The 123,841-nt window shown below is 34.3% G+C and overlaps 7 protein-coding genes and 1 long non-coding RNA gene across 8 annotated transcripts; 3 read left to right on the top strand and 5 right to left on the bottom strand.

Moving 5' to 3' along the window:
- Positions 1–2,080: 2,080 nt before the first annotated feature.
- On the top strand, positions 2,081–2,605 carry LOC123656046 (neuromedin-U receptor 2-like). The gene has a single exon (XM_045591767.1). The coding sequence runs from the start codon at positions 2,081–2,083 to the stop codon at positions 2,603–2,605; it is 525 nt and encodes a 174-aa protein (XP_045447723.1).
- A 2,526-nt stretch (positions 2,606–5,131) lies between these two features.
- LOC123655474 lies at positions 5,132–7,085 on the top strand. The gene is made up of 3 exons (XR_006743409.1): positions 5,132–5,216; positions 5,676–5,783; positions 6,821–7,085. It is a non-coding gene; the product is annotated as an uncharacterized LOC123655474 (long non-coding RNA).
- A 7,081-nt stretch (positions 7,086–14,166) lies between these two features.
- Positions 14,167–37,370, bottom strand: LOC123656047 (cytochrome P450 704C1-like). Its single transcript, XM_045591768.1, has 17 exons — positions 37,353–37,370; positions 33,370–33,525; positions 31,666–31,756; positions 31,404–31,589; positions 30,810–31,186; positions 30,473–30,541; positions 28,483–28,651; positions 28,103–28,282; positions 27,832–27,989; positions 19,006–19,116; positions 17,756–17,846; positions 17,423–17,608; positions 16,535–16,911; positions 16,038–16,106; positions 15,090–15,258; positions 14,470–14,649; positions 14,167–14,364 (listed from the first exon to the last, which is right to left on the bottom strand). Exons 1-17 carry the CDS (start codon positions 37,368–37,370, stop codon positions 14,201–14,203), a joined length of 2,751 nt encoding a protein of 916 aa, XP_045447724.1. The 3' UTR covers positions 14,167–14,200.
- Positions 37,371–37,518: 148 nt separating this feature from the next.
- Positions 37,519–38,215, top strand: LOC123656048. Its single transcript, XM_045591769.1, has 3 exons — positions 37,519–37,659; positions 37,708–38,069; positions 38,164–38,215. Exons 1-3 carry the CDS (start codon positions 37,519–37,521, stop codon positions 38,213–38,215), a joined length of 555 nt encoding a protein of 184 aa, XP_045447725.1.
- A 7,798-nt stretch (positions 38,216–46,013) lies between these two features.
- Positions 46,014–52,406, bottom strand: LOC123656049 (cytochrome P450 4C1-like). Its single transcript, XM_045591771.1, has 10 exons — positions 52,250–52,406; positions 52,106–52,143; positions 51,301–51,411; positions 49,854–49,944; positions 49,522–49,707; positions 48,965–49,341; positions 47,561–47,629; positions 47,007–47,175; positions 46,277–46,456; positions 46,014–46,177 (listed from the first exon to the last, which is right to left on the bottom strand). Exons 1-10 carry the CDS (start codon positions 52,404–52,406, stop codon positions 46,014–46,016), a joined length of 1,542 nt encoding a protein of 513 aa, XP_045447727.1.
- An 8,351-nt stretch (positions 52,407–60,757) lies between these two features.
- Positions 60,758–84,126, bottom strand: LOC123656050 (cytochrome P450 4V2-like). The gene is made up of 10 exons (XM_045591772.1): positions 83,976–84,126; positions 73,410–73,519; positions 71,931–72,021; positions 70,623–70,777; positions 69,244–69,408; positions 68,591–68,659; positions 67,823–67,991; positions 62,646–62,825; positions 62,287–62,428; positions 60,758–60,995 (listed from the first exon to the last, which is right to left on the bottom strand). The coding sequence occupies exons 1-10, from the start codon at positions 84,124–84,126 to the stop codon at positions 60,758–60,760; spliced, it is 1,470 nt and encodes a 489-aa protein (XP_045447728.1).
- Positions 84,127–93,986: 9,860 nt separating this feature from the next.
- LOC123656051 lies at positions 93,987–96,658 on the bottom strand. Its single transcript, XM_045591773.1, has 5 exons — positions 96,586–96,658; positions 95,995–96,118; positions 95,337–95,601; positions 94,746–94,871; positions 93,987–94,196 (listed from the first exon to the last, which is right to left on the bottom strand). Exons 1-5 carry the CDS (start codon positions 96,656–96,658, stop codon positions 94,065–94,067), a joined length of 720 nt encoding a protein of 239 aa, XP_045447729.1. The 3' UTR covers positions 93,987–94,064.
- Positions 96,659–99,141: 2,483 nt separating this feature from the next.
- On the bottom strand, positions 99,142–121,184 carry LOC123656052 (medium-chain acyl-CoA ligase ACSF2, mitochondrial). The gene is made up of 13 exons (XM_045591774.1): positions 121,028–121,184; positions 117,913–118,024; positions 113,520–113,700; positions 111,979–112,107; positions 110,760–110,980; positions 109,834–109,955; positions 108,298–108,401; positions 107,587–107,714; positions 104,505–104,673; positions 103,690–103,803; positions 102,547–102,689; positions 101,851–101,992; positions 99,142–99,628 (listed from the first exon to the last, which is right to left on the bottom strand). Exons 1-13 carry the CDS (start codon positions 121,182–121,184, stop codon positions 99,401–99,403), a joined length of 1,950 nt encoding a protein of 649 aa, XP_045447730.1. The 3' UTR covers positions 99,142–99,400.
- Between the last annotated feature and the right edge of the window lie 2,657 nt (positions 121,185–123,841).

Consider the following 123,841-nt stretch of genomic DNA (forward strand, 5'->3'; position numbering starts at 1 on the left):
TCCAGTATACTAATATTTCCAGATGACTTAAGAATTGCATAGCTCACAATAGTAAGATCAAGTACTAGCAGTTGGAATGAAAAAATCTAGCCATTATTGGCCTTTTTGTTTTCTAAAATTCAAAAAACACGCACGCGCTGAAACGCCAACACGCTATGCGTGTTGGTGGTAGTGATTGTATTAAATTTTCTACTAATTACTACATACTAGTGAGTGCACTTCGACGGCACTCGACTTCATCTCGCTTCCTCTCTTTCGTACTTTTACGCTATTGATAGGCAAATATAATTATTAAATAAAATATATGAAGATTTTGATGCCCCATAAATGTGCCTCTCGGGCATATGGCCCTTCTGGCTCAGCCCACGCTACGCCACTGTTGCCAAAGTATTTTTAGTAGTAATATTAATGTTTTTAGAAAAACAATTGAAAATTGGAGGAAAGGTTTTCCTATAGGTGGAAAGAGACTATCGAATCTCAGGTATGCTGACGACACCATTCTTCTCGCAACACCCGTAGAAGATATGAGAGAGCTGTTCTATAGGTTGGAGTTAGAAAGTCTAAATATGGGGCTTGCAGTAAATCGAACAAAAACCAAGGTTATAATAGTGAATCGAGCCGGAAACCTACCAAAAGATACTCTCAACATTCCGGCCATTGAGAACGTCGATCGCTACATTTACTTAGGTGCCCAAATCTGCAATGACGCCAGTTGTGTCCCCGAAATAAGAAGGCGTATTGGGATTGCAAAGGATGCTATGGCGCGTCTGAACAACATTTGGAAGAAAAGGGGAATCGGTATCAGAACTAAGATCAGACTGGTACGAGCCCTTGTATTCCCTTCCCTTCCTGTATGGAGTTGAGACATGGACAATCCTGGCCCGAAAAAGACAAAGGATTGATGCATTCGAAATGTGGTGCTGGAGGCGAATGCTGAGAATACCTTGGACTGCGAAACGTACTAATGCATCGATCCTGGCTCAGCTCCATATCAAAACCAGGTTGTCCACCATATGCCAACGGCGTATTTTGTCGTACTTCGGCCACACGATACGCAGAGGCGATAAAAATCTGGAGAGATCTAATTGTGGTTGGAAACACGGACGGCAAAAGATCGCGCGGTCGTTCACCAACGAGATGGGCAGACCAGGTCAAAAACTCATCTGCCACTAAGTTTTACACGGTCGTAAGAGACGCTATGGACAGAGACCGATGGAGGCAAATCAAATAAATAAATAAATTTCTATAATAAAAGTAACCTAAGTTACTCCTTATTACATCAGCTATCTGCCAGTAAAATTTCTGTCAAAATCGGTCCAGGCGTTTCAGAGATTAGCCGGAACAAACAGACAGACAAAAAAATGTGAAAAATGCTATTTTGGTATATGTACCGTGCATACATCCATATGCATTTAATAAAAACCCGTTTTTTAATATTAAGAAATGATACTCCAATTTTATTTATTTGTATAGATAAAAAAAAGTTTTAGTAAATGTGCCCAAGTGCCAAGTAAGGTAGACCTGATATTTACTGTTAAACTAATGATACTAACAACAATTCAACCAAGTAATTTTTCCATTATGCTTTTAGCCATATTACTAAATACAAAAGCTAAATGGTTTTAATTAGAAAAAAACAACTGGCTTTGTTGAGTAAAATTTTTTTTGTGTCTGATAATCTATTAGAGTGTTTACTCTGCAAATACAATTATCGTAACACAGAAGACTACAGTACATACAAGAGGATAATAGTTATTAAAGCAACAGTGTCCATTAGGCTTCCATACAGTACGCAAGCACATTAATATCAAAACGGATATATCTCTATACTTATTGTATCTTTAAATATCATACAAAGAAAATGTTTAATTTAACGGATGTGAAAACCGAATATGATATAGAACAGTGGATATCGTATATAGAAAGTATAGCACTTGACGATCCATGGTGGTTACGATTTTTTTCACTTTCAGTACTTGTTACAATTTTCATAACAGGTCTTATCGGCAATGTACTTACCTGCACAGTCATATATTACGACAAACATATGCACACGACAACTAACTACTACCTGTTTGACATGGCTGTCTCTGATTTGATAGTGTCGTTTGGAATATTCCTGGAAATCTATTTGGTTGTAACTGATACGTATACATTCGGAAACATTGCTTGCAAAGTTCATACTTTTTTTGTTTTACTGTTGTGGAATAACAGTATTTTGGTGATGACGATACTAGCGATAGAGAGATACATGGCTGTAATGCATCCCCTATCATCGAAGCCTGTTCCGTCTCTAAGGAGAGTTATGAAAGTGATAATATGTACATGGATAATTGCTATAGTTGTGACGCTACCCGAACTATTAGCGACGGAATTAATAACAACAGAAAAATTTTCATTTTGCTTCACAGTTCCAAGCCCTATAGCTAGAATTATCAACGGTGTTTTGGCTGTGGTGACTTACATAATTCCTCTTACAATAATGTTATTCGTTTACATTATGATTGCGTTCAAAGTGAATATTAGTGAGAAAGTAAACTCAAAAAAGAAGATATTTAATCACAAGGACAATAGGAAAAAAGTCAACAAACTCATTGGTAAATAGTTAATAATTATTAGACTAGTTGTACGTGATTGCATTTAAATTTTGTGTAGTGTTAGTAAATAATAAGTTATTCGTTTTCTCAATAGTACAGTTAATTTAATTAAACAAAGCATTAATTGTAGTGTTAATATGTTAATAAAATTATTAATCATGCAACATTTTTGTTTGACGAGTACCCAGCTAAGAATGAAATCGGTCTATAGGAAAGCGTTGTAGAGAGCGCTATATAGCTACAGGCACGGCCCGTAGAGACGTCTAAGTCGTGTCTGTAGATTTACTCTACCTACGTATTGCCAAGCCGCTGCTACAAAAGGCGAATACGCGCTTAGGCGAAAGTACGCCGTACCGAGTATTTTGAAATGCTTCGCGATTGAATTGATCCTAAGGTCGCAATGTAAGTCAACATTACGCACGTACTATGGCGAGTGCATGGCGGTGCGTAGCAAAATTCTTTTGAATCGTCTGAAGATATGTACACGGCTTGATATGAGCCAAGATAGGGCATGCATATGTCATTATGTTATGTACGCAGACCTTGTATAACGTTGTCTTATTTCTATGATATATTTTACTCCTTCCGCATATCATTGTGTATAATCGACCAAGAACGAACGCTGCCCTGCTACGGAGCCGGTCGATATGAGATCTAAAAGTGAGTTTACTGTCGAGTTTGATGCCTAGGTACTTCGTTCCCTTTTGTCGATGGATTTGAGTACCGAACAGGGGTTCCGGGTCCCGGTCCCGGGTCGACTTTGTGTCAAAAAGACATGACTGACACGATTCGGATGCTGTTGTCATTGTCAGAGACCAGATTATTACGCATCTCCGGTCTTATATTTCTTGTTCGAAATTGAATATCTTGAATCTGTCGTTCTAAGCTTTTTATGGTACTATTTTTATATATATAGATATACTAGCTGTGCCCGTGGCTTCGCCCGCGTTGAAATCAGTGTTTTACAAAGTTTTTTAATCACAGATATAGTACCAGGATGTTTGTAATTCATAATTGTCGTAAAAATCTGAAACATTCATAATGTAACACATTCTTACGACTGTATATACACGTAGCTTTATAAAGATACTAACTGTGACCGCGGGTACGCCCGCGTTGAAATCAGTGTGTCACAAAGTTTTCCTGGCAAACTTCCAGTGAAACTCTCATCAAAATCGGCTTAGTCGTTCCGTAGACCTTCCTCTTGAAGCCTTCTCTCCATTGGTGAAATCGCATGATTCAGTAGATTTTGAGGGAATCGATCACATACACTTTTGGTGACTTTGTTTTATAATACACTAACTGTTGCCCGAGTATACGTTAGCGTGGTTATGAAGATATGCATTACTATTAAGATGTTTAACGCAAATTATTTTTTTAATTTCAATCACTTGAAATGCTTATCCCACTGAGTAACTTTTTAAAAGGCACAATTTGATCACATTATAATTTAATAGTTACTTTTATAAAACCTCTCTATACACCACATTTTGAGCTTTATTTTCAGGCTGTAGTATAAATAACCTATCAGGCGAACTTATAGCTGCTGTTTATGTTTCATACAAAGTATTAACCCCAATTAAACCCCCTTAGCGGTGGTATATCTCAAAATCCGTTCTTAGCGGACGTCTACTAACTATAATCTACCTCCCCGCTAAATTTCATCTTTGTCCATCCTGGATGGATGGACCATCCAGCGGTTTTTGAGTTCTCGTGATGAGTGAGTCAGTGACCTTCTCTTTTATATAGATTACGATGCATTATTTGGACACCTTCTCACAATCTATAGAGCAAACATTTTAAATTTCAAGTCTCTTACTTCAAAAACACAGGACTTTCATACAAACTTCCAAGCCCCGTTTCACCTTCTTAGGGGTCGAATTTCATAAAACCCGGTCTTAACGAATGTCTATGCCCTATAAGGAACGTACCTGCCAAATTTCATGCTTGTAGCCGTTATAGTTTCGAATATTTCGTGATGAGTGAGTCAACCTACTATCCCCCGTTTTAACCCCAAAAGGGAGTTGATTTCTAAAGATGCATTATTTGGACACCTTTTTACCATCTATAGAGCTTACATTTTAAATTTCAAGTCTCTTCCTTCAAAAACCTAGGACGTTCATACAAATTTGCAACCCCCATTTTACCTCCTTAGGGGTCGAGTTTCGTAAAATCCGTTCTTAGCGGATACCTACGTCTTATAAGGAATCTACCTGCCAAATTTCAAGTTTGTAGGTGTTATAGTTTCGGAGATTTTGTGATGAGTGACCTTTCACTTTTATATAATGTATAGATAGATAGATATAGATAGATTAACAGATACAATAACTTATTGTGGAAGAGATTTATTAATAAATAATTTATTAAGTTGTATCAACGATAGAAGACGCTTATTTATTTTTGCTGATAGCAAAATTCCATTAGTACATAATTATAGTATATATTTTTAGTAGATATACAAAGAAATATGTTTGTGTTATCATGATGCCTTAATATCATATTATAATTTTGTTTTCAGTAGCAATAACGTTCTCCTTCTTTATCTGTTGGCTGCCATTTTTCTGGAACCGTTTACTTTTTTTCTTCTGTGACATGAAACAACTCATACGACTAGGTCGAGTAAGTCATACTATAAATTGATTTAATTTTAGTTCATTTCTAATAATTTAATGTATAGTTTGGCACTTCTGGGTGATGTTCTTGGATGATAATCAAATCGACGACGCAACAGTAACTAAATAGACGAAATTCTAACAAAACTTTCATTTCATTCTCACCTGGCAAAGTGCACTTTGCTAGGAAATGGGACGCTACTATACGTTCTGGATTAGTTTATTTAACCGACTTCCAAAAAAGGTGGAGGTTCTCAATTCAATTGTATTTTTTTAATGTATGTTACTTCTTCATATCGTAACAAAAATTAATTTAAAATCTAAAAAGTGGAGGCAATCAGTCGATTTTTAATTCATCGTAGATTTTTTCGTATTTTTTTTATTGAAAACTTTGTACAAAGACTTGCCGACAATAAGGCCTGAAATATTAGTTTTATGATAATCAATGCATTATTTTTCTTTTCAGGTTTGGGAAGGCATTTACAATACATGTCTCATAACCAACTGGCTCAGTATCATCTTAAATCCTCTCCTCTTTAGCCTCATGTCATCTAAATTCAGAAAAGCTTTAAAAGTAAGTATCTATAGTAATTTATATTTATTACTAGCCGAATCGACAGATGTGGTTCTATTTTACGAAATAACAAACTCATGAATTTTAAACATTTTTTAATATTATATCAAAAATCGACCGTTCCAGCGGGGATCAAACCTGCATCTCCGACTGACCGTGTCGGTGTTCTAGCCAATTAAGCTATGGAAAGATGTACTTGCTAGATCGAAATTTTTGATATGATGATTTTTATATTTGGTCTAAGCGCATAAGCATGAATTTTAAATAATGTTGCGGTTTCAGAAATTCCGAAGTTTCTTTTATTTTCTTTCTGTAAGAACCTTCAACAAAGGTTTAAAATTTTAAAGAATAACCGAATTTTAGCCCTTGAAAAAAGCTGTTATCAAATATTGAGCGATTCATTTATATATTACTAGCGGACTCGGCAGACGTTATCCTGCCCGGAAAACAGCTACCAAAATTTCATTGCTTACATACCGATAGCAGCGCCACCTACCGGGACCATTTGAGATAAAAACTACCTTATCCCCCAAGTTGGACCAAATTACAGATCCTTACAAAATTTGATAGAAGTTGGTTCAGTAGTTTTGGAGCTTATCGCTAACATACATAACTGAATATCTAAGATTTTTATTTTTGTGTTACCCACATTAGGAATTCTAAACATTTTTGAATATCATATCATATATATACATAACTGAAGTAGGTCAAAGCAGGAATTTCCTGCTCAAAATATGGAGCAGCCCGACTTGAGTAGTACCTCGACCTTACAGAAGATCACAGCAAAATAATACTGTTTTCAAGCAGTATTGTGTTCCTGTTGGTGAGTAAGGTGACTAGAGCTCCTGGGGGGATTGGGGATTGGGTCGGCAACGCGCTTGCGATGCTTCTGGTGTTGCAGGTGTCTATAAGCTACGGTAATCGCTTACCATCAGGTGAGCCGTACGCTTTATTTGCCGACCTAGTTACATAAAAAAAACATACATCTTGACACGAAATGTTTATATATATAGATTTTTAACGATATTTTCTTTCAGATGCTGTGGAAAACCAAATTCAAAAGGCAGACTGAAATCGTTTTATCGTAAAAGTAATTAGTATATTATATACGTGAAGATATGATTAATTTTTTATGTTATATGTAGGCATGTGCTATATTTTTCATACTGTGCTGTAAAATACTTGTACTTATAATAGGTAAAAGTTTATTGTAATATAAAAACATCAGATGAATCAAGATAGTGTAGTGGGTAGACATATACTGTTAGAAAAATAAACGAAGATCAAGGCTAATAATAATAATAATAATTTATTTATTTGCCAGAATATTCTACCGATTTTCGGTGTGCAAATATTAGTTAAATGTGACATAAATAGTTCATTTAATTTATAAATTGCCAAAAAACGAAATAAATCATGTCAATAAGAGAGAAAATTAACAAAAAAAAACCGACTTCAAAAAGGAAACTAAAAAGTGAAAAATAAATTTACTTAGTACAAAGTAATTCGTATTTTGATTTAGTTAATCAGAAATGATTAAATAAATATTTTATAATTTTGAAGTCGGTGCCAAGTAAAACAATAACTACTCTAGTATCTACTCATAAGTTGTATTCAGTTTTCTTTCATAATTTGTTTCATTGACTATTAGGTTGAATACTGTTATTATTCTGTTATTGTTTTGACATATCTAATAATATTTTTGTACTTGTTTGTTGTGTGTGTGTTGTTTGTATTTGTACTACAACAACCTGGCTACAATAGCCAGGTTGTTGTAGTATTTACTTGGCACCAACTTCAAAATTATAAAATATTTATTTAATCATTTCTGATTAACTAAATCAAAATACGAATTACTTTGTATTAAGTAAATTTATTTTTCACTTTTTAGTTTCCTTTTTGAAGTCGGTTTTTTTTTATTAAAAATTATTTTATTTTACAATTTTTAGTGATAGGTAAACCTAACAAGGATGCTTTTTCTCTTATGTCGGGGGTTCGGAAACATACACAATACACAAGCACAAACACCCAGATCATGACAAATATCTATATGGCCAATACAAATGTTTGTCGTGCGTGGGGATTGAACCCACTAACGCCAGCGCAACAGCCGGTGCTGTGACCGCTGCGCTAACACGTCGACATACTATGAGTAAAGTTCGCTATCAGGTGTACGTAATAACAACCGGGACTGACAGCCTAGCGTGTTCTCCGAGGCTAGGTTGGGAGAACCACAAGGATTAACAACTAGACCAAAAATAAATATTTATCAAACATAAATATCCACTCCGAGCTGGAATAGAACCCGCGACCGTCGGTGTTTAGGCGCCGCCGACACGGCACATGCACCATTATATCAAAGCGGTCGTCAAACAGCAAAAGGTAACTGCTGTAAATTGTTGAGAAATTCCCTCGAGTGTTTATGGGCTCCATCATCAAATCTGGTCCTGCGACACAGATGATCACACAGCAGGTAATTGCTATAAATCGTTGAAAAGGTCCCTCGACTATCTTTCGTCTCCATCATCAGACTGAAATGGCACTTATAACTCATATATATGCAAAGTTCTCATCAATAGAAACGAATTAAGTTCAAACAGCAGGTAATTGCTATAAATCGTTAAAGAATTCCCTCGACTATCTTTCGTCTCCATCATCAGACTTTAATGGCACTTGTAACTCATATAGGTGCAAAGTTCTCATCAATAGAAACGAATTAAGTTCAAAAAGCAGGTAATTGCTATAAGTCGTTAAAGAGTACCCTCGACTATCTTTCGTCTCCATCATTAGACTGAAATGGTACTTATAACTCATATATATGCAAAGTTCTCATCAATAGAAACGAATTAAGTTCAAACAGCAGGTAATTGCTATAAATCGTTAAAGAGTTCCCTCGACTAACTTTTGTCTCCATCACCAGACTGTAATGGCACTTATAACTCATACAAGTGCAAAGTTCTCATCAATAGAAACGAATTAAGTTCATAAAGCAGGTAATTGCTATAAATTGTTGAAGAGTTCCCTCGACTATCTTTCTTCTCCATCATCAGATCGACTCCAGACCTTTATTAAATAGTATTGCTTTATAGTACTTAATGAAAACATGATTAAATTTACTAGTCACCCTTACGATTTTTGAAAGTTTCCCTCGATTTCTCTGGGATCCCATCATCAGATCCTGGTATCCTTATCATGGTACCAAACTATGAATATCTCCTTTCCAACAAAAAAAAAATTATCAAAATCGGTTCATAAACGAAGAAGTTATCTCCGAACATACATAAAAAAAAAAATAATAATATACGGTCGAATTGAGTAACCTCCTCCTTTTTTTGAAGTCGGTTAAAAAATATGATTATGAATTAATAACAAAATCCATGTCATAGGTATATGGTCATTTAAGTAGTCATTAACATTATAATATAATTTATTTAACAGAAATTCATAAAAAAACTTTCTTGCATAATATCAGTGGTAAATCCTTATGAGAGCCTGGTATTTTATTGTATATTCGAATTGACATACAGTAAGCATTATTTTTATATATGGCCAACTTTTGCATTGGCATATAGATATAGCTCGTCTAATGCTATATTAATACTACTGTAATCTGTCAAGATCGAAAGTGAATTTTTAGTTGTTTTTGTACAGTTACGTGAATTAATGAATTTAGAAGTAATTTTAGGTACATATCTTCATCTTTACAGCCTATACAGTCCACTGCTGGACATAGGCCTCCACAAGTTTACGCCAAAAATAACGTGAACTCATGTGTTTTGCCCATAGTCACCACGCAGCAGCAGGTACATACATTAACTGTATACATACATGTAACATATATTCACTGTATTAATACGTGAAGCAAAAACTTTGTACCCCTTTTTACGAAAATTACGTAGACAGAGGAGTGTGAAATTTCACACACTTATAGTTTATTTAGAGAACAAGTGCAGAATGCGCATATTTTTTTAAATTTTGCATAAAAAGTACATTAAATCAATAAAAAAATACACACTATCATGTACTTGACACATATATGCTTATTATACTTTTTTTGTTGATTGTGTCTGTAGTCAAAATGAAAAATTAAAAAAAGTTCTTTATATTCATAAATTTTTGGTTTTCTTTAATTTGAATTATTAATTATGGTCGAATTTCGATCTCTGGGCGACCACTAGTATAGAATAAAGAGCCAACATTACTAAATAAAACATTTCAAAGTTCTTCTGCAATTATTATTCAATTACAATTTTTATTAATATTTAAATTTGATTCGACCGTTTTTAAAACGTGTATGGTTCCTGGTAACCTCTACAGGTTACAACCATATGGATAGGGGCTTTCAACACAAACGTATGCACGTTTGCACACTACAATTTCTTTTGAGAGCATACACAATTATTTTTGTTTTATGTATGTTAAATCAGAATTTTTTATAGGGTGGTACCAATTTCGATGATTTTTTTAATCTAAAGGTGGTTCTTGTCATGTAGTCCCATTTAAATTTTATGGAGATTTAACAAGTACTTTTTGAGTTATATCTAATGATATTTTGACTATTTTTTGACTAAGTTTTCGTCGACCTACGTTGCGCATAACTTTTCACTGGGATACCGATTTTGATAATTCATGTTTTAATCGAACGATCATACTTGTCTTGTAGCCACATTTTTTAAATTTCATCGAAATCTGATGAATACTTTCTGGCTAATATTTGATAACGTGTAACTATTTGCCTTTTTTTTTTCGTCTACCTACGTTATATTGCTTATCGATGTAATTGAAGTCAGTTTTTTTTTTCGTTTGCGAGCAAACACAATTATATGTGTTAACTAGCTGTGCCCGCGGCTTCGCCCGCGTTGAAATCGGTGTGACACAAAGTTTTCCCGGCAAACTTCCAGTGAAACCCTCATCATAATCGGCTTAGCCGTTCTATAAGCCTTCCTCTTGAAGCCCTCTCTCCATTGATGAAACCGCATAAAAATCCGTTCCGTAGATTTTGAGGGAATCGATCACATATATTTTTGGCGACTTTGTTTTATAATACACTAACTGTTGCCCGCGACTACGTGCGCGTGAAGCGCGCGTCGCGTTTAACAAAATGGTTTGTTGAATTCGTCAGAATTGTGGTATGAAATAATGTAGTAATAATATACTATTGTAGTGTAAATATGTTTAAATATACTGCATACAATTTAGTTTTTAATATGGTTCTACGTAACTATATGCCACAGAATAGCGTAACGCACGCTCCTTCGTGACTCCGTGACGACAGGGGTAAATAAAAAGTATTCTAGTAACGTAAAGGTTAGATATTGTAAAAAATATATTTTTTGTACTACTGCGTACGGCTCACCTGATGATAAGCGATTACCGTAGCTTATAGACACCTGCAACACCAGAAGCATCGCAAGCGCGTTGCCGACCCAATCCCCAATCCCCCAGGAGCTTTGGTCACCTTACTCACCAACAGGAACACAATACTGCTTGAAAACAGTATTATTTTGCTGTGATCTTCTGTAAGGTCGAGGTACTACCCCAGTTGGGCAGCTCCATACTTTGAGCAGGAAATTCCTGCTGTGCCCTACCTCAGTTAAAAGTTATAAGTGATCAATGTAAATGTTTCTTGAACACATAGGGTTGGTGGTTAGGTTAGGTAACGCGGTTATTTTGCTTTAAACCGACCCTGCTGTATATGTTTCATACAAAGTATCAACCCCCCAATTAAACCCCTTTGCGGTGGAATATCGCAAAATCCGTTTTGAGCGGACGTTTACTAATTATAATCTACCTCCCTGCCAAATTTCATCTTTGTCCATCCTGGATGAATGGACCATCCAGCTGTTTTTGAGTTCTCGTGATGAGTGAGTCAGTGATCTTTCTCTTTTATATATAGATTATGATGCATTATTTGGACACCTTCTCACCATCTATAGAGCACACGTTTTAAATTTCAAGTTTCTTACTTCAAAAACATAGGACTTTCATAGAAACTTCCAACCCCCGTTTCATCCCCTTAGAGGTCGAGTTTCATAAAATTCATTCTTAGCGAATGTCTACGTCCTATAAGGAACGTACTTGCCTAATTTTAAGTTTGTAACTGTTATAATTTTGGAGATTTCGTGATGAGTAGGTAAGTCAACCTACCATCCCCCGTTTTATCCCCAAAGAGAAATGGATTTCTAAAGATACATTATTTGGACACCTTCTCACCATCTAAAGAGCATACATTTAAATTTAAAGTCTCTTACTTCAAAAACATAGGACTTTCATACAAACTTCCAACCCCCGTTTTACCCCCTTAGGGGTCGAGTTTCGTAAAATCCGTTCTTAACGGATGCCTACGTCTTATAAGGAGCCTACTTGCTAAATTTCAAGTTTGTAGGTGTTATAGTTTAGGAGATTTCGTGATCAGTGAGTCAACCTACGATCCCCCGTTTTAACCCCAAAAAGGAGTTGATTTCTTAAGATACATTATTTGGACACCTTTTCACCATCTATAGAGCTTACATTTTAAATTTCAAGTCTCTTACTTCAAAAACATAGGACTTTCATACAAACTTCCAACCCCCGTTTTACCCCCTTAGGGGTCGAGTTTCGTAAAATCCGTTCTTAGCGGATGCCTACGTCTTATAAGGAACCTACCTGCCAAATTTCAAGTTTGTAGGTGTTATAGTTTCGGAGATTTCGTGATGAGTGAGTGACCTTTCGCTTTTATATATATAGAGATTACTTAACTTTTTTGCTGTAAAAACTATGTCAATTTTTATAATAAAACTGTATCAGATCAAAATGAGTGCATAGAAGACATTTTGTAAAAAAATATTTTAAGACAGCAAGGCGGTAAACGATAGCTTTTGTATCAATCATTTGGCATGGACAAAACCTTTGAAACTTTTATAATGAATGTAAATGAAACAAGACACGATTTATGATGATACTACGAATATATTACAGATGCTGGATTTAGCTCGGGTAGTTATGTATGTCAAAATATTTACTTTATTGTAATTCAGTAACGCGCGTGAAGATGTTGCGGGTACAGCTGAGCAGTCGGATTTTATCGGAATTTGAAATGAAGAAAAAAAAATTACTAACAAAATAATTTATTAAAGTTACTTTTAGATAACGCGTGGACACTGTGGTCATAGCATTGTATAGACCATAGAATAAAAACGATACTAAAATATTAAGCTTCGTGTGCATTGTCATTGAATGGGACCATTTAAGATCTACAAGTTATACCAACATTTTTAATATGGGGAAGAGTAAAGAGAAAGTGATTATCCCACAAATATTCATCTGAGGTACAGTATTACTGCACATTGCAATTGTGTGATTCAGATTGTACGCAATATATTTTCTGCTCTTACATAAATGAGATATTAATTAGGGAAGAATTATTTACAGAAATTTTTAATTATAAATTAATTTAGTTATCAGATCAGAGCTACAATAATATTTACATTCTATATACAGTTTATAATTATATACTTTATAAAGATCAGTTGTAAGCTGATTTAACCTTGTAGGTATTGTTTGATATTAAATTATCTTTAAATTGTTTTTAGAAAATAATAAGTATTTCGCAAATTAAATTATTGTTTTCTTGCACTGTTTGACATCCTGATTATATATGCTAACAAAATATTTTGAACTGCGTTAATAAAGTATTTGTCCAAAGCAAAATCAAGGTTACCCATCAACCATGAAAATAAATTAATTATAATTGTAATATTTTAAAACTTTTAGTAACATTTTTGCAAAATAATATCAATACGAATTTCGATTATTTTGACTACGTGTTTTTGAGTTCATACACTAAATATTTACTTTCTTGGAAAAGTAAACTTACGGGATATAATCAAATGAGGCAACAATTTTGAATACATGTGTATTTAAAAGCCAAAGGAATTTCACTTCAAGAATTATATTAATAACCAAATATGTTATTTTTTAAACAACATATTTACGAGTTAATAAATATAATGATTAAATATATATATAGTGTATTGTAAAAGTTGAGTCGTCAGTCCTTTTGATCAGATATCTACTCGTACGTTCTGAATCGAAATTAGGGCTCTAAATTTGTTAATTACTTTGTAAAATTTCTTAAAGACTACTTGAGTAGGTATTAAATTAGTATAATAAAGTAGGTTTTTGACATTACAGCTATGTCTTTAAATTAGTTTAAACGCATTTTTTTTTTAAACCAAGAGTTGTTGTGTCAAACGAATACAAGTTTGTCATCATAACTGTGTTTAAATGGAGACACCACTCAATTAGTGGGTCGGTTGTAGTTTTAAAAATTGTCAAGAACCAATGACTTAATTTCACTGTTTGATTAGTCAAAATTGCGATAACATGAGTCAAACTTCGTTTATAAGTTAAATCAAAATATATTCGTATCATTTATATTAATATCGATTGTGAAATCGAACGTAAATCGATTGATTAATGGTGCGTAGTAAAATATCAGCTTTGAATTTTAGATCGCTGGGCTTAGTCACAGCCTCAAGACGAAATCGCCTCAACAAGGATGATACCAACGTCATCATCTCCAACATAGCGAATTTTTGCCCTGAAATAAAAAATTTTTTTGTAGAAACAAATTGATATCATTTATAAGATTAAAGATTATTTATTTAAGATTTTACATCATAAATAAATAGAAATGATAACGGACCAATACAATTCCTGGGTCCAGCGCTGAACGGTATGTAGGCGTACGCATGTCGCTTGGAACAGGCTTCAGGCAGGAATCTCTCAGGGATGAAGCGCTCTGGCTCTGGGTAGATATCCTCACGACGATGCAGATCGTATATAAGTATATGAATGTGGCTATTTTTAGGTATCGTATAATCACCTGTAACACACGATTGATAGTATTAAATATCGTTGTTAATTACGAGTTAATGATATTGTATGAAACGAGCTGAACATATTGTTGACTTCAACAACTATTTCGATAAGTTTGATTGTTAATTAAAACAATTAAATAGTAATTGAGAGGTAAAGATTTCATAAACTCTTACGTATATGACATTTGTTATTTATGTGATTGTGTAATTATTTTGCATCAAGACATGAAAGTATCAAATAATTATTTTAAACTTCATTTTATTAAAAGTAAAGTCAAAATAGTAAAAATTAAATAAAGCGATTTTTTTTGTATAAAACCCTTCCGTGGACCTTAAGAAACATACAAAAAAATAAATTAGCTGAATTGATCGAGCCGTTCTCGAGTTATGCGCTTAGCAACATTCATTTTTATTTATATAGATAAGCATAAATCAATACAATAACCTATGGTCGTTTCTTCGGATACTTTTCTTATTATCATTGGCACGCTGGGATAAAGTCTTAAGGATTCCTTAATACAACATTCTAGGTATTTCATCTTCTTTATTTCTTCTGCCGTTGGTGGATGTTGGGAGTCCCCAAATATAAGTCGTATTTCATCATATATTTTTTCCTAAAAATTAATTATTTGTCATTCAAATAAAATAAAAATGCTTAAACTAAACGAATCATCATAATACTACTCATCATTACAGCACAGTCCACTGCTGGACACAGGCCTCCACAAGTTTACGCCAAAAATAACGTGAGCTCATGTGTTTTGCCCATAGTCATCACCACGCTGGGCAGGCGTGTTGGTGACCGCAGTACTGGCTTTGTCGCACCGAAGACGCTGCTGCCCGTCTTCGGCCTGTGTATTTAAAAGCCAGCAGTTGGATGGTTATCCCGCCACCCGTCCCGCCCGGTCGGCTTTTTAAGTTCCAAGGTGGTAGCGGAACTGTGCTATCCCTTAGTCGCCTCTTACGACACCCACGGGAAGAGAGGGGGTGGCTATATTCTTTAGTACCGTAGCCACACAGTACATAATACTACTCATAATTTACTCATATTACAAAGTGGGCCATTTTCATACTTACATTCAACAAAAAACTAAGAAACATTGATTGATTGATTGGTTTTATGGCTTTATTAAGAAACGTATAATAATGTAGAAAGTTATGTCAGTCTTAGTGCGATAATGAAAGACAAAATGTATGAAAGCACTATTATTTCTTTTATTGAGTGTAGTTTGAGCTTCTGATTATGTTATGTCTAACGTATGAAGTTTAAAATATTGCATCTTATCGACAAAGATTGTTTCGGCTTAAAATTCAATAAATTATTAGATATATAATAGGTATTACTTTTCAGCATAAAATATTTTTGCGATAAAGGTGGAAATTTGTAACTTACTTGAATTTTAGTTTCATTAGCGAGCGTCATTATTAAGAAAATTAATGCTTGTCCCGTTGTATCATGTCCCTAGAAAAAGAAAAAATCACATCGAGAAAAGTTACATGTCTTTTTGATTAGCTATTATCTTTTGCTATTACTTTATTTTGCATTAATAGCTATTGTCATTGATTTTCTTTAAAGTTTAGAAGATAAAACTTCATCATCTCTATCAAAATTAAATTAAATTTATTTAAAAAAAATACTGACGACGCGTTAGCGCAACGGTCATGGTAATGGCTTGAAACTGTTGAGGTGGAGGTCACGGGTTCGATACTCGCACAATCAAACATTTTTATTGGCTATATATACGTTTGCTGTGATCTGGGCGTTTGTGCGCGTGTATTGTGTGTGTTCCGGACAAGGATTTATCCTAGTAATCCCGTTGAATGTGAGGCGTTTACTTATTATTATTTTATTATTCATAATTTATCTTAAAAGTAACAAAACAATAGTACCTCAAACATAAATGTATCAACTTCCTCTCTAATACCGTTATTATCTATGGTACCAAGTTTTTCATTTTGTAGAAGCAAATCTAACATTGCCAATTTTCCTTTATGAATGAAATTTTCACCACTCTCAAATTTTTCAATATTTAGTTGCCTTAAAAATGATCTTTTTTCTTCAATTATTTTATTTGTAAATGAATGCAAGTCTTTGACTGCTTCATTTTGGTTTTTCGCAACATTTGATAACTTGAAAAAGCAGTCAAAATGTAGCCAAGCTCTGCAAATTCTTGCGACAACTGAATTTCCAAATACTTCTATGCCTTTGGAATATTTACTAGCTACTGATTCAAAACTTTCATGCATCGATGTACCCATTGCGGTTTCTAGCAAATAAGAAAACTGCATTTTTTAAGTTTCCTTTTTTTATATTTACAAAGTTAAATTGATTTATTTATAGTGATTCAAAAACTTATGTTTAATTGAAACCATTGAAATTGTAATTGAACGCACTATTTTTCGTTTAAGTGTAGTATAGTAGTTATTAATTGCAAATCAAATTATATCAAATTCTCGTGTGGCGGTGTTTGTAGTTAAAACGGCTTGACCGATTCTCATGAAATTTTGTGTGCATATTGGGTTGGTCTGAGAATCGAACATCATCTATTTTTCATCCCCCTAAATGTTAAGGTTAGTCCATCGCAATTTTTTTTTAATTTTTAGATATTTTATTTATTTTTTATTTTATTATAATTTGGCGTTAAAAATACATACCAACCCCTATTTTTAAATAGCGTTTAATGGCAAAACAACGTTTGCTGCGTCAGCTAGTAGAATTAAATATTAGACCTTACATTAGATATTGCTAGTTATTGTGTCGTATTTGATAATACCAACCACACATAATGCGAAGAGTCGTTGAATTTATCAAGGGCACTATGTCCGTTTGTTCTTCACCAACTCTTTCTTGGACTTCATTCAAAAACTTATCTGTCTGTTCAATAAACGTAACTGAATATCGTTTTAATATATTAAAATGAAATGCTGGAGTTAATAGTTTCCGCCGCTGTTGCCATTTTTGACCTTAAATCAATATACAAATTCAGTTATGGAATATGCAATGAATATGATTAATCTTCGATTAATAAATATTTTCAATTACTTGATGAAATTTGGTGCTACAAGGTGCACCTACAAACTAGGCAGTATTAATTTTGAACTAAAGTATACCTCGGCTAGTAAGTAGACCTTCTCCAAGCCATGGTTTCAAGAAATTATATGGAACCTCTTTGTCGGCAAATTTGATTGATGATAAAATTGTCTGAAAAATTACTTTTTAGCCTGTTTTAAACAATACAATTAATGTATTAATGTTGAAAGACTGTTTATTGTTACTACAATAATAAATACGAGTATGTATGAAGATACGCATTCTCACTGTTTTTATAAACATTAATCGGTCTCCTATAATATCAGTCAGTTCAGACAATTGCCGTCCACTGCTATACATAGGCTTTCTCAAGTTCACGCCAGACATCCCGGTTTTCTACAATCCTCATCCAGCGCTACACCAGTAATGGTGTATCATGGCTTAACAGACTCAAAGGCTTTCTCGTACTCCACAAATGCCATACACAGCGGCTGATTATACTCTTCAGTCTTTTGTATAATGTTCCGAAAAGTGTGGATGTGGTCTACGGTGCTGTAGCTCATCACCTTCACGGAAGTAAAACAAGTGTTAGGAGTCCAGGATCATCGTGGCCTCGCCCTCTTTTCGGGCGTCAGATAACCTCAGTAAGCTCCACTTAATATGACTCAGTTCTACTTTAAGTTCGTTGAGATGATGGTCCAGCCGTAGAGTGCCTCAATGCGTCTGTGGGTGGCAGCCTCCCGTAACCCGTTGACTCCTAGCCCCCTCCGCCCCACTGCTATCGCGACCGCTGCCATAGCTGGAAATAGTGGGGCTGCTGGGAACTAAGGGCTGAAACTTCTGTGGTGAACTCATGGGGATTTTGCCCGTAGTCACTACGCTGGTCAGGCGTGCTGTTGACCGTAGGGCTGGCTTTGTCGCACCGAAGACGCTACTGCCCGTTTTCAGCCTGTGTATTTCAAAGCCAGCAGTTGGGTGGTTATCACGTCATCGGTCGGCTTTGTAAGTCCCAAGGTGGTAGTGGAACTGTGCTATCCCTTAGTCGTCTCTTATGAAAACCACGGAAAGCGAGGGGGTGGCTACATTCTTTGCCACCGTAACCAAACAGAAAAGTAGTTAACAGTTACATGTTCCAACTACAAGAATTATTTTTAAATAAATATTTTAAAATCCCAGGTCCTAAGTTATCGGAATAAATTATAAAATAAATATATATTAATAATTTATATGACAAAGTAAAGTTAGCTGACACAATTAGTCTTTATTTTTCATAGCACTGAACTCAAGTGACTCGTTTTTTTTTAAACATTACTCTACAAGGATACATTACCTCAATATTATCAGGATCAAGGAAACCCACAGTTCGGTTATTAATGGCGTGGATCTGATTTGTATCTCCATAATTCTTATGCAGTGAATGCAAATACAAAAATAATTTATCTAAAAGAAAAGTAAAGACTTTTTAATTCCTTTTTTTGGGACTAAGGACTTTGGATGATGAAAAGTTTTTGTTTGATATTCTTGTTAAAATGTACGACATTCCGCGATTATATTTATATTTATATCTAAACGTACGTTTTATCGTGCGTTTTGTTCTTATAACCAAAAATCTTCCGCAGCGTAGCTTTGACGAGCTTTTAAATTATATTGATAAGATTTCTAGGTTTATTAGTTTTATTTACTTATTTATTTATTTATTAATACTTTATTGCATTATAGAATTGTACAAAAGGCGGGCTTAATGCTAAAAGCATTCTCTGCCAGCCAACCTTAGGATTATTATTATTATAATTATTATTATTTTTTATTTAAAAATGGCTATATCTAATCTAAAATAGCTATCTACAATATAGAAGATCAATGGATCTATGTTTTGATATACATTTTGAATACAAAAATACTAAGTACACATTTTTATTGACAGAGCTTTTTTTAAAGTGGTGCAATTTCCGGCTACACTTAAGTTTAAACGACTTATGCTTCAAGCCCTCTCATAAAGAATTTCAGCACTGTCAACTTGACATTACAAAATTTGATGTAACAAAAAAAGAATGACTTGAATTAAAATGACCTAATTTTCTATAGAAAAAATAATAAAAACTTACCAAGAGGTACAAGAAGGTTTATGGAATTCCCGAGAATAGGCCAACTTCTGGCACCGGGTATTTTGCGTATAAGTCTGCCAGTTCGATTGCAATAATCATATAGAAAAACTAAAATCAGTCCAATTGATACAAATGTAAATACAAATGACAAGAACATGTTGTTTACTTTACGACGATTAAATGAGTTATTGCAATTACCTTGAAGAGGCAGCATCCTATATAGTTAAGACTCTAAAAATTTTATCAATTATAAATATTACTAGCAAAAACGTTGACTTTACGAGTGTTAAACAGCATGAAAACCTTATCTTAAATTAGCTGCTGCCCGCAGATTCATTCGCGAAGTGATTATATTTATAAACAGCTGTAAAAGTTTGTAACACACAAATCGAAGGGCTTTTATAAAAACGTTTTTGACTATGATCCTACTTAATTTCAACACTGTAGCACTAAATATGAAGGACTTTCATACACATTTGATCGAGCCCTTAGACCACCTTAGCCTGGTCCTATTATAAATTCCGTTCTTAGCGGAGGTTTACTAATTGTAAACTATCTATACTATATATACATAGCTATGTGACAATTATTACGTTTCGAGTACAAATAATTGTGTTTGCAGGCAAACGAAAAAAACCGACTTCAATTATATCGACAAGTAATACAACGTAGGTAGACGAAAAATTTGTCAAGTAAATATGCATCAAAGATTACTCCAAAAACTGTAATCAGATCTCGATGAAATTAAAACTTGACCACATAATAAACATCGTTATCATCATCATCATTACAGCCTATAGTCTACTGCTGGACATAGGCCTCCACAAGTTTACGCCAAAAATAACGTGAACTCATGTGTTTTGCCCATAGTCCCACGCTGGGCAGGCAGGTTGTTGACCGCAGTACTGGCTTTGTCGCACCGAAGACGCTGCTGCCCGTCTTCGGCCTGTGTATTTCAAAGCCAGTAGTTGGATGGTTATCCCGCCACCGGTCGGCTTTTTAAGTTCCAAGGTGGTAGCGGAACCGTGTTATCCCTCAGTCGCCTCTTGCGACACCCACGGGAGAGAAGGGGTGGCCATATTCTTTAGTACCGTAGCCACATAGTACTAAACATCGGCTTTCGATTAAATTAAAAATCGTCAAAATCAGTACACCTAGTAAAAAGTTATGCGGATTTTCGAGTTTTCCTCGATTTCTCTGGGATCCCATTATCAGATCCTAGTTTTCTTATCGTGGTACATACACATCAGGGATATCTCCTTTCCAACAAAAAAAGAATTATCAATATATATATATATATATATACCTATACGGCCGAATTGAGTAACCTCCTCCTTTTTTGAAGTCGGTTAAAAATTAAACAAAACTACAATTTTTTAGTGATTTTAAATCTCAGTATTTATATGTTTAACGCTATTCCTTAAATTGGCATAACTTTTTTATTTACGAACCGATTGACATCAAATAAACAACAAATGCTAAGTGCACAAACACACAGACAAACAGACAAAAATTCTAATAACCACCGTTTAGGGTGCTATTTGCGTTGATTAATGTCCCACTAATATTTTTCTCATATATCTTCCATGATTGATTTTAAGAGCTCTTAGACCTTCTTAATCCGACCCTATAGCAAAAGTCGTTTTTGACGTCCGTCCTTTGAACGCCCATTAACTATAAACTACCTATTTGCCAAATTTCATTTTTAAGCGTCAAGATTTATCATTTCAAGTAAAAAAACATTACCTAATTATCTAAGCAGTTTTCATTCACTAGAATTTTTAAAGAACAAAACATTGCAAATTTCATTAGGGTAAAATGTTTAAATCCGCTTAAAGTCAGGGTAGGTTTAATCGGTGAAACAAGCGCACAAAAACTCGAAGACTGTTAGTATTTCAAAGATAAAAATTGGCAAATCCAAAATGCGTCAGAAAAGAATTTTTCTATGTAATTATAAGAGATGTAGACTTAGTTTTTTTTTAAATTTAGATGTGACTCACCAGCTCAATTCATTTCCGCTTACCGTCTCAGTCGAAGGAATTTGCCAGAACCGGGGTGGATACCCAGTGAACTTTAAGTTTGTGCTTTCAAGGCTCCCCACAGTGCCTCGGAGATGACGTTAAGCTGTCGATCCTGCTTTTATTTTAAGACATCTGATAGTGTACGTCACTTATTGTAGGGAATATATCCACCAACCCTAAGCGCAAGAGCGTGGCGGATTAAGCACCGATACTACCTACATAGAGAGAAACGGGCCTGTACCTACAAATGGAACGTTACAGGCTGAAGCAATGAATCAAAATATATTTATTAATATAGGTCCTTAAAATATATATATAGTAATATATAATATATTATATATATTCAAGTTGAAATATAAATATATTTTCATTGAGGTAGGACACAACAGGAAACATCCTGCTCAAAATTCAGTGCAGCCTGACTGAGAAAATATCTCAACCTTAGAGAAGATAACAGCTAAATAATGCTGCTCTCAATGCTAAGACGCCGCGTTGGCGCAACGGTCACAGCCATGGATTGTACCTGTTGCGCTGGCGGTTGCGAGTTCGATCCCCGCACGTGACAAGCATTTGTATTGGCCATACAGGTGTTTGCCGTGGTCTGGGTGTTCGTGCAGTCCTTGTGGCTCTCCCCACCGTGCCTCGGAGAGCACGTTAAGCCGTCGGTCCCGGTTGTTATCATGTACACCTGATAGCGATCGTTACTGATAGTAGGGAATATTTCCGCCAACCCGCATTGGAGCAGCGTGGTGGATTAAGCTCTGATCCTTCTCCTACATGGGGAAAGATCGTCAACTCAGTAGGTACTAAAAGATCAATCCTAGGAAAGATCGAATGATTTTGAATTACTACCTGTTACGGTGAGAGAGCACAATGTTTCGTTTGTGACGTAATGTTGTATATATTTTAAAGTTTGTACTATAAATAATAAAGTGTCAACAAATAATAATAGGTAAACAATTTAAACAGATATGAGTTAATAGTAGTAGTACGGTATAGAATATATAAAATGGCTTTTCAGACATAACATATTTAGATAAACACAATAACAAGTAAAATCAAATAAACATCACGGAACAAAAACAGGACGTTATCATTATAAATAATAATTAATGATGATGATGTATTACATTTGTACCTGTCCTTGACACAGATATTTTTTATAATTAATTTTATATGTATATTTGCTTTTAAATGTAGTAATTACAGGTACATTATTCCGACATTTGGTAGCTTGGTACCAACCGAGCAGCACCTTTCCCTGCCGAGGATGATGCAGATGACGATCGAAAACGATCTTAGTATGTTCTTGTTTGGACTCTTATTTGTGATTTACTTTGTTATTAATTTAATATCAAACAAAATCATTAAATCATTATTAAAGTGTATTAAAATTTGTATTTAAATCAATAAATAATGAAATATTTTAACTTAAAATGTCATGTACTTTACTTAGCTACTGGTTTGAAGAGTAATTTTACAGGTTACAATGTACTCCTTTTTCGTTTCCTCTAATATTCATTTTCTAAAAACTTCTTGCACCTCAATCAAAAACAAACTAAATTAACCTTGTCAATCTTTAAAAAAAAGAGATTAAAAATATTGATGAAAAATTTGTTTTTGCGCAAGAGTATGTACTAATGTTTCAACTTACCTATAGTTAAAACGTGTTTGTTCTAGGATTGTAAACAGTAATGCAGAATGCAAATTTTAATGGAGATAACAAACAAACAAACTTATAATTATTCGCATAAATAATGTTAGTAAATATAGACATCCCTATTCAAATCATCCCTGTTTTCTTTTCTTTTTGATTCTTAGAAGAGCTTCCCTACATTTTCACGTACTCTCGTGTTTTTTGTTTCATAATAGTCGAGACATCTTTGCATATTTAAAATATTCGTATTCAATATCGGTTTGTTAACTATAAGTTAACAAAACTGAAAAATGAAATATTTTTTTTAAAGTATTTGTTAAGCTTTTCGAATTTTACCCAAAATCAATTTTTTTATTAATTTATCTCAAAAGTAAGGAAATTTATACTATAATCTGTGGTAAAATAATGAGGTAAATTTTTGTCCATTGAGTAACTTAGAGATGACATCAACTTGGAAAACGTTGAAGCAAATCGTAGACGTAATAGTAATCCCACCAAAAACATTTTCATGTAAAATGTTGCCAGGACGAGATCCTATGGCTCGCACTGTCAAAAAGTTATCAGATCTCATGTAGAGCCAAGCTTCTAACTCTACACGCCCTAACTTCACAAACTCTACACCTTAGTCAAAATATGTGGCTTGGCCGTTGGATATGTAGTCACGTAGACGGGTGGGTTCGCTCGCCCGCCCTGTAACGCGAAAGCGCATGCCGGTCGGGTCGTGCTGGGCTCCCTGGAGTTTTGCTCGGTCGCTGGGTGCGATCTGGCGGACCTGTGGGATCCGACGAGGTGAACACGGAGATGAGGAGGAATGTGTGGTGCCGGGAGGGCGCATAGGTCATGGCGTGCTCCAGGTACTGCTCTGGTTTTATTAGAGTGGACCCGAGAGCGAATGAGTGGTTAGCACAGAGATGCGGAGTTGTGTGTGATGTCGAGAAGGCGTGGAGAGCTGGGACGGGGCGGGTGGGTTCGCTCGCTTGCCCTGTGATACGAAAGCGCGTCGTAACAGGGTTGCGCAAGGCTCCCTTGGAGCTCGTTCGGTTGCTCGGTGCGATCCGGCAATGGAGTTCGGGCTTGCCTGGCCGGTAGAGACTGGTCTGGTTAAGCGTCCCATAAGTGGGGTGGCTGGCTGAGGGTCGGGAGACCTTCAGCCGGATAGAGACCCCACATATCAGAGGGGTTGTCTTTTGGGGGCCGCCTTTCTTAGTGCCGATGCCCGGATGTTTCATTCGGGCTCACCGGGGCAAGGTAGGTAGTGAATGCTAGGGCGAACCCATCTTGCCCCACTTAGATGGACGACTGCTCACACGTGGTGGTATTTAATCGTGGTGGTATTTAATAATAAAGTAAGAATCTGGCATAACCTATTCGGTTGCCCCGCGCTGGAGTGGTACCCGTGATGGATTTTCCCCACGTAAAAAAAATCGTAGACATAATGATATTGCCTGTTATGCACCAACAGCGCTTTCGTTGCTATTATTTTATTTTATTTTATTTTCAAATATCGAAAACTGACAGCTAAATTGCAAATATTAAAAAAAATGAGTAAATTACGGCCAATTAAAGTTTTCACAAATAGTAATACCAACCAAGATCTCTGATAGCGTTAACTCTAGTTATTGCGATACCAGATAATGTGTATTGGCAAATTATTGGTTTAGGCTTGCGTGTTAAAGTACAAACATAGCATATTGAGATGTTCAAGTCCAATTTGTTCTTTTCTTTTTCTTTATAATAGCATTTGTAGTGTAAGTATTTTTGAATAATGAATTCAATTTCTAGTTTGCATTCAAACACACTATATCTGCAAGGTCTCTTAATATTGGGTCAAGTTATAACATCTACTAAATTTATTAATTTATAAACACACAAAACACTTAACCTGACTTTGTTACGAAACGCTCTACGCCGGGATTTGCTGACCGGAGTTTGCTTCGAAACATTCCCACGTCTCGCATCGGTAGCCGGACGTTACGAAACTTTCCCACCATGGCATCGCACCTGAGCATCGCACTTGGGCACCGTGTGAAACGACCCAACACGAAGAACCCAAAACAACCCGATGCTCCGACTGAGCGAACTTTAATTTTAAGTCACTCTTGTTTCTCACATCGAACAATTGTCACGTGTAAATAATTAATTATAATTTAGTATAATAAATTTAATTTTAAATAAATCTTTGCTTTTTTTTGCAACCTTCGGCTGTCGCTTTTATAATTGGCGCAGTCGGTAGGATCATTGCACATCCGCAGACATTGCATTCATTAATATATTTTGTAATATGTTCTTTCATCTTAGGCCAGTAGAACTTGGACGATAGAGCTAAGAAACATTCATTAATGCCACGACGGTTAGTTTTACCTTCGTGATATTTTTGTATGATTTCTTGTTGGTTTAACTAATCTTTGATATTTTCTAATTCAACTTTAGTTAATACTAATTTCATAGCGGAGCTTTTGAATTTACTTTGAATGATAGGAATTATTTTATACATAGCTAAAGGAGGATGAATGATCAAACCAGTCTGGACTTTCGGGTTTACATATTCCGTATTGAATGTTAGAGAAGTAAAAAGTATATTAAGTAAGTTGAAGGCCTTGTATCCTAAAGATGAGGTCATTAACGTAGATTTTAGAGATTTCTATGATATAATTAAATTAGGTTATTTTTACGCAAATAATCAGATAATTATAGTTATTAAGGTGCCGATTACCTACCCATCCAATTTTGATCTATACAAATTAGCTATTATCCCCAATAAAAATAATAAAATCCTTGTACCACCCTTACCTTACATAGCAACTTCTGGAACAGATTATATGTACATGGAGGCTGAATGGCCGAAGGTAAACTCATGGTTTCTCTGTAAAGCACAATCAAAGTATAAAATCAAAAGTGATCCCGACTGTATCCAGCATCTGATCAACAAACAGCAACTGTACGAATCCTGCAATCCAACTTCAGTATCATTGAAGAAAGAATCTCTTGAACAACTAGACGACAAACACTATACACTATGTTTACCGAAGCCAACCAAAGTCAAAATAACCTGCGGCCAAAAATTGTACAGGACGCTACAAGGAAGTTATTTAGCTACCATACCATTTAACTGTTATCTAAAAACACCAGAATTCACTATAGCTAACACTAACGAGCACATCGAAGGACATCCTGTGAAGATCATGGAAATGCCTCAGTATGAAGAACCGAAGAATCAAGAATACCCACGTTTCATCTTAAACTCCGTTGATCTGAAAAATCTTCATGCAATCCACACGAAGATCTCCACACAGACTCCAATTCATCTGGAACAAGCCATCGACCCATCACTTTATCATACTACGATTCCAGTCTACATAATACTACTATTGAGTATCGTAGCACTCTTCGCCGTCGTAGCAAGCCGACAACAACAGAAGTAATTCCAAAAGAAGTAAGGATAATATTCCTGATGCAACATATGAGATGTCGGACCTAAGACCCGTAGACCAACGAGTAGTAAAGGTGGATCCTAGAACCATCTCAGCGACCATCTCAACCGAAGGTTTTCAATAGTCACTGAACTACGGGGGGAGGTGTTACGAAACGCTCTACGCCGGGATTTGCTGACCGGAGTTTGCTTCGAAACATTCCCACGTCTCGCATCGGTAGCCGGAGGTTACGAAACTTTCCCACCATGGCATCGCACCTGAGCATCGCACCTGGGCACCGTGTGAAACGACCCAACACGAAGAACCCAAAACAACCCGATGCTCCGACTGAGCGATCTTTAATTTTAAGTCACTCTTGTTTCTCACATCGAACAATTGTCACGTGTAAATAATTAATTATAAACATTTTTGAATATCATATCAAAAATTTACCGCTCCAGCGGGATTCGAACCCGCGTCTCCGACTGACCGTGTCGGCACCGTGTGTACATCGTTCCATAGCTTAATTGGCTAGAGCGCTTTGATAGTTACGGGTCTCTGAAAAGAACTCACTATAGACGGCGCCACGGTTCGCTTAAACCGAAAGTAAAAATCACCATATCAAAAATTTCGCTCTAGCGGGTACATCGTTCCATAGCTTAATTGGCTAAAGCGCCGACACGGTCAGTCGGAGACGCGGGTTCGAATCCCGCTGGAGTGGTCAATTTTTGATATGATATTCAAAAATGTTTAGAATTCCTAATGTGTGGGTAACACAAAAATAAAATCGTACATATTAATTGATTATAATTTAGTATAATAAATTTAATTTTAAATAAATCTTTGCTTTTTTTTTGCAACCTTCGGCTGTCGCTTTTATAATTACTTATTAAATACATAACAATGCTAACATTTGTTTACAAATGTTTATTTCTCCTGGATATACATATATATTCTTCAAAATCTATTGTAAAATTTCACTAAAATCGATTCATTTACTGTGCGTAATAGAATGTCAGTTTTAAATTTAAGATCAGCGGGTTTGGTCACAGCCTCGAGGCGAAAGCGTCTTAGCATGGAAGATATTAATATCTTCATCTCCAACATAGCAAATTTTTGACCTGAAATTGTAATATTGTTATTATATATAATATGTTTATTATAATTTATCATACTATGTCATTATTTATAACTATGCTAGAGGGTATAAAAATAATTATATTGTTGTATTTACCAACGCAGTTCCTAGGCCCAGCGCTAAAAGGAATATAGGCGTACGGGTGTCGCTTGGAACAGGCTTCCGGAAGAAATCTCTCAGGGATGAAACGTTCTGGATCTGGGTAGATATCAGCTCGTCGATGAAGATCGTATATAGATATATAGATCTGTGTGTTCCGAGGTATTATGTATCCACCTAAACAATATTTGAATATATATTAAAATCTCCAACGTAGCGCATAACTTGTTTAAGTTTGTTTAAGGCTTGTTAATAAGAAGCATTTTTATTTTCTTAATAGTTAATATTATATAATGGAAATTTCTTTTTTTTTAAATAGAATAGTAAAGAATTTTATTTTGTACCGTAAGATTTAGAATACAAAACTATTAACAAACCTATAGTAGTCTCTTCAGAAACATTCCTTAGTACTGCGGGGACGCTGGGGTAGAGCCGCAAAGATTCTTTTATACAGCATTCTAGATATTTCATTTTGTTAAGGTCTTCTGTGTTAGGTTTACGTGGAGAATCTTGAAAAATGTTTTTTAGTTCCTCATATATCTTCTCCTAAAAGTTTAAGATTGACTGTCAAAAATTCTAATATAAATAATGTATAAACATAGAAATACAGCCATTAATACGGTCGAAAAACAAAGCTTCGCGTTGTATCCGGAGGATAGCAGTACCATCAAGAAATTTCGGTCACGAGGTCAAGGCTATATAGGAAAGAGCGTAGGGCATGGACGGCGGCCTCACAGCCTCCTTTTACACCGAAGCCTAACTGTACGGGTTCAAATTCCGAATTTAATTTTGATAAAATATGTCGAACAGCAATTTTGGAGACCAGACGTCGAAGTGTTGATCCAACAGCAATTGGTCTTACCCCCTTTTGGTGCGGGCAATGAGGTTCGCGCCGAAAAGAATGCGAACAATTTCTGGATTAATATTACCGGAATACATAAAATTGATTAATTTAGTGATCGAATTTACAAGTTGCTCGCCTGCATCAACAACAGAATGCGATTAGCGAAAGATTAAGTCTTTCAAATGTTGGGGTGAGATTCCATCCAAACCTGCAGCCGAATGAAATGGGTTTAAATATGGGTTTACTGGAGCTGGAGGGTGTTTTGTCCGTAAGGCCTAAAGGGTGTCAGGGGTATCTGGTGATAGCACGTCGTTGGAGAACAAAAGGCGAGCGGCACCTTTGAGATCTCCGTCAGATTTTGTTTTCGATGACTTTGTTGCGATTGCGAGGGGCATCGTGTTTGATTGGAGGTGTGGGAGAAGGCGAGGAGCTTACAGCACAGTTATTCTTGATCTTTGGTGTCAATGTCAGTATGTAGTGTGCTGTATGAAAATAAAAATAGGTTCTGCCAGTCTTGAGTACAATTGCTAATGTAACATTTCTGGATTAATTGTGAAAAATGTGTAGCAACTGTTATTCGAGCTCCTCGTGGGGTTCTTTTAACTATGGGTATACTATTTTTCAAATGGCTAAGATATGTGTGGAAAGGAGTTGCATCGTTGGCTACATAAGTTGGCGCACTCGGAATAATGGGAAGGATGTCTAAAGGTGAAAAAAAAATATTTAAACATTTAAACACATTGTTGTCTTTCGTTGTTTTTTTTTTACATATACCTACCTACCTACATATTTTTACTTTCTTCTTTTAAATATTTTTTACTATTTTTGCACGAGTTTTATTTGTTGTACTTTTTTAAATAGTTTGTTTAACACTTTTATTGATGAGTCAATTTGTCATAAGATAGATATTTATTGTTAGTGTAAGTTTCGAAACAACTGTTTAAAGTGTATTGCATGCTAAGTTAGCTTTTAAGGGTGGTGTATAGTGGAAGATATTCTGTTTAACTATGTACGAATGATAGAAACCACTGTATAATACTACGTTGGTTTCCTATAGAAATAAAATAATAATAAAAATAAAATAATAATAAAACATATTATAATTATTTTACACGACATGGATGGAGAAGTAACTACTAAAATTTATACGCCTACATGAGGTCTGACGACAGTAGCTTTCTTCAAGATACTTATATCTTTAAAATTATAAAATAAAAAATATCAAAAATTACTTTATTAAACTAGACTTTAAAGGTATTTTTGAATCGTCATTTTTACAAAATAATATAATATTTTTTTTAATTTATTAACTGTCGTAAAAAGTGTAAGCCAGTAAGGAATGAATATGGAATATGGAAAAATCTGCGGTGGTGAAACAGCAAGAAACTAACTACTAGAACTAGAAAACTGTGTTTTAATATAGATGTATTTTATACCTAGTAGATAAGTCAAAATTTTAAATACCTTTCTGCTAGTGTTTGAACTATAAAAGTAAGAAATGTTATAGAAACTAAACTTTTTACCTGCACTTGGGTTTCATAAGCGAGACTCATCATTAAATAGCATAACGCCTGCGCTGTTGTATCATGCCCCTGAAAACATAGGAACGTTTAAGTTTCCATTACATTTTAAGAGTACTATTACTGACTGTAAATTTTAACAATATAGCACATTCTAGTTTAATCTATGTGTACAAAATCAGTAAAAACCAGCGTGAAAATAACTACTCTCATCACTAATAGTGACAATCTGTATAAACCTACTTTGAAAAAATATATAGCCTACTTAAAATTAGACCACAACAATATGCAAATTTCATAATCATAAAATTGAGATATTTTTGTGTATTTTCATTCGTACCTCAAACATAAATGTATCCACTTCCTCTCTTATACCGCTTACATCAATGTCTCTCGACCTTTCTTTTTCTAGGAGCAAGTCCAACATTGCTAATCTCCCTTTGTTATCATAACTTTCTGTGTTTTCGAAAAATTTAATATCGTTTTCTTCCAAAAATGTCCTTCGTTCTTTTATAATAATATTAGTGAAAGTGTGTAAGTCTGTTAGCGCTTTTGTTTGAATTTTAGCAATATTAGACCAATTAAAAATGCCGTCTATATGTAACCATACTCTACACATCCTTTCAATAACTGCCTTTCCAACGATTTCTATCGCTCTAAAATACTTTCTTGTTACGGACTCCATAGTTTCACTCATCGATGTCCCCATTGCTGTTTCTGCAATAATAGCAAACAGACTACTATTAAGTTGCGGTTTATCATAAGCTGCGTTTACAGAATTCGTAATTTCTTGATCTTTAGTAATTTATGGTATTTGTTGAAATTATTTAGATCAATGTATTCAAATCAATCTATTATTTGCTTATGTATCAATTATATTTCAAATCAATATATTATTTGCTTGCTATCAATATATAATTTGCCTAATACGTACCGCACATAACATGAAGTGTTGTAGAATTTATCAGAGGTACTATGTCTGTTTCTTTTTCACCAACTCGTTCTTGTAGTCGATCCAAAAATTTCTCAGTTTGTTCAACAAACGTTACCGAATATTGTTTTAATATGTTGAAATGAAACGCTTGAGTTAACAGTTTTCGCCGTTGATGCCATTTTTGACCTAAAATGTATCATGAATTCATAACTTTACTAAAATATATTAATTACTGACTGTATTATTAAGTAGTATACCTTACCTTGACTAGTAAGAAGTCCTTCTCCGAGCCAAGGATTCAAAAATTTATATGGTAAGTGTTTGTCGGTAAACTTGACTGACGATAAAATTGTCTGAAATTTTTTTATGACATAACTATTTGTCTATTAACTATTTGTATATTCTAAACATTTTTGAATATCATATCAAAAATTGACCGCTCCAGCGGGATTCGAACCCGCGTCTTCGACATACCGTGTCGACGCTCTAGCCAATTAAGCTATGGAACGATATACTCGCCAGAGCGAAACTTTTGATATGATGATTTTTACTTTCGGTTTAAGCGAACCGTGGCGCCGTCTATAGTGAGTTCTTTACAGAGACTCGTAACTATTCAAAGTTTCATATTACAATGAAAATCTTTGACAGGAGACGACACCATGCTATTTTTAATATGTACGATTTTTATTTTTGTGTTACCCACAATTAGGAATTCTAAACATTTTTGAATATCATATCAAAAATTGACCGCTCCAGCGGGATTCGAACCCGCGTCTTCGACATACCGTGTCGACGCTCTAGCCAATTAAGCTATGGAACGATATACTCGCCAGAGCGAAACTTTTGATATGATGATTTTTACTTTCGGTTTAAGCGAACCGTGGCGCCGTCTATAGTGAGTTCTTTACAGAGACTCGTAACTATTCAAAGTTTCATATTACAATGAAAATCTTTGACAGGAGACGACACCATGCTATTTTTAATATGTACGATTTCGCTTAAACCGAAAGTAAAAATCATCATATCAAAAGTTTCGCTCTGGCGAGTATATCGTTCCATAGCTTAATTGGCTAGAGCGTCGACACGGTATGTCGAAGACGCGGGTTCGAATCCCGCTGGAGCGGTCAATTTTTGATATGATATTCAAAAATGTTTAGAATTCCTAATTGTGGGTAACACAAAAATAAAAATCGTACATATTAAAAATAGCATGGTGTCGTCTCCTGTCAAAGATTTTCATTGTAATATGAAACTTTGAATAGTTACGAGTCTCTGTAAAGAACTCACTATAGACGGCGCCACGGTTCGCTTAAACCGAAAGTAAAAATCATCATATCAAAAGTTTCGCTCTGGCGAGTATATCGTTCCATAGCTTAATTGGCTAGAGCGTCGACACGGTATGTCGAAGACGTGGGTTCGAATCCCGCTGGAGCGGTCAATTTTTGATATGATATTCAAAAATGTTTAGAATTCCTAATTGTGGGTAACACAAAAATAAAAATCGTACATATTTGTATATTTCTTATAACTAATTACTACTTCTATCTTTTTTTTTCTAAAATATTTGCTTGATCTATATTTGTAATAGTTAAAAGCCAAAAGCTAGACTTGAGTTGAGTTTCGGAGGAAAAACTGCATAGTTTTGTGATTTTGTATACTCTCTTATATTAAGATTTATCATATAAGGCTTAGTTTTAAGTCATTTTTCATCATCATCATTTCAGCCTATCACAGTCCACTGCTTGACATAGGCCTCCACAAGTTCGCGCCAAAAATAGCGTGAACTGATGTGTGTTGCCCATAGTCACCACCCTAGGCAGGCGGGTTGGTGACCGCGGGGCTGGCTTTGTACCGAAGACGGAAGAACTGTGTTATATTGTTTTGTAATTTGTTTTTCAATATCATAGTACACGTGTATACTGCAGAAAAAAATAAAATAATATTAAAATTTAATATAATATTTTACCTCAAGATTGTCCAGATCAAAGAAACACACAAACCCAACATTCAAAGCATGTATTTGAAAAACATCTCCGTATTCTTTGTTCAATGTCCGAAGGTATGGAAATAGTTTATCTGAAATAAAGTGATTATTTTTAAAAGTTAACTTAGTTTTCTCTAGCTAGCTGTAACACTCATGCACACATGTACTAGTCGTGAAGTCGTCGTCGTAGAATCGCCCGAATATAAGAAGAAAAAGAATTATTAATTCTTACATTATTGTGCATACAAGTTAACATACATATGTACTTAGCTTAAAAATAAAACTTATAAAATAATATTATGAGCAAAGACGGTCTTATCGCTAGGTAAGCGATAAGTTTTATTTCATTTGCTTACATTGTTGAAATCGATTGTACCAAATTAATAAATGATTCGGCAATATAAGTTGTAATTTAGTATGTAGCTATGTAAATGGTTGAAGGAGATAGTGGTCATTCAATATGTGCGCTGACATTATAGACGACATGATAACGGAAAAGCCAGATAGTTGCGCGTTTTTTCAAAATCGTCCTGTTTACTACTATCAAGTAACAACTCATGTTGTTATTATTTTTGGCTATTTTCAAATATCACATATATAATAGTGTCATATTAGATAGATCATAAAGTAAAGGACTTCAAAGAAATACACAGATAGAACAACATTTTTAAAAATTGTAAAAATGAATTTACCTAATTAGTGCTTCGAGTATTAAGTTCGAAAGAAGAGAACAGAAAATAATGTATCTTTAGAAATCAAATCTCTTTTGGAGTTGAAACGGGGGATGGTAGGTAGACTCACTCATCACGAAACCTCCGAAACTATAACAGCCATAAAGGTGGAATTTGGCAGGTAGGTTCCTTATAGGGCGTAGACATCCACTAAGAACTGATTTTTCGAAACTCGACCCTTAAGGGGATAAAACGAGGTTTGGAAGTTTGTATGAAAGTCCTATATTTTTAAAGTAAGAGACTTGAAATTTAAAATGTATGCTCTATAGATAGGGAAACGGTGTCCAATGTATCTTTAGAAAACAACTCCCTTTTGGGGTTAAAACAGGGGGTGGTAGGTTGACTCACTCATCACGAAATCTCCCAAACCATAACAGATACAAACTTGAAATTTGGCCGGTAGGTTTCTTATAAGGCGTCAACATCTGTTAAGAACGAATTTTACGAAACTCGATCCTAAAGTTGTAAAACGGGGGTTGGAAGTTTGTATGAAAGTCCTATGTTTTTGAAGTAAGAGACTTGAAATTTAAAATGTATGCTCTATAGATAGGGAAAAAGTGTCCAAATAATGTCCCTTTAGAAATCAACTCTCTTTTGGGGTTAAAATGGGGGATGGTAGGTTGACTCATTCATCACGAAACCTCCGAAACTATAACAGCTACAATCTTGAAATTTTGAAATGTGGTGTGTAGAGAGGTTTTATAAAAATAACTATTAAATTATACTAAATTGTGCCTTTTAAAAAGTTACTCAGTTTGATAAGCATATCAAGTGACTGAAATAAAAAAAAATTGAGTTAAACATCTTAGTAGTAATGCATATCTTCATAACCACGCGGACGTAGTCGCGGGCAACAGTTAGTGTATTACAAAACACAGTCCCCAAAAATGTATGTGATCGATTCGCTCAAAATCTATTGAACGGATTTTCATGCGGTTTCACCATTGGAGAGAGGGCTCCACCATTGGCAAGAGGAAGCTTTACGGAGCGGCTAAGCCGATTTTGATGAGAGTTTCACTGGAAGTTTGCCGGAAAAACTTTGTGACACACTAATTTCAAACTAAATCTTATAAGATGCGTAAGTCCACTCGTCACCACTGAGAAATATCTAGCCGTATTATATTAATTAACTGGGACAAAGGAAACACACGTAAGCACTTAGTTGACCGCATACCGTATAGTTTTTATTCGCACTCTAAAAAACAAGTTCTAAATACCCCCTATTTAAACATATAGAAATAATGTTCCTACCGTGCAAACTACATATATTACAATAAGATAGTTACGGCTTGTGTAGTACAATGGATTGAAAGAAAATTTAACCTCGAGACCGGGTAGATAGTGTAGAAAATTACACACAAATATCTACGTAATAATATTTATACAAAACACGTGTAAAATGTATAATTATGTAATACATTATTTCAATATAATAAATGTTAATGAATTAAGGTAAAGCTGTATCATAAAAAAATAAAAATATAAAGAATTATGATACATAAACATTTTATACCACAAAAATTTAAAGAAATTACCTCTAGTTTAAGCTATGGGATACAAATGATCTGAATGGATATATAATGTGTATGAAATATATATATTAAACTTAAAAAAAAGCATCGAAATTAAAATTAAACTTACCAAGAGGTAACAGAAGATGAAAAGAATTTCCGACTATAGGAAGTCTTCTTGGACCTGGTATTTTGCGTATTAATCTTCCCGTACGGTTGAAGTGATCATAAAGAAATACTATTGTGAGTCCAACGAACAAGAGCCCCAGAAATAATAACGACATTTTGTTTCTTACGGCTTTGTCGTCTGAATAACGTGTTATGCAACGAGCTTACAGTCTATTGTGTCGGGCGCCACTAGCCATATTATTAATGTATATGCGTTATCGCGTTATTACTATACAAATATAATTAAATAAGTGATTGTTTAATTTTTTCCTTTTCAAATAATTATAATACTTAATTAATTAAAAAAAATTGATACATCTTTTTCTCCACTCCGGTTAAATTGGGTATAAATGTTCTGTTTTAACCAATATTTGTATGAATATGTTACCGGCCAAACCCGATTTCAGGACAAACTAGTTTTGCCTAGGCTAAACTATTTCTTCCTATACGTGTTAGGATTAACTAGTATAGCCTAGGCAAAACTAGTTTGTCCTTAGCCCGATAGGATAAACCAGTTTAGGCTAGTCCAAACTAATTTGTCTTAAGCCCGATAGGATAGACCAGTTTAGACCAGGCCAAACTAGTTGATCCTGATATAAATACGCACACTTTAGGATAAGCTGGTATGGCCTAGTCTTAACAGTCTGAAAAAAAATTTTGCAGAGTCGAAAGTAATTGAGCAAACATGTCAGGATATGTTTGCTTCACACATTTACAAACATGCGGGAGTTCTCAAATCACGCCCCACGCCGCTCCTCGCCCGCCATTTGTCGCGTCGTTTTAAACGCATTTTGCGTCTAGTTGCCAGCCGTGCGTAACATATTTAGTTAATGACTGCAGTTTAAAATTAAAAGTTTACGTATTACGCTACATTATAAAGTTTTCTCCTTTTTAATATGGATGAATCTATGTCAGGTCGACAAGCAGATCAAAAACAATAAAGGGCAAAGTTTTTGAGAGAAATTTTACAAAGTGGAAGTAAAAAGTCTTCTCATTATAATGTGTTATCATCAGAGCAGTATTTGAAACTCGTTGAATAAGTCGAAGATGCAGAAAAATCTGAAAAAAAGACACCAATACAACAAAGGAGATTGAAACGATTTGCTGTGTTAGAAATAGGGGACGTGAAAAAACTGATTGCACGAAGTAAAGGGAAGTAATATAAAATACTATCTTCCATCCGATGAACTTTATGATGTGATTGACGCAGCTCATGTGGCTGTCGGCCACGGTGGTCGGGACAGGATGTTAGCCGAAACATCAAAAAATATGCCAATATCACAAAAGAAATGATAAGCTTGTATTTATCTATGTGTAGTATCTGTCATCAAAAGAAAACAAAGAAGAAAAGAGGATTAGTCTCTAAGTCCATTCTTCATTCGGAAATGAATATTAGGTGCCAAGTAGATCTGATCAATTTTCAGACCCAACCAGATGGAAATTTTAAATTTATTATGGTTTACCAAGACCATCTAACGAAATTTGTTCTGCTTCGCGCTCTATAATGTAAGAGGGCGGCAGAGGTGGCTTACCATTTGAATGATATATTTCTAACTATAGGAGCGCCGTGCATTCTTCAATCTGATAACGGTAGGGAATTTGTAAATAATGTTTTAAGTGAGCTTGTCAGTCTGTGGCCAGAACTCAAAATTTTGCACGGAAAACCCAGACACAGTCAAAGCCGGGGCCCAGTTGAACGTGCCAATCAAGATATTGAGAATATGATAGGGTCTTGGATGAAGGACAACGTTTCAACGAAATGGTCAGAAGGTTTGAGATACATTCAATTCATGAAAAACCGCGCCTACCAGTCAGGGATAAAACAATCACCATACAAGGCATTATTTGGAATAGAACCCAGAGTAGTTTCGACTTCCTCTTTGCCGTAAGAAATCATAAATGATATTCAGAATGAAGATGATTTAAGGAAGGTAATAGAAGATGATCGTAATGTTAACCTAACAGAAGATAGTGATGATAACGTTGTCGAAGTTAGTAATCGAGAAAAAGTTTCTTCATCTGAAAATGACATTCATAAAGCTAGAACAACTGCAGCAGAAAATCTTGTGAAACAGGCTAAGAAAATGAAAGCTACTTCTGACAAGTCTCATCCACCTTCCAACATTGGAGATAATGTGACTATACCGATTCCAGATGTTGACAAAGGCAAAGGTGATCTCAGAAACATTATTGGAGTTATTCTTCAGAAAAATGACGAAGGTTTTTACAAAGTTGGCATCAAACATGGAGTACTTCGAAAACAATATGGCAGGTTATATTTTTTTGTTACTTAATTACTTATCTATCTTTCTGAAGCATTAATGATATTTTAAAGTAGCTAATATGTTTTTACTTTATTTTTTCAGATCAGAATTCGGCATTTGCAATCAAACTTTTTTAGAGGTAGCAGATGTATAAACCAAGGCTCTGAAATATCGTTAAGGACTGCAGCTACGAAACATTCAGTTGGATCAGGCCAAGGTTTTATCAAATGCAGCTGCTACAAAAACTGTTCCACAAACAGATGCCAGTGCAAGAAGGCACTCATACTCTGCAATTCTAAGTGCCACCAAAGTAAACCATGTAAAAATAAATAACAATTTTAATAATTGAGATATGATTATTGCTTCTATTAAAAAACACTTATTATTTGTTATAGTATGATTGTTTGTATTACCAATTATCCATAATTTTTAACGACGAATCATGGTTTTAATAAAAATGATTATTTTTTCAATTACAGAGTATTTTATTCACTTTATCCATCTATTTTGACTTTCTTGATATACTATAATGTTTAGACTAGGCCATATCAGCTTATCCTAAAGTGTGCGTATTTATATCAGGATCAACTGGTTTGGCCTGGTCTAAACTGGTCTATCCTATCGGGCTTAAGACAAATTAGTTTGGACTAGCCTAAACTGGCTTATCCTATCGGGCTAAGGACAAACTAGTTTTGCCTAGGCTATACTAGTTAATCCTAACACGTATAGGAAGAACTAGTTTAGCCTAGGCAAAACTAGTTTGTCCTAAAATCGGGTTTGGACGGTAACAAATATTTTATATATATATATATATATATATATTTTTTTTTAATATTATTTTTTCTCTTGTAATTGAATTATGATAATGTTGAGTTCTAATTTTATAAGTAAGAATATGGAAGAGCCGGATATCCTTACACAGGTAAAACACTTACTTAAAAGGTTATCACAACAACGGTTTCATATTATGTTAAAGTTTTTCTAAATATTTTTTTATAATTTTTTTATTTATCTTTTTATATATTTGTGTTTGTCTTGGTGCCCAATCCCATGCGTAAATGAGTATGATTAATTCTATTTTCTTTAGTAACTCTTTTTCGGACAAAATAAATTAAATTATTTATTTGTAAATTTTTAAGATTGCTCTGTGTCTGGGTATATTCACATTTTTAAAACACGAGTGAAAGATGTCTTATGTCGTTTGCAAGACGTTATGCTCCTGCGCTATCTGACTAGAAAGTTCAAGACTATTGTCGGTCAACCTAAGCCTCCCAGGTGTGCTAAGAGTACTCTCCCATATGCACAATCACTATGCAAAGTAGAATATAAGAGCCATCGGGTACTATAAAATACGTACTTTGCTCCTTAACAATAGGTACTTTGTCATCACACGTACACACCATTATATCGTTAGCGTAATTAATATAATTGACTAATACACAAATTATATTTCTTTTTCTAAATCTTTCCAACATCACTGCTTCTCGCAATTGAGCTCGCCTTTTTTGTAAGTCGGTTTAAAACAACAACCCAATAGTTATACTTGATAATGTTAATAAATATTTATTGGTATTCGTTATTTGACGCAATCAATATAATCAGTCATTTGAATATTTATTTATTTATTTAATTTATTTATTTACAGACACACCAACAGCACTACAAATATTACACTACAATAAGCTATACTCCACAATATTAAGATAGTTTGCACGCCAATTACAGGTATGTACAATCTCTTAATTAATTAAATTTGATCTTTATACAATCAAAAATAAGAAAATAAAATACGAAAAAAAATTAATGTGAGTTCACGTTACATACTCTCGTACAGAAGGTAATAAGGGAAAAAACTAGGAAATATAATCTAAAATATAAACTTTAATAATAAACTTAACAAGTTTGCAGGTTATGCAGACGGTAATGAACAGAAATGTGCAGTAAGTTTTTTTCTAATGCTAGAGACTGAATCATTAAAAATATCTATATCTGATATTGACGTGGTGAGTCGGTTGTACTCAGAACATATTCGCGGTGTTGGAGCACCCTTGAGAATGTTAGTCCTACATGCAGGAACGTAAGCAGCCTAGTGATGCAATGTCGTGAACATTTTCGGGGGACGCTTAGCTTTACGTGATTAAGTAAGTCCGTGTAATCTATATAACCTGACAAGATATTTTTAAGGAAGACAATGTCGAGCAGAATTCGGCGGTTATAAAGTGATACCATGCCAAATTGTTTTAACCGAAGATCATAAGCGTCTTTATGGAATATAGCAGAACTGTGAAATGCCAGGTGCCCCGTAAAAGATTTTTGAATGCTTTTAATACGCTGTGAGTGAGTTGTATATTGTGGGTTACAGACCACTGACGCAAATTCAAGCCTGTTTCGCACTAGTGAGTAAAACAAAATTATTTTTGTTTCTGGGTGTAGAAATCCTTTAGTAATCCTTTTAAGGAAACCTAGCATTCTGGAAGCCTGGTTATCCACAGTATCAACGAGTTCCCTAAATGTTAGTTTACTGTCCATTATCACACCGAGATCTCGTAATTCATTAACTTCTTGCAACACTTCTGAACTTAATCTATACGTTGTTGAATATAAAGACATTGGTCTATTTTATATGTAGATAACTCGTACTAGTATGTCAAATAAAATTACTTTATTTTTAAAATAAATAAAATATAATTGAAAAAAAACGCATTTTTTTTTCAAAAATTATCAGCACTGGTCTTCTAGTGATACAAGTCGAAAGCAATCACAGGTTCAATCTCCGCACACAAATTTTGGCCATACTGATTTTTTTTGTTTCTGTGACCCTCGATATAGGAGAACATCCTACTGGGGGCCATTGAGTGTGAAGCGTTTTATTTATTTAAACTCAAGAATATTGATCATATCGCTCATGTCACTTAAAAAAAGATAAAGATATAACCCTAAGACCTTAAGACTTATTATGTTTTTTTTCATTATCACTCGCTCATTCACTTTATTTATCTATTTTTATTAGTTTACACGAGTTTTAAATTCAAAGAGATACAACTCTAAATACATCAGTATGTACGTAAAATATCCTGAAAATTAAATATTAATTGCAATACAATAGCATTTAAATTACAAAAAAATATTGTTGAATACTTTGACTGATTGATTAGTAACAAAGGGGTACAACTTGACAAAAATCAATGTTCACGAATTTTTAACACAGTTACATTGTATTACTTTCACAAAAAAAAAATTGTAACTATAGCAGATTTAAAAAAAGATGAATTTGATCAAAAAAAAATAGTTATTGTTTATGCACTTGTTAAAATTATAAAAATATATATTTGGCTTATTGTAAGCGTCTATAAATACAACGTAGATCGACGAAAAAATAGTCAAGTAACTACGCGTTATCAAAGATCACTCGAAAAGTAGTTATCAAATCTCGATAAAATTTAAATGTCAAAATCAAAATCGGTACACCCAGTAAAAAGTTATGCGGATTTTCACGAGTTTCCCTCGATTTCTCTAGGATCCTATCATCAGATCCTGGTTTCTTTATCATGGTACCAAACTAGAGATATCTCCTTTCTAACAAAAAAAGAATTATCAAAGTCGGTACATCCAGTAGAAAGTTATGCGGTATAATACAACGTAGGTCGACGAAAAAAGCGTCAAGTAAAAACGCATTATTAGATATAACTCGAAAAGTAGTTGTTAGATCTCAAATAAATGTAAATGGGACCAATTGGCACACACCACCTTTCGATTAAAGAAAAATTTGTCGAAATCGGTCCACACGGTCAAAAGTTCTGATGTAACATTCATTAAAAAAAAATACAGTCGAATTGTGAACCTCCTCCTTTTTTGGAAGTCGGTTAAAAATTAAGGATCAAAATTACAATTAAAATCGAAAAATAAAATTAAATTAAGAAGAACATCACGAATATCATAACATCAATCAAAGATACATTAAATCAATGCATTCATCACATGCAATCTAAATTTATTGAGAGAAAGATGAAAAATTTATAAACAAATTATTGTAATGAGCACAACTTCTGTTAATAAACGTGTTTTTATAAAATTTTGTTCTTGTAGCTGGAATGTCAAATGTGATTTTATCTCTAGGACTAGCTATGCAGCGCAGTTACACCCGCGTTAATTTGAGGAAAGTAGTTGCAGTCCTGGATTTATAAATAGGCCGTATAGGCCGCGGCCTAGGGGCGACAGCGTCATAGGGGCGGCAGATTTCAGAGGACGGTCACTTGATTTCAGAGGATAAAAAATTGTATATCTTGTTTCTTTTTTACGCTCTCTTTCTTAATGACTAATTCATTCGTTTATTTAACTTTCATTCGTTTATTTAAATAATAATTGAAAATTATTATTTTAGAAAGGTAATATACATGGGGCGGCAGAAATAAAGTGGCCTACACTCATAAAAAATATAAATCCGGCACTGAGAGTAGTTGTCTATAACCTTCATCACTATATCTCTATATCTTCTAATGATAGTCCCATAAAAATTCAACACAATTATCTAAACAAAAAGAATTTGATGGCAATTAACTGTCGTATTTAATAAAAAATGTTTGGGTATTTCATATCTATTTGGGCGTTAGGTACTCGGACACGCTAAACATGGTTTTTCTCGCGTAAACAAGAGCCTATGTTTTGCCCCCCAATCTTTTTTGTCTTCTAATGACTATCCCATAAAAATCGGTTCAGACGCTCTGAAGATAAGCCAACAGAAATACAGACAGACGGACAAAATTTAGAGACCACGGTACGGTACGTGAAATGATGATTATAATAATAATAGTAACTACGAAAATGAAAAGAAAGGATTGTCAGAGAATGTGTCGCAGTGTGGCATGCAAAACGTGCATTTCAAGACATGTACAATAAATAGTATTTGGTCCTAAATACAGCTCGACATTTTGAAAAAGATAATATCGTGGCTCTGCGACTTGTCAAATCAAAGGGTTTGACTGTGCACACAATTTTTCATCTAAAACTACCATCTAAGAACCTCAAGTTTGAATTTACCATCTAATGACCAGGAAATACAGGCACCACGCGTGCCCAAAGAAATTTGTTCGTATACTGGAGCTAGTAAAAACCTATATTCTTCAAGTAGATCCAAACAGGTGTTTCTAATTTTTTTATTAGGTATAGCTTCTGCGCGCGACTTCGTCCGCATGGAACCGAGGTGCGCGCAATACTTGATCATTATTTTGCTGCGATGTTATTTTAAACCTGCGATATCTCCTGAGATACTCCATTGAACTCGAATTATGTAAAAGGCTATTATGTTTTAAATTAAATACTTGTGATGAATAACGTATTTATTTAGATAAAGAGTAATATAATGTTTATAAAAATATCTTCGCAAATAATGCATTATTTTAAAACAAACTTGGTTAGCATAAAAAAGGTTATAGTGAGCCAACCTTAAAAGATAGATTATTTTAACTGAGGTAGGGCACAGCAGAAATTTCCTGCTCAAAATATGGAGCAGCCCGACTGGGGTAGTACCTCGACCTTACAGAAGACCACAGCAAAATAATACTGTTTTCAAGCAGTATTGTATTCCTGTTGGTGAGTATGGTAACCAGAGCTCCTGGGGGGATTGGGGATTGGGTCGGCAACGCGCTTGCGATGCTTCTGGTGTTGCAGGTGTCTATAAGCTACGGCAATCGCTTACCATCAGATGAGCCGTACGCTTGTTTGCCGACCTAGTGACATAAAAAAAAAGATAGATATATGCTGTCGCGGTCTTTTTTTAGAACTTTTGAAGAGGATCAATTCTGTCGTACATGATTTTTGCGAATTCACAGCGCACGCAGCGAAAGCTCTCAAAAGGAAAAAAGAACCCCCGATTTTGAAACATTCTTCATTGGTGTTCCGCTCCTTTTGGTCTTACCGTGATGATATATGATCTATAACCTTCCTCAATAAATGGGCTATCTAACACAAAAAGAATTTTTCAAATCGGACCAGTAGTTTCTGAGATTAGCGCGTTCAAAAAAACAAACAAACAAACTCTTCTGCTTTATAATATTAGTATAGATTTAAACGCGGACACTTGAAATTTAATTTTGAAACCAAATATGACGAGTTAGTTTGATCTCACTTAACACGCCAATCAAAGGCCGACATAGGTTTTATCAAAATATTCAAAGTTTCCGAAGAAATTGCTGTTACATTCTTTAGATGCCCGTGTATACGGTCGATTTTATAAATATATCACACGTACTGAGGACTCAGAACAGTAGAGGCATACTCTAGAATAGATCTAACAAATGCATTATATTACACCCAGACTCGGGGTGGGAATCGAACCCACAACCCTCGGAGCAGAAAGCAGGTTCAGTACAAACTGCGCCAACGGGCTAACTACTAAACGGGCTACTAAATTATTATATATATGAGCTGATAAATTAGCTATCTAACACTAGAAGAATTTTTCGAATCTGACCAGTAGTTCCTGAGATTAGCGCGTTCAAGCAAACAAACAAACTATTTACACACACTCACTTCAGCCTATCGCAGTCCACTACTGGATATAGGGCTCTACAAGTTCGCGCCAAAAATTTTCTACATCGTAAATACTAAACCTGAATTTAACATAATCCTATATAGTAATTATCATTATTATTCATTTTAAATGAAAAGGTATTTATAATTTTCGTTGTCACTTGTTATTCCTCAGTCACCTCACACAAACTCTTCAGCTTTATAATATTAGTATAGATTGTATTATACATTATACTACTTTAAACAAAAAATAGCAATTATGACTATTATAAACATTGATAATAATTTTTGAGGAGGTAAAAAAAATATTATGATAGATTTCACATAAATATACAATAAAAGACAGATTGATATTACGTATCAAAAATATTTAAGACCTGTCAAAAGCTCTGAAATACATTGATGGCTCTTCTGCTTGGTATTTCAAACTGAAAGGATATTTAATATCACTTTTTTTTTAATTCTCTTAGAGTGCGAATTCAGAAACATGAAGTCTGTCTATGTCTGTCACCACACTAATTAGGCAATTGACGGTATCCGACATTTAAGTTTTTGATTCATTATTCTTTTTTACTATCGAATTTAAAAAATACTTATGATATATTTCTATTTGCGTCTGTTAATATTATAATTGTAGTTTATTAACTGAGGAGAAAAGGTCCAATGGCCTATTTTACCTTCCGCTGTCAAAGTCTACTTGTATCGACATCCGCTAAATAGCACTATCTACAACTGGTGAAACAGGTTTTTAGAGTGATGAAACTCTAGTTATAAACTTCAGGTTTCTGAATTCGTAAGCTGAATATTTACTCTCTTGGAAGAGAAAACGTACGGGATATAATAAAATAACACATGTAGTTTTGGTACTAATTATTAAAATATAATGTACTTACACATTTGAAAACGCATTTTAAATCGTAATTATTTTAAATATATGGACATTTAAAAGCCAAAGAAATTTCATTTTAAAGTTATAATATAAATGACCAAACATACCATTTTTAAACAATATATATACGATATATAAATACCTACAATGATTAAAGTGTATCATAATAGTTTGAGCTTATCGTCAGTTCTTCTGATCAGATCTATTCGTACATTCCGAATCGAAAATTGGGCTCTAATTATGTTATTTATTGTGTAAAATTTTCTTTAGAAAGTTTCTCAAATACTACTTGAGTATTTAATTAGTATAATAAAGTAGGTTTTTGAAATTACAGCTACAAATAATTTGTTATGTCTCTCAAGTAAGTTTTTTAATTTAGATTTAACACATATTTTATTTAAAAAAAACCAAGAATTGTTGTGTCAAACGAATACAAGTTTGTCATCGTGACTGTATTAAAATGGAGACAATTAGTGGGTTGATTGTAGTTTTAAAAATTGCCAGAAGCAATCAAATTATGTTCGTATTATTTAAATTAATATCGATTGTGAAATCGAACGTAAATCGATTGATTAATGGTGCGTAGTAAAATATCAGCTTTGAATTTTAGATCGCTGGGCTTAGTCACAGCCTCAAGACGAAATCGCCTCAACAAGGATGATACCAACGTCATCATCTCCAACATAGCGAATTTTTGCCCTGAAAAAAAAAATGTGTAGATACAAATTGATCATTTATAAGATTAAAGATTAATTATTTAAGATTTTACATCATAAATAAATAGAAATGATAACGGACCAATACAATTCCTGGGTCCAGCGCTGAACGGTATATAGGCGTACGCATGTCGCTTGGAACAGGCTTCAGGCAGGAATCTCTCAGGGATGAAGCGCTCTGGCTCTGGGTAGATATCCTCACGACGATGCAGATCGTATATAAGTATATGAATGTGGCTATTTTTAGGTATCGTATAATCACCTATAACACACGATTGATAAGTATTATTATCGTTGTAAATTATGAGTTAATGATATTGTATGGACGAAGCGTTGGCGCAACAGTCACAGCACTGGACTGTGGCTGTTACGCTGGCGGTTGCGGGTTCGATCCCCGCACATGACAAACATTTGTATTGGCCATGTAGATATTCGCCGTGGTCTGGGTTTTTGTGCAGTCCTTGTGGGTCTCCTCACTACTCCTCGGAGAGCACTTCAAGTCGTCGGTCCCGGTTGTTATCATAGCGTACACCTGATAGCGATCGTTACTGATAGTAGGGTATATATCAGCCAACCCACATTGGAGCAGTGTGGTGGATTGATCTCTGATCCTTCTCCTACACGGAGAAAGAGAACTTTATCCAGAAGTGCGATATTACAGGCTGAAGCGTTAAGCAGTACTTGAGGGGTAAAGATTTAATAAACTCTTACGCCTATGAAATTTGTTATTTATGGGATTATTTAGTTATTTTACATCAAGACATGAAAGTATCAAATAATTATTGTATATAAACATAAATGATTACACAAACCTATGGTCGTTTCTTCGGATATTTTTCTTACTATCATTGGCACGCTGGGATAAAGTCTCAAGGATTCCTTAATACAACATTCTAAGTATTTCATCTTCTTTAATTCTTCTGCCGTTGGTGGGTGTTGGGAGTCCCCAAATATAAGTCGTATTTCATCATATATTTTTTCCTAAGAATTATTCGTTTGCTATTCAAATTAAATAAAAACGCTTAAACTAAAACTACACATATAATTCTACTTATAATTTACTCATATTACTAAGTGAACCAATTTCATAGTTATATTCAACAAAAACTAAGAAACATGTAATTATATAATTATGTCAATATTAGTGCGATAATGAGAGAACAAAATGTTTATGAAAGCACCATGTTGTCTGTTATCAGCGGCAGTTTTAGCTTCTGATTATGTTGTTATGTCTACCGTACCTATAGAGTTTAAAATACTGCATCTTGTCGACAAAAATTGCTATGGTTTAAAATTCAATAAATTAAGATATATTACTTTTCAAAATAAAATATTTTTGCGATAAAGGTGGAAATTTGTAACTTACTTGAATTTTAGTTTCATTAGCGAGCGTCATTATTAAGAAAATTAATGCTTGTGCCGTTGTATCATGTCCCTAGAAAACATTATACATATTTACAATTCACAACTTAAGAACTAAATATATGTAGATAGTTTTGGTACAAATCATGTCCACGTGGTATTGTACCAAGAAAGCTGCCAGCATTTCTCCGTTAATGGCCAGTTTCAATACTCTATCTATCTCTAAATTTGCTTACTAGCGATAGATTTTTGACACAATTTATATGGAGTTAACGTCAAAATTCTATCTCTAGTAAGCAAATTTAGAGATAGATAGAGTATTGAAACTGGCCATAAATCGCATGCCTAGATGCACAAAAATGTACTAGAACTCTTGTCACCAGTGAAGGTATTAAGGCGAGGAGCTATCTCATATAAAAAATAGAATCTATAAAAATTAATAAGAAATAGAAATGAAAAAAAATCACATCCAGAAAAAGTTACACCTCTTCTGGGTTAATAATTATTATCTTTTGCTATTACTTTATTTTGGATTAATAGCTATTGTCATTTATTTTAAGGTATTTTAATTTTATTTAATTACACAATTTTCTTTAATCATCTCCATCAAAATTAAATTATTATTGATACTTGACTAAATTTGACATAACATGAACTTAATCGACTACAACACTTGATTGGGTCGATTTCATGAATCGAAGTAAATTGGCACTTCTTTCGTTTTTTAAAAACCTCGTTTTAATAGTATTGGATAGCCTGTAATGTTAACAATTACAGATTTATGTGCGGAATGTGTAAACTTATCCAAGGTTTTTTTCTTTAAAGTACCAAATATTCAAGACTGAGGTAACATTAAACAATGAGGAGATGAGTCGAATAAAAACCCTTCAATTGCTGACGACGCGTTAGTGCAACGGTCACGATAGTGGCACGAGACAGTTGATATGGGGGTCGGAGTTTTGATCCCCTCACAGGCAAACATTTGTATTGGCTATACACACGTTTGCTGTGGTTCTTGTGTATTGTATATGTTTCGGACCCCCTCATAGGACTAAATCCTATTGTAGTAATCCCGTTAAGTGCGAGGCATTTATTTATTATTGTTTTATTACTAGCTGACCCGGCGAACTTCGTATCGCCTAACAGTGACTTTTAAGTATTATCACAAATCTTTTGTATGGGAGTATAGAAAAGTGTTGTTTTTAGACTTTTTTAGGAAATTTAATTTTTTTTTTAGAATTTTTCTCTCCGTAAGAACCATCCTCGTACTTCAAGGAATATTTAAAAAAAAGAATTAGCGAAATCGGTCCAACCGTTCTCGAGTTTTGCGCTTAGCAACACATTCAGCGACTCATTTTTATATTATAGATTTATAAAATTTACGTCAAAACTAACAAAACAATAGTACCTCAAACATAAATGTATCGACTTCCTCTCTGATACCATTATTATCTATGTTACCAAGTTTTTCATTTTGTAGAAGCAAATCTAACATTGCCAATTTTCCTTTATAAATAAAATTTTCACCATTGCCAAATGTTTCAATATTTTGTTGCCTTAAAATTGATCTTTTTTCTTCAATTATTTTATTTGTAAATATATGCAAATCTTTGACTGCTTCATTTTGGATTTTCGCAACATTTGATAACTTGAAAAAGCACTCAAAATGTAGCCAAGCTCTGCAAATTCTTGCGACAACTGTATTTCCGAAAACTTCTATTTTTTTTGAATATATACTAGCTACTGATTCGATACTGTTATGCATCGATGTACCCATTGCGGTTTCTAGCAAATAAAAAAAATATCTGTACTACGTTAAGTTGATTTAGTTATTGCGGTTCAACGACATAATATTTGATACTCCTATTTTTCGTTTAAGTGTAGTATTCTTATTAATTGCAAAAATAGAATTATATATTAGACCTTACATTAGCTAGTTATTGTGTCGTATTTGATAATACCAACCACACATAATGCGAAGAGTCGTTGAATTTATCAAGGGCACTATGTCCGTTTGTTCTTCACCAACTCTTTCTTGGACTTCATTCAAAAACTTATCTGTCTGTTCAATAAACGTAACTGAATATCGTTTTAATATATTAAAATGAAATGCTGGAGTTAATAGTTTCCGCCGCTGTTGCCATTTTTGACCTTAAATCAATATACAAATTTAGTTATGGAATATGCAATGAATATGATTAATCTTCGATTACTAAATATTTTCAATTAATTGGTAAAATTTGTGCTACAAGGTGCACCTACAAATTAGGCAGCATTAAGTTTGAACTAAAGTATACCTCGGCTAGTAAGAAGACCTTCTCCGAGCCATGGTTTCAAGAAATTATATGGAACATCTTTGTCGGCAAATTTGACTGACGATAAAATTGTCTGAAAAATTATTTTTAAGCCTGTATTAAACAATATAAATGGATTAATCTTAAAAGATATATATCAACTATCTCTACGTATGATATGGAAATCGAAATAGAACCTTACAGGCTACTTTGAAGTTAATTATGTTCACAAAATTACTACTATTTGCAAATAATTTCAGATGTATGTTAAATTTCTACTGACAAGTGAATGTATATACCTGTATATTATTATTTTGGTTTCAAGTAATACTAATGTTTGACTATACGATTGATTTAAATCTATATTAATTACTTGCCTTCCTCCACGACTTCTTGTTTTTATTTTAGTTTTTCAACGTGTAGGATTAACTTTTAAGTCGTATCTATACAAAATAAATAAAATTGGAGTGTCTGTTTGTCATATTAAAATAACCGCTTTATTACTAAATGCATATGGATGTATATACGGCACATATACCAAAATAACATTTTTTACAATTTTGTCTGTCTGTCTATCTGTCTGTTTGTTCTAGCTAATCTATGAAATGGCTGGACCGATTTTGATAGGAATTTCACTGGCAGATAGCTGGTGTAGTAAGTAAACTGAAAAAAAAACTAAAAAAAGTAGCATAAGTAAGGGGTTACTTATGCTACTATTTTTAGAAATTTACTTATTTTAATCACTGAATACTGAACGATAACTTTTTCGTTAAATTCCACGCGGATAAAGTCGCGGGCATAGCTAGTTTCAAAAATAAACAATTTGGATCAACTTTACGCATACTAATTTCTTTAATATTGTTCCACTTTATATTATCATTTCTAGTATCTTTTTTTCCACTTGTGATCATCCAATAAAGCTTTAAAATTAAAAAGGTCGTCATGAGTCATTTCCACTATACTGACAATTATTGCGTGATGCTATGATTTTTTATTTTTTATTCTTAAGTTTTATTAATTATTGTTTTCATTAAATATGCTTACGAATATTTTATTTTATTAATAACTCTGTAAAAATAGAATTAATATGTAGATTGTTAGAAAAGTATTATTTGCATACGTGTAATAATTATCAGAATTTTTCAAAAAAGAAAATAAAGTTTAAATTCGATTATAGTAATTTATATTTTGTCCGAAAACTGAATACAATGTGAAGTTCTAACAGTTAACTGTAAATGTTTCCACTACAAAAAAAATTTTCAACAAATATTTTAAAGTCCCAGGTCCTAAGTTATCGAAATTAGAAATAAATTATAAAATAAATACATATTAATAATTTATATGACAAAATAAAGTTTGCTGGGACAGTTAGTCTTTATTTTTTTTCATAGCACTGAACTCAAGCGACTCGTGTTTTTTTTTTTTATATTACTCTACAAGGATACATTACCTCAATGTTATCAGGATCAAGGAAACCAACAGTTCGGCTATTAATGGCGTGGATCTGATTTGTATCTCCATAATTCTTGTGCAGTGAATGCAAATACAAAAATAATTTATCTGAAAGAAAATTAAAGACTTTTTAATTTCTTTTTTTAAGACTCAGGGTTTCGTATAGTGAAAAGTTTTTGGTTAACATTATTGTTAAGATCAACTAAGTTCCGTGATCTCGGTTTTATATGTAAACGTTGATTGTTATTAATTAAAACACGTCATTTCTTCAACAGCCCCAGTTGCAACCAACTACAGATAGTCTACTATTATATATTATGTATTTTATATTTCTTGGCGTAGTAACCGAAATATTTAGTACTAGCTTAAAGAGCTTGCGGGATCTGAGGATTCGTATTTTGGAGGCGCAGTATTACGGGATAGCAATCCCTAATTAAAACTACACTATCTAACTCCTTATTAAGGTTTATGATTCGATTATTATATTTAATGCAAAGCTTATAATGATAAATAGACGCTATGGGATAAAAGCCGAATAGTTGCTTCGGACGGATACATACTTCAGTTACGAATTCACATCAGAGAGCAGGCATTGGTGTCCGCATAAGCCATTTAGTATTATGTTCTTATTATATAACTTTGAAGGGATTTGAAATTATTTTGGTAAGTAATCTATTTAAAAATGGGCTATTATGGAAAATCAATGGTTCTATGTTTTGATATACACGTTGAATATAAAAATACGAAGTACACATCTTTAATAAGAGAGATTTTTTAAAAGTGGTGCAATATCCGGCTTTTACCCTACACTTAAGTTTCGGCAATTTATGCTTCAAACCCTCTGGGAAAGAATTTCAGCACGATCAACTTTAACTAATATATTAAAAAAAAGAACAATCTGAATTAAAATGGCTTAATTTTATTTTAAAAAGATAATTAAAACTTACCAAGAGGTACAAGAAGGTTTAAGGAATTTCCGATAATAGGCCAACTCCTTGCACCTGGTATTTTGCGTATAAGTCTACAAGTTCGATTGCAATAGTCGTATAGAAGAACTAAAATGAGTCCGATTGATAAAAAAGTAAATACAGATGACAAGAACATGTTGTTTACTTTACGACGATGAAAATAATGAGTTATTGAAACTAATATGCAGAGGCAACATCCTATATAGTTGAGACGCAACAGATTTTATCAAAAATAAATATTAATAATATAAAAACGTTGACTTTACGAGTATTAAATAGCATGTAAACATTTATCTTAAATTAGGTGTTGCCCGCGGATTCACTCGCGAAGAAACTGATTATATTTACTAACAGATGCTAAAGTTTGTGGCACACAAATCGAAAGGTTTATATAAAAACTTTTTTTGACTATGCACCTACTTCATTTCAAGCCTTTAGCACAAAATATGAAGACCTTTCATACAAACTTGATCGAGCCCTAAGACCACTTTAACCTGGTCCTATCACAAAGCCCATTCTTAGCAAAGGTTTACTAATTGTACACTATCTATGAATAAATAAATAAATATAAATATATAAATATTTACACAATACACACACGGTCGTCTGTTCCTAAAGTAAGCAACTTAATGCTTGTGTTATAGGTTACAGCCGACTGGTATAGTTCGCGTCATGTAAAAAGAACGCTGGCCTTGAAGCTGCGCAGAAGCGATTTATCGGTCTATTTGGTGGTACGGGGTAGGGGGACGGGAGTGTTTATCACTGTCGCATGCCTGCCGGTGTGCTATTGGTTGACAGCGGTTAACAGTTCGACGTCGACTCAAATTATTATCGCGCACAAAAGTTTTAAATTACAAAATTCTCCATTTACTATTTATTTCACTAAAAAACAATTATCAATTTATCATTTTAAACACATAAAAACTATTAAGATACGAATATCGAGAGTACAGATAATTATTATTTTTGAATACGACATTTCAATAACTAAAAAATTTGTTATTGCTTTTGTTTAAAAAAAAATTGTGATTTTGTAAAGTGATAATTATTATACTTATTTAGTCCGAATTATTCGCACTTGTATTTCTAATATTTTTTAATGTACCTACCAATAACCATTATACGAAGCCGCGAGTGAAAGCCTAATTAAAAAATAAAACAGTAGTACTTGTGCGCGAGTATACCCATGCGCAAACGCACCCCCTCCAGTTTCTTTCAGCGTTCTTTTTACATGACGCGAACTATATATAGATACATATTTTTTTTTCGATAAACATACTTATAAATAATACATATATAAATATAAATAAATATTTATATTACACCCAGACTCGGGGTGGGAATCGAACCCACAACCCTCGGAGCAGAAAGCAGGGTCACTACAAACTGCGCCAACGGGCTAGTCGAAAGTGACGTGAAAGAATGTGACGTATGTGTAGTCGTGATAAAAGCAAAGTGTGAAAAATTATATCCGCTTATTCTCAATTTCTTGCTGAAATCATGTCGGCTGTTGACAGTAGAAATTTGCCGAATCGATGGTTTGCCTGGCAGCACACATACACTCAACATCACCTTATTGCGTGTAATCCCGGGTTTACCGATAGCCCGTTCAGCTTGACCGATCTTTGACCATGATCTCTTTCGCAAATTCTTATCGTAGGTCACCCACTTTTCTTCACCAGTGATTAATCTTATATATATAATATTTTTCTTATACTACTTTTATTAAAGGTTGCCTGGAAGAGATCACTTTAAGCGATAAGGCCGCCTTTGCATACATTATTTGTTTTTGTATCAAATCGTTCTAAAACGTATCTTCTTTTTTGTGTGTGCAATAAAGTTTAATAAATACATAAATAAATAATCTCTTTAAAAATGGTTCAATATCATTAGGTCTTAAAAGAGAAACGCAAATAAGTACACGACCATTAAGTTTCTTTTAATTAATATATATTCGATAATCAGTATGGATTCCTAAAGGGTAAATCTACTGAAGACGCTACCTTCAAGCTCACTGAGACTCTTGTCAAGCACCTGGATAATAGGAATAAAGTTGTGAGTCTCTATAGATTTATCAAAGGCGTTCGATACTGTGTCTCTACCATTGCTCTTAGAAAGGTTGGAATCAAGTGGGATACGTGGAATCGCATTGAATGTTTTTCGTGATTCTATCTTTCAAATCGTACCTAATGTGTCAAAATAGGAAATTGCATCAGTGGTGACACTAAGCTAGTATATTGTCAACAATATTATATCCGGTTATCATGTAATTAGCTAATAAAACTCGTACTTGGTTGCAAATGTAGTTTAAAATATAATAATGTTTTATAATAGTAAAATAACATAGATGTAAGCTAATTTTCCTTTTAATTATTGAACACGCAGGCAAGGCGCCATCCCCACCCTTTGTAAATAAAATTGAGATGTCGCCATTGCCTCGCCAGTTCGTTTCGGACGTTCGAGCAGTGAAGACTTAAAAAGTGTAAGTGATTACTATTTACTGTTAATATATTATTATTTTATTGCTATGCATAATGTTTTTCTATGTAATGGAATATAATTGTGTTTTTCTTGATAAAATTGTATACGACCTGACTAGTTATTTATTTATAAACAAAGGCAATCCATAAACTAACAGATTTAACTTAAATATTATTGCATTCTATTTACAAATAATACATAAATAAATAGATTATAATCACTAAAGTCTTTTATTTTCACAATATGGAGTCCCACAAGCCAGTGTTGGCCCGACATTGTTTTTCGTATACATCAACAGCTTGTATGCTCTTCGACTGGCTAATTGCGAAATAATTACTTACGCAGATAATACAGCGCCTATTCTACATGCCAGAAACTGGGCAGAGGTACACAGTTACAAAAAACGAATTGAAACAAATTATAAAATATCTAGATAATAACCTACTGACACTTAATCTGAATAAGACCACATATATAACCTTTTCACTACGGGCAAATACCCAAACCTCAAGCGATTTTTGTAATATACTCACAAGTATATAGATAAACATCTCAATTGGTTCCTACTTGTTCAGGCATTAACAGCACGTGTGAGAAAATTGATTCCTATCTTCTATGTATAAACTTAGGATGTCTGTAGACCGTGACACACTAATAAATATTTATTATGCACTTGTTCAGTCGTTAGTCGTCACTAATATTACTACGCTACGACTACTGGAGCGTACGCAGCGTGTGACTCTCAAAGTTTTGTCTAAAAAACCGCGAAGATATTCCACAGCACTCCTACATCGTGAATATTCTGTTCTCACTGTCAGACAGATGTTCATCATGCAGTCAATACTTTGTAAGTACAAAGGTTTAATATACAATCCCTCTCAAAACCGCAAATAAGTAGGGCGTGTACAATACCGCCAGATAATATATATATATATATATATATATATATATATATATATATATATATATATATATATATATATACTCCTCCCGGCCGATTACGGCCACGGCGACTGCATTCAACTCCGTTTTTGTCTTTGGTGTGCTCGCGCGTGGCTTATGTAGCCAATTTTTTGTGTAAAAGTCCTCGCACACTGCGGGCACGCTAGCACACCGTTAACATAATTATAGCTGGTGGTCGAACCTTTAGTTCATCTCGCTTGGCGTCCAGCTCATAGTGCCGCCTATCCTCAAAGTTCTGGACGCTAGCTTTAACTAGCGCCCTCCACTCTGGCCGTCCGGGTGCCTGCTGCTCCCATTGCAGCGGGTCGATGCTGCAATTTTTCATGTGTCGCTTGAGCACATTTTTGTACCTAAGGAGTTGACCGCCATGCTTACGCTTGCCTTCCTCAAGTTCCGAGTAGAAGATGCGCTTAGCGACTCTTTGCTCCGCCATACGCGACACGTGTCCGCACCACCGAAGCTGACGCCGCATAAGATAAGCCTCAATGCCATCCACATTGGCTCTTCGCAGCACTTCGGTGTTCTGTACACGATCAGACCATCGAATATTGAGTATTTTACGTAGACAATTGAGGTGGAATCGGTCGAGCGTTTGTATATGACGGCGGTACACGGTCCATGTTTCGGCAGAGTAAAGGATATTGGGCAGCACAACAGCCATGTAGACGGAGATCTTAGTCGCCAGCCTCAGATCATGGGAGCTGAAGACTTTCGCATCCAACTTGCCGAATGATACAGCAGCAGCGCCGATTCTGCTGTTGATTTCCGCATCTAGGTCACATTTAGATGAAATTGTGCTCCCCAGATAACGGAACTTGTCGACCTGCTTCAGCTCCTCCCCACCGAGTTTTATAACCAGTGTCTCGTGACCTTGTATGTCTAAAGACATTATTTCCGTCTTTTTGACACTGATTTTTAAGCCGAATTTTCGGCACGACTCGTCGAAAACGGACATCAACAGCTGCAGGCCGTCTGGAGACTCTGCAACAAAGCATAGGTCATCGGCGTACATCATTACCAGATAATACACCTCTTGCAAAACAGCAATTTTATATCATTGGTGCCCAACTCTATAGTTTCGGCTTTCACGAGGTTCTCGTCATGCGGGATGGTGATGTCTACCAAAAATACCCCGTGCCCTGTCCATCACCACGATATCAGACTCGTTGTATTATTATTATCATTCCTAACTTTAAAAAGCCTAGACTAATTTTGTGCTACTCTTAATGACACTGTATTAAGTCCATAAACTTGACCTAAGATACATGTTTCCCTTTTTTAAAGTAAGACTTTAGTGTACCCAATTTCTTTGTTTGATTTACCCATTTTTACCATCGGCGGACAAAAAAACAAATGAAAAGTGGTGGAAAACAATTTCACTTTCTAATTTCATTTTTAAAATGTTACTTTTTTATGGCGTCAAAGCCACCTAATTATAAAAAATACAGCCAAAATAATTTTGTTGTAAATTTTTAGTAGAATATGAAATTAGAAAATACGATAAAAAAAAATCCACGAGCTATTATATTAATATAAAACACAAGAAAATTGAAAAAAAAAATCTTCTATTATTTGTCGCTTGGCACGATATTCCTAAAGATACTATGATACTATGGTACGCAAAATTTTTGTTAGATAAGAATCTGTTTGTATTTTCTATATGAGATAACAAAACTGTCAAGGTAACTAAATGTTTCAAGTTACCAAATGACATTACTAACTCGGATTTTAATATTTTTAGACGTTGATCGTTATTGCAGTGGATATAATAATAATAAAAAAAATAGGTAAAAAAACTTTTTAAGTTAAACGGGTTTATGTTAAACATACATTGCAATGTTTAAGATAAATGTACTAAAAACCAAAAAATAATAAAATAGATACAGTCGTGGGAATTATAAACATATGCATAGACTAGACTAAAATAAAACCGTGGGGCACGTCAATTGTCTACAATCGTTGATTAAAATGTTTGTTTTGTAATGTTACACTATAATTAGGCAGTTGTTCAACCGACAACGATGTACGTGTGATAAGTAGGGCTAGAATGTGGAAACAAGCTAGCAAACTCGATTATAAGCGAGTTTTAGGGTTTCATAGTGGTGAGCGAGTAGTACTTTTATCATATGTTTTGTCGATTAAAGACAAACTACGAGCAGTGAAACGATTCCTCGCCAGCCAGCAGTGTGAATGTCCAACGATAAACTAGTTGAAACATCTCTTTTATTTACATGGAGTGTATAACTATTGGAATTTCCATGAGCAAGAAAATAGTAAGTAATTTCCTCACCGTCTGCGGGCCAACTGCCTATTTTAACGACGAATTAAACGATTCTTCTATCGCACATTAAGTCGATAATTTGTAGACAATTGACGTGCCCCACGGTTTTATTTTAGTCTAGTCTATGCATATGTTTATAATTCCCACGACTGTATCTATTTTATTATTTTTTGGTTTTAGTACATTTATCTTAAACATTGCAATGTATGTTTAACATAAAACCGTTTAACTTAAAAAGTTTTTTTACCTATTTTTATTTTCTAGTTTTTAGTTTTTATTTCGCATTCTGTTTAATTCATTTAGTGCTTCATTATTGCAAGGCCCATCTTAAATATTGAGGTTGTATAGTCCACTGTATTCTTCTTGTCAAGCCCTTTTATTTGATACCCATATTGGTGGGATTGATAAAAAATTGTTATCAGACATTTGGTAGCGGCGGCCAGCTTAGATTTCAATTTTGCATAGTAAATTGTATTCTACTTGTTGAGACCTTTCATTTGATACCCATGTTGATGGGATTGATAAAACCTAAGTTATCCGCCATTTTGTAGAGGCCGCCATCTTGGATTTTAATTTTATATAGTACATTGATTATAGTGGTTGAGCACTTTCATTTGATACCCATATTGATAGGATCGATAAAACCTACGTTCTCCGCCATTTTGTAGCGGCGGCCATCTTGAATTTATAATGATAATGAATAAACATAATTGTATTGTCACCAAAATCCAAAGTGTATACAAAATTTCAGATTAATCGGTTGACAGGAAGAGGGTGAAATTTGAATTACTAAATTTGACCCAAGAATAATAAATAAAAAATAAAACAAACGGGGTGAGCTAAATAAAACCGTTTAAAAACCTGGCAGGTGTCAATTGAAATGACGCTTTTTTATCCTGTCATTTAATTTATTATTTTAAAATATGTTTAAATATGAAAATACAATTAAAATATCACAAAAATGACATATAAGAAGAAGATAAAATGAATAAAGCCAGAGGTCGACGCGCACAAAAAAGACCAAAGGTTCCATCGAGCTCCGAAACACAGTCGTCAACGACAGACGACGAATATAAAATACCACCGTCTACCGCGGAATCGGATGCTGACGATGCTGACTCATCTACGAGACCATCTAACCAGTTTGCTTGGAGGTTCAGAGACAACGCGCTCCCACAAGAAATCCCGCTGCCGGTGGTGCTGTGCGCCGCATAAGATGGATGCGCAAAAAATGAATGAGAGTTTTATACGAGCGTACTATGAGGCGGCAGGTGGGGGAATTAACCTCACTGCGAATCGTTCAACGATGTTGTCTCTGTTTCAAGCGCTTGAAACAACTGTCAACGTAACCGCACAACGACTATCGGATCAAGTACGAGCCATTCAGCGTTGTCACCTCCTGGATGAATCAGTACTTGAGCGGTTGCGTACAAATTTACCACAACTTAATACTGTTAGTCACATTCGTGTTATACAAACATCACAAAAAGAGCAAAGAGAGGTAATAAATTTTAATTTAAATCATATATCTCTTAACAGTGTTGATTTATCGGTAAACGAACAGGATAATGAGCCTATGAGAAGAGCTTTGGAGGATGCTATCTTGAAATATAGATCCTTGTCACCAAATATTAGGCCACAGCTACCTCGTTTGCCTATTTACAGACGTAATTTGGCTTTAGTAGGTGTTATGGATAAAATTTTACAACAATATTTAGACGGTACTCAAAATTTATCCGATACTCACTCACTTCTGTACTGTGGAGCTGCAGCTGTTTGTAGTGTAGCTAATGTGAAGTTTACATAAAATAAAATTACTTTACCATCCCACACGGCTCCAGCTCGACAGGCCAGAATTGAAAAACAAATAAATTTAACCAGAACACTAATAGCCAAATTAACATGTTTCAGGGCAGGTAACAGGCGTCCAAAAATCATGCGGTTTGTACATCAGGCTTTTGCGGGTACAAATATAAGATCCAATGAGTACATAACAGTCTCAGATCGCATAGATTTTCTGAAGCAAAAACTCTGTGCATGGGCAAAACGCATTAAGAGGTATAAAAAACGCATCAGCAGAATCACTTTAGCGAAAACTTTATATACATTTGAGATGAGAGAAATGGGCCTATAATTTTCTATTTCGTCTTTTGGGCCTTTTTGTGTATGAGTATTATGTGTGATTCTACCCATTGTCTATGAACGCAGCCGGTATATAGAGACTCATTGAACTCTTTTATTAATATTGGGCGTATTTCTTTAATATTCCCTCTCATAAGTTCGTTTGTGATAACCTCCTGGACCAGGGGCTTTTTCCATATTTTGATTTTTTATAGCCTTTTCCACTTTCGATAGTAATATTTCAGGTATAGCTTCTACGTCTTCGATTTTGCAGTTTTGTGTGTTATTGCGTTCACTATCATGTAATGGCATTTTTGTTTAATTTGAACTGTGTTCTTTGTAAAGTAAGCGATCGTTATTTGTTGCTATATTTTGGATTTTACTACGAGAGATATAGTTGGTAGTTGTTTGTCAACTTTGGTATCCATTCTTTTCCCTGTTCATGGAGTTCCTTGAGCGCTTTTCTCGTGCCTCCCATTCTACTAATGCAATGTTCTAGGGTTTTGATCCTTCTGGTTTTCCTGTCTTTCCTCATATTTTCACGAATCTGTTTGCTTAGGTTGGAGATTTCTTTTTGGTTTTCTTTCCTATCCTTTTTCATAATTAAATTTCTTCTGTCTTTAATTAGTTTCAAAGTTTTTTCACTTAGATAAGATTCTTGAGTCTTGATTGTTTGTTGTTGAAAAATAGATTTTTGCCTGTTCTTTGAGCTTGTTTACTATTTTGTTATATCTTTCGTTTAAATCCATATCCGAGGAAACTACTTCCATAAGGTCTTCTGTGATGTCGTTCGAATTTCTTTTTTCGCTGATTGTTTGTAAATATTTCGTTTGAATTGCTTTTGGTCTAGGTTTTTTCGTACCACTTTCATTGAGGCAACTGCGTACCATACGATGGTTAGTATTAAAGTTTAGATTTTGTACTATTCCCGTATCACTAAATATCCTAACTTTGTTTGTTAGTATGTAGTCAATTTCATTTCTAGTCTTTCCATCTGGAAACATCCAAGTCCATTTGTTTTTGGGCTTTTTGCGGAACATGGCATTGAGAAGTGTTAAGTTATTCTCAAGGAAGAATTCTAATTATTTTTCACCGTTTTTGTTTCTTTTGCCATTTCCATATTTCCCTATTATATGTTCTTCCCCAGGTAATCGAGCGCCAACTTGGGCATTGAAGTCACCCATGAGTACTAATTTGTTTTCCGAATATTTTTCAGTGATTTCCCTTAGTTTTTCGTAAAAACTGTCTGTGTCCGTTTTTGTTGCTTGTTCTGTCAGCGAGTAGACTTGGATGACTGACCATCTTTTTGAATATTTTGGTAAGTTAAGTAAGTTAAGTAAGGATATATATTAGGTATATTAAAATTATTTTTTTAGTATTTAAAGGTTAGCCTTTTTTTATTCTTTCATGTAGTCCTTTTCGATTAGTTCATCTAAACACTCTTTTATGTGTTTCATGGCCTATATATTTTACAAGAATGTAGATATAATAAATGTTTTAAATCGCATTCGCATTCATCATGTAACATCCCACTGCTGGGCATAAACCTCTTTCTCCAGAGCGGTTGTAATTTTTGAATAAATAATTGAAATAAAAGCAAATTTGGTTTCAAGGTTTTTTATATTCTCAGAATATTTGTATGATAGCGGATACTTTATATACATATAATTGTGTTTGTTCGCAAACTAAAAAAACCGACTTCAATTACAACGTAAGTAGTAATTGAAGTCAGTTTTTTTTACGGTAATACAACGTAAGTAGATGAAAAAATAGTTCAAGTAAATATGCGCTATCAAAGATTACTCCAAGAGTAGTCATCAGATCTGGATTAAATTTAAATGGGACCACAATACAAGCTGTGTGGTTACGGTAGTAATCAACTCAATTGTTATCCCTTAGTCGCCTCTTACGACGCCCACGGGAAGAGAGGGGATGGATATATTCTTAATGCTGTAACCACAAAGCAAATCATAATATAGTAACTGATAAACACTTTACTTGTATCCAAAAATTGAGGAGAATTTAGTTAATTTAAAAAAGGTAATATGTAAGTGTTTCAATACTTTTAATTCCTAATAGTTGGAAGCATATTATTTAGGTTTAAATTTTTTAAAGCTGTTCGTAGTTTTTTCATAATTATTTCTGATGAACTTTTTCCTTTTTAATAAACCTGGCATATATGGGATGTGTTGTCCGAAGAGTTATACCCATACAGAGGATTATATCTTCCATTTTAGTCACTGGTTCAACACGGAACTTTTTAAACAAACTTAATATCAACGTCTTCATTGTCAACATTGCGTATTTCTGACCTAAAATATATCATTGATAATTTACTAAAAAGGAAAATTCAATTTCATTTTATAAACACAAACAGTTTATATGTCTTTAAAATAATACCTACATTGATTTCTAAAAATTTCTTTGTTATGGAAAGACTGATTTTATGTAAAAAAAAAAATTGAATTTATGACAACAAACTCGTCTCATTTATATGTAAAAAAAAGAAAAAATGAAATAATATTTTACCTATACAGTTTCTGTACCCTGCACTAAATGGAATAAATGCGTAAGGATGGTTTTTAACTTGATTTCTGTGTAAAAAACGCTCTGGGATGAATTTTTCTGGTTCCGGATATATATCTTCACGGTGATGTAAATCATATATCATTATGCTGGCTTGAGTTCCTGCTGGGATTTTGTAACCACCTGGTGACAATACAGAATATTGAGTCAAATGATTTAATTCATTATATATTTTCAAATGCTGATCTCGAAATCTACAATACTAATTCGAATAAATAAATAAATATACATTAAAAAAATATATTCAATTTACTCAATTCTGCACACCTACAAACGTCTGCTCTTGTAGGTACGTCCTAAGGTTGCCTGGTAGAGAATGCTTTTAGCATTAAGCTCGCCTTTTGTACAATTCTTTAATGTATTGCGCAATAAATTATTAATAAATAAATTGATAAATACATAATAAATAAATATATAATAAATAAATATGTATATATATCTAGGTCTGTATAAGCACCGTAGGTTCCTGGCGAGGGTCGAGACTAGGCTCGGCAACACGCTTAAAATGCACTTGGTATTGTACGCGTCCATTGGATATTTGTTAAGAGGAAAGGGTACCGAAGAGACTTTTCAAAAATAGGTATTTGAATAAAATGTTTCTGTCGCGCTGCATGCCGCTACCGCGCCCCGCGCCATCTCCGCCCCGTTTTTTCTATGTGTGACTGTCGTTTTGTTAGTGTGCGTGCGCCGGCTATTCAGCTATTAATTGTTGACGATATTTTAGTATTCGCATCTTTCGTTTGTGATTAACTACGAGTACATATAGCGCATAGTGCTATTTTTCTGAATTTGGCTTGTTTTATTGAATTTGTTCTGCATCGTATTGCTGTGACTCGGCTTACTATTATTGAATTTCGTAAACTACTTATTATTTATGTTTTATTATTTTGAATTGGATACTCTTTGTGACTTGTCATCACATGTCTATATTTTTGTGGGTAATTATCGAAATACTTAGGTACTTTATTTATGAATTAGGTATGTAATTACATGGTTGAGGTGTGTGTAAGAATGGGTAATGAAATACATACATAATTATAGTGTATACATGTAGTACATAGTATAAGTGTAAGTATAGTATATATATGTAATATAGTACATACACAGTATAAAATGTTTGCCTTAGTACCTATATAATTTGTAATGTCTCATCTTTGTCGCAGTTATTAATACATGGGTATAGGTTATATATATTAATTAACATATAATTGCGGCGATATAACAATGGTTAAAAATAATATTATAAATAAAAAAAAAACAAGAAAAGCCGCCTGCGTGAAGAACAGCTATTAGAAAGTCAATTGAAAAAGCTGGAACAAGATAAAAATTCAATAATTACACAAAGATAGCTAAATAAATTACACCAATTTCAAACATTATGTACTGTACACTTACAAAAATCATGAAGGCGATTTTTTCGATTATTATTTTATTTATGTTTTTTTAGTTAGGCAAATTACGTAATCGATTGAATTTTTTTAAAGAGTGGTTGATTAACATGACATAACATAACAATACACTTTATTGAACACCAACAGAAAATAATAATACGAATCAGATTGATTTTTAACCGACTTCCAAAAAAGGAGGAGGTTCTTAATTCGACTGTATTTTTTTTTTTTTTTGTATATATGTTACTTCAGAACTTTTGACTGGGTGGACCGAGTTCGACTTGTACGCAAAGGAAAAAAAGCCGACTTCAACTACATCGACATGTAATACAACAAAGGTAGACGAAAATATAGTCAAGTAAATACGCGTTATTAAAGATTACTCAAAAATTTGTTATCAGATCTCGATAAAATTTAAATATGACTACACGATAAACATCAGCTTTCGATTAAATTAAAAATCATCAAAATCGGTACACCTAGTAAAAAGTTATGCGGTATAATACAACGTAGGTCGACGAAAATAGTCAAGTAAAAACGTATTATTTATATTACTCGAAAAGTTGTTGTTAGATCTCAAATAAACTCAAGTGAGACCAAATGACACACACCACCTTTCGATTAAAAAAAATTTGTAGAAATCGGTCCACTCAGTCAAAAGTTCTGAAGTAACATACATAAAAAATACAGTTAAATTGAGAGCTTCCTCCTTTTTTGGAAGTGGGTTAAAAATAGAAACCGATTTTACACGTCTATAGAATTCCTAAGTCGACAAGCTTAAACAGTGAAAGATTTAGTATAAATGAAAGAGGAGTGAGAGGGAAATTCAAGAAGTAAGCTTTCCTCAGAACGAAAACTGCGTTCATTGGAATCACTAAGAAACTTAAATCGTCGTTTTAGATAAGCAGGTACAACAGGATTAAAAAGAATAGAGTAAAGTAAGTTGAGAATATACGTATTCCCGAAGTAGGGAATTGGGTGCCACTCAGGGCGTAACTACTGCCGTATCAGCCGTATCAATGATACGGGGCCCCCTATTTACAGGGCCCCTAAGGTGTGTAAGCAAAAATTAGTAAAATGCTATCCACAGTGTCACTTAATCTTGTGCTTCCTGGAAAAAAGAATAAAAAAACTGTCATACATACCTATAGAGTTTTAACTTCAGAAATGACTGAAGTCTGAAAAGCAATCCCCTTTTATCCGAGTCAAGCGTGCGCCCAATTGTTGATAACATTCTGTATCGTTTATTTCGGGATTCAGTTAATCATTATGAACAATGAATTAATCTTTTTTATATAAGAATGGGGCACACAAGCAGACGAAGCCATCTGATTTATAACGGCTACCGTCGCCCATGGCCTTTAGAGAAAAGATGTAGACACTAGACGCTTTAAAACCCCCAAATTTTAGCAAGGTCATTCCACACTTTTAATGTACGCGGAAACATTGCGCACGAAGCTCGCACATTGGTTGCAAACCACTGCTGGATACAATTAGCACCACTAGACTTCTTGACATCGAAATAATGCAGAACACGACAAACGACACTGCTCATAGTGCACATTACGCATCGCGTGTTCGCACCGTGGAATGTTCGGTGGTGCTTTTCCCTCATCGTCAAGAGTTGAATTCGACGCAAAAAGAGTGCAAAGAATTTCGCTTACTTTTTCGCATAATATGCCAGAGAGCCTTCAGGTTCGCGCAATGATGGAAGTGTAGACTAAAGAAAGTTACCTTCGACAGCTTTTGTAAGAAACAAAAGGCATGGGTTCCATTTGGAAAGCCCAATAGTCTCTCGCCAATTCTGCTGTGTTTGAACTTTGCCCTAGCGATTTACTACCTGTAAGACCTGGAGGCAGCGTTGAATCTCTTCTTCAGATTATGCGCCTGTGAATCCCCCATATAGATGCGGAAGATTCATAGGAATTCACTAATAGTATTGGCCTCACAGGCTGAAGCGAATGATCCCCCGCATCTATTGCTGCAGGACAAGGCTAATAACTCTCCAGCTTGGAACTACAAGCTCTTTAAATCAGCTTAAAATCCGAAATTCAAAACATTCATTCCATTAAAGAAGTCATGGAATTATTACTGATAAAATTCAATAGCCTTGCATCCAATTTTCCGGAGGTATTAACTTGATGTTTTTCAAAACTAAAACTGATAAAAAATTACCTAAGGATTTCGATGGAACAGGAACAGCTACAGCAGACTACACTCACTATTGTCTATTCTAGGAGGAAGTTATAACTTATAATCAATAAACATTTATTTTAATTCAATGCAAGCATTTTTTGTGAGAAATCTTTACCCATCATTTGCCTGCCCCCCCACTAATTTTGATACAGGGTCCCAAGGTTCCCGGGGTTCCAAGGAATGCTACGCTAGTGGGGCCACTTGAGTTTTTTACGCAATTCAGAAATATGATCCTATTTGCGAAGTCCAAATACGAATCGCATAGGTACATAGATTCGACCAAATTTAATAATCTGCTCCTCAGTAATGTCAAGGAAACAACTAAGCAATTTTTTACCGATGAAAAAAAACAGAGGAGGTTCTAAAGTCGCTACGTACCTATATTTATTTATGTTTGACCATGCATAGCTTTTTACAAAGTATTCCGAAATTGATAAAAAAATATATTGGAAAGAGTAAAACCCGAAGTTGTTTTTCGCCTAGGAGGCGAGGAAGAAGCGCGGCTCGCAGCTTGCTTGGCATAGGCATGGGAAAGAGCAGTCCTAATTTTTTAAACTTTCTTATTGTATTTTTCATTAGTATTACGGTAATAATAATCATAATATACTTTTTTGAAATCCTTGTATTGAGCCCTTTTGATACCAAAAACAAACAACACAGTTATTTACCATAATTATCATTGTTATTTGTTAGCGAAACCCTTCGTTAGCCCAGGTTTGCACAGTGTTACAATAAAAACCGCATATACAAATACGGTTTTATTGTAGTTATGAAAAGAGAAATTATTTAATTTTGTTAATACGAATTTTAGAAAATATCGACTAAAAATAACATCACTAGTGTATCGATATAATTGTCGACTACGAGGCATCACTTCGCTGGCGTATATACGTATTGCTTTGACCCTTCCCTCCCCCAGACCTATCCCCCAAAAAGCAAGAAAGGGACAACTGCAGCTCAGACCGTTTTAGGTATATAATTTTTGACCAAAACAGTGTTTCGTAGTCGACTGTTTTCTCCTCAGAACATGGCAATTTTTTAAAAATTTTTTTTTTAGAAAATAAAAGAAGACTTCGGCTATGCCCCTATGTTTTCATTTTTTTGAAAATATGCATATATTTTTTTTAATGAGTGTCTGAAAATGTACAAAAAATTATGCAATATTTCGAGTTTTTGAAGTCTCCTAATTCCTATGATAATAAGAATATGAAAAAAATCAAAACATAGGGGCATGGTCATGGCAGCAAAGAGTTCTATGTCACAAAAATATTTGATCTAGTGTCATTATCCAGGGAGAAAACAGTCGACTACGTTTGTATGGAGAAAGACCCGGTACCCTTTCCTCTTAACGCAACAGTATACGAGTACATTAAAAAAACATATTTAAAACAATGACCTACTTATATGGTCATCATCATCATAGCTATTGGATGTGCTCCACAAACTTGTATATATCTACGGCGAATGAACACGGAAACAACGAATGCTAAAGTCAAAATTTACAACACTTACCACAATGTAAAATTATCTTACCTAGAACTATTTCTTTTTTGATATATCGTGATATAAATGGAACACTGGGATAGATACGTAAGCTCTCTTTAATACAACATTCAGTATACTTCATTTTATTAAGATCTTCGAGTGAAGGTGGTCGATCGGAACCTCCAAATATATACTCAATTTCTTCATGAATTTTTTCCTGTTTTATAAAAATACACAATATTTTTTTATTTAATTCAGTTAATTGATATATTTTTAAAGTTAGGCTAGAGTTCAATATTAAATGATAAAATAAATTAAGTAAATAAATATGTTTATCATTTACACAAAATCGTCTATTTGTAACTTAAGCCCCTTTGCATACATTTAATGTAACGACCTACCGATATACATATTTTGCATTATAATAATAGGTGTATAGATGTGTATTACAGGCAGACTCCGAGCATTGATCTAACTCGCAACCTGGTGGGGGCAAAGCAGGGTCAATATAATTATAAATATATAAATAATATAATAATCAATATATAAATAATAATATATTTTAATTTTGCGTTTATATTCTAGTAAATAAAGGACATATGTCATGAAAAATACTTTTATAAAATAAAATAGACCTGTCAGTAAGAGAATAAGATAATACAATTTAAAAAGTGTATATATGTGGGAATAGATGAATATTTTAAATGAAAAAGAGATGTACGAAAGAGATATTTAGGCTTTTAAACTTTATCAGAAAATTGAAAGAATTCGAGATGTGATTTAACTTTAAATTTACTCTTAAATATCATTAATTACCTGTATCGCCGGTTCATTTGCAATTCTCATTATAAAAAATGTTAGCGTTGTTGAAATTGTATCGTAACCCTGAAATTAATAAATATTGATTATAATATTTTATCAAAAGAATAATTCACACATTTTTACTGCTAGGTTTAAATTAATGATTTTAAAAAAATCTTTTCTGTCTATAAATGGGCACAATGGGATGAATAAAAAACAAAAACCTTTATTAGAAAAACTTGAGTGCATCAGATTATTATGCAATACAAACGGTTTATCTTAATATTCTCGTCATACTGATTCATAATTTGACAACTATGTAGAGTAAATTCCCTTACCTAACGATTTGAAAAAAACATTCTTAATAAATTTTGTACGAAATAAAAAACAGAAATATTAGAAAACTTAAGCGTTTTGTCATCATAAGTTTTTACTACTTTGTATTCCTTCATACGGCCACATCTACTATGCAAACCGGCAGATTAATATTTTTTATTTGGTTTAAAAACCATACATTATATAACATTTTTTTAGCATCAAATCTTCACAATCCAATAAGTCCTCACGACGCTCAAGTAAACTACTATTTAACTTTATGATCTCCCCTACCAGACTAATACTATACTAAAATGTACTCTTTAAAATAAAATTGTAAATAAAATACATACCGCAAAAAGAAATGTGTCCACTTCTTCTCTAATGCCAGATTCGTCAATTTTTTTCATTTTCTCATTTTGAAAAAGTAAGTCAATCATTGCACTACGTCCTTTATTTGCACCAGTATTTATGTTTTCTTCAAAAATTGTTCCTTTTTTCTCCCAGAACTCTCTTCTCTCGCGAATAATACCGCGTGAAACCACATGTAAATCTTCAATTATTCTTTTCTGCTTTTGACTGTTACTTGTAAAGTTATGAATAAAATCAAAGAAATACCATACTCTGCAAAGTCTTAGAACAAGGCATTCGCTAATACCTTCTATGGCATGAAGATACTTGTGGAACACAGTGTCTAAACTACATCGTTTTGTTGTTCCCATTGAAGTTTCTTTTGAACAAAAACAGTAAGTATATATTAATTTACTTCATCATCATCACTATCATCATTTCAGCCTATTGCAGTCCACTCCTGGACATAGATCACCATAAGTTCACGCCAAAAATGGCGTGATCTCATGTGTTTTGCCCATAGTAACCACGCTGGGCAGGCGGGTTGGTGACCGCAGGGCTGGCTTTGTCACACCGAAGTCTACCGCCCGTCTTCGATATGTGTATTTCAAAGCCAGCGTTGGATGGTTATCCCGCCATCGGTCGGCTTTTTAAGTTCCAAGGTGGTAGTGGAACTGTGTTATCCCTTCGTCGCCTCTTACGACACCCACGGGAAGAGAGGGGATGACTATATTCTTACTGCCTAACCACACATCAATTTACTTATTATACTTGAAAATTGTTTTGAGTGTCTTGACATTTTAAAATATTTTACAATAAAAGGGGAAACTCAAAAGTATTTTTTCAAACTATTTACAAAGCCATAATTACATTTTACATAATTACATAATTAGTTGAAACAATCTAGATAATGTGTTTTTGGTGTAGGACAGAGCAGGAAATATCTTCTTATATATTTTTGTGTTACCCACACATTAGGGAATGCTAAACATTTTTTAATGTCACTCAGTCAGTCAGTCAGTTCAGCCTATTTTAGTCCACTGCTGAACATAGACCTCCTCAAGTTCGCACCAGACATCCCGGTTTTCCGCAATCCTCATCCAGCCTACACCGGCAATCTTAGGTAGAATAAATAAATAAATAAAAATAAATAAATTTACTATAATTAATAAATAAATAATTTTTATAAAAATAAATAAATTCAATTTCCGATCCTTGTCTTACATGGAGAAAAAGGCATGCCCAGTAGTGGGATATTACAGACTGGATCGTGATCGTCATCGAATATATTTTCGACTTTTCAGACTTTCCTAAATATAAATTAGACATCTTTATATGGTATAAACCTACCACAAAGTATTTTTAAAACTGTTTGCGATACCAATTGGTACAAATTGGTTTTTTCATTTCTTAGTTCGGATTCAACTGATTTTTGAAATTGTTCCGCATTTTCAACAAATACTTCTAAAAAACTCTTCAAAGCGTTCAAGTGAAAAGCTGGTGTCAACATTTTTCGCCTATGAAGCCATTTCTGACCTAAATCATAAAAAAAAACATTCAGATAAAATAACCCAATCTTTGTAAACCATTAAACAGTGGTTTATAAATTCAATTGATTTTATTCTATACTAGCTGTGCCCGCGATTTCATACGTGTGGAATTTAAAAAAAAGTTATTGAAAATTTAACAAAAAAGTTTTTGTTCAGTTCGCAGAATTATAAAATAAATATTTTTTTAAAATAGAAGTAGCCTAAGTTACTCCATACTATATCAGCTATCTGCCAAAGTCGATCCAGCTATTTCAGACATTAGCCGGAACGAACAGACAGACAGACAGAATGACAAAAATTGTAAAAAAATAGCATTTTGGTATGTGTACCGTGTATCCATCCACATCCATATGCATTTAGTAAAAACAGAAACTTCAATTTTATTTATTTGTAATAGAGTATAGATGAATACTATTTAAAAACAATTATATTGATGTAATAAACCGTCAAAAATTACATTGTTTAGTATATTGAAACGATAGATAAATCTATACTAATATTATAAAGAGGTTGTTTTTTACTTTGTTTGTATGTAAGGGGTAATCTTCGCAAATACTGAACCGATCATGAACATTCTTTCACTAACAGAAAGCTTCACTATTCAGGAGTGATATAGGCTATATTTTTTTGATACTGAACAAAAAATTCAGTGAAAATTAATAGTATATGTAAATCAAGTCGGAGATGTGCGATATGAAAAGCGAGATGAAAACTTTACTATATATTTGCATCACAAAAATAATTAACGCCCAACGAAGAGGGCCGGCTAGTTACTTATAAAACATTGTAACACAAGTTCTTGACTTTTTTTAAAATTATTATTAAGATAGGGCACAGCAAAATATATAATGCTCAATATCTGTAATAGGCCGTCTGGGGAAGTACCTCAACCTCGCAGAATATTAGTTATAATACTGCTCTCAAATAACGCTGTGTTCTTGTGGTGAAATAAGGTGGCCACAGCTTCTGGGGAGGCTCGGGGAGTAAGGTAGGCATCGTGCTGCGTTATGGCGTTGCAGGTGTCTATTGGCTACGGTAATTACTTACCATCAGGTGGGCCGCTACCGTACGCTTATTTCACGAATTAATTATATAAAAATAAAATCAAAAAGAACAAAAAAAAAATGTTTTAACCATACCGGAGCTTATAAGGAGTCCATTATTAAGCCATGGCCTTAAGAAATTATACGGGACGTTCTTATCAATGAGCTGTGATGACGAAAGTATCCTCTGGAATTAAAATTTATATAATACATATTGGTTACTAAAAGAGAGCTATCTCTATATGAACATTTTAACTATATTCTATTATTCTGGCTCATAAAGTACTTAACCCTTGCTTTGCTATGGAAATATACGTCATAGAAAAAACCTGCGTATCTTGAAAGTTATTAAACGACTTGCTCGCTAATGTGAAGCATAACTAACGTGAGTAGGGTGAGGTTAGCTCTAACGTTTTTTTTTACTTGGGGAAAACCCATCATGGATACCCTCCAGCTCGGGTGTGCCAGAGGGTTATGTTCCTACTGACTAAAAAAACCACCACGTGTGAGCCGTCGTCCACCTGGGTGGGGCGAGATGGGGTCGCGCTAGCTGCTCTAACCTAACCTAACCCTGCTCTGTTCTAATCAAAATCCTTAATTTAATTCACTTCAGCCTGTAATATCCCACTACTGGGCATAGGCCTCTTTCCCATGTAGGAGAAGGATCAGAGCATAATCCACCACGCTGCTCCAATGCGGATTGGCGCATATATTCTCTACTATGAGTAACGATCGCTATCAGGTGTACATGATAACAACCGGGACCAACGGCTTAACGAGGAGAGCACTCCGAGGCACAGTGGGGAGACCCACTAGGACTACACAAACACCCAGACCACGGTAAACACCTGTATGGCCAATACAAATGTTTGTCATGTGCGGGGATCGAACCCGAAACCGCCAGCGCAACAGGTACAATCCATGGCTGTGACCTCTGCGCCAACGCGGCGTCTTAATTTAATTATAGTTTTATAACTCCACCGGCTGATCCGACACGTTTTTATCTCTTGGATTTGAAGTTAAAATAATCGTTACTTTTTCTGAAAATTTTGAAATTTTCTTCAATTATAATTCCATAAGAACTTTCTCAAAAGTGTTAGAAAGCTGTGAAATTTGGCTAGAGTTGATCTAATCGTTTTCGAGTTTTGCGATTAGCATTACATTTAGCGATTGATTTTCATCTAAGAATATATAGACTTTTTGATAACCCAGGTTATACAAATTGGTCACTACAGGGTAACGAATAAAATGACCGAATTTGTTTCTAAATAAAAGAAATTAAGTTTCAGTTAGAGTAGGTGGGCTATATACTACTGTATGTAAAAAATCACCTCTAAAACTTTATTAGAGCAAATAGAAATTGTTTATTTTTTCGAAAATCTTTGGATTTTTTTTAGTATAAAAAAATACGATGAAGTGAAACAGTAACGTGACCTGAACCCCGAAAGTGAGGTTTTACCACGCAACTCATCTTACTAGAATGAGATAAACATGTTTAATAACAAGGTGATCGTTATTAATGCATGCCTTGCCATGCCTTTTTAATTCCATATATATTATTTTTAACTTACTCACCGCTATGTCTTCTGGATCGTAAACATTCACACAGCGGAAATTAAGCGCATGTAACTGTATAAGACCTTTATAAGTTTTATACAACTCTCTTGTCGCTTTGAATAATACGTCTGAAAGTCATGGTAAATAAAATAGATAATGGATAAAAAATAAAATTTTACTAGATACTTTTTAACGGTAAAATGCTAAAAACATCATAATTTTGTACACATAAATATATTATAACTAGCTGTGCCCGCGGCTTCGCCCGCGTTGAAATCAGTGTGTCACAAAGTTTTCCCAGCAAACTTCCAGTGAAACTATTATCAAAATCGGCTTAGCCGTTCCGTAAAACTTCCTCTTGAAGCTCTCTCTCCATTGGTGAAACCGCATGAAATCCGTTCAATAGATTTTGAGGGAATCGATCACATACACTTTTAGGGACTTTGTTTTATAATACACTAACTGTTACCCGCGACTACGCTCACATCGATATGAAGATATGCATTACTATTAAGATGTTTAACGCAATTATTTTTTTATTTCAGTCACTTGAAATGCTTATCACACTGAGTAACTTTTTAAAAGCCACAATTTAGTAAAATTTAATAGTTATATTTATAAAACCTCTCTATACACCACATTTTTAGTTTTATTTTCAGGCTGCAGTATAAAAAAACCTATCAGGCGAACTTATAGCTGCTGTAAATGTTTCATACAAACTATCAACCCCAATGAAACCCCCTTAGCGGTGGAATATCACAAAATCCGTTCTTAGCGGAAGTTTACTAACTATAATCTACCTCCCTGCTAAATTTCATCTTTGTCCATCCTAAATGGATGGGACTATCGAGCGATTTTTGAGTTCTCGCGATGAGTGAGTCAGTGACCTTTCTTTTTTATATATATACATTGCTATGCATTATTTAAACTACTCCTCTCCATCTATAGAGCATATATTTTAAATTTCAAGCCTCTTACTTAGGATTTTCATACAAACTTCCAACCCCCGTTTTATCCCCTTGGGGGTCGAGTTTCGTAAAATTCATTCTCAGCGGATGTTTATGCCCTATAAGGAACCTACCAGCCAAATTTCAAGTTTGTAGGTGTTATAGTTTCCGAGGTTTCGTGATGAGTGAGTCTACCTACCATCCCCCGTTTTAACTCCAAAAGAGAGTTGATTTCTAAAGATACATTATTTCGTCATCTTTCTACCATCTATAGAGCATACATTTTAAATTTCAAGTCTCGTTCTTCAAAAACATAGCACTTTCATACAAACTTCCAACCCCCGTTTTATCCCCTTAAGGGTCGAGTTTCGTAAAATCAGCTCTTAGCCGATGTTTACGCCTTATAAGAAACCTACCTGCCAAATTTTAAGTTTATAGCTGTTATAGTTTCGCGAGATTTTGTGATGAGGGAGTCAACCTACCATCCCCCGTTTTAACCCCAAAAAGGAGTTGATTTCTAAAAATACATTATTTCGACACCTTTTCACCATCTAAAGAGCGTACATTTTAAATTTCAAGTCTCTTACTTCAAAAACATAGGACTTTCATACAAACTTCCAACCCCCGTTTTATCCCCTTAAGGGTCGAATTTCGTAAAATCAGCTCTTAGCGGATGTTTAAGCCCTATAAGAAACCTACCTGCCAAGTTTCAAGTTTATAGCTGTTATAGTTTCAGAGATTTCGTGATGAGTGAGTCAACAAACCATCCCCCGTTTTAACCCCAAAAGGGTATTGATTTCTAAAGATACATTATTTAGACACCCTCTCATCATCTATAGAGCATACATTTTAAATTTCAAGTCTCTTACGTTAAAAACATGGGGCTCTCATACAAACTTCCAACCCCCATTTTACCCCCTTAGGGGTTGAATTTCGTAAAATCCGTTCTTAGCGGATGTCTACTTCCTATAAGGAGCCATCCTGCCAAATTTCAAGTTTGTAGGTGTTATAGTTTCGGAGATTTCGTGATGAATGACCTTTCGCGTTTATATATATTATAGACTAGCTGTGCCCGCGGCTTCGCCCGCGTTGATATCAGTGACAAAGTTTTCCAATAACACAGCAAACTTCCAGTGAAACTATTATCAAAATCGGCTTAGCCGTTCCGTAAACCTTCCTCTTGAAGCCCTCTCTCCATTGGTGAAACTGCATGAAAATCCGTTCAATAGATTTCGAGGGAATCGATCACATACACTTTTGGGGACTTTGTTTTATAATACACTAACTGTTACCCGCGACTACGCTCGCATGGTTATGAAGATATGCATTACTATTAAGATGTTTAACGCAATTATTTTTTTATTTCAGTCACTTGAAATGCTTGTCACACTGGGTGACTTTTTAAAAGCCACAATTTAGTAAAATTTAATAGTTATATTTATAAAACCTCTCTACACACCACATTTTTAGTTTTATTTTCAGGCTGCAGTATAAAAAACCTATCAGGCGAACTTATAGCTGTTGTAAATGTTTCATACAAACTATCAACCCCAATTAAACCCCCTTAGCGGTGGAATATCGCAAAATCCGTTCTTAGCGGACGTCTACTAACTATAATCTACCTCCCTGACAAATTTAATCTTTGTCCATCCTGGACGGATGGGACCATCCACCGATTTTTGAGTTCTCGCGATGAGTGAGTCAGTGACCTTTCTTTTTTATATATATACATTGCTATGTATTTATATAAAAAAGATTTAGACAACTCCTCACCATCTATAGAGCATACATTTTAAATTTCAAGTTTCTTACTTCAAAAACATAGGACTTTCATACAAACTTGCAACCCCCGTTTTACCCCCTTAGGGGTCGAGTTTCGTAAAATCAGTTCTTAGCGGATGTTTACGTCCTATAAGGAGCCTATCTGCCAAATTTCAAGTTTGTAGGTGTTATAGTTTCGAAGGTTTCGTGATGAGTGAGTCTACCTACCATCCCCCGTTTTAACTCCAAAAGAGAGTTGATTTCTAAAAATACATTATTTGGTCACCTTTCTACCATCTATAGAGCATACATTTTAAATTTTAAGTCTCGTTCTGCAAAAACATAGGACTTTCATACAAACTTCCAACCCCCGTTTTATCCCCTTAAGGGTCGCGAGTTTCGTAAAATCAGCTCTTAGCGGATGTTTACGCCCTATAAGAAATCTACCTACCAAATTTCAAGTTTATAGCTGTTATAGTTTCGGAGATTTTGTGATGAGGGAGTCAACCTACCATCCCCCGTTTTAACCCTAAAAGAGAGTTGATTTATAAAGATACATTATTTGATCACCTTTCTACCATCTGTAGAGCATACATTCTAAATTTCAAGTCTCGTTCTTCAAAAACATAGGACTTTCATACAAACTTCCAACCCCCGTTTTATCCCCTTAAGGGTCGAGTTTCGTAAAATTCATTCTTAGCGGATGTCTACGCTCTATAAGGAACCTACCTGCTAAATTTCAAGTTTGTAGGTGTTATAGTTTCGGAGATTTCGTGATCAGTGAGTCAACCTACCATCCCCCGTTTTAACCCCAAAAAGGAGTTGATTTCTAAAAATACATTATTTCGACACCTTCTAACCATCTAAAGAGCGTACATTTTAAATTTCAAGTCTCTTACTTCAAAAACATGGGACTTTCACACAAAACTTCCAACCCCCCTTTTACCCCCTTAGGGGTCCAATTTCGTAAAATCCGTTCTTAGCGGATGTCTACGCCTTATAAGGAGCCATCCTGCCAAATTTCAAGTTTTTAGGTGTTATAGTTTCGGAAATTTCGTGATGAGTGAGTCAACCTACCATCCCCCGTTTTAACCCCAAAAGGGTATTGATTTCTAAAGATACATTTTTTGACACCTTCTCGCTATCTATAGAGTATACATTTTAAATTTCAAGTCTCTTACTTCTAAAACATAGGACTTTCATACAAACTTTCAACCCCCGTTTTACCCCCTTAGGGGTCGAGTTTCGTAAAATTCATTCTTAGCGGTAGTTTACGCTCTATAAGGAGCCTACTTGCTAAATTTCAAGTTTGTAGGTGTTATAGTTTCGGAGATTTCATGATCGGTGAGTCAATCTACCATCCCCCGTTTTAACCCCAAAAAGGAGTTGATTTCTAAAGATACATTATTTGGACACCTTTTTACCATCTATAAAGCTTACATTTTAAATTTCAAGTCTCTTACTTCAAAAACATAGGACTTTCATACAAACTTCCAACCCCCGTTTTACCCCCTTAGGGGTCGAGTTTTGTAAAATCCGTTCTTAGCGGATGCCTACGTCTTATAAGGAGCCTACTTGCCAAATTTCAAGTTTGTACGTGTTATAGTTTCGGAGATTTCGTGATGAGTGAGTGACCTTTCGCTTTTATATATATTATAGATTAATAAGTTACCATACTAATAGTATAGAACTCAAAGATACTATCTTATAAGATCACTATTACACATAGAAAGTTATGACTTTATTTTTTAAAATTTAATAAAATGAAAAACATATAACTTTTTTACTGAAACAATTTTTTCGGATTTTATCGCAGTTTATTAAGCTTTTTAGATGCCCGACGTTTCCTGGACCTGATGGCTAAATAATTATTTCTCGCAAACGAGAAAAAACCGACTTCAATCACAAAAATAGTTATCAGATCTCGATCAAATTTAAATGGAACCACAAGACAAGCATCAGTTTTCGATTAAAACAAGAATCATAAAATATACATTTAAACAATAAACTGCCACTGCCCTCTAGTGGATAATATCTCTCAGTTCGTTATACGTTAGCTCAAACCGAAGTCGTTTCTAATAATGTTAACAAAAAATTAAGTGACGAGAACGACGTGTACGCACCGTTACATGAATACCCGTCATCAAAGATTAATTGAAACTAGTGTTGCCCAAATGCAAGAACAAGACGAGACTTAGCCAGTCTTGGTCTTGGTCTTGCGCCAATACACCTGGTCTTAGTCTTGGTCTTGGTCTTGCGCTCCCAGTCTTGGTCTTGGTCTTGGTCTTGCAGCAAGAGTCTTGCAAGTCTTGCAATTACCTATTAGTCTATTACTATTTATTAAAGTTTACTTTAAATCTTAGAAAAACGTATTAGAATTGGAACATTGTGAGCTTGAATTAACATAGCCATAGTAAAGATCAAGCAGATTAATAAATAACTGAAGATTTGATAAGAAATTCGAAAAATCAACTGACCTATATGTCGTTTTCCATGGAAGTAACTGTTTCTTAATAAACATTTATGATTTATAAGCTTACATTTGCTAAAACATGTAAAAAAACAAATTAATTACAATAACTTGACTGTATTTTAAAGAACAATACTTATCTGTCTAGAAAGAGATTGAACCCTCAACTTATAAGAAATTTAATAAAAGAGTTTTACGATTTATCATTTATTTGAATAAAAAATAAAATACAACACAAATCAACAGCTTTATCATTAGGTTATGATACTTTATATCAATTTTTTTGACCAAGAATTAATACAAAGTAACCATCTGGCTGACTCATCACTTGACCTATTTCTATGTTTTCTAATTAATAATGATGCTTTAGAAAATAACCTCTCAGCAGGTACTGAAGTTGCAGGTATTGAGAGAAAATCACGGGCCATTTTCGATAAAATCGGACACTCTGTCTCATGCGTCCTCCACCAATCTAAAATGTCTTCCGAGCTGGCAGTTCGTCTATCACTAAGCCTTGAAGACAAGATCCAGATGACGTCGAGGGACATTCATAGAGTTTATCAAAGTCTATTACGTCTTCATCTTCATCACATACTTTATTTTCTTTTTCTGGTAATTCCAGAGATTTGTTCAGTGAGTGTAGAATTCCTAAGCGTACCTACCTATACACCGAACTGTTACACCTAACTACTCAGTGAAATAGCGCTAAGTCCTAGCTGCAAGACGCAAGAGTCTTGCAGGCTATGTCTTGTTCTTGCTCAAGTCTTGCACGGTCAGTCTTGGTCTTGGTCTTGCTAAAAATACGCGGTCTTGTTCTTGGTCTTGGTCTTGCAAAAACGCAAGAACAAGACCAAGACTGCAAGACCAAGACTGAATTTGGGCAACACTAATTGAAACTACAAGACGAGCACCAGCTTTCGATTAAAATAAGGATTATTAAAATCGGTTCACCCAGTGAAATGTTATGCGGTATAATACAAACGTAAATCAACGAAAAAATATTCCAGTAAATACGTATTATTAGATATAAAATGAAAAGCACTTGTTAAATCTCAATTAAATTTTAATGGGGCCACGTCACACGCGTCACCTTTTGATTAAAAAAAGAATCATTGAAATCGGTTCATTCGGTTAAAAGTATTGAGCTAGCATACATAAAAAAATACCTATAACCTTTTTAACCTTCTTCAAAAAAAGAGGAGGTTACTCAATTCGACCCTCGATCGAGAACAAATATTGATTGAGTAAAAGGGAAGGGTAACAGGATTATTTCAACAATATATGTTGAAATAATCTGTATTTTGCCCACAAATTCGCCTTTATGACGATAGTATTTTTAATGTCAGATTTTTATGCTTCCGAGCTTTTATGAATTTTCATATTATTACAATATAAAAATGAGTTATTTTACAAATATAAATAAATAAATGTTGTATAATATTATTATCTCCAATTTTTTATATGAAGATTTTGTAGGATTTACACAACAGGCAGTACGGGAAAAGTAGTTTCTGTTCGAAACGTTCATCGTTTCTTTTCAGGACAGTTTCATCGACACCAATTTACAGCCTAAGCCTACGTTAGGTACCAACTGAAAAATACTCCACAACATCATTTTTCTCATGTTACATAATTTGTCCGTTAAACTATTACAAAATTAATTTCACTCAGTCATTTCTCCTTATTTCCTTCTTATTCACTTTCAAATCCGGATAGTCGTTTTATTTTAAATTATCATCGTACCTTTATTCCTAACTAAAGGCTAATTGTAGCATTATTTTATGCTTACAATGTCAGATTTATTTTTATGCATACGTTTATCTTGCTTTACTTCTATCAATTATGCTATGTACCTAATCAACTTTTTAGATAAACTAAGCTTTAATAGTTAAATGTATCCAGTCAAATCCATAGTGCCTGAGAGAAAAGATAACATAACAGCATAACTTTCTATCGAGGTTGGTCACAAATATAAAATATAAATATGAATTCATAGGGAAGTGTTTGTCAGTTATCTATAGAATATAAAACCCAGTTAAAAGTTTAAGGTGATTGATACGGTTTTTAAAGACAAGCATCAAATAAACTTAATAATACTTTTTTAGCATATAAATGACTTAAGATTTAATGACTTTTTATATGTAACCAGATCGACAAACAAGCGTACAGCTCACCTAATGGTAAGTGATTACCGTAGCTTATAGACGTCTGTAACACCAGAAGCATCGCAAGCGCGTTGCCAACCCCATCCCTAGTTCCCCCCAGGAGCTTTGATCACCTTACTTACCAATAGGAACACAACATTGCTTGAAAACACTGTTATTTAGCTGTGATCTTCTGTAAGATCGTGGTACTACCCCAGTCGGGCTGCTCCATATTTTGAGCAGATTTCCTGCTGTACCTTACCTGAGTTATAATATTATATTCACGTCATCCAGTAAAGTTTAAACAACACAATGACTGTAAATAAGCTCGTTAGCGTATTTTGAAGTGACCCTGGTTTCTACTCCATAGGTTGTGTTCAATTCAACGCCCGCCTGAGTCTGGGCGTAATATTTTTATTTGTATGTATGTATTATTTCAATGTATATTTTTCAAAAATAATTTAGCTATAACAGTTAGCTGTCACCTAAACGCAAGCATTAAATTGCTTATCGTAGGAACAGATAGCCTTGTAAATGAAAACTTACGAAACAAAAATAATTCCTCCATTAAAATTGATATGGATACTAAAAAGGCATATAAAAATTTAATTCTTATGCAAATACTTCTAAAGTGGGGCAAAATTGATATAACATTTTCAAAACAAGTAATTAACGGTCTAGCGACCTCCTTTAGTTATACTGTTGAAATTTAGGAGAATAATTATCCCCAATTATAAACTGAAATAGGTATTTATTTACTATTATCGCATATATTAATACGCTAAGGTTAATTGCCTCCGTTTTTAGAAAAAAAAAACTCACAATTACTCCACATAAATTATGCTATTATTTTTTTTTGCGTAAAAACATTTCCCCGCGAAAAAAAATACTATCATTTTTTAGACAATTGCTCGAACTACCGGCATCAACGACAAAAAAATATTGATTTTGATTTTGTAAATTAATTAATTATTAAAATTACGTAATAAATGTCGGCTTTAATTTTGAAACAACGTCAACATGATTGACGTTCAGTACATTTTTTTTAAATTTATCGCAGCGCGGCCTTATCCCTCGCAGTGCGGCGATCCGCCTAAACCGTACGTCGCCATACTCCGGCAGACTCCGCCTGCAGGCGGCGCTGGGTCCTCCGAGGTTCGGGAGGAGTCTGACCAGTGCACTCGCCACCTTCACGACCTTCGGTCCCACCACAGTATGGGCTGAAGGTCCACCCTCCGTCAAGGATGAGCCCCAGATATTTGATTTGGGGACTCATCCTGATATTTACCTCCTCATACTTAAGTATGAGTTTAAGTATGTATGATTCGTAATTAATTAACCCAGTTAAATAACAAAGTGTTTTAATGCATTTTAAAACATTTATCGTGTTATGCACTTAAATAATATTTAAAAAAAAAACTAAATAAATCAACGAGTTCTTAATAATGTGTAAAAAGGCAAAGATACTTATTATTTTATCATACACGTAATAATAATAACAGAAATAATCGATAAAGGAAACGAAAATTGGTAAAAAAAATTAATTTGATGAGTCAAATGAGGCAAATTATTTTTAAAACATACTTAGATCGAGAAAAATATATTTGTTTTATTACTTTTTAACCGAGTTTCAAAAAAGGAGGAGGTTCTCAATTCGACTGTATTTTTTTTTTTTTTTTTATGTATGTTACATCAGAACTTTTGCCCGTGTGGACCGATTTCGACAAATTTTGTTTTAATCGAAAGGTTTTGTGTGCCAATTGGTCTCATTTAAATTTATTTGAGATCTAACAACTACTTTTCGAGTTATATCTAATAATGCGTTTTTACTTGACGCTTTTTTCGTCGACATACGTTGTATTATACCGCATAACTTTCTACTGAATGTACCGATTTTGATAATTCTTTTTTTGTTGGAAAGAAGATATCTCTAGTTTAGTTCCATGATAAGGAAACTAGGATCTGATGATGAGATCTCAGAAAAATCGAGGAAAACTCTTGAAAATCCGCAATAACTTTTTACTGGGTGTACCGATTTTAATAATTTTTAATTTAATCGAAATCTGATGCTTGTCATATGGTCATATATAAATTTTATTGAGATCTGATAACTACTTTTTGAATAATCTTTGATAACGCGTAGTTACTTGACTATTTTTTCGTCGATCTACGTTGATCGTCGATGTAATTGAAGTCGGTTTTCTTCGTTTGCGAGCAAACACAATTATGTTACGATATAATACTAAAAACAATACCATAGGCTAATACCATACACATGGACGACAGTTGAGACATTTTTAAAATACGAGTAAAATAATTTTGTATTACTGTTACTTGACTACTTACGCATCAACCCAATACCAAATAAATATATTCCTTTCAGCTCTGTAATTTTCGAATCCGAATACTATCTAAAGAAAAATCGTTACAAAAAAGATCGCACTAGTAGTTTGAATATCGAGAACGATATCCACAAACTTTACTCCACTACGCTACGACAAAGTGAACTAGCGTACACTTGAAGTGCCTGTAGTAATGAGTATAGTTGACCTGAAGTACTGTGACCGTATAGAAGAGCAAAGTACTACATGGTTGGTTTTATAAAGCTCTAAAACATTCCGATGTATATATATATATATATATATATATATATATATATATATATATATATAGAAAACTCTTAGTAAGATAAGTATCGGAAATATAATGGAATATGGAACTGCTGACGTATGAGAATCATGTTGTCGGCCAGGAGAATCCATAAAGCATGTTCTTGGTTGGTAGGTTGTAGTCATGTTACGAAAGGTGAGTATTTGCAAAAACACAACTAAGTTCAGTGTTTAGTGATAGTAATCAGGATAATCCACCAGCAACTTGCTCTTCTATACCGCCTTATAGAAAACGAGTGGCTTTACTATTGTCATTGACAGCTTTATTGCAGCAATTAAAACCCGGTATAGTCCTACTAGACCGATGACCGTGTCTCGCAATACTTTTTCAAATTCCAGTCACATGAGATGATAATCTCTGTGAATTTGAACTCAACTAGAATCGTTCCTAATATTGTGTCAGTCAGTACCTTCTTAGTGAAAAGGAGTTATATTCCTGTGGCGAGAAAAGAGATCAAGCTCTAGGAAAAGGTCGGGGATAGGCTCAGCAAGGTGCTTGCGATGCTTCTGATGTTGCAGGCGCCTATAGGCTATGGTAACCTCTTACCATCAAGTGGGCTGTGTGTAAAAATAAATAAAATAAAAATTCATACCAGAGGAGCCAAGAAACTGAAAGGTGTTGCCCAGAATTGGTAAGCCAGGGGGGCCAGGAATTTTTGCAATGAGTCTACCTTCCCTTGAAAATCGTAAATGAAGACACCACAAAATAAAGACGCCAGTGAACAACGTCAGTACCAGAAACATTTTTAAACTCGAAACACATATCGGATGTTCTTGTTTTTATACAACCGTATTAATTACTGATAGACGTTAAATTAATTAACGACGGTTAAAGTCATATTTTAAATACTCGTGGGTTCCTTATAAAAGTATAATTTTAACAAAGAAAAAAAGAATTTTACACACTGATAATAAAAAAATAGTTTTTATTCAGCCTGTAGCATAAATACCGGATTATGCAAAAATAAAACGCACTTTGATAAAATGTCAGTAATTTTGCTGTAATATTTTGATTTACCTTCAATTTTAAAAATGCAGAAATATATACCTACTTTTGTATTTGTGATGACGCCGCGTTGGCGCAGAGGTCACAGCTATGGATTGTACCTGTTGCGCTGGCGGTTACGGGTTCGATCCCCGCACATGACAAACATTTGTATTGGCCATACAGGTGTTTGCGTGATCTGGATGTTTGTACAGTCCTTGTGGGTCTCCCCACTGTGCCTCGGAGAGCACGTTAAGCCGTCGGTCCCGGTTGTTATCATATACACCTGATAGCGATCGTTACTCATAGTAGAAAATATATCTGCCAACCCGCATTGGAGCAGCGTGGTGGATTATGCTATATGTAAATGTTTAGTTCTTAACTTGTGAATTGTAAATATGTATAATGTTGAATAAACTATTTTTATTTTATTATAATAAAATAACATACAATGTAAACATATGTTATTAGATTTATTGAAAAAATATGTAATTTTAGTATCTGTAGTTACTATATATATATATATATATATATATATATATATAGATTAACTATACTTTTTTTGTTAAATGATTTATTTCAGAAAAATCAACATTTGTTATCAAAACGTATGGCTGGTACATCATTCTTCGAAGCAACTTCTCTGACTATTGGTGTTAGGATATCTTCTGCCCATTTACTGAAGCTTGGAATAATGTCAACAGTAGTAAGCTAGAAAAAAAAATTATTAATTTATTTCAACTTTTTACAGTTGATAAAATGGAAATAAAGTAAAAAAAATATTAAGTTGCATTCGTTGTAACTTATAGCTAACACACCTAACATTTGCTCAAACGACACATTTTTTCCAGGGCAATCCTGGGGGACACCGTGCCACGGAGAGCACGTTAAGACGTTTGTCCTGGTTGTTATCATGTACACCTGATAGGGATCACTAATCTTAGTAAGGTATATATCCGCCAAACCGCATTGGAGCAGTGTGGTAGATTAAGCTCTGATTGTTCTCCTACATGGGGAAAGAGGTCTATGCCCAGCAGTGGGATATTAAAGGCTTAAGCGTAAGCGTAATACTGGTATATCTTTTAGCTAGCAGATGTAATAAAAATATCTTACGTGTCTGGACAACACATCTGAAACATTGTTACGTGGTAAGTATGCCATTCCTCGGGCGGTGGCCGATGCGTCCATTGTCGTACTAACGCTTGTTACATTCGTTTTTATATTTTTTTGTATCTAAAAAAAAAATAAGTAAATAGCATTACAGTACAAGTGAGTGGAACCTCTCATTGGCGTCATTAGGAAAAAACGAAGCTTAAGCTTTTATTTGAAACAAGAAAGTTTGACCGTTAAAACCGCGAAATGTACTCAACTGTAACAAATAATTGATACCTACATAATTATATACTAAAATAATTAAAGATAGTTATCGTATAAATTATGTCCGCACGAAACGCGGACATAGATAAAAATGTGAAGATCACAACAAAGGATTAGCTCTCAAGTAGCGTTGCATTCCTGTAGTGCGTTATAAAAGTTGCTATAGCTCTTGGGAAGGGTAGGCTATGGTGGCCACTTACCATCAGACGGATCGTTAGCTTGTTTACTATGCTACTCTATTGATTATAAAAAAGAACTACTTTTGGGTGATATTAATATCATTCTCAATCTCTACTATCTGCGGACTATTGCGTCTTTAAAAATACATTTTTATTAAAATAATACGAAATTTTCACTAACAGTTTAAATGATAGCATCAATATTTTAGATAGACTTTTGAGATTACCAATATAAAATACATACAAACCTGACTAGTTAATTATTATATTACTTAAATAAACGATACAATAATTAAAAAAAAGAACAAATTTTAATTAATCCTTACAAATATTTTTTTTAATTTAAAATTAAATACTAGAATTTATTTACTAACTTAAAATAAATTACCCACCGTAAAATGAAATGTGACTGACGTATATGGAAAAGTAACAGTAAAATGGCGAATCCCAATATCATTCATATAAGCTTCGACATCGTAGCCAACATTAAGGTTTCTAAAATTCAGTGATCCAGTTGCTATAAGTCGATTTTCCGTAGTGCTATTGGTGACAGATGATGTGAATAATCGAACATGAATATTTGTTACATCGGTTCTTTGAAAATTTACGAGGAATCCATTAGTGTAGTTTGCTGTTCCTAACGCGTGCCACTTATATAGGTGTTCGCTAAAAATAAAAAAGTAAGGCTGCAAGAATTTCAAATTACTATCTCACACAATCAACGTGACAATGTTATTCAAAAAACTAAAATTGTAAATAAATAACCGATATTGCGCGCGCCCCGTAGGCGCCTAAACACTAAGTTTCCTTGTCATTATATACACCTAATAGCGATCGTTACTCATAGTAGGGAATATATCCTCCAACTCACTGTGAAGTATTATGGTTGGTTAAGCTCCGACCCTACATGAGGAAAAAGGCTTATGCCTAGCAGTAGGATGTTACAGGCTGAATCATATAAATTTAAAATACTTATCTAGTCTCCAAAAATATAAAATGATGTGTATCCAAACACGTTTACTTCTAATTCTAGGGTAATTTATTAATTAATATAAAAAATATAATACTAATTAAAGTAGCAAAATAATTTAAATATTTTTTTTTTTCAAGCCTTACTCTATTTGTTTTGTAACGTCCACCAACTTAAAATTGCACCATTTTATGTCTTTTTCTATCCTGTTGATGGTTTCTTGAAGCGTTTTGACAAAGAAATCATTTCCATTCACCAAACAGGCCCGAGTAGCTGTAAAAATAAGTACACTGAACGTTAAAATACTTGAAAAAAAAACTTGTAAATCAATTTACATTATCTTTCCGATTCCGTGCATTCAGCGTTTCAAAACCTTCAATGAATGAAACGTGACTGAACCCTCGACCGCACGTGGCTAACGCTATGGCGCCGCTAAACGCGTCACCAAAATTATAAAAAAAAATTCTAACATTGCTATTTTTAATATTTATACTCAAGTGGGGAATATTTTTAAACCCTTTACTATTTCTTTCTCCCAAGCGTTGTAGTGTGATAATAAGTAGTTTTCATATCAGAGTACATTCTGAGAATATCGGATTAAAATTAACAAAGAATATTAATTAAACTCTCTAGTTTTGCATTAGTGGGATAATTTCTGTAGCTAGCTAAAGGATACTAATGACATATTGCAATACAAAAACTAATCATTATTACGATGACGCTGTTCGTGACATTTAATTTTGCGAACTATTTTCTGTCTACTGTTGATTAAATTTCTATTACCTCGTGATTATTATCTTACAGTAGACTTTACGTCAAAAGATAATTAAAGATAGTAATCTTTACTTATCTTTTAGTGATTTGAGTCTTGATTTTACTTTTAATAATCCTTCATATCTACTAAATGCTTCAACCCGAGTATATTGCGCAATGTAAATGTAAAACGAGTGTAAACTCTTATGTAAAACGAAATGTTTTTTTTTTTCTTTTTTTATACATATTCTTCTTATACATATTTAGGAAAATGTATTGAGTTAGCCTATAATTGCAAAGAAAAACCGACTTCAATTATATCGACAAGTAATACAACGTAGGTAGACGAAAAAAAAGTCAAGTAAATACGCATTATCAAAGACTACTCCAAAAGTTGTAATCAGATCTCGATGAAATTTAAATGTGACCACATAATAAATATCGGCTTTCGATTAAATTAAAACCATCAAAATCGGTACACCCAGTAAAAAGTAATGCGGATTTTTGAGAGTTTCCCTCGATTTCTCTAGGATCCCATCATCAGATCCTGGTTTCCTTATCATGGTACCAAACTAGAGATATCTCCTTTCCAACAAAAAAAGAATTATCAAAATCGGTTCATAAACGACGGAGTTATCCCCGAACATACATTATATATATATATATATATACGGTCGAATTGAGTAACCTCCTCCTTTTTTTGAAGTCGGTTAAAAATTATTATGCTTACTCTTGATTAAAAAAATGTAACGTTATACATAGTGTTGGCTTCATATATATAATAAAAAAAATAAGCATATATACATACCCCACGTTTGACAATTCACAGAAACCACACAAAGTAAAAAAATGCAAATAATTTTGAACATTATAACGTTAAATATTAAAATTTTATTAATATGGACTTAATATACTAATATTACAAACCGTTCAACTATTACTTTACTCAACAAACGAATCGTTCTATTTATTGTGTTTATTTTATCAAAGGATTAAAAATGTGATATTTGTGACAAAGTAATATATACAATGTAATATTATCAACAATAGATATTTGTACTTATGCACTAATAAATGCACAAAATCTTAAATCATAAATATGAACCTTAGTGTAGGACTGTTAGAGCTGTAATGTACAAAAATGTTCGATAATTATTTTTTTTATCAGTTTCACATTGATATAGAGATATATAAAACTAAATTTTTTACACAGCACATTTTTTAAATTTTCTCCTAATATCCTAAATAGGTAAAAAATCGAATGATTCGTTTGTTGAGTAAAGTAATAGTCAAACGATTTGTAATATTATAATATTAAAGGACCATCCATAAATTACGTCCCTTCTCAAGGGGGGAATGGGGGTCTACAAAGTGCGACAGTGAGTGTGCCACAAGTGGTGGGGAAGGGTCTAAAATTTTGTGACATCACATTTCAAAGTATAATATACTTCATTATTACTATTGAAATAATTTTATTTTTAAAACCTACCAGTATATTGAATTTATTATGATTATATTATAGACTAGCAGTTGCCCGCGGCTCCGTTCCCGTAAAAAGTGATAATATTTACAAAATGGGGCTAAATATGTGCTGTGTGTGTAATGTGCTGTGTGGTTACGGCACTAAAGAATTTAGCCACCCCATCTCTTCCCGTGGGTGTCGTAAGAGGCGACTAAGGGATAGCACAGTTCCACTACCACCTTGGAACTTAAGAAGCCGACCGATGGCGGGATAACCATCCAACTGCTGGCTTTTTAAATTCACAGACCGAGGACGGGCAGCAGCGTCTTCGGTGCGACAAAGTCAGCCCTGCGGTCACCAACCCGCCTGCCCAGCGTGGTGACTATGGGCAAAAACCCCCATGAGTTCGAACCTAAAAATAAGGCCCTCAGTTCCCGGCAGCCCCACTATTCCCGGCTACGGCAGCGGCCGTGGTAACGGTGGGGTAGAGGGTGCTAAGAATCACCGGGGTACGGGAGGCTGCCATAGAAAAATATTCCTGGCTACGTATAATGGACGCACGCTACGGTTGGACCATCACCTCACCGAACTTGAGGTAGAACTTAGTCACATTAAGTGGAGCATACTGGGGTTGTCTGAAGTCCGAAGAGAGGGAGAGGACACGATGATCCTGGACTCCGGGCACTTGTTCTACTTCCGTGAAGGTGATGGGCTTTCCCAAGGTGGCGTCGGTTTTCTGGTTCACAAGACTCTCACTAACAACGTTGTGGAAGTCAGTAGTGTGTCGACCCGGGTAGCGTACCTTGTACTTAAGCTCACCGACAGGTACTCCCTGAAAGTGATACAGGTATATGCGCCGACCTCGGCACACTCTGACGATGAAGTCGAAGCCTTGTATGAAGATATTACAAGGGCCATACATGGCACTACTTCGACCTTCTACAGCGTTGTTATGGGAGACTTCAACGCTAAAGTGGGAGTACAAGGCCGCGACGGATCGAGCATCGGACCACACGGATTGGGGCACAGGAATCACAGGGGGCAGACGCTTGTCAACTTCCTCGAATCGGAGGGGCTCTTCTTGATGAACTCATTTTTTGAGAAGAAGCCCCAAAGGAGGTGGACATGGCAAAGCCCCGATACTGTGACGAGGAACGAGATAGATTTCATCATAGCGGATAAAAGGCATATATTCAGAGATGTCTCAGTGGTTAACAGGTTTAACACCGGCAGCGACCACCGGCTAGTACGGGGCACTCTGAATATATGTCTCCGAAAGGAGCGGACCCGCTTGATGAAATCTACTCTCCGACCTACGCTGCCCCAAATACTATGTGGCTCCGAGCAGTTTCAGTTGGAACTCCAAAACCGATTCGATTCGCTGGAAACTACTAGCGACGTGGACGAGATAACCGACAACGTGGTGAAGACGGTGTGTACACTGGGTCGCAGGCACTTTCCACCAACAAAGCCAACGAAGCAGTCCAAACTTTCTCCCGAAGCCTTGGATCTGATGCGGCAGAGGCGCGAGTTGCCGGCTGCTTCGCCAGAACAGAGGGCTCTTTCCAAGAGGGTACGGAAAATTATTCGCCGAGACCTCCGCTGCTCAAATACGAGAGAGGTTGCTACTCTGATTGAGCAGAATAGGGGGTCCAAAGTTTTCCAAAGACCATTGGGGAGAAGCCTTCTTGCGAAGCTTAAAACAGCAGATGGCAGAACCGTCTGCTCTCGCCCTCAGGTCCGAGAAGAGGTTGAGAATTTTTATGGACAGCTGTACTCGTCGAGCGCACGCAAGCCTGCGACTTGGGACACCGAAGATCCACGGGCACCATTGTTGCGCCATTATTCGGAGTGTATCCCGGACTTCGAAGAGGATGAGATTGGTGCAGCGCTCGGGCAGCTTAAAAACGGAAGGGCCCCGGGGGATGACGGAGTTACCACTGAACTCCTTAAAGCCGCAGGGCGACCTGTCCTGAAAGCCTTGGCAAGACTATTTAACGCCGTCATCCACCGAGGTACCACGCCGGAGGCGTGGTCCGGGAGTGTGGTGGTGCTGTTCTTTAAGAGAGGCGATAAGTCTCTGTTAAAGAATTACAGACCGATCTCACTTCTGAGCCACGTCTATAAGCTGTTTTCGAGGGTTGTTACGAATCGTCTCGCCAGAAGACTCGACGAATTCCAACCACCAGAGCAGGCTGGGTTTCGAAATGGCTACAGCACCGTGGACCACATCCATACTGTTCGGCAGATTATCCAAAAGACGGAAGAATATAATCAACCGCTGTGTATGGCATTTGTGGACTACGAGAAAGCCTTCGACTCCGTCGAGACCTGGGCTGTCCTGGACTCTCTGCAGAGATGTCATATCGACTGGCGATATATCGAAGTACTAAAATCTATGTACGACGCGGCGACGATGACCGTTCATGTCAATGACCAAAGAACAAGACCTATTTCCCTCCGGCGCGGGGTAAGACAGGGTGATGTAATATCACCGAAACTGTTTACCACTGCGCTAGAGGATGTTTTTAAGACCTTGGATTGGGGGGAACGGGGCATCAACGTCAACGGTGAATTCATCTCTCACCTTCGTTTCGCCGACGATATTGTCATCTTTGCGGAGACGCTGGATGAGTTAGGCCAAATGCTGGCCGGCCTAAACGAGTCCTCCCGACGTGTCGGTCTCTGTATGAACTTGGATAAGACGAAAGTTATGTTTAACAACCAAGTCATACCGATACCGGTATCGGTCGATGGTACCCTTCTCGAAGTTGTTCAGGATTATATTTACCTAGGCCATACTATCCAACTAGGCCGCAACAACTTCGAGAAGGAGGCCGATAGGAGGATTCGGTTGGGCTGGGCGGCGTTTGGCAGACTTCGTCGAGTCTTCACTTCGAAGATTCCGCAATGCTTGAAGACAAAAGTTTTCGAGCAATGCGTCCTGCCTGTGTTAACACACGGAGCCGAGACGTGGACACTGACCAAGGGACTGGTCCACAAGTTTAAAGTCGCTCAACGTGCAATGGAACGGGCTATGCTTGGGGTCTCTCTCAAAGACAGGATTAGAAATGAGACTATCCGCGAGAGAACGAAGGTAACCGACATAGCCCACAGAATTAGCAAGTTGAAGTGGCAGTGGGCTGGTCATCTGTGTCGCAGGACCGATGGCCGTTGGAGTAGACGGGTCCTAGAGTGGAGACCGCGTCTTGGCAAACGCAGTGTGGGACGTCCTCCGGCCCGTTGGACCGACGATCTACGTAAAATTGCCGGTGTAGGCTGGATGAGGATTGCGGAAGACCGGGATGTGTGGCGCGAACTGGGGGAGGCCTATGTCCAGCAGTGGACTGCGATAGGCTGAAGTGTAAGTGTGGGGCTAAATATCCCGTTTCAAATATATTTAGCAATGAAAATAACTATGTTAATTAAAAATCACGTCTTTATTTACCAACTTGCATAGATTTGTTACCGACAATCCAAAACCGAAACAATTACTTAGTTTATTCAGGCTTATGTAATCTTTTAATGTTTATCTACGTTACAATAATAAGAAAAATACCTTAGACGGCTAGACTAAATGGTTTTGTTTTTCATCAAAATTGATGTATTTTCAAATTATTTTATTATATTACATTTCTAATTGCCGTAGATATGCCGTGACCGCCTCCCTACCTGTCATAACGCCCCTATTTGCCTTTAGACCGGCTACCGCCCCCACGAAAAGCTCCACAGCCCACTAGTATGCGGCACCGCCCCCGTTGGAAACCTATGATCTAGTCGCAGTAGTGTAGGTACCAAGTAACGATTAGTAACAAAAATAAAAAATGGAATAACGAAAGCACGGGCGTTATAATCCTGCGGATATATCTTTATATATTAAAAAAAAAGTACTCAAACTAACTTTATAAGGCTGAAAAGTTTGTTTGTTTGTTTGCACGCAAAGCTCTTTTTTTGTGTTGGATATCTTAATTACCGAGGAAGGCTATTTTTTCCTTAAAATAACGCGTATAAAACCGCGGGGCACAATATAAATTATCTTAACGTAATAATATTTAAAATAAATTTATGTAAAATGAATGATTTTAATTAAAATTGTAGAAAAATAACATTATTTTTCTAATTCATTTAAAAAAGTATGTAATTTTCTATGTATACATTTTTCAATTTTTTTTTTGTGTATAATCTAAGCAATTTGGGCGTATTCTGTATCTATACTTTGTTTTACACTTGATTGCTAAGTGGTTGGTTAGTAGTCGCCTAATCCATTAAAAAGTGCTTTTTAGCATTTCAACATATTATCAATATATATTCAAAGTGTCCAATAAAAAATAAATAAAACAACTATATTCCAATACCATAAAATTATTTAATAAAATTTATATTCTAAGGTTAACAATAAGGCAACTTATACGAGTAGGTACTATATTTGTGTTGTCAATTGAAGGTGACAGAAAAGTGATATTACAATCTATAAATCGATAATTACAGATAACATAATTACATCTTGACAAGTTTAAGTAATATTGTAACACCCAAAATTGATATGTGGTGAGAACTTCCCATTAGAATTATTCGTAAGCGCCAAACAGAAACTAAATAAAAATAAATAAATTTTTAATATTCCACCCATTCTTGTATATCCAACTAATTTGAATTTTTTATAGTACATATTTCAGACTTTTTTTTATAACTTCGCATTTATTAAAAAATTTTTGTAATTTCTGTTTTACATTTAACTATTAATTATATAATTTATATATTATTTAAATCAGAGAATATTGTATAAACAATTAAAATTTATATCAATAACAAAGGCGCAATATGGTAATGCTTTTGGTTATGATCTCTTACGCAGGCAGCTAAGTAACAGGATAGAGGTAATTAGGAATTAGTATATTTACGTCTACAGAGGACTTAACAGTGCTTTGAAACGCTTCTAAAATATATAATGTATATTTATCTAATCAAATTAGTGTTGTAGTTGATTCTAGGGAATTCCATCTCATTCTCCGCTAGGTCTTGAGCGACTGGAGCCAACGTCTCTGTAGCCCATCGTTGAAAGCTGTTTGCTGTACTGTCGGAACTAAACTAAAAAGAAAAAGTAAAAACTACACAGCTAAATAATACTGCTCTCAAGTTGCAAGCATCTAGAGATTAAGGTAACCGTTTATCATCACGTCAGCCGTACGCTAGTTTGCCAATCTAGTCGTTTAAAAAAAACAATTAATAATATGTATTACATATCCCATTTACATAACCCATATTATGCTTACAAGTTTTTAAATTAAATTTACCTGAATTTATATTATTAGTATTGACAAGATAACTTTATACCACCATGTTTTATTTTTGTAAATACGAGTACATCGACTTTTTTTTTGATTTTTTTAACGAATCTTATCATGTCAATAACGAATACACAACAAAAGAAATAATATGCAATTTTGTGCATTATCCCAAAGTTACGAGCGTCCATAATTTTTAATTTTTTATTTTAAATTGACTTACATAGTTAATAGATACAAGTAGGGTGACAAGGTTCTACTTGTGTTGTCTACATATCTCCTTCGATTAGGGTCTAAACTTAAAATAAAATTGACCAAGATATCGAAATAAATGTATTAGACTTCTACTTACCAGAGATGACAAGACCTTAGTAACTTCGTTTTCTGGTGAAAACTCCATAACATTTGATCTAAGATTCGTCCAAAGTTCACTTGTCACTGTCACTGTGATAGCATCTGTATATAAATCTTTAGATATCTGTAAAAAAATATCTCATATTTGTAAATTGAAAGGTTATTAGCGAGTATTTTTTTAACAAAATATATAAGATCGTTTATTGTAAGCTTAGTACGTAAAACATTGAAGACCATTAGAAGAACTATAAGAAGTTGTTAAATCCTAAGCTGAGCTTCATAAATGCATGTACATGTTACTGTAAAATAAATAAATAAATAGAATATTTTATAGAAACATTACAATTTAAATTTGTTTGTAAAATGTTAACATGCATTTTTGTAATCAAATACATAAAGGACTAGTACAATATATTAATATACAATTTAATTTAAACTCTAAATAAATTATGGCCTTGTTGATAAATAACATTTTCTAAGATGTAACGAAGTTGCGAATGATATCATAATCAGTTAGTATACTTTTATTACACAATAATAATATAAAAATTTGTTGTCTCGTGAAATATATTTAAAAATGTTATATTACCACAAATGGAAATCTTAATTCTGAATATCTCAATGATCCTCTTGATCGTAATTCATTATCTTCCATTTTGGCCAAAACATCAAATCCGATGACAAAATTAAGCATTCTCATTGTAGCTTGTACTTCAACTCTTGTTGAGTTTCCACGCTGAGGTTGCCACCTTCTTTGCACGGTTTGTTCTATAATGTCAATCTTTTCTAAAGACACTAAGAAGCCATCTGTGAATTCCACAGTACCATGCATGTTGGTGCCTAATACATTTTCGCTGCAATATAAAAATTTATCAAATTTCTGATAAGTACTAAATGTACGCTAAGAAGCAATAAGACCCTGCAATCTGCACCAACGGGATAGTCAAAGTACTAAGTAATATTAAGCTTGCAATAGAAAAAGGGATCTTTTCCAACTCCGATAACACTTATAAGCTATATTTTATTTACATCTTTTAAACTAAATGAAATACATAAAATAATATCGAATATTGCAATGACTGCTTCGCTAGGATTCTCTGTTGTGTATCACGTCCTTCATATTCTCAATACTGAAAAAACTTTCTGACAAAATAAGTGCTTGCATTAATAATAAAAATGTTATATCTACTAAGAATATTAAAAAAAAACAGTAATATTTAGAATAATAATTAGAAATTTGATCAAACCTTATATTCATATACACATTATCTATCTTTAAATTGCACCAGTGATTGTTTTCAACACGATTCATCGTTTTTTGTATAATTGAGACTACATAGTCCCTAAAATTAAATAAATCGACGTGTCTCACTGAAAATAAAATTACGTGTTGTAAATTTGTGACTTAAAAAGAGGTCGATTCGCTTATTTATATATATTATTTTTATATATTTGTAAATGTCTTCATTAATTGTAGTCCGATTATAAAATATCTGTTTTGTATAGCTTAGATAGTCGATTCAGTTTGTTTGTTCTATTATACATATTTACTAAAGTGAGATCCTGATATAAGTAATGAAATGATAATAATTAAATGATTCACAAACAACTGCCCTAACTAAGACATGAATGAACTTTATGCTGGAGATTCAGAAAGGAACTCGAAAAATATGAAATCATATTTCAAAAAATAAACCTCTTCAAATTATAACATATTCGTTCACATAGCTTTAGTACGTTTTATAATGGAAACAAAAATAACTACTTTTTTTATTTAATTACAAAAAATAAATACATTTATAACTAAGAAAAGTATTAGACATAAAAAAAACTCTTACCAGACTGAGCATTTCCAATTAATATGTTATTGAAAAACGTCACGAATACAGCAATACACAGCAACTTTCTCATGTTGTTGACGTAAAAGGTATTTTGAAATCAATAACTATTATAATTCTTCCATTAAATTTGTCGATATGTTTTAAATATGACCTGCACAATACTCATAATAGTAGCTATCAGACATAATTTTTATCAAAAATTCTAATCTTCGATTGAATCTCCTCAACGCCGAATAGATAGGTATACAATTGACATTGTAATTATAATTTTGATAAAAGACTGACTATCTTAATGATTTTGTTTGTTCTCGAACAAAAAAAACTCAACTTCAAACTCAAACTTTTACTCCAATGCGCATTACAAGGGATAACCCAAAAACTACTAGTCAAATTTCGCTCATGGTTCTCAGTGGAACCACATGACAAGCACTAACGATCGAAATCTAATACGGGACAACATCATATAGCCATGACTAAAATATAATACTTGTTAAAAATTTTCTGAATACTCTTATATCATTATACTAGCGACCCGTAAATATAGTTTTAAACAAACTGAAGTAATTTCTTAGAGTAAACGACTAAACTAGATTAATAAAAGTTTTACAATTCATGTGCTCGCGATATTGTAATGGTCATGAAGAGAAGTAAAAGTACTTGCCTTAGGTACAAAAATATATGACGCGGTAGTTAACAATATGCTCCCGGTAAGTTTATCTAATCTATTCAGCTATGCGTCGTCTTTGCCATTATATTGATATAGGCACTTAGGCGCAAACAGCATTAGATATATTTTAAACGTATTTAGTTTTAAGCCCTTCTGAAGCTTTATCTTAATACCATACCAAAAGTGTGAACTTCTTTCGTCAGTGTTTCGCGGTCTCCGGTAAAATTTTGTTGGCTTTAAGAGTATTATCTATATACATAAAAATTTCGTGTCACGATGTATGTAGACCATACACTCCGAAAGTACTGAACCAATTTTTATCAAATTTTATAAGCATCTGTAATTGGGTCCAAATTGGGAGATCGGGTTCAAGCCACCACTTTGTCCGAATGATATTCTGGGAGACTTAGAATCAACAGATGGCATGTCTATTGACAAATCCGTAATTATGCTGGCTAGACAAATCTTTTATTTAGACCTGTAACAATATGCCTTTTCAGTCATCAGAGGCTCCCTTCTCCTTCCAGTTTTGATGCTAGTTCGTTTGTATGCTGTGCCAACCTGCTCTGATATTAGTGCCAAAGACCATGATTTCTTGTTTTACTGTATTAATTTTTGGATCTTGATACATATATTTATTGCTGATGCGTCATGGAATCTTGAACATCATTCTAAGCGTTTTATTTTGAAAGCGTTCCAGTATATATATTCCCGTTGCTGGCTGTACCCCATAATTGGATTCCTTAGCTAAGCTAACAGAATATAAGGAAGCTAACAGAATATCTTATTTGATGTCATATATTAATATTTTAGAAGTTTATTGCTTGAATGCTGTTACAAATTTGGATGCTAAAAATAACCACCACGCTGAGTTGTATTTAGTGTGGCTTACATAGAAGATAATAATAAGTGGCTGAGATAGTATCATTCAGATGCTCGTTATTTGTGGCTGACTTATTAATTTAGAGGACAATGAAAATTTTTAGAGGCAAATAATGCTATTAAAAAGAAGTATGTTTTATTAGCACCCTTATCAAAACCTTTAGATTTTTTGACATAATTATTTTTTCTGCACTTATATAAGTATATATTTAGATTTTTTTTTAATTTTGATTTTAGTCACAAGTACAGTTATGATCAATTTATTATTTACTTTTAAAATTTAAACATTTTTCATTAAAAAAGTTCTGTTTTTCAAGGAATACATAATACGATTCGAAAAATTTTAAAACTTGTCTAGCAAACCCGGCAGACGTTGTCCTTCCCGGAATATCAGCTACCAAATTTAATTTCTGACCTACTGTCAGTAGCTCCACATACTGGCTCCAATTGTATTTTCAAAGCATCCAAGAACCCATTTCATACATATAAAATTTCAACCAAATTAGTCCACTCGTTAAAGAGGAGTTAGGTAACAAACACACGAGCAGTAGAATTATATATATATATATATATATATATATATATAAAGGAGTAAAAATTAACCAGGATTTCCATAGTAGCGGCATGAATAAAATAAAAATAAATAAAAAAACGCTTCACACTCAACGGATCCCCCAGTAGGATTTTCTCATGTGTTGGGAGTCCGGAAACACACACAATACACATGCGCAAACGCCCAGACCACGCCAAACATCTACATGGCCAATACAAATATCTGTCGTGAGCGGGGATCGAACCCGCGACCGCCAGCGCAACAGTCAGTAATAATGTTTGTGTATTATATAGTAAATTATTTATTTTCTGATAGTGCGTACTTTTGGTACATTAGTAGATATTTTATTAACTAATCGCAAGTACAAATATACAACGAAAATAATAATAACACAATGTTTTAAAAAATAATTTATTATAATAAATACAATCGACGAAAAAAAAATTAAACTTATTTTAAGTAGTTTACATTTCAACATTTATATTATAATTAATTAAATAATATATATGTATATTATTTGAATTTGATAAACACCAGATTTACCGCGCCGATATTTTTGTTTTTATAAAGCGATTGTTGTCAAACCAGGAGCATTAGCTAAGAAATGTTTCACATCGTGATTAAGGAGCAATTACGTAAAGGCGGGTGGCACCGCGCGGTTCATCTTTTTTTTGTCCATTCAATTTGTTAAAATATTCGTATTTAATTAATCATAATTTTCCAGATTCAACTAATTCTTTTAACTTATATCTCTTTATTTTTCCCGATCCCGTTCTCGGAAATTCATCAATAGTCTTTAACAACTTAGGAATTTTAAAACGAGCTAATTTTCCACTACAATAGGTCGCCATCTCTTGAGCTGTGAAACTTGCACCTTCCCGAAGTTTTACGATTGCGCAAAGTTCTTCGCCAAGCCTTTCGTCTGCTACTCCAATTATCTGAAATTATTATTTAAATAATTGTACGCTTCATCCTGTAATATCCCACTACTGGGCATAGGCCTCTTTCCCCATGTAGGAGAAGGATCAGAGCTTAATCCAACACGCTGCTCCAATGTGGGTTGGCGGATATATTCCCTACTATGAGTAACGATAGCTATCAGGTGTACATGATAACAAACGGGACCTACGGCTTAACGTCCTCCAACGTGGTACGGTGGGGACAAACTCCCAGACTACGGCAAACACCTGTATGGCCAATATAAATGTTTGTCATGTGCGGGGATCGAACCCGCAACCGCCAGCGCAACAGGTACAATTCATGGCTGTAACCGTTGCGCCAACGCGGCGTCAATAAAACACATAATTGTACAATATTAATAATAATATAATGTATTTAATTTCAATAATTGTCAGTAAGAAAAGCTAATACTTGTCAAGTGGTCTCATTTAAATATGGTCGAGATATAATGCGTACTTTTTGAGTATTCTTTGATGATCCGAGATCAAATTAAAAGAATATTTCGAGCCTCAATAACCTACATTACGGTAAGGGTCCAATCTGAACTTTGGGCAACACATCGAGTCCAAAGCAAAAACTGCAGCAAAAAAACTAGGTATTCTCTCTAAGGTCAGGCGATACTTCACTCCAGAACAGCTGCTCCAACTATACCAAGCACAAGTTCGGTCTTGTATGGAGTATTGCTGCCATCTTTGGGATGGATCCGCCAAATACCAACTGGCAACTTTGGACTCGGTGGAAAAACGAGCTAAGAGACTCATAGGTGACCCTACTCTGACAGACACCAAGTTGCAGAGTCTCGATCATCGGCGTAGGGTAGCTCGTCTGTCGGTGTTCTACAAAATATATTTCGGTGAGTGTGCGAAGGAATTACACGATCTAATTCCCCCAACAACCTTCCGCCATCGGGACACTAGGCGCGGTCGATCGTTCCATCCTTATGTCATCGATATGCCACCTACGCGCACAAAACGCTTTGGCTCTACTTTCCTGATGCGCACAGCTAAGGAATGGAACTCGTTGCCCGCGTCTGTGTTTCCCGAACGATACAATCTGGGTGCCTTCAAGGCCAGAGTGAATAGGCTGTTATTAGGCAGGCATGCTCCACCTTCGACCGCATCGTCACTTAACATCAGGTGAGATTGTGGTCAAATGCCTGCCTATTTGTCGTAAAAAAAAAAAAAAAAAAAAAAGCGGCTGAAATTATTTTTTTTTTTTTCAAAATAATAAATTCAGTCTCCAGAGCCTACATTTCTATCGTGAAAATGAATCTTATTGGTTGTTGTGAAATAGGCGAAGAGAGCGTGTACAAAACTATAGTTCATATAGAAACAACGCTAGTTTACCCTAGGAACGTTCAGTTCCCTTTTTTCTTTTCTTTTGCGAACACTGTTTTTTTATGTATGTTACCTCGGGACCTTTTTACTAGGTGAACCAATTTCGATAATTATTTTTTTAATCGAAAGGTGGCGCATGTCACGTGGTTCCATTTAAATTTGAGATCAAACAAGCGCTTTTCGAGTTATTACTAATAATACGTATTTGCCTGACTATTTTTTCGTCGGCCTACTTGGTTTCACTTAATTTGATTGAAATCTTATTACTAATTTTTGAGTAACCTTTTATAATTCGGATTTACTTGACTATTTTACGTCTACTTACGTTTTATTACTTATCGATGTAATTGAAGTCGTTTTTTTTTTTATTGGGAGCAAACACGATTATTATGCATTTTTGATTCATACATGTGAATATGAGACACAAGTAACGATTATTTTTATGTAACCAATCTGGCCTACATAAAACAGAATGGATCGAAAAACGGTGTACGGAAGAAATAAATTTGAGGAACTATGATCATATAATATATAATAATGTCTATGTAATTTTACGCATTGTATCTTTTATACTAGTATGTACTCGTAATAAAATTAATATGTAATAAAACGGGTTGTCTGGAAGAAATATTTAGCCATAAGTCCGCCCATTGTATTTCACTGTCTGTAACTATCTTTACGCTTTTTTTATAATATATTTGTGGTGTACAATAAAGTATAAAATAAAATAAAAAATCAAATATTAAAATTACTCGTTTAACTGGTTATTATCATTAACCGATATCTATTATTCTACTCTTTACTCTTCGGTGAGAAACTTCATAAAGTAGCATTTGTTTGAAAGCGTAATAAAGAAGCTATACCTGACTGGTAATTATATCTGGATGAGTATTCAACAAGTCCTCAATTTCCTTCGGTGCGATATTCTCTCCACCGCGTACAATAATGTCTTTAAAGCGTCCAACTATTTTACCGTATCCGTCGGGGGATATTGTAAATTTATCGCTGAAAAAAAATTGAACAGCACATGATTTTTATTTTAAATCTATTCCAATCACTATAATCTCTAACAGAAAAAGTTATGTTCAATCATAAATCTTTTTTCAGAGCGTGGCAAATACATAAATATATACAATATTAGTATGGTTTTAATAACATATTCATATTTTTTAATCTTTTAAACGGTAATTAAATTTAAGATGATACTAAGCTAAATCGTCAAATAATTTTGACACACACATAGCCTATCGCAGTCCACTGCTGGAAGTAGGTCTCTCCAAGTTCGCGCCGCACATCTCGGTTTTCCGCAACACTCATCCAGTCTCCACTGGTAATCTTAAGTAGCCGGGAATACCTTGGACTGAGTGCCAAAACTTTTGTTGCAAACTCATAGGCTTATGTATTTCTTTCTTTATCGTTACACATTTTCGTTTCATCGAGTTTCAAATCACAATTATTCTAATCAAGTTTTAATTCAAAAATCTGTCGTTCGAATATAACGTAAAATGTCTGTTTTATGTAAGCTTTCTAGTAGTAAAAAATAAATGATAATGTCGTACCCTGTGTACAGCCAACCATCTTCTGTAAAAGTTTTTTTTGTCTTCTCCGGGTCATCAAAGTAGCCAATCATATTGCTGTAACTTTTGACCATAAGTTCTCCAGAAGTACCAAATGGCACAATTTCTCCCTTTTCATCAACTACCTGCAAATAATTTATCATTTTTATTAAAAAATAGTTTAATCGCAATGTAATAACTATTAAAACTAACATAACGAGAAAATGATGAAAATAAAGAAGTCACCTCTTGAACCGATATGTATATTATGTTTTTTCGAAAAAAAAAATAACTTAAATAGACTTTTCAAAAGCACCTTTAAATCGTCATTTTACAGATTGAAATTTCAATTAAATTTATTATTTTTTAAAGTGAAGCTACCACCGATTTGGAATGTAGATTCTGCAGAGAAAAATCGGCAAAAACTCCGCAGTTACTCTTTTGAAAAAAGACTCTTTAGTACAAAATTATAAATATCTTGCATGAAATATAGCGTCACTGAGTCCACACATCTTTATCAACTATGTAATCTTGAAACGAATAATCACTTTACATATTAATTACTTATCGATAAAGACTGAATTTATGTTGAGATAATTCCAAAATTGTTTGTAGGTTTTTATTATACATTCGAATACCATAATCCAGAATGAAAACGTTTACTTTGCGCAGTCGGAAACTTGGATTTATAATTTTGTTATTCCATCTCGTCTTTACACTGCGATTAATTACTATTTATATCAAAACAATCGATATTCTTGTCAATATAGATAATATTGTTATAAATATATTGTATAAATAACACAATAATAACACAAGTTATTGTGTTGTCTACCTTATGAAAAACATCCCGCAGGGAGACTCGAGCTCCGAGATCATAATATATGCCGCGAATAGCCCTTTTTGCAAAATAAATACAGTCTCAATATCTGTAGCATTACCCCTCAGTAACAGATCGTAAGACAACGTAATGGAAAAAGCTGTAATAAATAGTTAGAAAAGTTCGCACTTAAAAAAGTTCGACAGTTACTTTATTATTTTATTAATACTGCGACACACTCCGTTCTCACACAGCAAGGAGGCGTCTATAGTTCGTTTCAATAAATTTATATTGAAATAAAAATAATAGATTATGTGTTTTTATACCTTTACTTCGCTATGGTCAGTTATATAACCAACTGTTTCGGCGACGACGTCCACGCTGTCTCCAACTTGCGATTGAAACACGCAGGCCGTTGTTTCAGTTAATCCATAAAGTGCCTACAATAAATAACAATATATTATAAATAGTCCATTTTTTTGTTTGCGTTATTTTTCATTTTTTTGTCATTTCAAACGTACTTTTTAATTACAAAAAATTAAATACTAAACTTAAACTAAATTACTACTACTTTACTTAGTAATACTAATTACTAAATTTTCATATGAGGTACTCGGTAAGAAAAAAGTATTAGGAGTAAAATCTACTGAACGAATGACCTCGTTACGTTTTTGTGCGCCATCTATCGAAGGCGAAGAAATTAATTATTATTATAAGCGATAGAAGGCGTTACGACATTTGCTAATAACGCGGAACCCAATAGGGTTTCGACAGGTGGCGTCATTTTATACGTTTATTTACCATTTGATGTGGTATTCATCTTTTTTTCAAGATTACATACCAATATTTATTTTAGTATTCGTGTTTAACATTTGAAAATTTTTACAATTTTACATTTAAATACCTTTATTTTTTACAATTTTGTTTTAAACTTACTGCAGGCACACAAAGTAGGTAGTCGAGTAAAAATATATAACTAATATAAACTCTGTACAATATGTACTCTATAAAATTTAAACTAGGTATAATTATAGATTACTCAGAAAATATAATAAGGTTTTTGAAGATATATTTAAAATATTCCAAAAAATGATGATGATTTCTATCCCTAATATAATGCATTTTATATCACGGTACTTACACTCACGAAATCAGTATTCATTTGTTTATTCATTTGTCTAATCAGTTCTGGACTGCAGGGGGCGCCAGCGGCTAGAGCTATATGCAATTTAATTGGTAAATTACTTTTGCCTTTAATATGTGATAGAATATCGACGTACATCGTAGGCGTCCCAGTGATTACTGTACATCTAAAAATTATAAATACATAAGATGTATGTATAAATGGTTTCATTTAAAAATTTGCCATAATTATAGTCTTCAGGTCAGATTGAAACTAAAGTAATGTTGAAACATTGCTGTTTAGTTTAAGAATAAATATTTTGTTAAATGACCAATAAAAATCAATCCAAATAGATATACACTAAATTATAATATTAATAAGTATTCTTTATTGGACACCAGGAAAAAATTAAAATAAATTACAAAAATTACAAAAGATTAAATATTGAAATATATTACAATATGTTTTGACTAAAGCAATAAAAAATTTAAATGAGCGCATTTACTGATATACAATTACAACTACGTAATTAATAATTAGTGGGAGTTTTAGTTAAATGAGAATTATAACCAAAAAAGGCATTCATTTACGAAGACGACGTGAACATTAAGTAGTTCGAAAATTAACGGTAACGGTTTTAAATACAGAAACCAGGCTTTAGTAACATTAGGGACATTTTTTTTAAATGTCACCTCATAAAACAATTTATGATTCTCTACTTTGTTGTATCAGGATTTAAATAATTTCTTAATTGTAAATGTCATTGAATGTCAGTCATCGAGGTAGAGCAAAGCAGGAAATATTAGGTCCTTACATATGAAGTTGGCGTTTTGTCGTAATAGCCGCTTTGATCCCAAATATTCCTCTTTATGCATTTGCGTTTCGAAAACCGTAATTCATTTGTTTTTTCCTCTTTTTAACCGACCTCAAAAAAGGAGGAGGTTATTCAATTCGACCGTGTATATATATTTTTTTAATGTATGTTCTGAGATAACTTCGTTATTTATGAACTGATTTTGATAATTCTTTTTTTGTTAGAAAGGAAATATTCCAGGGGGGTACCATGATAAGGAAACCAGGATCTGATGATGGGGTCCCAGAGATATCGGGGGAAACCATCGAAAATCGTAGTGTATCCTAAGGGTCGTACCAGGATTTAATGATAGCATCCCAGTGAAATCGAGGGGAACCTTCAAAAATCATAGTTAGTACTAGTGCTTTTGTTAATTTGTTCGTTTACTTAGGTTGTATTACTTGTCGATGTAATTGAAGTCGGTTTTTTTCGTTTGCGAGCAAACACAATTACAATTATGTTTTTCAACCTTGCTTTATGCAGTTTACAAAATGGAAAACTTGAAATATCTTGTGATCCGTGACGCCGCGTTGGCGCAACGGTTACAGCCATGGATTGTACCTGTTGCGCTGGCGGTTGCGGGTTCGATCCCCGCACATGACAAACATTTGTATTGGCCATACAGGTGTTTGCCGTGGTCTGGGTGTTTGTACAGTCCTTGTGGGTCTCCCCACCGTGCCTCGGAGAGCACGTTAACCCGTCGGTCCCGGTTGTTATCATATACACCTGATAGCGATCGTTACTCATAGTAGGGAATATATCCGCCAATCCGTATTGGAGCAGCGTGGTGGATTAAGCTCTGATCCTTCTACTACATGGGTTAAGAGGCCTATGCCCAGTAGTAGGATATTACAGGCTGAAGCGTGCGAAATATCTTGTTATTTACGAGTAGGGGTTCAACCGTGGCACCAGTGCTGTAGAAACGGTTCGAAGGGTTAATGATATGTACGGCTGCGATGTCGCAAAAGAAAACACAGTGCGTTTTTGGTTCCAACACTTTCGTCCATTAAATGTCGACCTGCAGAACAAGCCCCGTGGATGGCCGGAGACCAAAGTTAATAATGAAGGCTATTGAGGAAGCGGATCCATTACAAATCACGCCCGAGCTAGCTGCAGGCTACGGTGTTAGTGATAAAACTTTTTAATCCACTTGAAGCAAATCGGGAAGATAATAAAGCTTGAAAGGTGAGTACCTCAGGAATTGAGTGAAGCAAGCCAACAAACGCGCTTAGGCTGCTGCGTTACATTACTCAATCGACACAATAAAGAAGGAATTTTAAATCGAATCATTACAATTGTCTCAAAAAAAAGTTACTTGTGAGATTTTGGCGTACTAGTACGAGTGTCGTTAACTACGGCTTTTTTAAATCTAGCCAGACGATTACGGCAGATGTCTATTGTCAGCAACTACAAACCATGATTGAAAAGCTAGCTCCTTAGCAGCTGCACAACAGACGGCTACCAAATTAGAGGAGTTTCAGTTGAAATGTCTAAGACATCCACCATACTCCCCGGATCTTGCCTCAACAGATTACCTTTTTATTGAAATTTGGATAACTTCTTGCAAGGAAAAAAATTCAACTCCAATGGGGCAGTCCAAGCCGACTTCAAACATTTTATTGATTCCGGTCCGAATGTTTTTGTTTTTAGTAAAGATATCAATGAACTACCTATAAAATGGCAAAAGTGCATAGAGAGCAATGGTACATACTATGATTAATAAAACGTATATATTATATATATAAAAAATCGAATTTATTTTCCCACTATACAAAACACCAATTTCATATGTAAGGACCTAAGATGTTGCTAAAATTTTTGAGCAGCGTGACTGAAGAAGTACTTCAACTTTATAATAGGTCCCAGCTTAATAATACAAGTAATACAATACATACTCAAAGAGTGTTGTGTTCCTATGGTGATAGGGTTGGTAAAATAGCCAGAGCTCCTAGGGGAGTCTATACGACTAGGTCAGTATACAACAAGCGTACGACCCACCTGACGGTAAACGGGTATCATAGCCTATAGACGCCTGCAAAACCTGAAGTATTGCAAGCATGTTGCCAAGTCTACCCATGACCCGTGAGTCTGAAAACCGAAATCCGAAGTATCGGGGGAAGGGGTCAACAACATGATACGCACTCGATGTTGCAGGTGTCTATAGGCTACAGTAATCGCCTACCATCAGGCGGTCCTTGAGCTTGTTTACCATTCTAACATTATAATAGAGATAAAAAAGCTATTTACTTCTCAGCACAAAGAGCATGGACGTTAGCGGCTACATTATATGTGGGTGCGGCTATAACTATAGTTGAACCATGCCGTAATGGGCCAACCATTGTTATTATTGAGCCCAAAGCGTGAAAGAGTGGTGCCTAAAACCAAAGAAATGTGTATAAATATATGAGTATACTAGTGATTTTGTATTATTCTACTTCAGCCTATCGCAGTCCACTGCTTGAAATAGGCTACCCCAAGTTCACGCTTTACCGTAATCCCCATCCAGGCTCCACTAGTAATCTTACGTAGCCGGTAATAGTGGGGCTTCCCATAGTCACCACACTGGGCAGGTGGGTTGATGGCCGCAGGGCTGGCTTTCCTTAGTCACATGCTGATATAGGAACTTTCTTATCCCTTTGTCGCCTCTTACAATACCCACGGAAAGAGAACGGGTGGTTATATTTTTTACTAGCGTAGCCACACAGCATATTGTATTATTGATTGTTTCCAAATTATATTTTTATCTATAAGCGAAAATTAAATTCTGATTGCTGAAATATAGAATATCTTTCCTTTATATAATATTTTTGTATTGTTCAGTTATTTTGGGTTTAGAGTGCGAAAAATTCAACCAGACGGATAGAAAGAAAGGATAGTGAGGAAACTAATTTTGACATAGTTAATTATTTTTCTCTTAGTTGTCTTCCACTTAAAATTTTGTGTATAAATTACTTGTACCTGTAAACATGCAGTTTGGTGTTCTTGAAATAGCAATCTCTTGCCAACGAAATAGCTATTATTGACTACATTGTAATGAGAATCTATAGCTGCCTTAGGATCGCCTGAAACATACAAATGATACGTTAGTTTTTACGCGGTAATATTTCTTTTATCGTTAAATATTCTGATTAAGTTCAGTAAAAAATATTCAGATAATCATATAATAAAGATAGTAGTAAGCAAGCCATATGTTATATAAAAAATAAAATAATAAAAATTTATCTAAATGCTAGATAAGATAAATTTTATAAGTTTAGTTTCTTAAGGTGTACATGTTGTGTAAGGTAAGTAAAATGAATTAAATTAAAAATAACTATGAATACTTTTCGGTAGACAAGTTATCATAGGCATATTGGTTTATAAATTATATTTGATAAAAAATATGTCGCATCGAGTTAGGGGGCGTCCGTAAATTACGTGAGATGTTTTTATAAAATTTCTGTAATCTCCCTCCCCCCCTAGTGAGATGTCGTGATATTTTATTCAACCCCCTCCCCCAACACCCAATCTCACGTGAGATTTTTCAAAATGTGGGTTTCTTACGTAAACGCGTTGGATTGTTATTGTAAAAAAAAAATGCTTCGGTCTTTTATTTACGACTAGTTAAGACTATTAATCAATACTGCCGAGAGTTTAATTATAAGTGTAATAAAAATGTAACAATAGAATACCTAAATCATAACTACTGTGATTAAAAAAAAGATAAATATTTACTCTTATTCAGTCCACGGAGAATCATGCGCGGTCTCAAGAGAGATTATGGGAACCAACGTGTCCATATGATTTTCAGTAAAATTATCTGCTCCTTCAACTTCGTTCTGATCTAGCCACTCTAAGCCGTTGGCATAAAACAAATATGGTGGTTTGACAGTCAGTAGATGTATAACGTCGAAGTATGAATGAAATTATTTTCTTTCGAACGAATTAGTGAATGATCTTAATGATATTACGATTACGCTTAAGATTAAATCTTAAACATGTACAATCTGGATTAAATGGACCAAAATAGTATAATATTTTGTTTAAAAAATTGCGTGGTATTTGCCGAGGCTCCCCCTCTCTCCAACGTAAGATCAGATGAGATTTGACTCGACCCCCTCCCCCTCTTAAACATCTCACGTATTTTATCCCCGTATTCTGATAAGGGTGAAGCCGGTGAAGGCCGATCTCCAACCAGCTCTTAGACTATTCTATACGAAGATACGAGTCAAGATAATGATTTCTTTTCTTATAACGATTGTCATTTTGACACTACCCATATTTCGCGACGAAAAAGAATGTAGAAAGTGGATCCTTAGATTCTACCCTGAAAACAACCGTAGCTCCCCAATCACCCGTGACCATGGTGCCTGCAATGTCTCCGAAATATCGGGAGTTACATTTCAGAGTATTGAGTGGGTTCACGGTGACTTATTAAATTATTACTGTCTTATAAAAATAATACAATATATACTTAGTAGACTTTTCTAGAATTAATAATAGTCTGCCAATTACCGGTCGTTCCAGATGTTAAAAGACATAAACTAGGATCCTCTGGCTTCAATTCCTGTCCATATTTAGACACTTCGCTATTGTTTTTAAAGTCGTTTATTAAAGTGTCGATATTGGTTACACCACTGTAAGAAAGAACATAATTTATTTTAAAATTACCATTAATATTATTATTTTGAATCATTGTAGAGTATGTTAAAATGTGACTCAAAAATTGATCAAATTTACGAGTGTTACAATTACATACCCTAATGTCAAGTCATAAGGTGAGCAATATAGGACACAATTATTGTGGTCTTCTTAAAATACTTCGCGATATTTAAATAAGTAGGAAATATATTTTTTTCTTGCCAAATTTAGATTAAGGGGTGTTTTTAAAATAAAGTAAACGGAAAATGTTTTTTGTTTTTTGAGTAGTCAAAACCAAAATCCAAAATAACTATTCAAATAGTCATCAAAAGCACTTTCGAATCGTCATTTTACAAATTAAAATTTCAATTCAATTTATTATTTTTTTAAGTTTCAGATTCTGCAGAGAAGAATTGGCAAGAAACTCCGCAGTTACCACCATTAGGGAAATATCATAATCGACATTGTGAGGAGCTCAACTGAGGAAGTGCCTTAGAAAAGAAGAAGAAGAAGAAAGAAGGTCACGTCTAAATAATACTGCTTTCAAGTAACTTTGTATTCCGGTGGTGAGTAAGGTAGAGCTCTTGGAGAGTTTTAGGGTAGGGTCGGTATTTGGGTTGGCAGTGCGCTTGCAATGCTTCTGGTGTTCAGCATACAATATTATAAGCTACGGTATCCCGCTTACCATTAGGCGGACCGTACGCTTGTTTACCACCTTTATACTTTATACAAAAAAGTGTGCTGTATCGGTTCAAAAATAATATTAAAATTTTAATTGATATCCAGTTAATATTACTTACCTCAGTTTTTCCTTTCCTAAGCTTATAATTGAAGTTAGAGTTGGAAATGTTTGTGACCTTAGCAAGAACTCTTTTGACGTCTGCAGCTCTGGTATAATTTTATTTAACATTCCATAGTAATCTCTATTTTTAATACTATCACCAATAATCAATCCTTTCATTTTGGTTTTGTTAACACAAAACTTTAACTCATTTTTCTCGTACACGGGATTTAAAAATACCTAGAAATTTAAATTACTAATTTTAATAAATCGAAATTTTATTGAAAATATACCTTTCATAATTTTTTTATGTATGTATAATATTTGAATTTTTATAATTATTTTTAATTTTAATTGTAAAATATAACGTTTTTGAAGCTCCCACAAAATTAGCAAATTGGAAACTGAACCATAAAAACACGTTTCTAGAATATTAATTTAAGGTAAAAATAAATTGTATTAAAAGTCAATATAAAATAGCTGAGGTAGGGCCCAGCAGGAATTTCCTGCTCAAAATATGGAGCAGCCCGACTGGGGTAGTACCTCGACCTTACAGAAGATCACAGCAAAATAATACTGTTTTCAAGCAGTATTGTGTTCCTGCTGCTGAGTAAGGTGACCAGGGCTCCTGGGGGCTTTGCCGGCCTAGTGAAAAAAAAAAAAAAAAAAAAATATATATATATATATATATATATATATATATATATACTCGTATAATATATGTATTGCCCCAAAATTATTTTATTATTTTACGATACGATACGATTCAGCCAGTGTCCATGGAGGAGAAAGATTAGAGCTTAATCCACCACGCTGCCCCACTGCGGGTTGACGGATATGTTCCCTTTTATGAGTAACGATCGCTATCAGGTATTTATGGTAACAACCGGGACCGACGGCTTAATGTGCTCTCCGAGGCACGGTGAGGATACCCACAAGGACAGACATTCGAAACATAAAGATATTTGTAAAGTTATAAATATCCATCTCAAGCGGGAATAAAATTCGCAAACTGTCGGTGTTTTAGACGACTATTCGCACTATTACACCAGAGAGATTATTATGTAGATAAATTTATCAGTAGTAATAAAATACCACATACTACAGGCATTAAAATACCACTGGAACATATAATAGAACTTACTATTGAAAAAAAACTAAACAAAAATTCTAAAATGCAGTATAAAATATAATAAAATTAATTTGAGATGTATTTAGGATTTTTATAAGCTACTTACGGAAACCAATCCAACACGAGAGGCTGCCACGCAAGCCACTATCCATCCCGCACAATTGTGTGCCCAAATTCCCAACCTGTCACCTTTTTCGAAACCATTAGCTCTTAACGCACATCCTAAGGAATCGGCCTGAAAAGAAGAATTTACAATAGTTAACACATTCGTTCACAACTTAAATCATTATTACAGTCGATCAGAGAGACTGTCTTAAAAGTGAAAGCCTCTGTGCAGAAACTGAAGTGATTTATTATTCACTAACTTCAGCCTAATACAGTCCACCGCTGGACATAAGCTTCCACAAGTTCGCGCCAAAAATGGCTGGGCAGACGGATTGGTGACCGCAGTAGACTTTGTTATCCCTTAGTCGCCTCTTACCACACCCATGGGAAGAGAGGTGGTGGCTATATTATTTATTGCCGTAACAAAATTTGTGTATGGTATGGTTGGGCTAAAAGCGTTATGTCTTAGACGGGAAATACTTCTTTTAATATTCTATCTTCGCATTTTGCATTTAGTAGATGGATAAATAATAATAATAATCCAATATTATTGGAGAGCCTGGACATATTAGTTCCTTCGCGTGTACCACAAAATGATCTCGAAATTATTGTTCCAGCACGGCATCATCCGCGCTTACTACACAAGATCTGTTCAGCGATTTGCTTAACCATTATGAGAATTAACCGTTATTTTCGGATAGAATCTCTGTTTTTTGTAAAAATGGCTATAAATATCATTTGAATTTTTATGATGACGACTAATTTACCTACTGGCACTAATGTGTTTTTATGATTTCAATTTCCTCATAATTTGTATTCCTTATCATAAATTTGAAGTTTCACGTAGGATATCTAATCTCCGGACAATAATCTATTAACTACTTTAGAGTCGTCGTTATTTGAAACTCATTGAAGCGAAAATGCGTCACAATAAAGAAACAAACACATAAATGTACATACAGGAGATAATGAAATAGAATAAATTACTAATAAAAACGCGTAAGTGACGCTTTTTGCATGGCGCTTACGACCTTTTTCACGAGACCTTGATCATCATCGATAAAACAAATCACAACGTATCTTGCTATGACTTTTCAGAAGATTCACTTTTACTGTGAATTGCACACACACACACACACTTTTTGTATTAATTTTGTCTGGAGCAAAGCTCTGTAAGCTTGTATAAATAAGAATTAAAAATAATGCTGTTTCAATCGTTTTTCAACAGTCTTTATATTATCTAATTGCAACTAATTTTACAATGATAATAACAATGAAATTCAACCAAACTTACAAGCTATCTTTAAAATAAGTTTCAAGTTTTGTTAACACCCTTTTATTTAAGACTTATTTGAATCATAATTATTCAAAAATTTCTGGATTTCTTATTAATAACTTAAAAAGTTGTCGTCAGCCGATGATAAAACAATAAGTCTATAATTTCATAAGAAGGTTCTGATTACGATCAGGAAAAAGGAAATTAGATTAATTTGTAGATTAAGTAAGATTAAGTATTAATAGTATCCTTAAATTTAATTTTACCTGATTCAATAGATCTTCATACGTAATAGTAAGGTCTTCGTGAACAGAACGAATGGCAACTCGGCCTGGGTACTTGTGTGCAGTTTCAGCTATCACGTCACCCAATGTGGCGTGAGTAAGAGGTTCACTTCCAGGGTTACGAAGGTAACTGCCTTGATCTGTCTGTAGCTTGCGAACTGATCTGTAATTTATGTCATTAGACACAGACCGTCAATGCAATGAAGATATTTTCCATAATTATATACATTTTTTTAATAGAATGTTAATGGTACAAGTTCGAGAGAAACAACAAAAAGCTAATGTACTTTAGAGAAGAGCCTCTAAACTCTTAATGACGTAGATATTTCTTTTAAATTTTAAAATATTTTTGGAATGAAGTGGCTCCTCCGCAACACCCTATCCTTATAAAGCGTTGCAGAGGCGCCAGCAAAAAACGTCCGTAAATTTAAAAAAAAAAAGCGCATTTTTTTATGTATAGTCTATGTATGATGGCTAAACAGTTTCTAATAGTCTACCTGACGACTGTAATTACTATCATTATATTCATATTATGATCATTTATAACTCACTGGAAATAAAATAAATGTGTGAAGATGATTTTATAAATTAGTTTTTCTTTAATTTTATCGATAAAAAAAATCATAATAAAAAATGTAGACCCGAATAAATATTTTCCTTATACCCCGAATAGAACTTGAAATTTATACAAGAAACTTCGTTTTAATTACAGTACAGCAAAGTATAAACGTGAGTGAGGTAACGCCTCATGGTTTCTGCTTATAATAATATAATTAAAACAATATTTAAAATCATAATTAAAACTTGATTTTATTTTACTTTATCTTTGATGATTGTTATATTTAAAGTTAATACAACATAAATTACTGACTTTAAAGTATACTCGTATGGAAAATAAGTAAGAATAAACATAAAACATAGTCGCTTTCCGCTGTCTGTATGCTTAAATCTTTAAAACTACGCAAACTTTCTTTAGTAAATAGAGTGATTCCAGAGGTAGGGTTATATGTATAACACATGCATAATATAGTGCAGGAACACTGATAGTTTTTGCAACCGTGCGAAGCCGGGGCAGGTCGCTAGTTATAAATAAACGTTTTACCGTCAACTTTTAGTACACAAATAATTTAGTTACAAAAATTATTTTAAACTCACGCGTTTGACAGTCCGCAAGACAGAACAAAGTGTGTCGAGTCGACGAGTGAATAATAAAACAGGAATATTAATTTAAAAAGCGAACTACTTATTATATAAGAAATTAATATCGCCATTTTTATTATTTCATTTTCGGAAAATAATAATGTTCAGATCTTAACCTCTTTTGTCACTTTATAACCCTGTGATAAGTTAACACTATATACATTTCATAATAATAAGGTTTTATAGCAATATTTTCTTAAAACGATTATTCTAAAATTGATGTCACAAAAATTTTAGACGTTAAAATAAACAAACGCGATCAAAATAAATATAAGCTTATAAATGTCACAACAGTGTCACAACGGCTTCAAATAATAAAAATAATATACAATTTCGAAACGCACCTTACAGTAATAGCACCTGTGAACCTTCGTGATAAATACAGAACATTTTTTCTGAACATTATCGAATAAGGTTAAATATGTCCAAGTCAGACCGCTATCAAGCAAAGACTGAATGTATTCGCATTAAGTATATTGTTGTTCATTCGCCATTATCACTTTATTCATTATAACGTCATTGCTGTTTATGTATAACGCTAATATATTCATTTAAAATGTCTTCATTTTACACGCTTTTATTTGCTTCACCTGTATGTTTGTATTTTTGTAACCGACTCCTTTAGACTTCATTTTAACCAACTTCAAACGTTCAGATTAAATTTAAACTTAGGACTTATCGAGGACCGATTACAATACACTAATTTGAGAGGATTTTCTACTTTTTAGTTTGATTTATTGATAGAAGCGTGTTTTTTAGTTTTTTTTTTTTAACTTCTATTTATTATTTTTTGCGAAAACCAGGTGACGGTTATCTAAGTATAAGTGAACAATAAGCATAACAAAAATGGGAAGAAATGGTGTGCGTATGAAATGTACTTATGACAATGGATTGGCACAGTGGTCTAAGGAACCGATTGCTGGTATAGTGGTCACGGATTCCATTTCCAATGATGACCAAATATATCGAGGACGTAAAGATGTTTATAGACATAACCACTGTACTCGTATTTCGTGATCATCGGAAGATTTTATTTTACTTTTTTAAATATATAACTAGGTCGGCAAACATCTCTCTTCCCGTGGGTGTCGTGAGAGGCACCTAAGGGATAACACAGTTACACTACCACCTTGGAACTTAAAAAGCCGACCGATGGCGGGATAACAATCCAACTGCTGGCTTTAAAATGCACAAGCCGAAGACGGCCAGCAGCGTCTTCGGTGCAAAAAGCCAGTCGTCGAAGTTTAATCTTCTGTAAGATCGAGGTACTACCTCAGTCGGGCTGCACCATATTTTGAGCAAGAAGTTTCCTGCTGTGTGGTACATTAGTTTAATTTGTTGTGGATTGATGTTTAATATGTTTATTTAGCTGTTTTGTCTGTTAAGATAAGATAGTAAAATGATAAGGTGGGGTTGTAAAAATATTATGATTAGGATTATAACTGTTCCGAACTACAGCGCCGCGAGTAATTCGTTTCGTCGTTTGCTTCGATAATTTATTTTTTAAGTTACCTACATCATCTGTCACTAAATCATTAAGTCAAAGATAACATTAGCTCGCAAAAATATTAAATTTAAATTTATGGGTTTAAATTAAGCCCCAGGGTGTCGTTGAAGACATTTATTGGTGGCCCATGAGGGGAACTAATATTAAAGGAGAAATTTAAGAAAACAAAATTCGCCATCGTGTTCGAGAAAGGTCACGTCGAGGTGTCGATCTAAAACCAGCCCGATACGAGAACCAGAGCCGAGGCTAAAATAATTGTGTTTGTTCGCAAACGAAAAAAAACCGACTTCAATTACATCGACGAGTAATACAACGTAGACCGACAAAAAATAGTCAAGTAACTACGCGTTATCAAAGATTACTCAAAATGTAGTTATCAGATCTCAATAAAATTTATATGTGACCACATGACAAACATCAGCTTTCGATTAAATTAAAAATTATTAAAATCGGTACACCCAGTAAAAAGTTATTTCGGATTTTCAAGAAGTTCTCTCGATTTCTCTGAGATTTCATCATCAGATCCTGGTTTCCTTATCATGGTACTAAACTAAGGATATCTTCTTTCCAACAAAAAAAGAATTATTAAAATCGGTACACCCAGTAAAAAGTTATTGTGGATTTTCAAGAATTTCCATCAATTTCTCTGGGATCCTATCATCAGATCCTGGTTTCCTTATCATGGTACTAAACTTGGAATATCTCCTTTTCAACAAAAAAAGAATTATCAAAATCGGTACATCCAGTAGAAAGTTATGCGGTATAATACAACGTAGGTCGACGATAAGCGTCAAGTAAAAACGCATTATTAGATATAGCTCGAAAAGTAGTTGTTAGATCTCAAATAAATTTAAATGGAACCAATTGGCACATACCACCTTTCGATTAAAAGAAAATTTGTCAAAATCGCTCCACCCGGTCAAAAGTTCTGATGTAACATACATAAAAAAAATACAGTCGAATTGAGAACCTCCTCCTTTTTTTGGAAGTCGGTTAAAAATACAATAAATTTGGCAAGTAAAACGAAAGGGACAGTGCAGACAATAAAGCTCACGCCTAATTTCGAAGCCAGGAACAGCAGTGCCATCCTTTGTTCCGTAATCATCCTGTTACAACTTATACAAAATTGGCTATAAAGCAAATTAATAATTTTTGTATTAATAATTAAGTAACGAAACAAGAAATTCGTAAAACAATTTCAGTTTTTAAAACTATTTTATTAATATAAGTTCTTACTTTTTAGTAAATAATTTTTTGTTACCTACCTACATTGGAATAAATATTTTTTATAACAAAGAAAGTGAATGTTAATTTTAGTGTTTTATAACCATTAATATTATTTCCTTTGAAACTAATTACTATTTCCACATTAATATTAAAAAAAACTATATATCGCTTATTTTTGAAGAATATAACAGTTACAATAATACATTTACGCATTGAATAATTGATTAAATTATTTGTGCTATATTCTAATTATGTAGTTTATTGATGTTGGTTATTATTTAAGAGTAAGAGTAGTTAATCAATAATAATATTAAATACTAAATGATAATTATATTATTTTTATTTTGGAGCACATTAAAATATTTGTCTAAGATAATTATAAAAAATTTGGGTATAACAAATTGAAATTATCGGTATCCCAGGTTATTTAAAATTGTTTGCCGAACATTCCAGTGACGGGTGGCCGCAGCTGCGAAGGTTTGAGGCCGGGCTGCGTCATCAGCTGCGTAACCTGCACCTAAATCCTGATTGCACTCCGAACTGAACAGCGCGCCTGAGCATTGAAAAACGTATTTGGTTATTTGCAAATTTATATTTATATTTTATAGTAATAATCATCGGTTGGCAAAATGACTGAAAAGGGGTCATCTAATTATTGTCGTTATCTAATTCTTGTTTGAGGGAATTAATAGTAAAACGTAGTTCTATAAAGGGACAAATCACTAAATTTAAGAATTATTTAGCTCAAGTGAAAGAAGAGGGGGTAGTGTCAAATATTGAACTAGTTGAATTAAATTTAAAATTATCGAAATTCGAGACATTGTCCGTCAAATTTGATAATTTACAAAGCGATATTGAAGTGATAAATTCGGAAAGCATTGATGTTGAAGTGGATAAACGCGATAATATTGAACATGATATTATCTATACCTACGATTTTATTTTTGTGTTACCCCCACATTAGGAATTCTAAACATTTTTGAATATCATATCAAAAATTGACCGCTCCAGCGGGATTCGAACCCGCGTCTCCGACTGACCGTGTCGACACGCGTCTCCGACACGGTCAGTCGGAGACGCGGGTTCGAATCCCGCTGGAGCGGTTAATTTTTGATATGATATTCAAAAATGTTTATGATATTATCTCTTGTATTGCAATGGCTAAAACAATAATAGATGATCACAATGTTGATCACAAGGATCAATCTCAATGCTTACACGATCACAGCGAGTTAGGTATAAGGTTACTGCAAATATAAATAGAAAAATTCGGCGGCCAATATTTCCGCTGGCTTCAGTTCCATGACACTTATAAAAGCTTAATTCATAACAACAGTCGCATCACGCCGATACAGAAATTTCACTATCTCTCATCTTATTTGGAGGGTGATGCTGCTAGGCTAATTTCAAATCTTGAAGTGTCATCTGCTAATTATTCCAAAGCTTGGAGCCTTATTTGTGAGCGTTACAACAATAAGCGAGCGCTGATTAATCATCATTTGAAATCTTTATTTTCCATACAGCCAATTATGCGTGAATCCGATAAGTCGCTTCGTTTTTTGGTAGATCAGGTAAATAAAGATTTGCGTGCTCTAACAAGTCTGGATCAACCGACAGATAAATGCGATATATTATTAATTTACACGCTTTCATCAAAATTAGATAGTCAAACGTTAATTAAGTGGGAAGAATATAGAAATGCTTTAGATGATATCCCAACGCTAGATTTATTTAATAAGTTTTATTAACCAATATAATAATAAATATAATCAGAATATAAATTACACAAAAACGTTTGCTGTTACAAATCAAAAGACACACAGGTATTATTGTGTTATTTGTAATGATGATCATAAAATATATGACTGTCCTATTTTTAAATCAAAAAATATACAAGAAAGATTAAACGAAGTATCAAAATATAAATTATGCGTAAATTGTCTGAGGCAGGGGCATCCCGTCAGTGATTGCCGGATGAAACCTTGTCATTGTAATAAAAAAACATAACAGCTTACTTCACAATCCAGAAAAGGAAGTTCAGAAAGAAGTGTAATGCAGTCACTAATGATGCTGAATTTTCCATGTGTTTTTTTAATAGATTTTACAGTCAAGCATTGTTACCAACTACGCTTATAGAAGTATCTAATCCGATTACTAACAAAGCGACAAGAGTTCGTGCTCTTTTGAACTGTGGAAGCTAGTCTTCATTTGTTACTCGCTCTTTGATCAAAAAATTATCTTTGAATACTGATGCCATAGATGCTGTAAGGGTCGTTGGCATAGGCAATAATGCTTTAAACAATGTTGTCGAAACTTGTACTGTAAAGCTGAGTTCTATAAACAGCTCATATAATTTAAAATTAACTTGCATGATACTAGATAAAATAATGGGAGATATTTCTAAGTGTTGTATGGATTTAAAAAATCTGAACTTACCTCATAACTTACCTTTAGCCGATCCACAATTTTACGATCCAGGATCCATCGACCTATTAATTGGTTCCGATATGTTTTGGGATATTATAGGTAATAAAACTAGATATATTGGTGACGGTAAAATAAAGTTGAGAAGTTCAAAATTTGGTTGGATAGTTTGTGGTTCACTCCCTTCATGTCATAATAATAATAATAATCATAAATCCGCACAGTGTAACCTTGTTCTGACTAAATTATCACCTTGTGAATGATATGGATGAAACGATTCTACCTAAATTCTGAGAAATTGGAGACCTCCCTAAACGTCCTTTACTCAGTTGGAGTGAAGAAGCTTGCGAGAAGCGTTTTGTAGAAAATACATATCGACTTAAGTCGGGTAGGTTTTGCGTTAAGCTACCATTACTTGACACTCCTAACTGTCTAGGTGATACCTACAAAACTGCCAAATTTAGGCTGATGAAATTAGAAAACAGATTTAAAAGAAATCCTTCATTAAAATTGGAATACACTAACTTCATTAACGAGTATGCTGGATTAGGTCATCTTACGGAATCAAAAGTTACTAAACCCTATAAGTCCTATTTTTTGTGTCATCATCCTGTGTTAAAACAAAATAGTGAGTCAACGCGGCTCCGTGTTGTATTTGATGGTTTGTTCGGCTTTATTGTCTTCTGGGTATTCTTTAAATGATATTTTAATGGTAGGGCCAAATATGCAAGATAATCTATTTTCTATTTTAATTAGAAGCCGTCAGTATAAATATCTTTTATGTGGCGATATTGAAAAAATGTATAGGCAAGTGGATATACATGATAACGATCGTGATTTGCAACTAATACTATGGAGAGAAAATGAAAATGAAAACCTATACGAACATTGAGGTTAAATACTGTCACGTATGGTACGTCCAGTGCAAGCTTCCTAAGTACTCGTTGTCTTTGGCAATCGGGAGAAGAACAGGAAGATGTACTAATTAAAACAATAATTCAACGAGATTTCTACGTTGATGACATCATCACCGGTTCTGATGATGAACTTCAATTGCGTTGTATTAAATCTTCTGTAACAAAGGCGTTAAGACACGGTTGTTTCAATCTCAGAAAATTTAAATGTAATCTACCTAGTATGTTTGAAAATGATCTTGAAAATTCACAAGATGCACTTTCCTTGTACTTTCCATTTGAAAATATTTCGATAAATGATAGTATAACTAAGAGATCAATTCTTTCCAATTCATTTAAAATATTTGATCCACTCGGACTCTTAAGCCCATGCATCATTCAACCAAAATTAATATTACAACGGTTGTGGAAAAATAAGGTACATTGAGATGAACTTGCGCCTATCGATATCCAAAGAGATTGGCAAAGGTTTGTTCAAAATTTACGGCATTTAAAGGACTTCAAAATACAAAGATTAGTTCTTATTAACTCTCCCGAAATCATTGAACTACATTCGTTCAGTGATACTTCAGAATCGGCCTATGGAGCTTGTATTGCTATGTTCCAAATCAAGGGTAGCTCCACTAAGGTCCATGACAATTCCTCGTCTAGAGTTGTGTGCTACACTTTTAGCTGCTCGATTGACCGCAAGTGTTTTAGAGTCATTACGTTACAAACCTTCGTCTATATATCATTGGTGTGATTCAAGCATGGTGATTAGTTGGATTAACAGTGATATTAGCAAATTAAAAACTTTTGTAGCTAATCGTGTTGGTGAAATACTTGAAAATACGAAAACAGTGTCATGGCGTTATGTCAATACGAAATCAGACCCCGCTGATTTAATCTCACGAGGGGTTGATGCTGGTCAACTATTGAAAATGAATTTATGGTGGTCTGGCCCAGATTTTTTATCTAAAAAAGAAGCTGAATGGCCAAAGTAAAATAATAAAAATATTGCCACTCTTGATTTACCAGAAATTAAATCGAATCCTTTAATTTTAACAACCTTGGATATACCTATATAGACTTTGAAAGATTTTCCAAATTAGATAACATTGTAAGATCGTTTGCTTATGTTAATAGGTTTATTAGTAATTTGAGAAATAAAAATGTTAAAAATAAAAATATTTTATCTTTGGATGAATTGAATAGATCTTTTACGCTTTTTTGTATTGTGGCTCAACAAAAATCATTTCCTATAGAATATGACCTACTGGTAAAGGGAAAAGATCTCACTCAGTTCGAAGTCTAAATTACTTTCTTTTTCACCATTTTTGGATGAGGACAAGGTAATAAGAGTTAGCGGGCGACTGGATAATTCTAATTACTCATTCGAAAAGAAACATCCAATTTTGTTGCATTCTGCGCACCATTTGACTAAATTATATTTTGAAAAGGAACATTTTAAAAATATGCACGCTGGCCCTCAATTAATATTAGCTAGTGTAAGAGAAACTGTATGGGCTATGGGCGGTAGGCACTTAGCTAGGCGTACTGTCAATAGATGTATAGTCTGCAGGCGTGTTCGTGGTAGCACGCTCAATCCTAAAATGGAAATATTACCAGCGCAAAGAGTAAATCCTGATTTTCCTTTTTTGTCGGTTGGTATTAACTTTGCCATCCATTTCCATTTTACATAGTTTACGGAAATGGCGTGGCAGTAGACTGCTTAAATTTTATATGTGCCTTTTTATTTGCTTAAGATATAAATGTATTCAAAATTAAATTTCATTTTACGCCAACATACGCTCCTCACTTGGGAGGCATTTGGAAGGCCGGTGTACAGTCTGCCAGGTTTCACTTAAGACGTGTAATAGGAAATTGTCACTTAACGTTCGAAGAAATATTAACCTTATTCGCTCAAGTAGAGGCAATTTTGAATAGTCGTCCTCTGTACCCTTTGTCATCCTCCCCTGATGATTTCTTATCTTTGACTCCTGGCCACTTTTTACACTACCGTCAAAATCCCTAGACATATTAAGGAAACAAATTTGCGAAGATACGAAAGACTTGAAAAAATACGTCAACACTTTTGGAACAGATGGCAGAAGGAATATGTGGCTGAATTACAGCAAAGAACTAAATGGAAAACCAATTTTGGCAAACTGAAGGTCGGAGATTTGGTTCTTCTCCAAGAGGATCACTTGCCTCCACTAAACTGGCGACTTGGACGAGTTAAAAGATTGTTTCCAGGTCCAGATAATATCTCACGTGTTGCTGATTTCGATACGATAAGAGGATATGTACGACGTCCATTGGTTCGGCTCTGCCGTATTCTAGCGGACGAGGAGATCCATGGTTGAAAGATACCTTTCAACGAGACGGGAGGATGTTCCGAACTACAGCGCCGCGAGTAATTCGTTTCGTCGGTTGCTTCAATAGTTTAGATCAATAATTTATTTTTTAAGTTACCTACATCATCTGTCACTAAATCATTAAGTCAAAGATAACATCAGCTCACCAAAATATTATTGTAAAAATTGTAATAAAACACTATAAGAAGAAATTTTTGGGTTTAAATTAAGCCCCAGGGTGTCGTTGAAGACAATAACTTTTGTGGTAACCAAAATACTATCGTTAATTTCGTGAACAACGTCATTAATATGATGTTTTAATAAAAGTACGTCTATAAATAAGATATTATAGTATTTAAAAAATTAAATTCTTATGTTTTATGGCTTTTTACTTTAGATTAAAATTCAGATATTGATTTTTTTTTATACGACTTAAACGATTAGATTACAATTTCTTGTATGTAGCATGTGTGATGCTCCTATGGAATGGCGTAGTCCCCATGGACTAAGACTCCTTAAATAAAGAGAAAAAACAAGCACTACTTAAATAAATACCTATTATTCGACTGTGATTTTCTTTAAAACTACGCAATGTATAATGTCCTTTGTATAGTAGCCGTTGGCAGATTATGTAACATATATATGATTTAGTGTAAATTCTCCAGCTAAGAGTATCAACATTTTACCGCCACCACT

Source organism: Melitaea cinxia, chromosome 8 (assembly GCF_905220565.1).
Source record: "Melitaea cinxia chromosome 8, ilMelCinx1.1, whole genome shotgun sequence".
In the NCBI taxonomy this organism is placed as follows: Eukaryota; Metazoa; Arthropoda; class Insecta; order Lepidoptera; family Nymphalidae; genus Melitaea; species Melitaea cinxia.

Bases quoted from the DNA above. Each gene is read 5' to 3' on its own strand.
- LOC123656046 (XM_045591767.1), top strand. From the start codon at position 2,081: ATGGCTGTCTCTGATTTGATAGTGTCGTTTGGAATATTCCTGGAAATC.
- LOC123656047 (XM_045591768.1), bottom strand. The intron at 31,590-31,665 runs GTAAGGTATACT...GATACATTTTAG, and splicing joins AGGACTTCTTACTAGTCAAG to GTCAAAAATGGCATCAACGG. The intron at 16,107-16,534 runs GTACTATTGTTT...TTCTTTTTCTAG, and splicing joins TTGATACATTTATGTTTGAG to GGACATGATACAACGGGACA.
- LOC123656048 (XM_045591769.1), top strand. From the start codon at position 37,519: ATGATAGGGTCTTGGATGAAGGACAACGTTTCAACGAAATGGTCAGAA. The intron at 37,660-37,707 runs GTAGTTTCGACT...AATGATATTCAG, and splicing joins TATTTGGAATAGAACCCAGA to AATGAAGATGATTTAAGGAA. The intron at 38,070-38,163 runs GTTATATTTTTT...TTATTTTTTCAG, and splicing joins CTTCGAAAACAATATGGCAG to ATCAGAATTCGGCATTTGCA.
- LOC123656049 (XM_045591771.1), bottom strand. From the start codon at position 52,406: ATGTTCTTGTCATCTGTATTTACTTTTTTATCAATCGGACTCATTTTA. The intron at 49,945-51,300 runs GTAATGTATCCT...ATAATTTTTCAG, and splicing joins TTGATCCTGATAACATTGAG to ACAATTTTATCGTCAGTCAA. The intron at 46,457-47,006 runs GTTTGTGTAATC...CGTGTGTTATAG, and splicing joins ATCCGAAGAAACGACCATAG to GTGATTATACGATACCTAAA.
- LOC123656050 (XM_045591772.1), bottom strand. From the start codon at position 84,126: ATGTTTCTGGTACTGACGTTGTTCACTGGCGTCTTTATTTTGTGGTGT. The intron at 73,520-83,975 runs GTATGAATTTTT...CATGACTTTCAG, and splicing joins TCAGTTTCTTGGCTCCTCTG to ACGTATTATTCAAAGCGACA. The intron at 67,992-68,590 runs GTAATTAATGAT...TTTATAAAACAG, and splicing joins CAAATGAACCGGCGATACAG to GAAAAAATTCATGAAGAAAT.
- LOC123656051 (XM_045591773.1), bottom strand. From the start codon at position 96,658: ATGAGAAAGTTGCTGTGTATTGCTGTATTCGTGACGTTTTTCAATAAC. The intron at 96,119-96,585 runs GTAAGAGTTTTT...TTTTATTTTCAG, and splicing joins AATTGGAAATGCTCAGTCTG to TGAGACACGTCGATTTATTT. The intron at 94,197-94,745 runs GTAAGTAGAAGT...TTTTCTTTTTAG, and splicing joins CTAAGGTCTTGTCATCTCTG to TTTAGTTCCGACAGTACAGC.
- LOC123656052 (XM_045591774.1), bottom strand. From the start codon at position 121,184: ATGCATGGGCTTAAGAGTCCGAGTGGATCAAATATTTTAAATGAATTG. The intron at 112,108-113,519 runs GTAAAATTAAAT...TCTTCTTTTCAG, and splicing joins ATGAAGATCTATTGAATCAG to GCCGATTCCTTAGGATGTGC. The intron at 108,402-109,833 runs GTAATTGGCAGA...TGTATGTTTCAG, and splicing joins TTTAACATCTGGAACGACCG to GCGATCCTAAGGCAGCTATA.